Raw genomic sequence first — 135,113 nt, 5'->3', positions numbered from 1 at the left:
GAACGGAACGGAACGGAATGGAATGGAATGGAATGGAATCGAATAGAATAGAATGGAATGGAATGGAATGGAACAGAATGGAATAGAATGGAATGGAATCGAATAGAATAGAATGGAATGGAATAGAATGGAATGGAATGGAACGGAACGGAATGGAATGGAATGGAATAGAATAGAATAGAATAGAATGGAATGGCATGGAATGGAATGGAATGGAATAGAATGGCATGGAATGGAATGGAATGGAATGGAATGGAATGGAATGGAATAGAATAGAACGGAATAGAACGGAATGGAATGGAATGGAATGAATGGAATAGAATAGAACGGAATAGAACGGAACGGAACGGAACGGAATGGAATGGAATAGATTGGAATAGAATGGAATGGAATAGATTGGAATGGAATGGAATGGAATAGAATAGAATAGAATAGAATAGAATGGAACAGAATGGAATGGAATAGAATGGAATGGAATGGAATGGAATGGAATGGAATAGAATGGAATGGAATGGAATGGAATAGAATGGAATGGAATGGAATGGAATGGAATGGAATGGAATAGAATGGAATGGAATGGAATGGAATGGAATAGAATGGAATGGAATGGAATGGAATAGAATAGAATGGAATGGAATGGAATAGAATAGAATGGAATGGCATGGAATTGAATGGAATGGAATAGAATGGCATGGAATGGAATGGAATGGAATGGAATGGAATAGAATAGAATAGAATGGAATGGAATGGAATGGAATAGAATAGAATGGAATGGAATGGAATGGAATAGAATAGAATGGAATGGAATGGAATAGAATAGAACGGAATGGAACGGAATGGAACGGAATGGAATGGAATGGAATGGAATAGAATAGAATAGAATAGAATGGAATGGCATGGAATGGAATGGAATGGAATAGAATAGAATAGAATAGAATAGAATGGAATGGAATGGAATGGAATGGAATAGAACGGAACGGAATGGAATGGAACAGAATGGAATAGAATGGAATGGAATGGAATGGAATCGAATAGAATAGAATGGAATGGAATGGAATGGAATAGAATAGAATGGAATGGAATGGAATAGAATAGAACGGAATGGAACGGAATGGAACGGAATGGAATGGAATGGAATGGAATAGAATAGAATAGAATAGAATGGAATGGCATGGAATGGAATGGAATGGAATGGAATGGAATGGAATGGAATAGAATAGAACGGAATAGAACGGAATGGAATGGAATGGAATGGAATGGAATAGAATAGAATAGAATAGAATGGAATGGCATGGAATGGAATGGAATGGAATGGAATGGAATGGAATAGAATAGAACGGAATAGAACGGAATGGAATGGAATGGAATGGAATGGAATAGAATAGAACGGAATAGAACGGAACGGAACGGAACGGAATGGAATGGAATGGAATGGAATGGAATGGAATAGAATGGAATAGAATGGAATGGAATAGAATGGAATGGAATGGAATGGAATGGAATGGAACGGAATAGAATAGAATAGAATGGAATGGAACGGAATGGAACGGAATGGAATGGAATGGAATGGAATGGAATAGAATGGAATGGAATGGAATGGAATAGAATAGAATAGAATAGAATGGAATGGCATGGAATGGAATGGAATGGAATAGAATGGCATGGAATGGAATGGAATGGAATGGAATGGAATGGAATGGAATGGAATGGAATGGAATAGAATAGAACGGAATAGAATAGAATGGAATGGAATGGAATAGAATAGAATGGAATAGAAGGGAATGGAATGGAATGGAATGGAATGGAATGGAATAGAATAGAATGGAATGGAATGGAATGGAATGGAATGGAATAGAATAGAATGGAATGGAATGGAATGGAATGGAATGGAATGGAATGGAATGAACCAAGTTGGAATGAACCAGCCTTTGAGATCACCAAACCCAATGTCTCCCCCAGCACCATCTGATCAACTCAACCCTGGCACCAAGGGCCTCAGGCAGCCTCATCCTAAACACCTCCAGGGATGGGGACTCCACCGCCTCCCTGGGCAGCACAGCCCCAGGGCCAATCTCTCTGGCTGGGAAGAATTTCTTCCTAACAGAGGTGCTCAGGGAAGTGCTGGGTCAGTCCTGGTCAACCCTTCCTTAGCCACCAGGTTGATGACACAGAGCTGATGCTTCAAATCTGCTGCAACAGTGCCAGAGAGCCAAGGGCTGCAACCATCATCAGAGTCTAAGCCAAAACTCACTCAGACATCTCTGCCACAGGTGTGAGGCTCTGCAAGAGGCTGCCCAGGGCAGCTGTGAAGCCTCCAAACCTGGCAGCCTTCAAAGCCAGCCTGGATAGGGCCTTGAGCAACCTGCGCTAGTGGAAAGTGTCCCTGCCCATGGCAGGAGGTTGGAACTGGATGAGCTTTGAGGTCTCTTCCATCCCAACCCATGCTGGGATTTTGTGACATTCACAGAGCTCTCAGGGCTGCAAGGGACCTGAGGCTCAGCCAGCCCCAAGCCCCTGCCATGGGCAGGGACACCTCACACCACAGCAGGTTGCTCACAGCCACCTCCAGCCTGGCTGCAAACACCTCCAGGCAGGAGGCTTCCACCACCTCCCTGGGCAGCCTGGGCCAGGCTCTCACCACCCTCCTGGGCAGCAACTTCTTCCTCACAGCCAAGCTCCAGCTCCCCACTTCTAGTGCTGCTCCATGCCCCCCAGTCCTGTCCCTCCCTCACACCCCAGAGCAGAGGGGCAGGATCCTCTCCCTCCACCTCTGCCAATGGGCACTGGCAGCCCAGAAGCAGCTCAGCTGCCCTTGGCCTTCTGGGCTGCCAGTGCCCATTGCTGGCTCCCTGTCCCAGGCCTGATTCCTGCCCCACTCAGAGGTGTCCCAGACCCCTCTCCCTCCCTGACACCCTCCAAAGTCCCTCCCCAGCTTGCTTGCAGCCCCCTGCAGCTCCTGGCAGGCCACCAGAAGCTCTCCTGGGAGCCTTCTCCTCTGCAGCCTGCACAACCCCAACTCTCTCAGGCTGTCTCCAGAGCAGCTCCAGCCCTCTGCTCCTCCTCCTGGCCCTGCTCTGGACACCTTCCAGAGCCCCTCCAGAGCCTTCCTGGCACAGAGGCTCCAGAGCTGGCCACAGAGCTGCAGCTGTGGTCTCAGCAGAGTGGAGCAGAGGGGCAGAATCCCCTCCCTGGCCCTGCTGGCCACACTTCTCTTGCTGCAGCCCAGGCTCTGCTTGGCTCTCTGGGCTGCAAGTGCTCCCTGCTGGCTCCTGCTGAGCTTCTCCTCCCCCAGCACCCCCAAGGCCTTTGCTCCAGGGCTGCTCTCCAGCCAGTCCCTGCCCAGCCTGTAGCAGTGCCTGGGATTGCCCTGCCCCAGCTGCAGGACCTTGCCCTTGGTCTTGTTGAACCTCCTGAGGTTGCCTTGGGCTCAGCTCTGCAGCCTGTGCAGGTCCCTCTGGATGGATCCTTCCCTCCAGCTGTCAGCTGCAGCACACAGCTTGGTGCTTCTCCTGCTGCAGCCCAGGCCACAAGAAGGTCTCCCTGGAGCCTTCTCCTCTCCAGCCTGCTCAACCCCAACTCCCTCAGCCTGTCCTAGCAGAGGGAGACACTGCTGAAGTGCAGCTCAGGAGCAGGCAGCTGCCCTGCACAGCCTCCCCCCAGGTACACTCTGTCTGGGAAGCTTTGAGGGCTGGGGGGAGGCTGCTCTCAGTCTCGGCAGCCTCCTGCTGCTGGCAGCAAGGCAAGCACAAGCTGGGCACTGCCTACTGGCAGGGGTGGCCCTCACAAGGCAGGGACATCCAGGCTGCAGCTCTCCTTGGCCAGAGGGGAGCTTCGGGCAGAGATCTGGGCTGGCCAGCACTAGGAGGAGCTGACAAACAGGAGAGAGGCCACGGCAGATGCTTTGCAGATTGGCTCAAAGCTTTACAAACATGAGCTGGGGGGAGGAGGAGGAACAGCCCACATCTCTCTAGGCCTGGCAGGGGGAAGCCTGTGCAGAGACAGAGCAGCCTTCCAAAGTGCCAAACACCAGCAGAAAGAGCTCAGTGGCCACTGACCCTCAGGTGCAGCAAGGACTTTGCTCAGCATCACAGAATGGTTTGGGTTGGCAAAGCCTTCCAAGGTCAACCCAGCCCCACCAGGGCCCCCAAAACATGGCCCAAGTGCCATGGCCACAGGGCTCTGGAACACCCCCAGGCATGGGGACTCCACCACCTCTCTGGGCAGCTTCTGCCAGCCCCTGGAAGTGGACAGCTGGGCAGAGTAGAAGCTGAGCAGAGCAGGAGCTGGGCAGAGCAGGGCAGGGTGGGATCTGGGCAGGGCAGGAGCTGGGCAGAGAAAGAACAGAGCAGGAGCTGGGCAGGAGCTGGGCAGAGCAGGAGCTGGGCAGGGCAGAAGCTGGGCAGAGCAGGGCAGGAGCTGGGCAGAGCAGGAGCTAGACAGAGCAGGAGCTGGGCAGGGCAGAAGCTGGGCAGAGCAGGGCAGGAGCTGGGCAGGGCAGGAGCTGGGCAGAGCAGGGCAGGAGCTGGGCAGGGCAGGAGCTGGGCAGGGCAGGGCAGGAGCTGGGCAGAGCAGGAGCTGGGCAGAGCAGGGCAGGAGCTGGGCAGAGCAGGAGCTGGGCAGGGCAGAAGCTGGGCAGAGCAGGAGCAGAGCAGGAGCTGGGCAGAGAAGAGCAGGAGCTGGGCAGGGCAGAAGCTGGGCAGAGCAGGAGCAGAGCAGGAGCTGGGCAGAGCAGGAGCTGGGCACGGCAGGAGCTGGGCAGAGCAGGGCAGGAGCTGGGCAGAGCAGGAGCTAGGCAGAGCAGGAGCTGGGCAGGGCAGAAGCTGGGCAGAGCAGGGCAGGAGCTGGGCAGGGCAGGAGCTGGGCAGGGCAGGGCAGGAGCTGGGCAGAGCAGGAGCTGGGCAGAGCAGGGCAGGAGCTGGGCAGAGCAGGAGCTGGGCAGAGCAGGAGCTGGGCAGGGCAGAAGCTGGGCAGAGCAGGAGCAGAGCAGGAGCTGGGCAGAGAAGAGCAGGAGCTGGGCAGAGCAGGAGCTGGGCAGAGCAGGGCAGGAGCTGGGCAGAGCAGGGCAGGAGTTGGGCAGAGCAGGAGCTGGGCAGAGCAGGAGCTGGGCAGAGCAGGAGCAGAGCAGGAGCTGGGCAGAGCAGGGCAGGAGCTGGGCAGAGCAGGAGCAGGGCAGGGCAGAAGCTGGGCAGAGCAGGGCAGGAGCTGGGCAGAGCAGGAGCTAGACAGAGCAGGAGCTGGGCAGGGCAGAAGCTGGGCAGAGCAGGGCAGGAGCTGGGCAGGGCAGGAGCTGGGCAGAGCAGGGCAGGAGCTGGGCAGGGCAGGAGCTGGGCAGGGCAGGGCAGGAGCTGGGCAGAGCAGGAGCTGGGCAGAGCAGGAGCTGGGCAGAGCAGGGCAGGAGCTGGGCAGAGCAGGAGCTGGGCAGGGCAGAAGCTGGGCAGAGCAGGAGCAGAGCAGGAGCTGGGCAGAGCAGGAGCTGGGCACGGCAGGAGCTGGGCAGAGCAGGGCAGGAGCTGGGCAGAGCAGGAGCTAGGCAGAGCAGGAGCTGGGCAGGGCAGAAGCTGGGCAGAGCAGGGCAGGAGCTGGGCAGGGCAGGAGCTGGGCAGGGCAGGGCAGGAGCTGGGCAGAGCAGGAGCTGGGCAGAGCAGGGCAGGAGCTGGGCAGAGCAGGAGCTGGGCAGAGCAGGAGCTGGGCAGGGCAGAAGCTGGGCAGAGCAGGAGCAGAGCAGGAGCTGGGCAGAGAAGAGCAGGAGCTGGGCAGAGCAGGAGCTGGGCAGAGCAGGGCAGGAGCTGGGCAGAGCAGGGCAGGAGTTGGGCAGAGCAGGAGCTGGGCAGAGCAGGAGCTGGGCAGAGCAGGAGCAGAGCAGGAGCTGGGCAGAGCAGGGCAGGAGCTGGGCAGAGCAGGAGCAGGGCAGAGCAGGAGCTGGGCAGGGCAGAAGCTGGGCAGAGCAGGGCAGAAGCTGGGCAGAGCAGGGCAGGAGCTGGGCAGAGCAGGGCAGGAGTTGGGCAGAGCAGGAGCTGGGCAGAGCAGGAGCTGGGCAGAGCAGGAGCAGAGCAGGAGCTGGGCAGAGCAGGGCAGGAGTTGGGCAGAGCAGGAGCTGGGCAGAGCAGGAGCTGGGCAGAGCAGGAGCAGAGCAGGAGCTGGGCAGAGCAGGAGCTGGGCAGGGCAGGAGCTGGGCAGAGCAGGAGCTGGGCAGGGCAGAAGCTGGCAGAGCAGGAGCAGAGCAGGAGCTGGGCAGAGCAGGAGCTGGGCAGGGCAGGAGCTGGGCAGAGCAGGAGCTGGGCAGGGCAGAAGCTGGCAGAGCAGGAGCAGAGCAGGAGCTGGGCAGAGCAGGAGCTGGGCAGGGCAGGAGCTGGGCAGGGCAGGAGCAGAGCAGGAGCTGGGCAGGAGCTGGGCAGAGCAGGAGCTGGGCAGAGCAGGAGCTGGGCAGAGCAGGAGCAGAGCAGGAGCTGGGCAGGAGCTGGGCAGAGCAGGAGCAGAGCAGGAGCAGAGCAGGAGCTGGGCAGAGCAGGAGCTGGGCAGGGCAGGAGCTGGGCAGAGCAGGAGCTGGGCAGGAGCTGGGCAGAGCAGGAGCTGGGCAGGAGCTGGGCAGGAGCTGGGCAGAGCAGGAGCAGAGCAGGAGCTGAGCAGGAGCTGGGCAGAGCAGGAGCTGGGCTGAGCAGGAGCAGAGCAGGAGCAGAGCAGGAGCTGAGCAGAGCAGGAGCAGAGCAGGAGCAGAGCAGGAGCTGGGCAGAGCAGGAGCTGGGCAGAGCAGGAGCAGAGCAGGAGCAGAGCAGGAGCTGGGCAGGAGCTGGGCAGGAGCTGGGCAGAGCAGGAGCTGGGCAGGGCAGGAGCTGGGCAGAGCAGGAGCTGGGCTGAGCAGGAGCAGAGCAGGAGCAGAGCAGGAGCTGGGCAGGAGCTGGGCAGAGCAGGAGCAGAGCAGGAGCTGGGCAGGAGCTGGGCAGAGCAGGAGCAGAGCAGGAGCAGAGCAGGAGCTGGGCAGATCAGGAGCTGGGCAGGGCAGGGCAGGAGCTGGGCAGAGCAGGAGCAGAGCAGGAGCAGAGCAGGAGCTGGGCAGAGCAGTAGCTGGGCAGATCAGGAGCTGGGCAGGGCAGGGCAGGAGCTGGGCAGGGCAGGAGCTGGGCAGAGCAGGAGCAGAGCAGGAGCAGAGCAGGAGCTGGGCAGGAGCTGGGCAGAGCAGGAGCAGAGCAGGAGCTGAGCAGGAGCTGGGCAGAGCAGGAGCAGAGCAGGAGCAGAGCAGGAGCAGAGCAGGAGCTGGGCAGAGCAGGAGCTGGGCAGAGCAAGGCAGGAGCTGGGCAGGGCAGGAGCTGCAGGTCCCTGCACCAGCTGTGCCTGGGTGGGTGACAGAGGAATGGTCTCCAGTGAGAAGCAGCTGTGCCCATGCCATGGTCACTGCATTTCCTCTCTCCACCCTGGCTGCAGGAAGATCTTTTTGTTGCAGCCAAACCTGGATGCTGCAGCATCTCCTGATTGTCAGCATGAGGCTGCAGCAGCTCTGCCTGGGGCTGGCAGCCACTGAACTGCCAGAGCACAGAAGCACAGAGCTGTTTGGCTTGGCAAAGCCCTCTCAGATCACCCAGCCCAACACCAGCCCAGCCCCACCAGGGCCACCAAACCCTGGCCCCAAGTGCCATGGCCACAGCTTGCTGCAACCCCTCCGGCCATGGGGACTCCACCACCTCCCTGGGCAGCCTCTGCCACCCCCTGACCACTCTGGCAGCACAGAAATCTCTCCTCCTCTCCAGCCTCAGCCTCCCCTGGCACAACTGATTGGTTGGATTTGTCTGTAGAGAGATTCGAGGCAGCTATTAGGATTTCAAGGAGGTTTCCCTCGCGGTGTATCAAGTGCTGGCTCGGATCTGGGTGCTGCAAGGGGCGTGCAGAGGAGCAGCTCCTTGCTGTGCCCCTTGCTCTTTGGGGCTGCCAGGCAGCCTGCAGGGACCCCGCAGCGGCAGGCACCCTGGGGAGATTTCCCCGGCGCCCGGGGGCAGGGCTGAGCGCAGCCAGATGTCTGAGCGGGGAGGGGGAGGCAGCAGGGGCCCTTGCTCCATCCCTGCCTGCCGTGGGAGGAGGAGGGCTTTGCTCAGCGGCAGAGGAAGGAAGCTGCCGCTGCCTGCTGCAGCGCTGCAAGGAGAAGCCAGCTGCAGAACTGCAGCCCGGTTGGCTCCTTCCTGAGAGAGGAAGAAGAGAGGAAGAGCTCCTCTCTGCCCCCTGCTCGCCCAACCCTTCTTCCCCAGCAGCCTGTGCCTCTGTGTTGCATCTGCTCCATCTCCTCTCCGCTGCTGTCCCCCTCCTGCTCCCCATCCTCCCCACCCCCCCCAGCTGCTCTCCTCCTCCTTTCTCCTCTCTCCTTTATTCCCCTTCCTCCTCACAGCAGCTCTTCAATGCAGCAGCTCGGCATTTCCATTTGAATCGCCCTCCTGGCTTCACCCGGGGCAGGAGCCCAGCCGGGGAGCTGCATCCTGTCCCAGCCCTGCGCTGCTCGGCGGCACAGGGAGGCTGCTGGCTGTCCCCAGGAGCCCCTCTGAATGCGTGGCACAGGGCTGCCAGCCCTGCCCAGCCTGGGCACAGAGCTGTGCCCCTGGCAGCTGCCTGCACAGGGCCCCCGTGCTCCCCGTGGGCGTCCCAGGAGGATGCTCTGCTGCCACCCATCCCCAGGGCACCTGCTGGGTCTGAAGGATGCTTTGCTGAGGGGACAGGGGACAGGGGGCTGCAGCGTGTCATAGAGACCATGCAATGGGTTGGGTTGGAAGGGAGCTCAAAGCTCAGCCAGCTCCAGCCCCCTGCCATGGGCAGGGACCCCTCCTACCAGCACAGGCTGCTCAAGGCCTCATCCAGCCTGGTCCTGAGCACCTCCAGGCAGGAGGCAGCCACAGCCTCCCTGGGCAGCCTGTGCCAGGCTCTCCCCACCCTCACTCTCAACAATTCCTTCCTCCTCTCCACTCTCAGTCTCTCCTCTCCCAGCTCAAAGCCATTGTTCCTCTCCTGGCTCTCCCAGCCCTTGTCCAGAGTCCCTCCCCAGCTCCCCTGGAGCCCTTCAGGTACTGCAAGGCTGCTCTGAGGTCTCCCTGGAGCCTTCTCTCCTCCAGGCTGCACAGCCCCAACTCTCCCAGCCTGGCCCCACAGGGGAGGTTCTGCAGCCCTCTGCTCATCTCTGTGGCCTCCTCTGGAGCCTCTCCAGCAGCTCCAGGTCCTTCCTGTGCTGGGGGCCCCAGAGCTGGAGGCAGTGCTGCAGGTGGGGGCTGAGCAGAGCAGAGCAGAGGGGCAGAATCCCCTCCCTGTGCTGCTGCTCTCCCTGCTCTGGCTGCAGCTCAGCACTCAGCTGGCTCTGGGCTGCCAGGGACCAGTGCTGGCTCCTGGGGACTTTGTCACCACCTGAGACCCTCAGCTGATGAAAAACTCTTTCTGTCCATGAGTGCTTGTGGGGCAGCCCGGGAGACACCCTGGGAAGCCAAGCAGCAGCTCAGCCATGGCAGGAGGTGGGGGTGGTGCAGAGGGTCAGCTGGTGCAGGGGGGCTGGCTGTGGGACGTGCTGGCTGGGGTCTCTAGCAAGCTCTGGGCTCCTAGCAGTGAAGGTCTCTTCTCACCATGATGGTGCAAGCTCAAGTGGTCACTCTGCAGCTGGGGGATGTGCTGGGCTCAGCCCAGCCCCTCAGAAGCATTCTTAGTGCAGCAGCATCCTCAGCTCTTCACAGCCCCTCAGAGGATGAAATGGTGCCAGGGGAGTTAGGCTGGAGAGGAGGACACATTTCTTTGCTGAAAGAGTGGCTCTGCCCAGCTCAGCTCCTGCTCAGCTCCTGCTCTGCTCAGCCCAGCTCCTGCTCAGCTCCTGCTCAGCTCCTGCTCTGCTCAGCCCAGCTCCTGCTCAGCTCCTGCTCAGCTCCTGCTCTGCTCAGCCCAGCTCCAGCTCAGCTCCTGCCCAGCTCCTGCTCAGCTCCTGCTCAGCTCCTGCTCAGTACCTGCTCTGCCCAGCTCCTGCCCAGCTGCTGCTCTGCCCAGCTCCTGCTCTGCTCAGCTCCTGCTCTGCTCCTGCTCTGCCCAGCTCCTGCTCTGCCCAGCTCCTGCCCAGCTGCTGCTCTGCCCAGCTCCTGCCCAGCTCCTGCTCTGCTCAGCTCCTGCTCTGCTCCTGCTCTGCCCAGCTCCTGCCCAGCTCCTGCTCAGCTCCTGCTCTGCTCCTGCTCTGCCCAGCTCCTGCCCAGCTCCTGCTCAGCTCCTGCTCTGCTCCTGCTCAGCTCCTGCTCTGCTCCTGCTCAGCTCCTGCTCAGCTTCTGCTCAGCTCCTGCTCAGCTTCTGCTCTGCTCCTGCTCTGCTCAGCTCCTGCTCAGCGCCTGCTCTGCCCAGCTCCTGCTCAGCTCCTGCTCTGCTCCTGCTCTGCCCAGCTCCTGCTCAGCTCCTGCTCTGCTCCTGCTCTGCTCCTGCTCAGCTCCTGCTCTGCTCAGCCCAGCTCCAGCTCAGCTCCTGCTCAGCTCCTGCTCAGTACCTGCTCTGCCCAGCTCCTGCCCAGCTGCTGCTCTGCCCAGCTCCTGCTCTGCTCAGCTCCTGCTCTGCTCCTGCTCTGCCCAGCTCCTGCTCAGCTCCTGCTCTGCCCAGCTCCTGCTCAGCTCCTGCTCTGCTCCTGCTCTGCTCCTGCTCTGCCCAGCTCCTGCTCTGCCCAGCTCCTGCTTTGCTCCTGCTCAGCTCCTGCCCAGCTCCTGCTCTGCCCAGCTCCTGCTCAGCTCCTGCTCAGCTCCTGCTCTGCTCCTGCCCAGCTCCTGCTCAGCTCCTGCTCTGCTCCTGCTCTGCTCCTTCTCAGCTCCTGCTCTGCTCCTGCCCAGCTCCTGCTCTGCTCCTGCCCAGCTCCTGCCCAGCTCCTGCTCAGCTCCTGCTCTGCTCCTGCTCTGCTCAGCTCCTGCTCTGCTCTGCTCCTGCTCTGCTCAACTCCTGCCCAGCTCCTGCTCAGCTCCTGCTCAGCTTCTGCTCTGCTCCTGCTCAGCTTCTGTTCTGCTCCTGCTCAGCTCCTCCTCACCTCCTGCTCTGCTCCTGCTCTGCTCTGCTCCTGCTCAGCTCAGCTCCTGCTCAGCTCCTGCTCTGCTCCTGCTCTAACCAGCTCCTGCTCTGCCCAGCTCCTCCTCACCTCCTGCTCTGCTCAGCTCCTGCTCTGCTCCTGCTCTGTTCGGGCTCTGCCCAGCTCCTGCTCAGCTTCCACTCTGCTCCTGCTCAGCTTCTGCTCTGCTCCTGCTCTGCTCAGCTCCTGCTCTGCGTTGCTCCTGCTCAGCTCCTGCTCAGCTCCTGCTCTGCTCTCCTCAGCACCTGCTTTGCTCATCTCTTGCTCAGCTCCTGCTCTTCTCTGCTCCTGCTCTGCTCAGCTCCTGCTCAGCTCAGCTCTGCTCTCCTCAGCACCTGCTTTGCTCATCTCTTGCTCAGCTCCTGCTCTGCTCAGCTCCTGCTCAGCTCCTGCCCTGCTCTGCTCAGCACCTGCTTTGCTCAGCTCTTGCTCAGCTCCTGCTCTGCTCAGCTCCTGCTCAGCTCCTGCCCTGCTCTGCTCAGCACCTGCTTTGCTCAGCTCTTGCTCTGCTCCTGCTCTGCTCTGCTCCTGCTCTGCTCAGCTCCTGCCCTGCTCTGCTCAGCACCTGCTCTGCTCCTGCTCTGCTCAGCTCCTGCCCTGCTCTGCTCAGCACCTGCTCTGCTCAGCTCTTGCTCTGCTCTGCTCCTGCTCTGCTCAGCTCCTGCTCAGTTCCTGCTCTTCTGCTCTGCTCTGCTCCTGCTCTGCCCAGCTCCTGCTCTGCTCTGCTCCTGCTCCTGCTCTGCTCCTGCTCTGCTCAGTTCCTTCCCTGTTCAGCTCCTGCTCAGTTCCTGCTCTGCCCAGCTCCTGCTCTGCTCTGCCCAGCTCCTGCTCTGCTCTGCCCAGCTCCTACTCTGCCCAGCTGTCCACCTCCAGGGACTGGCAGAGGCTGCCCAGGGAGGTGGTGGAGCCTCCATGCCTGGGGTTGTTCCAGAGCCCTGTGGCCATGGCACTTGGGGCCATGGTTTGGGGGCCCTGGTGGGGCTGGGCCTGGACAGGCTTGGAGGGCTTTGCCAACCCCACACATTCCATGATTACCCCCCAGGGTCTGCTAGAGTCTGTTCCTTCCCAAGGACCATTTCCACATCCTCCAGCCCCTCTGGGAGCTGAGGGCAGTGTTTTGAGGCAGTCTGACTCTTCCCTGCCTGTTCTCAGGGTCCTCTCTGCACACTGCTGTGGTCTCTGCAGCCTCTCTGGATTTCTCCTGTTTCCACAGGCACTGCCTGGAGCAGACAGTGTGTGCACATGCCCTGAGCAGCTCTGTGCCCCCTCAGCCACCCCCTGCCCTCCAGTCACCCTTCAGAGGGGCTCTTCTCCAGCCAGAAGCAGCAGTTCAGCACAAGGGCTTTGGTGGAGCCCCCTCCAGGGGAGCAGCTGCCCCGACTGCCCCCACGGCACAGAGGGCTCGCAGCAGCCACGGGGGCTGGGGATGCTCAGCTGTGTGCTCAGCCCCTCCAGCACCCTGCCACAGCAGAAGCCAGCTGTGCCTTGCCTCTCCTTCCCCAGAGCCAGCCTGGGAGGGGGCCCCTGCCCCCCCAAGGGCACAGGCTGGGAGCTCCCCTGCACATCAGCACAAGAAAGCCAGCGCCAGGGAGCAGACCACACTGCCGGGGGCCACCGACCCGGGCCTGGGCCCCACTGTGGCTGCTCCCTGCCTTCCCCACCTGCCCTGGGGGCTCTGCCTGAGGGTCCTCAGCTCCTTTGGACAGGGAGCCAGCAGGTCACACCCCGTGGGCTGCCCCTCCACGGACAGGACAGGCCCTGTCCCGCAGGTCCCCAAGACAAGGGCACAGTTGTGGTGCCAGGGCCAGGTCCCCTGCACCCACCCCGGGCTGGGAGGCAGGGTTGAGGAGCACGGGGGTGCATGGTGTGCATGGGGTGCATGGTGTGCATGGTGTGCATGGGGTGCATGGGGTGCATGGGGTGCATGGGGTACATGGGGTGCATGGGGTGCATGGTGTGCATGGTGTGCATGGGGTGCATGGGGTGCATGGGGTGCATAGTGTGCATGGGGTGCATGGTGTGCATGGTGTGCATGGGGTACATGAGGTGCATGGGGTACATGAGGTGCATGGGGTGCATGGTGTGCATGGTGTGCATGGGGTGCATGGGGTGCATGGGGTGCATAGTGTGCATGGGGTGCATGGTGTGCATGGTGTGCATGGGGTGCATGGGGTGCATGGGGTGCATGGGGTGCATGGGGTACATGAGGTGCATGGTGTGCATGGGGTGCATGGGGTGCATGGTGTGCATGGGGTGCATGGGGTGCATGGGGTGCATGGGGTACATGAGGTGCATGGGGTGCATGGTGTGCATGGGGTGCATGGGGTGCATAGTGTGCATGGGGTGCATGGGGTGCATGGGGTACATGAGGTGCATGGGGTGCATGGGGTGCGTGGTATGCATGGGGTGCATGGGGTGCATGGGGTACATGAGGTGCATGGGGTGCATGGTATGCATGGTGTGCATGGTGTGCATGGGGTGCATGGGGTGCATGGGGTGCATGGTATGCATGGGGTACATGGGGTGTATGGGGTGCATGGAGTGCATGTTGTGCATGGGGTGCATGGTATGCATGGGGTGTATGGGGTACATGGGGTGTATGGGGTGCATGGGGTGCATGGGGTGCATGGTATGCATGGGGTACATGGGGTGTATGGGGTGCATGGAGTGCATGTTGTGCATGGGGTGCATGGCTGCCAGCTCCCCTCACCTCCTCCTCCTCTGGAGGCTCTTTGGCTCTCAGCCTTGCAGAGCTCTTCCTCCCTCCCTTGCACTCCTGGGAGGTCGAATGAGCTTTGTGAGCTGCCCGGCGCCGGGGGCCGCCGAGGCCGCCGCAGGGAGCTCCTTCCCTCCCCTCTCAGGTGCTGGTTAATGGCTAACTCCCAGCACTTCTCCTCCTGGCAGCCTGGCAGCCCATCAGCCCTTGCTCTAACCCCTTGGTTAAAGAGAAACCAGGAGCCAGCTGGTTGCTAAGTGGACTTCTCTGGGTGCCAGGTGGAAGCAGTGCCCAGGGAGGCACAGTGGCAGAAGGGCAGGGCCAGGCTTGCAGGCCAGGGTGGGCTGTGGGCAAGCAGCCACAGCCCCCAGGGGCATGGTGCAGGAGGCTTCTAGGGCTGCAGTCCCCTTTGGGAGGTGAATCAGAACTCCATCTGTGCCCTTCCCCAGGGGCAGAGTGGCTGGGGATGGGGTTGGCACCCAGGGGAGCCTCAAGGCCTTTAGTGGTTAAGGCAGAAGGCAGCCTCAGAGTGCAGGCAGCTGGTGCCAAGGCATCAGGTGTGGGCATTCAGCAGGAGCTGGGCAAAGGACAACCTCCTGAGGTGCAGCCAGAGTAAGTGTGGAGCCCTGCACCCGGGGGGGAGCAACAGCCTCCTGCAGCAGGACAGGGCAGCAGCTCCCTGGGGAAGGGCCTGGGAGCTCTGCTGGGCAAGTTCTGCATGGGGCAGCAGTGTGCCCTGGTGGCCAAGAAGGCCAAGGGCATCCTGGTGGACATCAAGAAGAGTGTGCCCAGCAGCTCCAGGGAGCTTCTCCTCCCCCTCTGCCCTGCCCTGGTGAGCCCACAGCTGCAGCACTGTGTCCAGCTCTGGGCTCCCCAGTTCCAGAGGGACAGAGATCTGCTGGAGAGAGTCCAACAGAGGCTGTGAGGATGCTGAAGGGCCTGGAACAGCTGATGGGGGAAGGCTGAGAGCCCTGAGCTGCTTAGCCTGGAGAAGAGCAGCCTGAGAGAGCTGAGCAAGGGTCACAAACAGCTGCAGGGTGGTGCCAAGCAGCAGGGGCCAGGCTCTGCTCAGGGCTCTCCTGGGACAGGACAAGGAGCAGGGGACACAAACTGCAGCCCAGGAGGTTCCACCTCAGCATGAGAGAAACTTCTCTGGTGTGAGGCTGCTGAAGGCCTGGAGCAGGCTGCCCAGGGGGGTTGTGGAGTCTCTGCTCTGGAGACCTGCAAAGCCAACCTGGCTGTGCTCTGTGTGCCCTGCCCTGGGTGATGCTGCTCTGGGTTGGTCTGGATGATCTCCAGAGGTCTCCTCCAACCCCTCCCAAATGATCCTAGGTGCTGGGACCTCCCCAGCATCTGTGGCCATTGGCCCCCTCCTTCTGGGAGGAAACTGTGTGCAGAGGCCTCCTTGCTGTCCCCCAAAGCAGAGCTGTTGCCCAGGGGCTCACAGGTTAAAGGAGGGCCAGGTTCTGGCAGCAGGACACACTGCAGGCTCCCCTCCCTTCCCCTGATGGAGCCAGCAACACTTGGGGACCCTGGGGCCAGCTGGGCAGAGCAGCTGGGGTTGCCCTTTGGAGGCAGCAGCCTGGCACAGAGCCTTGGCCCTTCCTTTCTGGCTGAGGTGTTCAAGCATCTCTTGATTTGCCTTCCCTGTGCCCTGATGGGGAAGGCAAAGAGGCAAGAGGAGGCTTTGCACTTGGCTTGCTCCATTTTCATGGCAATTTAGCAGGGCTGCCTTGAGTCATTTTCCAGCTGATTGCAGTTCCTTTGCAGTGCTCCTGGGCTGCAGACTTGAGGGCAGGGAGCTGCTGGGCTGCTGCTCAGGGTCCTGTCAAGGCAGACAGCTGACCTGAAGGGGCTGGTATCAGTGCTTGGTAAGAGGGGACTCTGCTCCTCCTGCTCCTAACTCTGCCCTTGGTAGAAATGATCAGCTCCAAGCAATTACAGCTTGAAAGAGCTCCCAGGGTCAGGGAACATCCCCCTGGAGCTGGGAGAGAGGAGAGGTTCACATGGAACCACAGCTAGCTTGGCTTGTGGAAGGAGACTCTCCCTTTGGAGGAGAAAGCAGCAGCCAGGCTCTGTTCCCCCAAAGAAGCACAGAGCTGCTCTGGCTGGAAGAGGCTCTGAGCTCACCCAGCCCAACACTAACCCCACACCACCAGGGCCACCCAGGTGCCATGGCCCCAGGCTTCTGGAACCCCTCCTGCCATGGGGACTCCACCACCTCCCTGGGCAGCCTCTGCCAGGCCCTGACCACTCCTCCAGCAGAGACATTTTGCCTCCTCTCCAACCTCAGCCTCCCCTGGCACAATTCCAGGCCATGTCCTCTGCTTCTCTCACCTGAGAGCAGGGAGCAGAGCCCAACCCCCAGCTCCCTGCAGCCTCCTCTCAGGGAGCTGCAGAGAGCAATGAGGTCTCCCTCAGCCTCCTCTGCTCCACACCAACCCCCCCCCCAGCTCCCTCAGCTGCTGCTCCCCAGCCCTGCTCTCCAGACCCTTCCCCAGCTTGGTTGCCCTTCTCTGGCCCTGCCCCAGCCCTCAATGTCCTTCTGGGAGTGAGGAGCCCAGAACTGAGCCCAGGAGTCTGGGGTGCCTGGGGCAGGCTGTGCCACCTCTGCCTGCTGGGAGGATGGATGTCTCCCACTCCTTCTGATGCTTCTGCCTTTTGTCCTTGCAGGAGCTGAGGGGCAGGGTCTGGCTCTGCTCCTCTGTGGGCTTGTGTGCAAAGTCTGACACTCTGAGCAATGCTTTTGCCACCTGCAGTGGTGCCTTTGGCCAGAAAATGTCCCTCCTGGGCCAGCAGGTCCAAGCTAGGTCCAGCCTGTGCCTGGTCCCTGCATCCTGCTGCAGTGTGAGCTGCTGAACATGGCTCAGGATGTGGTCACAGAGAAGGGCAACACAGCTGGGGAGGGGTCTGGGGCACAGCCCTGGGAGGAGAGGCTGAGGGAGCTGGGGTTGCTTAGCCTGCAGAAGAGGAGGCTCAGGGGAGACCTTCTTGCTCTCTGCAGCTCCCTGAAGGGAGGTTGGAGCCAGGTGGGGGTTGGTCTCTTGTGCCAGGCAGCCAGCAGCAGAACAAGAGGACACAGTCTCAAGCTGTGCCAGGGGAGGTTCAGGCTGGAGGTGAGGAAGAAATTCTTCCCAGCAAGAGAGATTGGCCCTGGGGCTGTGCTGCCCAGGGAGGTGGTGGAGTCCCCAGCCCTGGAGGTGTTGAGGAAGAGCCTGGATGTGGCACTCAGAGCCATGGGTTAGTTGTCAGGAGGGGTTAGGGATTAGGGAACAGGTTGGACTTGATGATCTCTGAGGTCTTTTCCAGCCTGGTTTACTCTATGAGGGCAAAGACAGCAGCCCAGGGCTCCCCTTACCCTGTGCTGCCCAGGGAGGTGGTGGAGTCCCCATCCCTGGAGGTGTTCAGGAAGAGCCTGGATGAGGCCCTTGGTGCCATGGCTGAGCTGATCAGATGGTGCTGGGGGAGAGGTTGCACTGGATGAGCTCTGAGGTCTTTTCCAACCTGGATAATTATTCTGGGGGTGTGTGGTTGCTTGCAGCCACTGGCAGCCTGCCTCCCTCCTGCAGCATGTGAGGCCTGAGGGCTCAGCAGCACTCAGGGCAGAGCAGGTCTGGCTCTGCAGTGGGGATGCTGGAGCTGCTGCCAGGGCCAGGGGCAGCCCTGCAGGGCTGCAGCAATGAGGAGAGAGCTTTCCAGCCCACTCCTGCCCTGGCAGCTCTGTGAAGCACAGCTCAGGACTCCAGGCAGCTCAGCCACTGCTTTCCACAGCACCAATCCTTACCCCTCCTCCTCTGCCCAAGCCATGGAATCACAGAGTGCTGCAAGGGGTTGGGTGGCCAAGGGGTCCCTCTGCTCCTGCCAGCAGTGGGCTTTGGAAGGGGCCCTGCCAGTGGTGTGAAGCCCCCAGGGCTCCAGCCCTTCCCCAGCAGCACCCTGAGCCTGTGCCCATCACCCACCCCTGGGGGCAAGGCTGGGAGAGCCTCAGGCAACTTCCACACACCCTGCCAGAGCAGAGCCACACAGATGCTGAAGGCAGAGGAAGGTCTTCCTCAGGGGGAGAGCCTGAGGGAGCTGAGGGCTCTGGAGCCTGGAGAGGAGGAGCCTGAGGGTGAGCTCATGGCTGGGGCTAAAGCTGTGCAGGGTGATGCCCAGAGGCTGGAGCCAGGCTCTGCTGGGGGATGCCCAGTGCCAGCACAAGGGGCAGTGCTGGAAGCTGAGGCAGAGGAAGCTCCATGGGAACAGCAGGAAGGATTTTTGCCTGTGAGGGTGAGAGAGGCCTGGAGCAGGCTGCCCAAGCGGGGGGCTGTGGAGTCTCCCTCTCTGGAGAGATTCCAACCCCCCCTGGCTGTGCTCCTGGGTGCCCTGCCCTGGGTGCCCTGCCCGGGCAGGGGCTTGGGCTGGGTGAGCTCTGGAGCTCCCTTCCAGCCCCTGGCACTCTGTGCTTCTGTGATGTGTGAGGGGTCAGGCAAGGCCATAGCAGCCCTGGCCAAGGAACCCTGCTGGCACCAGGGCAAGCTTCTCTGGCAGGCCCTTTGCTCCCTCCTCACCTTGGCTCAGGCTGAGGGGCTCAGGGGTGCAGAGCCTGTGGGAGCCTTGGCTCAGGGGTGCAGAGCCTGTGGGAGCCTTGGCTCAGGGTGAGGGGCTCCGGGGTGCAGAGCCTGTGGGAGCCTTGGCTCAGGGGTGCAGAGCCTGTGGGAGCCTTGGCTCAGGGTGAGGGGCTCCGGGGTGCAGAGCCTGTGGGAGCCTTGGCTCAGGGGTGCAGAGCCTGTGGGAGCCTTGGCTCAGGGGTGCAGAGCCTGTGGGAGCCTTGGCTCAGGGTGAGGGGCTCCGGGGTGCAGAGCCTGTGGGAGCCTTGGCTCAGGCTGAGGGGCTCAGGGGTGCAGAGCCTGTGGGAGCCTTGGCTCAGGGGTGCAGAGCCTGTGGGAGCCTTGGCTCAGGGTGAGGGGCTCCGGGGTGCAGAGCCTGTGGGAGCCTTGGCTCAGGCTGAGGGGCTCAGGGGTGCAGAGCCTGTGGGAGCCTTGGCTCAGGGGTGCAGAGCCTGTGGGAGCCTTGGCTCAGGGTGAGGGGCTCAGGGGTGCAGAGCCTGTGGGAGCCTTGGCTCAGGCTGAGGGGCTCAGGGGTGCAGAGCCTGTGGGAGCCTTGGCTCAGGGGTGCAGAGCCTGTGGGAGCCTTGGCTCAGGGTGAGGGGCTCCGGGGTGCAGAGCCTGTGGGAGCCTTGGCTCAGGGGTGCAGAGCCTGTGGGAGCCTTGGCTCAGGCTGAGGGGCTCAGGAGTGCAGAGCCTGTGGGAGCCTTGGCTCAGGAGTGCAGAGCCTGTGGGAGCCTTGGCTCAGGGGTGCAGAGCCTGTGGGAGCCTTGGCTCAGGGGTGCAGAGCCTGTGGGAGCCTTGGCTCAGGGTGAGGGGCTCCGGGGTGCAGAGCCTGTGGGAGCCTTGGCTCAGGGCGAGGGGCTCCGGGGTGCAGCCCTGATGGGGTCCTCACCTTCCACCCGACCCTGCGCTGCTGGGAGAGGCTGCAGCCCGGGGCTGGGCAGCCCTGGCAGGGGCTGGGGGTGCAGAGATCTTCCTTTCCCAAGCATCCTTTGTGGCTCTGCATGCGAGCAGCGCCGCGGGGGCCCGGCGCTGGCTGCCGGGGGCGCCGGGTCCCGGCTCGGGGCGGGTGGGTGAGGGGCTCTGGCCGCCGCCGCTCTGCCTGCCCCGGGCCGGGGTCGGGGGCAGCCTGTGCCAGCGGCTGCCCTGGGAGCCGCTGGAGGCCAGCGAGGGGACAAAGCAGGGTTTGTTTGCCCAGCTGTGGCTGCTCCCAGCCTGGCCACAGCTCCGCGTTCCCGTGGCCCGGCGGGGTGGCAGCCCCCCGCAGGATGCTGCTCTTGTCCCGTGGCATCGCTGGGACCGGGGCCAGAGGTGCTGTGTGCTGCCCATGGCCTCGCTGGGGACCTGATGGCTTCCTTTCTGTGCAGCCCGGGGGGCTGGGCCCGATGGGGAGAGCTGCCACAGCCCAGAGGAGGAGAGCTCGGCAAGACCCTGGGGCAGCCACCGTGTAGAACCCTGGCAGGGGTTGGGTTGGGCTGGGAGGGAGCCCAAAGCTCAGCCAGCTCCAGCCCCCTGCCATGGGCAGGGACCCCTCCCACCAGCACAGGCTGCTCAAGGCCTCATCCAGCCTGGTCCTGAGCACCTCCAGGCAGGAGGCAGCCACAGCCTCCCTGGGCAGCCTGTGCCAGGCTCTCCCCAGCCTCCCTCTCAACAATCTCTTCCTCCTCTCCACTCTCAGTCTCTCCTCTCCCAGCTCAAAGCCATTGTCCCTCAGCCTGGCTCTCCCAGCCCTTGTCCAGAGTCCCTCCCCAGCTCTCCTGGAGCCCTTCAGGTACTGCAAGGCTGCTCTGAGGTCTCCCTGGAGCCTTCTCTTCTCCAGGCTGCACAGCCCCAACTCTCCCAGCCTGGCCCCACAGGGGAGGCTCTGCAGCCCTCTGAGCATCTCTGTGGCCTCCTCTGGAGCCTCTCCAGCAGCTCCAGGTCCTCCTTGTGCTGGGGGCCCCAGAGCTGGAGGCAGTGCTGCAGGTGGGGGCTGAGCAGAGCAGAGCAGAGGGGCAGAATCCCCTCCCTGTGCTGCTGCTCTCCCTGCTCTGCCTGCAGCTCAGCTCAGGCTGCTCAAGGCCTCATCCAGCCTGGTCCTGAGCACCTGCAGGGGAGGAGGCAGCCACAGCCTCCCTGGGCAGCCTGTGCCAGGCTCTCCCCAGCCTCACTCTAGGAATTCCTTCCTCCTCTCCAGCAGCAGGTTGGAAGGGTCCCTCAAAGGTCATCTTGTCCAACCCCATGGCACCACGCAGGGAGATCTCCAGGCTGCTCAGGGCCTCATCGAGCTTGACCTTGAATGCCTCCAGAGCTGGGGGCTCCACCACCTCTCTGGGCAGCCTCTGGCAGTATTTCACCCCTCTCACTGGGCAGAACTTCCTCCTGGTGTTCAGCCTGGATCTCCAAACCATTGCCCCTTTTGCCCTGGATCTCCCCAGGAATTTGAGGTGCCCTGGTGCCTGGGCAGGACACCTGCCCCACTGCAATGGGGTTGGGGGCTGCCAGTGGCAGGCAGGAGGAGTGGGCATGGGGAGTGTTGGCAGAGATGGCCAGGAGCCCTGCCATGCCTTTGGGGAGGCCATCTGTGTGCACCCAGCCAGCCAGCACCACCTCCCTGCCCACTCTGGCTGGCCCATGGGCAGAGGGAGCAGGCAAAGCTCCTGCTTCAGGAGCCAGCAGTTTCCCACCTGGCAGTAGTGTGGCACCAAACCAGGCCTGGATCTGGCTGCTTGCAGGCTCCCTGGTGTCCCTGGCTCCCTTCTCCCCCTGGTTAGTTGCCAGGGAGAGGTTCCCCTGTCCCAGGAGCTCCAGGCTGAGGTTCCTGAGAGCTGGGACAGAGCAGGAGGAACTCAGCATCTTGGAGACTGCCTGGGATGCAGTGGGGATTGAATTAGGTGCCTGCCAAGGAGGGAGCCTGCCCTGCCTGCCACCAGCCCCCTGCCCTGATAGGACCTGGGTGACCTGCACAAGACTGAGATATGGCATCCTGGCCTGTGCCAGGAAGAGTGTGGCCAGCAGGAGCAGGGAGCTCATCCTGCCCTGTGCTCAGCACTGCTCAGCCCACACCTGGAGTCCTGTGGCCAGCTCTGGGCTCCTCAGGTCAGGAAAGAGGTTGAGCTGCTGGAAGGTGTCCAGAGAAGGGCAACAAAGCTGGGGAGGGGTCTGGGGCACAGCCCTGGGAGGAGAGGCTGAGGGAGCTGGGGTTGGAGCCTGCAGGAGAGGAGGCTCAGGGGAGACCTTCTTGCTCTCTGCAACTCCCTGCAGGGAGGTTGGAGCCAGCTGGGGGTTGGGCTCTTCTGCCAGGCAACCAGCAGCAGAACAAGAGGACACAGTCTCAGGCTGTGCCAGGGGAGGCTCAGGCTGGAGGTGAGGAAAAAATTCTTCCCAGCCAGAGAGATTGGCCCTGGGGCTGTGCTGCCCAGGGAGGTGGTGGAGTCCCCATCCCTGGAGGTGTTTAGGAAGAGTCTGGATGAGGCCCTTGGTGCCATGGTTGAGCTGATCAGATAGTGCTGGGGGAGAGATTGGACTTGATGCTCTCAAAAGTCTTTTCCAACCTGGTTAATTCCATTCCATTCCATTCCATTCCATTCCATTCCATTCCATTCCATTCCATTCCATTCCATTCCATGCTATTCCATTCTAAAGCCAGCCTGAATCCAAACTGCTGCCTGCAAAGCAAACTGAAAGCCCTTTCCCTGCCTTGCACAGGCCCCAGGTCAGCAGAGCAAGTGGCCCAGCCTGGGAGCTGCCCAGCAAAGTGTCTTCAGCTGCAGTCCATCTGCCCATCAGAAGCGGATGTGAGAGGCCTCTCCTGCCTCGGGGAGCTGCCCCAGGCACTCAGCTTCCAAACCATGCTGCCCAGAGCTAGGCAATCAAGTCCACCCCAGCTGTACCCTGCCTCTGACAGAGGCTGTGGACAAGTGGCCTTGCTCTCCTGGAGCTGGTCCCCAGGGCTGCTCACAATGGATCTCTCCTCATGGGGCCCTGGGTTGCTGCTCCTTGCCTTTTCCCCAGGCACATCAGCTCCTGCCCAGCTTCCCACTGGCCATGGCCAGCACCTGGCAGCATCCACCCTGCACACTTTGCACACCAGATTCAGGCTCTGCTCCTGAAGGGTGGTTGCAGCCAGGAGGGGGTTGGTGTCTTCTCTCAAGCAACCAGCACCAGAACAAGAGGACACAGTCTCAAGCTGTGCCAGGGGAAGTTTAGGCTCAAGGGGAGAAGAAAGCTCTTCCCAGAGAGAGTTGTTGGCCATTGGAATGTGCTGCCCAGGGAGGTGGTGGAGTCCCCATCCCTAGAGGTGTTCAAGAGGGGATTGGATGTGGCACTTGGTGCCATGGTTTAGTCCTGAGGTCTGTGGTGCCAGGTTGGACTTGATGATCTCTGAGGTCTCTGCCAACCTTGGTGATTCTGTGACTCACATCCCCTGGAGAGCTTCTCCTGGTGGTGCCCACCTCTTAGCTGACCCAGCCCAGATATGGAGCACAGCCTCCTGATGACCCTTGGTAAAGAGGATGCTGTTCAGAGGTGCATTCAGGAGAGTGTGGCCAGCAGGTCAAGGAAGGATCTCCTCCCCCTCCACTCTGCCCTGCTGAGACCTCACCTGGAATATTGCATCCAGCTCTGGGCTCCCCAGGTCAGGAGGGACAGGGATCTGCTGGAGAGAGTCCAAGGGAGGGCTGCAGGGATGCTGAAGGGACTGCAGCACTGCCTGGGGAGGAGAGGCTGAGAGCCCTGGGGCTGTTCAGTCTGGAGAGGAGAAGGCTGAGAGGGATCTGATCAATGGCTATCAATAGCTGAGGGCTGGGGGGCAGGAGGGAGGGCCAGGGCCAGGCTCTGCTCACTGTGCCCTGGGAGAGGCCAAGGGGCAGTGGATGGAAACTGCAGCACAGGAGGTTCCAGCTCACCATGAGGAGGAACTTCTGCACTGTGAGGCTCCCAGAGCCCTGGAGCAGGCTGCCCAGAGAGGTTGTGGAGCCTCCTGCTCTGGAGCCTTCCCAGCCCTGTCTGGATGTGTTCCTGTGTGACCTGTGCTGGATTCTCTGCTCCTGCTCTGGCAGGGCCTTGGACTGGAAGCTCTCCAGAGGTCCCTTCCAGCCCCTGGCATCCTGTGAGCTGGGATCCTCCCTGTCTCCCAGGCGTGCTGCAGTTGTTTCCACTGCAGGGTGTCAAGGTGGGATGTGTCACAAGTGTCACACAGCTCCTTCAGCCCCTGGAGTTACATGGAAAGAAAATCCATGTCCTCTGTGTGCTGCTTTGAAGGCTCCAGCATGTGCAGCCCTCTGAGAGGTTCTGCCCAGCTGCCTGAGGCTCAGCAGCCACTGCCTGCATCTGGGTACTGTGTCCTGTTCCTTGGGAAGCAGAGGATGGAGGCAGTGGGAGGCCCTCTCATCCCCCAAGACCCCAGGTCCCCAGAGAAGCAGGGATGAGAAGGACTTGACCTGATGTCTCCGCTGACGTCTCAGCCCCAGGGACTCCTCTGAGCCTTGGATCCCACTCAAACAGCCTGGAGCAGCATGGCACCAGGAGCTGGGAAAGGTTTCCTGGGATGGAAACAATTGCCTGGGGCTCCTGGAGGTCAATCAGCCTGAGCTCATCAGTGAGTTGCCAGCATCCCAAACCGGTGGAGGGCAGAAAGTGCCCAGAAGAGACCCACCAGGAGCTGTGCTGCCTCCCCGCGGGGAGCGACAGCCCCCCTCGGCCTGCGGGCACCCAATGCCTCCCTGTGGGCACAGCTTCACCGAGGGGGCCGGAGCTGAGGAGCACACAGGGAGCTTCTCACTGATGCCAGCTGGCAGCCAGCTCCCTCAGCTGCACAAAGGACCTTTTCATGTCCTGCACAAACAAGGCAGAGGCACAAAAGGTTCTTATCGCAGAGCATCGGCACCGGCAGCAGCCCAGGCAGGGACTCCCCAGACAGCCTCCTCCCCAGAGCCCCCAGACCTGCACCCCCCTCCTCTCCTGCTGCTGGCCCCGATGGAGCAGAGGCTTTGGGTGCAGCCAGCCCCTCTGCTGCAGCCTGAGCCCTGGCTCAGCTCGCAGGCAGGGCTGGAGCCCCGAGCCTGCCGGTGCCACCTGCCAGGAGCAGCGGAGCTGGCAGGGCAGCAGCGTGCCCATGGGAGGCTGGGCAGCGAGCTGGGGGAGGGCAGGTGAAACCTGGAGAGGAGGAACAAACTCTTCACAATGAGGGTGGGGAGACTCTGGCACAGGCTGCCCAGGGAGGCTGTGGCTGCCCCCTCCCTGGAGGTGTTCAGGACCAGGCTGGATGAGGCCCTGAGCTAGCTGTGCTGGTGGGAGGGGTCCCTGCCCACGGCAGGGGGCTGGGGCTGGCTCAGCCTGGAGGTCTCTCCCAAGCCAACCCTCTCTAAGATTCTATGCTGAGCATCTCAAGCTTGTGCTGGAAGTGAGGGAGGACCCAAGCACACCTCAGCTTGTGCTGCATCCCTGCCCCTCTCTGTCTGAGGAGGAGAGCTTGGAGAGCTGACAGCTGGTGGTTTGCTCCCCAGGCACCGACTCACCCGACCCAAACCCACTTCGAAGTGAATTCAGCATTCAGATGGCCTCTGCTTCCTCCTGCAGCACGGGCAGAGCTCTCCCCATCGATCAGAAGCTGCTGTGTGGCCTTGGAGTGGCCTGAAAGCTGAGAGCAGACAGCAGCAGCCTCCAGGGCACTGCTCACAGCTGCAACTGAAGTTAGTTTTTCATGGGTTCACAGAATGGTTTCAGTTGGCAAAGCTCTCCAAGGGTCACCCAGGCCAACAGCAGCCCCACACCACCAGGGCCACCAAGCCATGGCCCCAGGAGCCATGGCCTCACCTTCCTGGAACCCCTCCAGCCATGGGGACTCCACCACCTCCCTGGGCAGCCTCTGCCAGGCCCTGAGCAATCCTCCAGCAAAGACATTTTGCCTCCTCTCCAACCTCAGCCTCCCCTGGCACAATTCCAGGCCATGTCCTCTGCTTCTCTCACCTGAGAGCAGGGAGCAGAGCCCAACCCCCAGCTCCCTGCAGCCTCCTCTCAGGGAGCTGCAGAGAGCAATGAGGTCTCCCTCAGCCTCCTCTGCTCCACACCAACCCCCCCCCCAGCTCCCTCAGCTGCTGCTCCCCAGCCCTGCTCCCCAGACCCTTCCCCAGCTTGGTTGCCCTTCTCTGGCCCTGCCCCGGCCCTCAGTGTCCTTCTGGCAGTGAGGAGCCCAGAACTGAACCCAGGATTCCAGCTGTGGCCTCAGCAGTGCCCAGCCCAGGGGCACCATCCCTGCCCTGCTCCTGCTGCCCACACCACTGCTGCTCCAGGCCAGGCTGCTGGTGGCCTTTGTGCCCCCCTGGGCACTGCTGGCTCCTGTTCAGCTGCTGTCACCCAGCACCCCCAGGGCCCTTTCTGCTGGGCACTTTCCAGCCACACTGCCCCAAGCCTGGAGCCTTCCTGGGGTGGTTGTGGCCCAGAGTTGGGTCCTGCACTTGGCTTTGTTAAACCTCACAAACTGACCTCAGCCATGGATCCAGCCTGGCCAGGAGCCCCTGCAGAGCCTCCCTGCCCTCCAGCAGAGCAAGACCCCCACCCAGTTAATGCCACCTGCACACTTCCTGAGGGAGCCTTGATCCCCCTGTCCAGATCATTCATAGACTTGCAGAAGAGAGCTGGCCCCAGCCCTGGGCCCTGAGCGTCACCCACTGGTGTTCCTGCACCCATGGGGCTGCACCTTTCCTCCTGCACCACTGCCTGGCACTTCAGTGCAGCTTGACACCTCAGTGGTGTCACCTGCAGCAGAGCCACCACAAGCCCTGGGAGGAGAGGCTGAGGGAGCTGGGGTTGCTTAGCCTGCAGAAGAGGAGGCTCAGGGGAGACCTTCTTGCTGTCTACAACTGCCTGAAGGGAGGTTGGAGCCAGGTGGGGGTTGGGCTCTTCTCCCAGGCACCCAGCCCCAGAACAAGAGGACACAGTCTCAGGCTGTGCCAGGGGAGGTTCAGGCTGGAGGTGAGGAAGAAATTCTTCCCAGCAAGAGAGATTGGCCCTGGGGCTGTGCTGCCCAGGGAGGTGGTGGAGTCCCCATCCCTGGAGGTGGTGAGGAAGAGCCTGGATGTGGCACTTGGTGCCATGGTTGAGTTGATCAGATGGTGCTGGGGGAGAGGTTGGACTGGATGAGCTCAAAGGCCTTTTCCAACCTGGTTAATTCCATTCTATTCCATTCCATTTCATTCCATTCTATTCTATTCCATCCCATTCCATCCTATCCTATTCCATTCCATTCTATTCTCTCCAATTCCATCCTATCCCATTCCATTCTATCCTATTCCATTCCATCCTATCCTATCCCATTCCATCCTATCCCATTCCATTCCATCCTATCCTATTCCATTCCATCCTATCCTATCCCATTCCATCCTATCCCATTCCATTCCATCCTATCCTATTCCATTCCATCCTATCCTATCCCATTCCATCCTATCCCATTCCATTCCATCCTATCCTATCCCATTCCATCCTATCCCATTCCATTCCATCCTATCCCATTCCATTCCATTCCATCCTATCCCATTCCATCCTATCCCATTCCATCCTATCCCATTCCATCCTATCCCATTCCATTCCATCCTATCCTATTCCATTCCATCCTATTCTATCCCATTCCATCCTATCCCATTCCATTCCATCCTATCCTATCCCATTTCATCCTATCCCATTCCATTCCATCCTATCCTATTCCATTCCATCCCATCCCATCCTATCCCATTCCATTCCATCCTATCCCATTCCATTCCATCCTATCCTATTCCATTCCATCCCATCCCATCCTATCCTATCCCATTCCATTCCATTCTATCCCATCCCATCCCATCCTATCCTATCCCATTCCATTCTATCCCATCCCATCCCATTCTATCCTATCCTGTTCCATCCCATCCCATCCCATCCCATCCCATCCCATCCCATCCTATCCTATCCTATCCTATCCTATCCTATCCTATCCTACCCTACCCTATCCCATCCCATCCCATCCCACTCCACCTCACCCTCCTCCTGCCCCCGGCAGGCCAGGGCCCCGCTGCACACGCCGTGGCCGCAGGAGGCAGCAGGGGAGCGCTCAGCTGGCTCAGGAGCTCTGTGCCTGCAGCCTGGTTCCCACCCGGGGGGGGTGGGGGCTGCTTCATCTTGTTTTTCCCAAGGGGTTCCTGCTGTTTCCCCAGCTGCCCAGCTGGGCTTCTCCGGGGCACAAAGGGGCAGGACCGGCCCGGGTTGGTACAGCGAGTCAACAGCTCAGCAGGGGATTAGAGCCCTCAGTCCTGCTGGCAGCGCTGCCTGGGCTGCAGCCACTGGACCATGCAGCCTCCTTTTGTTGCTGCTGCTCTCTGCTGCCATGGGGCTTGGCAGGAGGGACGGCCTGCGGGGGGGCTAAGAGAGGAGGTGCCCCACAAAGGGGCAGCAAAGGCCACGCCGGCCTCGGCCCGCAGCTCCGTCCCTGCCGAGGGGGGGCCGGGCTGAGGGGCCCCGGGGGAGGGCACACGGCAGGGCACACGGCAGGGCACCTGGAGGCTGGCGGGCAGCAAGCTGAAGAGCAGCACCCACGGGCGGCTGGCACAGAGCCCTGGCACCCGCGGCTGCCAGCCCGGCGACTGGGTGCTGACACACCACGACAGGCTGCCCCAGGGCAGCCCTGGCTAGCAGAGGGCAGGCACAGGCAGCCCTGGCTAGCAGAGGACAGGCACAGGCAGCCCTGGCTAGCAGAGGGCAGGCACAGGCAGCCCTGGCTAGCAGAGGACAGGCACAGGCAGCCAGGGCAGCCCTGGCTAGCAGAGGGCAGGCACAGGCAGCCCTGGCTAGCAGAGGGCAGGCACAGGCAGCCCTGGCTAGCAGAGGACAGGCTCAGGCAGCCCTGGCTAGCAGAAGGCAGGCACAGGCAGCCCTGGCTAGCAGAGGACAGGCACAGGCAGCCCTGGCTAGCAGAGGGCAGGCACAGGCAGCCCTGGCTAGCAGAGGGCAGGCACAGATAGCCAGGGCAGCCCTGGCTAGCAGAGGACAGGCACAGGCAGCCCTGGCTAGCAGAGGACAGGCACAGGCAGCCCTGGCTAGCAGAGGACAGGCACAGGCAGCCCTGGCTAGCAGAGGGCAGGCTCAGGCAGCCCTGGCTAGCAGAGGACAGGCACAGGCAGCCAGGGCAGCCCTGGCTAGCAGAGGGCAGGCACAGGCAGCCCTGGCTAGCAGAGGGCAGGCACAGGCAGCCCTGGCTAGCAGAGGACAGGCACAGATAGCCAGGGCAGCCCTGGCTAGCAGAGGACAGGCTCAGGCAGCCCTGGCTAGCAGAGGACAGGCTCAGGCAGCCCTGGCTAGCAGAGGGCAGGCACAGGCAGCCCTGGCTAGCAGAGGACAGGCTCAGGCAGCCCTGGCTAGCAGAGGACAGGCACAGGCAGCCCTGGCTAGCAGAGGGCAGGCACAGGCAGCCCTGGCTAGCAGAGGACAGGCTCAGGCAGCCCTGGCTAGCAGAGGGCAGGCACAGGCAGCCCTGGCTAGCAGAGGACAGGCACAGGCAGCCCTGGCTAGCAGAGGGCAGGCACAGATAGCCAGGGCAGCCCTGGCTAGCAGAGGACAGGCACAGGCAGCCCTGGCTAGCAGAGGACAGGCTCAGGCAGCCCTGGCTAGCAGAGGACAGGCACAGGCAGCCCTGGCTAGCAGAGGACAGGCACAGATAGCCAGGGCAGCCCTGGCTAGCAGAGGACAGGCTCAGGCAGCCCTGGCTAGCAGAGGACAGGCACAGGCAGCCAGGGCAGCCCTGGCTAGCAGAGGGCAGGCTCAGGCAGCCCTGGCTAGCAGAGGGCAGGCACAGATAGCCAGGGCAGCCCTGGCTAGCAGAGGACAGGCTCAGGCAGCCCTGGCTAGCAGAGGACAGGCTCAGGCAGCCCTGGCTAGCAGAGGGCAGGCTCAGGCAGCCCTGGCTAGCAGAGGACAGGCACAGGCAGCCCTGGCTAGCAGAGGGCAGGCACAGGCAGCCAGGGCAGCCCTGGGTAGCAGAGGGCAGGCACAGGCAGCCCTGGCTAGCAGAGGGCAGGCACAGGCAGCCCTGGCTAGCAGAGGACAGGCACAGGCAGCCCTGGCTAGCAGAGGGCAGGCACAGGCAGCCCTGGCTAGCAGAGGGCAGGCACAGGCAGCCAGGGGAGCCCTGGCTAGCAGAGGACAGGCACAGGCAGCCCTGGCTAGCAGAGGGCAGGCACAGGCAGCCAGGGGAGCCCTGGCTAGCAGAGGACAGGCACAGGCAGCCCTGGCTAGCAGAGGACAGGCACAGGCAGCCCTGGCTAGCAGAGGACAGGCACAGGCAGCCCTGGCTAGCAGAGGACAGGCTCAGGCAGCCCTGGCTAGCAGAGGACAGGCACAGGCAGCCCTGGCTAGCAGAGGACAGGCACAGGTAGCCAGGGCAGCCCTGCTGTGCTAGGAAGGGTGCCCAGGCCTCCCAACACCACTGGAGCTCTGCCTTGCCTGGGCTGCCTTGCACCTTCTGACTCCAGACCACGAGAGTGCCCCAGGGCAGATGTGCTGCTAGGGAGCAGAGCCAGCAAAGGCCCCACAGGGGAGTCCAGGACACAGCACCCTGCTTGGAGCCCTCCACGGTGCAGCCAGGGCTGGTGGGCACTGGGTGCCAAGCCAGAAGTAGCCATGGGCTCTGGGAGCCAGAGGCAGAACTGCCTTGGGCTTGCCACATCCCCTCCAGCCTTCACTCCCCAGCGGCTGAGAGGCAAAGGGGGCTGAGTGGGCAGCACCCCCCCGGCCCCACTCATCCTGCTGAGCAGCACAGAGTGAGGTCCTCTGTGGCTCGAGGCCCCTGGCAGCTGTGGCACAGCCAGAGCAGCCCTGGACCCGGGGCAGCCATGCTGTGGGGCAGCCCTGGACTAGGGGCACCCATGCTGTGGGGCAGCCCTGGGCTGGACCTGGGGCATCCATACTGTGGGGCACCACTGGGCTGGACCTGGGGCATCCCTGGACTAGGGGCACCCATGCTGTGGGGCGTCCCTGGGCTGGACCTGGGGCAGCCCTGGGCTGGACCTGGGGCATCCCTGGGCTAGGGGCATCCATACTGTGGGGCACCCCTGGACTGGACCTGGGGTATCCCTGGACTAGGGGCATCCATGCTGTGGGGCATCCCTGGACTGGACCTGGGGTATCCCTGGACTAGGGGCATCCATGCTGTGGGGCATCCCTGAACTAGGGGCATCCCTGGACTAGGGATATCCACACTGTGGAGCATCCCTGGACTGGGGGCATCCCTGGATCTAGGGCATCCCTGGACCTAGGGCATCCATGCTGTGCATGCTGAAAGGAAAGTATCCATCCAGAGCCACCCTGACAGCCTTGAGAGCTGTGCCTGTGTGAAACTCAGGAGGTTCAACAAGGCCAAGTGCCAGGCCCTGTGCTGGGCATGGGTAATCCCCAGTCCCAACACGCACTGGAAGAAGGATTTGAGCTGCTGGCTGATGAGAAGCTCACCATGAGCCAGCAGTGTGCTCTCACAGCCCAGAAAGCCAACCACAAACTGGGTGGCACCCCAGGCAGTGTGGCCAGCAGGCTGGGGAAGGGGATTCTCCTCCTCTGATCCACTCTCCCAAGACCTCACCTGAAGTACTGTGTCCTGCTCTGGGGCCCCAGGCATACTGAAGGCAGGGAGGAGGAGCAGGGGGAGCAGGGGCAGGGGGAGCAGAGGCAGGGGAAGCAGGGGCAGGGGGAGCAGGGGCAGGGGGAGCAGGGAGAGCAGGGGCAGGGGGAGCAGGGAGAGCAGGGGCAGGGGGAGCAGGGGCAGGGGGGACAGGGGGAGCAAGGGCAGGAGGGACAGGGGGAGCAGGGACAGGAGGAGCAAGGGCAGGAGGGACAGGGGGAGCAGGGGCAGGAGGAGCAAGGGCAGGAGGGACAGGGGGAGCAGGGACAGGAGGAGCAAGGGCAGGAGGGACAGGAGGGGCAGGGGCGGCAGGGGCAGGAGGGGCAGGAGGGGCAGGGGGGGCAAGGGCAGGGGGAGCAGGGACAGGGGGAGCAGGGACAGGGGGAGCAAGGGCAGGAGGGACAGGGGGAGCAGGGACAGGGGGAGCAGGGACAGGGGGAGCAGGGACAGGAGGGGCAGGAGGGGCAGGGGCGGCAGGGGCAGGAGGGGCAGGAGGGGCAGGAGGGGCAAGGGCAGGGGGAGCAGGGACAGGGGGAGCAGGGACAGGGGGAGCAGGAGCTGGAGAAGGGACAGGAGGAAACCAAGGACCGAGGGCAGTTGGAGTGGTCCAGAGGAGGCCACAAAGCTCAGCCTGGAGCATCTCTGCCATGAGGACAGGCTGAGGGAGTTCAGGTTGTTAAGCCTGGAGAAGGCTCCAGGGAGACCTCACAGTGGCTTTCCAGTCACTAAGGAGGACCTACAGGAGAGCTGGGGAGGGACTGTGGACAAGGGCTGGGAGTGCCAGGCTGAGGAACAATGGCTTTGAGCTGGGAGAGGAGAGGCTGAGAGTGGAGAGGAGGAAGGAACTGTTGGCAGTGAGGCTGGGGAGACTCTGGCACAGGCTGCCCAGGGAGGCTGTGGCTGCCTCCTGCCTGCAGGTGCTGAGGACCAGGCTGGATGAGGCCTTGAGCAGCCTGTGCTGGTGGGAGGGGTCCCTGCCCATGGCAGGGGGCTGGAGCTGGCTGAGCTTTCAGGTCCCTTCCATCCCAACCCCTGTAGGATTCCACACAGCCAGCGCAGCCCTGCACCCCGGGCGCCCATGCTGTGGGTTGTGAGTGTGTGGTGAAGAGCCTGCCCCTGCTCTTCACCTGCCCCTCCTGCAGGGGCCTGCTTGCCATGGCAGACCCCAACCACGGAAGCCAGCTCACCTGCTGATGTGGAGACCCCCTGAGCCTGCTGGGGGGTGCCCTACAAACACAGCAGGCAGGGCTGGGGGGGCCAGCTCCGGGTGCTGCAGGAGGTGCCCAGCCGCACCCCCGGGAGCCACCGAACCTGCCGACAGCTCCTGCCCAGGCCAAGCTCCTTCCGTGAGGGGGAACCCTGGTGGGGCAGGGGCAGGGGCTGGGGCAGGGGCAGGGGCTGGAACAGGGGCAGGGGATGGAGCAGGGGCAGGGGATGGAGCAGGGGGGACAGCGGCCAGAGCAGGAGGAGCACAGGCAGGAGGGGCAGGGGGAGCAGAGGCTGGAGCAGGAGGAGCAAGGACAGAAGATGGAGAAGGGGCAGGAGGAGCAGGGGCAGAGGCAGGGGCAGGAGCTGGGGCAGGGGCAGAAACGGGCAGAAGGAGCAGGAGCTGGAGAAGGGGCAGGAGAAGGGGCAGGAGCTGGGGCAGAGGCAGGGGCAGAGGCAGGGGGAGCAGGGGCAGAAGCTGGAGGAGGGGCAGGAGAAGGGGCAGGAGCTGGGGCAGAGGCAGATCTAGGGGCAGGAGGAGATCCAGGACCAGGAGGAGGCCCCACAGCAGCCACGGCAGCTCCGGGACGCGCCACAGCGCGGCCCATGGGCGGCTCCGGCGCAGAGCGGGGCGGGCCCGGCCCTTCCCTCCCCTCCGCAGCCTCCGCCCGCCCCGCCGCACGGCGGGCAGGCAGCAGCGGCGGGCGGCGGCAGGCGGCGGGGTGGGCAGCGGCCGCTGCGGCGTGGGGCCGCGCCCGGGAGGCGGCGGCGGAGCGGAGCCGAGCCGAGGTGAGCGCCCGGGCGGGCCGGGACCGGGGCTGGGTAGCGCAGGCGGCCCCAGGTGCTGCCTGCAAGGAGGCGGCGGCCAGGGCTGCAGGCAGGATCGCAGGCAGGGCTGCAGGCAGGATTGCGGAGAGGGCTGCGCCGCTGGGAAAGCTTTTCGAGCCGGGCCTGCCCTTCCCGGCGGCGGCGGGAGGGAGGGAGGGAGGGAGGCAACGCATCCCGCACCGTGCCCTCTTCCCGCACCGTGCCCAGCCTCCCGCACCGTGCCCAGCCTCCCGCACCGTGCCCTCCTCCCGCACCGTGCCCAGCCTCCCGCACCGTGCCCAGCCTCCCGCACCGTGCCCTCTTCCCGCACCGTGCCCTCTTCCCGCACCGTGCCCAGCCTCCCGCACCGTGCCCTCCTCCCGCACCGTGCCCTCTTCCCGCACCGTGCCCTCTTCCCGCACCGTGCCCTCTTCCCGCACCGTGCCCAGCCTCCCGCACCGTGCCCTCTTCCCGCACCGTGCCCAGCCTCCCCACCCGCCGTGCGGGGCGGGATGCTGCGGGCGGGGCGCGGCTCCCCACGGGGGTCCGGCCGGGCACGGGGTGGGGTGGGGGGTGGGTGTGCGTTCCGCACCTCCCACCCGCGGAGGAGCCAGAGCCGAGAGCGGAGAAGCAGCGGCGCGAATGCGGGCTCGGTGAGCCAGCCCCCGGCATCCGTAGCCCCGAGCTGCGGGGCTCCCCTGGCAGCGCTGGGCTGCCGGGGCTGCGGGCTCCGGGAGCCGGTTTACATTAGAGGGAAAATGTGGAGAGAGCCAGGAACAACTTGGAATGGGTCCTCGCATATTTCTGTGGCTATTTTTGGAGTCTCGTCATATGGCAGGAGGTGGGCTCTGGAGGTATCCTTGAGCTCAGCATTTTCTCCCCAGGCTGGTTTCCCGGGAGATTGTCCTAGAGGACCTACGTGGCCCTTTTCTCCGGCGGTGCTTTCCTCCGGCGGGGCTTCTGCCGTGGCATTGTTTGCCTCCGGCGTTCCCAGCCTCCGGCACGCCGCGGTGGGGACCCTTCGGTGGGCAGACAATGGTGCGGGGCCGCGGGGCTGGGATTCGCGGCGTGCCGCAGGGGAAGCTGCGCTTGCATCCGCTGGAGACGGTGTGAGGTGACTCCCGAGCAGCCTCCTCTCCCCTGCCGTGCCCGGGGTGTGACTTCTCCAGCATCCCTAGAGAGAGAGAGAGAAAGGCCAGCCCCATGCATCCATCTCCTTCCTGCGCTTAGCTGTCAGTTTCCCTCCGGCTTTCTCACGCTAGACTTGTCCCAAGTCATTTTTGCCTCCAAAACAACTTGAGACCTGGGGAAGCGCAGAGATCTGCTCCTTGGGATTGCCTTGCAGATCTCTATGTCCTTTGTGGCCCACTGGAGGATTCTGCTATATGTCACAGCCCTTGGACCGTGGCTGTACAGGGCTGGAGAGGTGTTCTGGTGGCCTTCAGCTGCATGCCTTTGTTGTGGTCAAGCAGGTTTGGAGCTGAGGGCAGGCTGGGTTTGGGCGATGGTCCTTGCAAGAGGGGAATTACTCTGTAATTAGATCTGCTTTCATTTTGCTTTGAGTCTGATTTGGTAGGTGTGGAACCTGTCTGGGGAGGCCTCCTCGGGATGCTCAGAGCCCAGGTCTTCCCAGGATTGCTCAGTCATGCTCTCAGTGAGGACCCAGAGATGCAGGGCGTGCTCTGGAAGCTGTGGCAAGCCCATGGCAGGTTCACAACCACCCTCCTTCCCCCAGAGCATCCCCGGCTGAGGCAGGGGTAACCTCAGCGTTCCGAGTCAAAGGACCACGATGAGTGCCTTGGGGGGCTGTGAGCTGCCTGCCTGCCTGCAGCCCCTGCCAGGAGTGGCGTATTGGTGTCTCCTGTCCTCTGTGCACCACCCTTGTGCTGTGTTGATTGCTCTAGCAGCAAGCTCAGGTGGTGAGGCAGTCGTTAAAGCAGACCTCACTGTGCCCAGCAGAGCCCCGGGGTGGGCTGCAGGGTGGCTGGGGGGTGTGATGCAGCTCGGGGTTGGCTGGCTGCAGAGGCTCTGTGTTTGTGCTGACTAACTGCAGCTGATGTGTTCGTCCCCTGCTGTTTTGCTTGCTGGTTGATGTTGCAGCCAGAGCTCTCCAGAATGTTGAGGTTTGCCATTTTTTGAGGTGTTTGCCAACCCTCCCCGGGGAGAAGGTTTGTCTGGGAGGAAGCTCCTTAGAAAAATGGGTTTGGAAGTCCAAATATTTCTAAGCAAAAAGCAGCGGAAGGGAGCCTGAGTTCCTGAGGTGTGAAAGGGGAGGGAGGACCTTTCCAGTCCAAGTGCAGTCCTGGAGCTTGCTGTGCCCTCTTTCCAGGGCTGCTACCACGGCTGCCACCACCACAGCCCCCTCCCAGGGCAGGTGGTTGATGGATGGGTGGCCGGCAGAGGTGTTTGGGGCAGCTGAAGAAGTCACAACAGAGGAAATCTCAACAATCCATTTGCTTTCCCCAGCTGCTTGAGCTCCTTGCTAAGCCCTGGGTGATGACCTCGGTGCTGGTGTGGAGCTGGATCTCTCCTTGCCTTGCAGAGCACATCGTTCGTGCTCCCTGCCGGCAGCCACCCAGCCCTTGCCCTGTCTCTGACTCCAGGGTCACGCTGTGGAGCCTCTGTCCCTCCTGGCTCTGGCGCTGCCGCGGTGCCAGAGGGGGTTTGAGGAGACAAACAGAGCAGACAGGAGTCTGATTTCGTCTGTCAGGGACAAAAGGAATCCTTCCCATAGCTCATTAGGATTTCTAAACGAGGAAGTCCCAGCCAGGGCCCTGTTGGTTAAAGGGCAGGGGGTGGGCAGGGCTTGAGCCGAGTTTCCTGCCCAGTTTCACAGATCTCCCTGGAGTGTCCTCTGCCTTACTTTTATCTGGCAATGGGCTGGGGAGGTGTCCTTGCTGCTGCAGTGCTGCCTGAGCGCAGCTGGGGGAGCTGGGCTGGGTATGAGAAGCTGGGCTGGGCACAGGGAGCTGGGCTGAGCAGGAGGAGCTGGGCTGGGTATGAAGGGCTGAGCTGGGTATGAGGAGCTGGGCTGGGTATGAAGGACTGAGCTGGGCACAAGGAGCTGGGCTGGGTATGAGGAACTGGGCTGAGTATGAAAAGCAGAGCTGGGCTGGGCACAAGGAGCTGGACTGGGTATGAAGGGTTGAGCTGGGCAGGAGGAGCTGGGCTGGGCAGGAGAAGCTGGGCTGGGTATGAAGAGCTGGGCTAGGGAAGGTGAGCTGGGCTGGGTATGAAGAGCTGGGCTAGGGAAGGTGAGCTGGGCTGGGTATGAAGAGCTGGGCTGGGTAGGAGGAGCTGAGCTGGGCACAAGGAGCTGGACTGGGTATGAAGGGTTGAGCTGGGTATGAGGAGCTGGGCTGGGTACGAGGAGCTGGGCTGGGTGTGAGGAGCTGGGCTATGCAGGAGGAGCTGGGCTGGACAGGAGAAGCTGGGCTGGGCACAGGGAGCTGGGCTGGGTACGAAGAGCTGGGCTAGGGAAGGTGAGCTGGGCTGGGTATGAAGAGCTGGGCTGGGTAGGAGGAGCTGAGCTGGGCACAAGGAGCTGGACTGGGTATGAAGGGTTGAGCTAGATGTGAAGAGCTGGGCTGGGTATGAAGGGCTAAGCTGGGCACGAGGAGCTGGGCTGGGCAGGAGGAGCTGGGCTGGGTAGGAAGGGCTGAGCTGGGTACGAGGAGCTGGGCTGGGTATGAGGAGCTGGGCTGGGCTGGAGGAGCTGGGCTGGGCAGGAGGAGCTGGGCTGGGCAGGAGGAGCTGGGCTGGGTACAAGGAGCTGGGCTGGGTACGAGGAGCTGAGCTGGGCTGGAGGAGCTGGGCTGGGTATGAAGAGCTGGGCTGGGCAGGAGGAGCTGGGCTGGGTACAAGGAGCTGGGCTGGGTATGAGGAGCTGAGCTGGGCTGGAGGAGCTGGGCTGGGCAGGAGGAGCTGGGCTGGGTACGAGGAGCTGGGCTGGGTATGAAGAGCTGGGCTGGGCAGGAGGAGCTGGGCTGGGTGCGAGGAGCTGGGCTGGGCTGGAGGAGCTGGGCTGGAGGAGCTGGGCTGGGCTGGAGGAGCTGGGCTGGGTGCGAGGAGCTGGGCTGGGCTGGAGGAGCTGGGCTGGGCTGGAGGAGCTGGGCTGGGTATGAAGAGCTGGGCTGGGCTGGAGGAGCTGGGCTGGGCTGGAGGAGCTGGGCTGGGTATGAAGAGCTGGGTATGAAGAGCTGGGCTGGGCACGAGGAGCTGGGCTGTGCACGAGGAGCTGGGTACGAGGAGCTAGGCTGGGCATGATAAGCTGGGCTGTGTGTGCCAGCTCTGTGTGGGTGTCTCCAAGGCCTGTGCTTAGCTGTGTAGTAGGTTTTCATGTGGTGCCTGTCACTTGGAGGTCTCAGCTGAGGCTTGAAGCTGCGTTTGAAGCCTCGCTGGGAAGCAGCAAGGTGAAACAGCAGAGGTTTCCCGGGCTCTGGTTGCTGGAAGCTGCTGCACAAGGAGACCCAGTGCATGACTCTCACAGGGCATCTGACAGCGTGCCTGTGCTGGGGCTGTCACACTGCCGGCTGCATGGCTTATTGTTCCCATCAGAGCAGTTGGGTGGCTCTGAGTCAGCAGGTTTGGATTTGTCACCACCGGGGTGATGGTGCTGGGGAGAGCTCTGAGGTGCTGGGGCTTGCACTGGCTGGATCCTGCCTGGGGGGCCTCAGGGTTTGAGCCTGGGGTGGTGCTCGCTGCTGGCTCCTGCTGTCCCTTGAGCCTGCGAGGAGCTGTCTGCGTCGGGGGGAGCTGGAGGACTCTCCTTAGGGAGCTCCTTCCCAGCACCTGCCCTGTGCTGCTTGGTTCTCTAAAGCTGGGCTGTCAGGGGGGTGTGCAGGCAACTGTCCCAAGAGCTGAGCTTTTGTACACCTGGAAGAGGACTCGAGGACCTCCTTGTGCCAGCCAGGGAGCTGGGGAGCTGTGTGGGAAGGGGCAGCCATCCCTGAGCCCCAGGTGGGTGATGTGGTGGAAGTCCTTCATGTCTGCTGGTCGCGGTACACAGCTGAGCCTGCTCCGAATGGAGGCTGAGGACTGGGCAGTGCCAGCCTGTGGGGTGTGTGTGCCCACCTGTGTGCTTGTGCACACTGCCAGCTCTCCTGCCTGGGAGGCAGGGAGCGGCAGGCAGAGCCTTACACCCTGGCTGATAGTGCTCTAGAAGAGGAATTCGCTCCCTCCTTCTGCTGGTGGTCTGTCCTGTGCCCCCCGGAGGGCAAACCCAGCTTCTCGCGGTGCTCAGCGGTGCCCCAGCTTGGCTCTGCCCCACGCGGCAGCTGCCCGGGGAGCAGCCGGGGCTGGGTGAGCAGCAGGCTGGGTCCGGGGCGATCAGAGCACACGTTGGAGGCTGGCCTGACCCTATTGTGCTCAGAACACAATGAGGCTGAAGCCGCAGATCCGCAGCTGCCAGCAGGTCAGCAGTTTCGCTCGGGCGCTCGGTCTCTTTGTGGGGATGGAACAAGGCAGCAGCTTAGTACCTGCTCCATGCCCCCCACGTCCCCCCCGCCGCGTCCGAAGCCGGCCCTCAGCCCACCAGCCGGGGCTGCGAGCCACCTTGCTGAGCCCTGCTGCCCCTGGGCTCCACAGCCTGCTGGATGCTCCTCTGCAAGGTGTTGGCGCCGAGGTGGAAGGCAGGGCCAGATGCCAGGCCGGTGCCAAGCGCTCCCTGCCTTCCGGGCGAGAGTGAATGGAGGATTCACAGCCCGGCCCTGCTGCCAGCTCCCTCCCACCGGCTCCGGTCCCCCCCTCCCCCGCTCCTACTAACCCAGCGCCGGGGCTGGCAGCGCCGTGCGCTGCTCCCCTTCCCCCGGTAGCAGGTGGAGAGGGAAGCACAGGGTGGAGCCAGCTCTGCACAAAGGAAACCCTGAGAGATCCTTTCTGCCTTCGCCGGATTCTAGTCATTTATTTATTTATTTGGTGGCTGGGGAGGGATTAAACAGAATCTTAACACATTCGCAGCCCCCTTCCCACCTCCCTTTCCTGCAGATCCCTTGCTGCTCTGCTATCTTTCAGGAGATATTTTTAGCTTTGCCTTTTTTCTGCTTTTTTTTTCTTCCCCCCCCCCCCCCTTTCCCTTCCCCTTCCCCCCTCCCCTCTCTCCTCGTATCAGGCTCTTGAAGGCAGCCACGTTTGCAGGGGAGAGCAGAGCCAGCACTGCAGCAGGCACTCCGGGAGGGCAGGAGGGAGATGTGCTGGGGAGCTGCCCTGGGAGAGCTGCTGGGCAGCAAGTTCTGCATGGGACAGCAATGAGCCCTGCCCTGGGGGGGCATTCAGAGGAGTGTGGCCAGCTGGTCAAGGAGAAAGAGCAGGGAGATTCTCCTCCCACTCTGCTCTGCCCTGCTGAGACCTCACCTGGAACACTGCATCCAGCCCTGGGGTCCCCAGCTCAGGAGGGACAGGGATCTGCTGGAGAGAGTCCAAGGGAGGGCTGCAGGGATGCTGAAGGGACTGCAGCACTGCCTGGGGAGGAGAGGCTGAGAGCCCTGGGGCTGTTCAGTCTGGAGAGGAGAAGGCTGAGAGGGATCTGATCAATGGCTATCAATAGCTGAGGGCTGGGGGTCAGGAGGGAAGGGACAGGGCCAGGCTCTGCTCACTGTGCCCTGGGATAGGACAAGAGGCAGTGGATGGAAACTGCAGCACAGGAGGTTCCAGCTCACCATGAGGAGGAACTTCTTGACTGTGAGGGTCCCAGAGCCCTGGAGCAGGCTGCCCAGAGAGGTTGTGGAGTCTCCTGCTCTGGAGCCTTCCCAGCCCTGTCTGGATGTGTTCCTGTGGGACCTGTGCTGGATCCTCTGCTCCTGCTCTGGCAGGGCCTTGGACTGGAAGCTCTCCAGAGGTCCCTTCCACCCCCAGCATCCTGTGAGCCTGTGGAGGGCTGGGAACTCTGCACTGCAAGTGCCACATCCCCTTTGTACGCAGCTCCTCCTGCTTGCCAGGGTCAGCCCCAGCAGAAAGCCAGCCTGGGTGGCCAGCAGAGAGCTGTGCCAGGCTGCTGCATACCCTGGCAGGCCAGAGAGCAGAGCCCTTGGCATCCTCCTCCTGCCCACCCGCACAGGACCCTCACCCAGCCGGGCGTGAAGGCTGCGGCGCTGGGAGCGGTCCTGCAGGTTTTGCTCCTTAATGATCCTCCAGTGCAGGAGAAGCAATTAAATGTTCTAATGAGGAGCACTATTGATCTGGCAGTGTCTCTGCTGGCAGAAGCTCCTGCTGAGCATGGGATGGTGGCACATGGACTGCTGCAATGGATTGGGTTGGAAGGGACCTTAAAGATCGTCCAGTTCCAACCCCCCCTGCAATATCCAGGCACAGCCTCCCTGGGCAGCCTGTGCCAGTCTCTCCCTACCCCCACTGCAAAGTTTCTTCCTCCTCTCCACTCTCAGTCTCTCCTCTCCCAGCTCAAAGCCATTGTTCCTCAGCCTGGCTCTCCCAGCCCTTGTCCAGAGTCCCTCCCCAGCTCCCCTGGAGCCCTTCAGGTACTGCAAGGCTGCTCTGAGGTCTCCCTGGAGCCTTCTCTCCTCCAGGCTGCACAGCCCCAACTCTCCCAGCCTGGCCCCACAGGGGAGGTTCTGCAGCCCTCTGAGCATCTCTGTGGCCTCCTCTGGAGCCTCTCCAGCAGCTCCAGGTCCTTCCTGTGCCGGGGGCCCCAGAGCTGGAGGCAGTGCTACAGGTGGGGGCTGAGCAGAGCAGAGGGGCAGAATCCCCTCCCTGTGCTGCTGGAAACCTTTGTGTTGTGACAAAGCTTTGGGTCTCTGCTGGTGATGAGAGGGACCTGGTGGCAGCCTCCAGGTGCTGTCTTAAGGCCTGAAGGGTGACCATGGAGCTGGACCTGCTGCTCACTCTGGGAAGGTGCAGTGTTTGGCAAGGATACAGCCCCAGTGCTGGTGGTGAACCCTGGGGTGGGAAACCTCCCCCTTTAGCTGTGTTGCCTTTTAGGGGCTTCACTGGCAGATCATGGCCCTGCAGAAGGAACTGGTCAGAACAGCCTGATCCAGCCCTGGGTGTACAGCAGCCTGCCAGGGGCCATCCCTCTGCAGGTTCACTGGGACTCTTCTTCAGGGAGCCAGAGAAATGCTTCCTGGTGGCATGAGCTGAGTCAGGCCCTGAGAGCCACCCTGGGCTCCATAAGGCATGGAGATGGCTCGAGGGTGACTGTTGGAAGTGCTGCAGGACAGAGAGAAGCCAGAGCTGTCCATGCTGTGTTTTGGAGGCAGCTCCCACCATTGCTGGAAGCCCACCTGGCCACTCCTGTGCTGCTGCAAGAGCTTTGGAGCTCGGTCCCAGCCTGGGCTGGTGCTGCAGGCTGTGGCAGCCTGGCACGTGCAGGCAGAGCAACCTGGGGGGCCCATGGTGGTGTGGTCCTTGGTCATCTCCTGCTGAGTCCTGGCTGGGCTGTTCCTTCTCAGCTCACCAGAGGTGATGTGAGAGAATCCCAGAGTGGTTTCAGTTGGAAAAGCCCTTTCAGAGCATCCAGGGCAGTCATTAGAGTAGAGTGGAATAGAATGGAATGGAATAGAATAGAATAGAATAAACCAGGTTGGAAAAGGCCTCAGAGCTCATCCAGTCCAACGTCTCCCCCAGCACCATCTGATCAGCTCAACCATGGCACCAAGGGCCTCATCCAGGCTCTTCCTAAACACCTCCAGGGATGGGGACTCCACCACCTCCCTGGGCAGCACAGCCCCAGGGCCAATCTCTCTTGCTGGGAAGAATTTCTTCCACACCTCCAGCCTGAACCTCCCCTGGCACAGCTTGAGACTGTGTCCTCTTGTTCTGCTGCTGGGTGCCTGGCACAAGAGCCCAACCCCCAGCTGGCTCCAACCTCCCTGCAGGGAGTTGCAGAGAGCAAGAAGGTCTCCCCTGAGCCTCCTCTTCTGCAGGCTAAGCAACCCCAGCTCCCTCAGCCTCTCCTCCCAGGGCTGTGCCCCAGACCCCTCCCCAGCTTTGTTGCCCTTCTCTGGACACCTTCCAGCAGCTCAACCTCTTTCCTGCCCTGAGGAGCCCAGAGCTGGCCACAGGACTCTAGGTGTGGGCTGAGCAGTGCTGAGCAGAGGGCAGGATGAGCTCCCTGCTCCTGCTGGCCACACTCTTCCTGGCACAGGCCAGGCTGCCATTCTCTAGCTCTGCCAGTCTGGGGCTAAGCCATGGCCCTCAGCACCACACCTCTGCATCTTTGAAACACCTCCAGGGATGGGGATTCAGCCACCTCCCTAGGGAGGCAGTTCCAGTGAGCACAGAGAGATTCCCTGCATCGAAGGGGAGTATTTCTCCCAGCATCAGCAGGTTTGGGCCAGGCTTGCAGGGGGCAGGCAGTGCAGGGTCACTGCAGCCCATCAGTGGTTGTGCAGGGCCAGGAGCAAATCCACAGCAGAGAGGGGAAATATTCTGCATGAGCTCTGTAGAGTTCATTTCAAGGGTGCAAGGCCATGCTCAGGGTGACACTGAACTAACTCTGGGTGGTCTTATGCTGCCCAGTGCCAGAGTGCAGAGCTGGACCTCTCCCTGCCTGTGCTTCGTGCCCACCCTGCCCTGCCCTCTCCCTGCTCTGCTGGACGCTGAAGGGGACACTGCCAACCTTTGTCCCCTTCCTTGCCCTTCACTTCCCAACCAGCAGCTTAGATTGGAGTCAGCTGGGCTCAGCACAGGGCTGCCTCCTGCCCCTGGCCAGCTGTTGAGCCAAGCCAGTGGTGCTGGGCAGGATCTGCCCCGTGGGGGGACCGTGGGCTGCACCTGGCAGCTGTTGGTGTCCCAGGGGCTGCTCCCAGGGCCAGCACTGGAGCTCACCCTGTCAGAGACAGGCTGGGTGATGGCAGTGACAGTGCAGTGACAATGTGGGTCACTGGGGATGTGTTCTTGCCTGGGGCACTGTCTGTGGCTGCGATGGTTCATGACCAGCCTGGCGCCAGGAGAGCGGCACGGCAGCAGATCCTGATGCAAGCCAGTGGCAGCCCTGGCTTGGGGCAGAAGCAGGGTGGGCAGCAGGGCCAGGAGGTGACCATCCCCCTGTGCTCAGCACTGGGGAGGCCACAGCTCAGTGCTGTGCTCAGCTCTGGGCCCTCCCTGCAGGAAGGCCACTGAGGGGCTGCAGCCTGTCCAGAGCAGGGCAGCCAGGCTGGAGAAGGGCCTGGAACCCCTGGGCTAGAGGAGGGCTGAGGCAGCTGGGGGGGGTGAGGCTGGAGCAGAGGAGGCTGAGGGAGACCTCCTTGCTCTCTGCAGCTCCCTGCAGGGAGGTTGGGGTGAGGAGGGGGCAGCCTCTGCTGCTTGGTACCAAGGGCCAGAGCAGAGGCAATGGTTGCAGGCTGCCCCAGGGCAGGCTGAGGCTGGAGCTCAGGAGATCTTTGTGCCCTGGAAGGGCTCTCAGAGCTTGGCAGAGGCTGCCCAGGGCAGTGCTGCAGTGCCCATGCCTGGGGGTGCTCCAGCAGCTGTGGCCCTGGGGCTTAGGGCCCTGGTTTGGTGCTGAGCCTGCAGTGCTGGGCTGAGGGCTGGGCTGGGGGAGCTTGGGGGGGCTCTGCCAACCTGCTGTGCTCTGTGATGCTGTGATTCTGTGGGCAGGAATGTTTTGGGAGCTGCTGGGTTTCAGGCAGAGGAGAGCAGGGCTGGGGGAAGGGCCTTCCTGCCTGCATTCTCAGAACACTTCATTAATATGATGCTAATTGATGCAGTAGCTCAGATCCCCAAATTCCTGTAGCTGAGAGCCTGCTGCGGTGTAGCCAGCCCTGGTGACTGCTGCCTCCCACAGCAGGAGGTGGGAAGGAGAGGGGGCTGGTGTCTGATGGAGAGCACAGGGCCTTTGTTTGGCAGCCTTAGCACAGGCAGGTTGGGGAGCAATGAGTGGAGCAAGTCCAGAGGAGGGCCAGGAAAATGCTCGGGGGGTTGGAGCAGCCCTGCTCTGGGCACAGGCTGAGGGAGCTGGGGGTGTTCAGCCTGGAGAGGAGAAGGCTCCAGGGAGCAGCCTGCCAGGACCTGAAGGGGCTACAGGAAGGCTGCAGAGGGACTGTTCCCAAAGGCCTGCAGGGACAGCCCCAGGGGCAATGGCTTCAGAGCAGAGCAGAGCAGATTGAGCTTGGATGTGAGGAACAAGTTCTGCCCCAGGAGGCTGCTGCAACACTGCAGCAGGCTGCCCAGGGAGGTGGTTGAGGCTCCATCCCTGGAGCTATTCCAGGTGAGGCTGGAGAGGGCTCTGGGCAGCCTGCTCCAGGGGAGGATGTCCCTGCTGGGGGCAGGGGCTTGGACTGGATGAGCTTTGGAGCTCCCTTCCAGCCCAGAGCACTCTGTGACTCTGAGTGCCACAGTCCTGCCTTTGGTGACTGCATTCTCCCTCCCAGGAGGAGCAGGGTGCAGGGCTGGTGAGCCCTGGGTGGCAGAGCTGCTGGCACAGTCCCCCTGTGCCTGGGTCTGTCCAGAGCTCTTGTGCCTGGCTGTGCCTCTGCCTGCTGCCTCTGTGTGCATCTCTGGGCTCACCCTTGAGCAGGGATGGGAGGAAGCAGAGTGCAGGAACCTGGGAGCAGCACAAGACCCCCCCCAGGAACTGCTGTGGAGTAGGAGCAGGGCCCCAGAGGCTGCTGTGCAGAGGGTGGGTGCCTGGCACTCAGGGCAAGCTGTGCTGGGCTGCACTCAGCTGATGCTTGCTGGTGGGGAGTGAAAGGCTTTTGCTGAGTCCATGGCAGGGGTCCATGGCAGTGCTTTGCATTGATGGCTCTGCTGTGCTCCTGGCAGGATCAATCCTTGCCGGGGGGTAGGGGGTGGATGTGTGCTTGAAAATCAGCCCTTGGAGGAGCAGGAGGCATCCTGGCTGTGCTGCCAGGCCCTGTGCCCTCCTTCCTGTCACTGGAGTGCCTGCTGGGCAGCTTCTCCTCCCCCTCTTGGATGCAGCTGTCATCCCAAAGTGGTCCTGAAGAGCGCTGCCGCCCAGGCTGGGGGCTGCTGCTCTCAGAGCTGCTGAGCTCCCTTCCTGCTGTGGCTGAGGGAGCACAGCTGGGCTCCGGGGCTCCCGTGGCTCCGGGGCTCCGGGGCTTCCGGGGCTCCCGTGGCTTCTGGGCTTCCGGGGCTCCCGGGGCTCCTGGGTTCCCGTGGCTCCGGGGCTCCCGTGGCTTCTGGGCTCCGTGGCTCCCTTGGCTCCGGGGCTCCCGTGGCTCCGGGGCTCCCGTGGCTCCTGGGCTTCCGGGGCTCCTGTGGCTCCTGGGTTCCCGTGGCTCCCGGGCTCCGTGGCTTCTGGGCTCCGTGGCTCCTGGGCTCCGTGGCTCCTGGGCTCCCGGGCTCCCTTGGCTCCGGGGCTCCTGGGCTCCCGTGGCTCCTGGGCTTCCTGGGCTCCGGGGCTCCCGGGGCTCCCGTGGCTCCTGCCCCACTCACCTGCCTGCTCCAGCCCTGCTGCCCAGATGTTGCCCTCGGGGGATGGCCCTGCCGAGCTGGAGGGCCGGCTGACGATGGGGTGGCCCTGAAAGGAGCGCTCGGGCGGCGTGCGGCAGGGGGGGCGGCCCGGGAGGGTCTCGGATCCCCCCCGGGGGAGGTGTGCCGGGGCCGCGGCGCTGCCCGCAGGAGGCATTCGCTGCCCTCAGCGAGGCAGCAGAGCTGCTCCTGCCGGGCAGGGGGCAGGCTGCCTGCCTGGGAGGCTGCTCTGCTCGCATCAGGCTTTTGCATGAGGGCAAAGCAGCAGCCGGCAGAGCCTGGGAGCCTCCGTTCCGCGGCCGTGGAGACCCCCACGGCGGGGGTCTGGAGCGCAGCGCCCGGGGTCTGGAGCGCAGCGCCCGAGCCCTGCGGCCGCCGCCTCGGGATGGCCTTCCCCGAGGCACCAGCTCTGGGTCGTTGCTTTCTTTGGCTTTGTTTGGTGGGGTTTTTCCTTTCCTTTTTAACCCAAGCTCTTCTCTTCCTTGCAGGGTGTGGAGTGTGGCCCAGCAGAGTGCTGAGAGCAGCCCCCGGCAGCAGCGTGAGTGTCCCCTGCCAAGCTTTCGCTCTCCTCTGCCAGCCCCCACCGGAGGCTTGAGTGGCTTCTGTGGCACAGGGAGGGTTGCCCAGCCTGGAGCTGGTGCTGCCCAGGGGAGGTTCATCTGCCAGAAGCCCCTGGCAGGGCTGGCAGTCTGTGCCTGGGTTCCTGCTGGCTTTACGTGTTGGGATCTTCTGCTGGTTTAGTCTGGGAGCTGGGCAGCTGCCCCCTGGCCCACAGAGAGGCTTTGACCATCTGCCTGAGCCTTTGAGCTCCTGCTGGGGTGCCTCTGGGGTGTCACACTCAGCACTGAGCTTCCATGCTCTCCTCTGTGGGGGGAGGGTATGGGGAGGGCAAGGTGCTGTTGGGTGTGGATCTGAGCCCAGGGCATAGCTTCCTGGGCACAGCCAACCTGAGCTTGTGGTGAGGCTGGTGTTGGCCTCTTCCCCCAACAAGTCATGACAGGACAAGAGGAAGGGGCCTCAAGCTGCACCAGGGGAGGCTTAGGTTGGAGACTGGGTGGAGTTTCTTTGTTGAAAGAGCTGTGAGGCATTGGCAGAGGCTGCCCAGGGAGGTGGTGGAGTCCCCATCCCTGCAGGGGCCACGGCGCTTGGGGCCATGGTTCAGTGGCTGTGGTGGTGCTGGGCTGGGGGGGCAGCATTCCCTGCCCTGGAGTGGCACAGGGGGCAGGAGGACACAGCCCCTCCACAGTGAGCTCTGGTAGCCAGCCAGCACTGAGGCCTCCCCTGGTTCTGCTTGCAGCTCAGGGTGTGTGGCCCAGGGCTGGCTGGCTTGGATTCCATGCTGCCCGCTCTTGGCTGTGCCTCGGGGCTCCGCAGCAGGGCCTCGGGGCAGCACCTGCACAGCAGAGCTGCTTCATGGCTGTGTGCTCAGGGCAGGCATGCCCAGCTGTGTGCCAGCTGCTCCTTGGCAAGCCTGAGCAGGCAAAGTCCTGCCAGCACAGCACAGCCCAGGCCAGCTGCTGCCCTGCTGCCCCCTGCTTCTGGAAGGCTTGGGGATGCTGTGGTCACAGCACAGTGCTGCTGCTGAGCTGCTGCTTTCTCTGTGTCCCTGCAGCTTCCTTACAGCTGCTGTGCAGCCCTAGCTCCTGGATGTCAGCAGGGGCTTGGTGCTGGGATGTGGTAGGCAAGGATGAAGGGAATGGGCTGGCTGCTTAGGGGCTTGCTTGAAGGAGAAGGTAGAGCCAGCAGGGCCAGGGAGGGGATTCTACTCTGCTGAGAACCCCTGGAGCTCTGGGGCCAGCTCTGGAGCCTCTGTGGCAGGAAGGCTCTGGAGGGGCTGGAAGGTGTCCAGAGCAGGGCCAGGAGGAGGAGCAGAGGGCTGGAGCTGCTCTGGAGACAGCCTGAGAGAGTTGGGGTTGTGCAGGCTGGAGAGGAGAAGGCTCCCAGGAGAGCTTCTGGTGGCCTTCCAGGAGCTGCAGGGGGCTGCAAGCAAGCTGGGGAGGGACTTTGGAGGGTGTCAGGGAGGGATGGGGGTCTGGGACACCTCTGAGGGGGACAGGAATCAGGCCTGGGACAGAAAGGCAGCAATGGGCACTGGCAGCCCAGAAGGCCAAGGGCAGCTGAGCTGCTTCTGGGCTGCCAGTGCCCATTGGCAGAGGTGGAGGGAGAGGATCCTGCCCCTCTGCTCTGGGGTGTGAGGGAGGGACAGGACTGGGGGGATGGAGCAGCACTAGAAGTGGGGAGCTGGAGCTTGGCTGTGAGGAAGAAGTTGTTGCCCAGGAGGGTGGTGAGAGCCTGGCCCAGGCTGCCCAGGGAGGTGGTGGAAGCCTCCTGCCTGGAGGTGTTTGCAGCCAGGCTGGAGGTGGCTGTGAGCAACCTGCTGTGGTGTGAGGTGTCCCTGCCCATGGCAGGGGGTTGGGGCTGGCTGAGCCTTGGGGTCCCTTCCAGCCCTGGCAGCTCTGTGATGCTGTGGTTCTAAGGTCACCCCTCAGCTGGCCTAGGTGATCATAGCTGATCAGTGTGGAGCTGCTCCTCCTTCCTTGGAAGTGGGGCACAAGATGTGAGCACTGCCATGGGGAAAGGCACTTTGCAGGCCCTGCTTTGGGCCCTGAACAGGACTCTCCTGGGGCTCAGTGGGGGCTGGCTGTAGGCAGAGAGCCTGAGCCTTCCTTTGGAAGGGAAGGGGAGATGGGAGAAGGCAGGGCTGAGCCTGTGCTTGAGCTGGGCTCCCTTCAATAACTTCCCCCTGTGCTGTTCACCTGCTCAAGGTCCTTTCCTCTTGCACCACATTGCTTACAGGCTGCTTTATGGTTTCCAGAGTGCCTGGCCCTGTGTTCTCATCTCTCCTGGCTGCCACATCCCAGCTGCAGGCAGCTGGACCTGGTGGTCTCTGCTTTCTCTTGTCCCTGAGCAGTGCTTGCTGTGTGCTGGGGCAGGAGCTGTGCTCTGCTCTCCCTCTCTGGTGGAGAGAGAGTGCTCCTTGCTCATGGGTGCTCCACACAGCATCCTGGAGGTGTTTGGGTTGGAAAAGCCTTCTCAGGTCATCCAGTCCAACATCAACCCAGCCCCATGGCCCCAGGTGCCATGGCCACGGACCCTTCCAGGCATGGGGACTCCACCACCTCCCTGGGCAGCCTGGGCCAGTCCCTGACCAAGAAATTGTTCCTCCTCTCCAACCTCAGCCTCCCCTGGCACAATTCCAGGCCATTGCCTCTGCTTCTATCCCCTGAGACTGGGGAGCAGAGCCCAACCCCCAGCTCCCTGCAGCCTCCTCTCAGGGAGCTGTAAGGCCTGAGATTAAATCAGGACCAAGGGAATCAGGGCTTGCAGCAGCCCTGCCTGCTCCTGCTGGGCCTCTGAGGTGCCCTGCTGGTGAACTGCAGTGGTCAGCTCCAGGGCATGACTGCAGCTGGCTGAAGCAGATGCAGGGAGCAGTGGGTGCCAGCACAGCAGCCTTTGGTTCAGCCTCTCTCCTTGTCCTGCACCACAACAACCCTGGGCTCTCCTCTGGTGCCTGAGGGAGGGCATAGGAGTGGAGGGGTGGCTGCAGTGCTGGTGGTGCTGGGGTCTCCCTGCAGAGGATGGACCCTGCCTGGCCTGAGCCACCTCTTGGGCAGCCCTTTCTCCATCTGGAAAAGCAGGCAGGGGCCAGCAGGGCACAGGCAGCTCCAGAGCAGGGCAGCCCTGTCTGCAGGCTGAGCCCCTGCCCTGCCTGCACAGCTGCAGGCAAGGGCCAGCAGGGCACAGGCAGCTCCAGAGCAGGGCAGCCCTGTCTGCAGGCTGAGCCCCTGCCCTGCCTGCAGGGCACAGGCAGCTCCAGAGCAGGGCAGCCCTGTCTGCAGGCTGAGCCCCTGCCCTGCCTGCACAGCTGCAGGCAGGGGCCAGCAGGGCACAGGCAGCTCCAGAGCAGGGCAGCCCTGTCTGCAGCCTGAGCCCCTGCCCTGCCTGCAGGGCACAGGCAGCTCCAGAGCAGGGCAGCCCTGTCTGCAGCCTGAGCCCCTGCCCTGCCTGCACAGCTGCAGGCAGTTCCCAGAGGCTGCCAAGTGCAGCTGAGCACCAAGCAGCTGCTGCAGCCCCTCCAGCACCCAGAGCAGGATGAGCTCTGCCAAGCAGCAGCCCAGGCTGCTGCCTGGGTCACTTTGTGCCTCAGGCACGCTGCCAGGCTGCTTGATGGAGCAGTTAGGAAGGACAAAGCTGTTCCTTCCCCCTGCCCTTCAGCCTCCCTGCAGCGCTGGGAGCCTCGCTGGGCAGGCAGCAGTGCCAGCCCCTGGCACAGTGCTGCTGCAGGGTGGCAGTGCTGGGGCAGGGCAGTGCCCACCCCCTGGCTGGGGGTGCTCTGGCTTTGGGGCCCAGCCTGGCTGTGAGGCATGCCTTGCTCAGTGGAGCTTGCTCCTTGCCGCCCCAGCTGCTCTGGCCCGGGCTGGGCCAGCTGTGGCATGTGGCCATGCAGGCCCTGAGGGCTGCTGAGAGCTGCCAGCACCCTCCCCCTGGCCTTGGCAAAGGCTGGCCCCTGGCCACACACCCTGCTTGCTTCAGCTCAGGCTCTTAACCTCCTCTGCATCACCTCACTCTGAGGCTGAGCTGCTGTGTCCCAGCTGGAGTGATGCCCACACATCCCTCTGCCCTTCTGCTGGGCTCTGGAAGGCTTCTCTGCCCCAGGGCTGTGCTGGGGCTGTACCCCTGCCCTCACCTTGGCCATGGGGCACTGTCTGCTGGAGCAGCAGGAGTGGGGCTTGCCCTGGGGGGGCTTGCCCTGGGGGGTGCAGCTTTGCTGCTCTGCTGGCTCTGACCTGCCCCAGCCCCCAGGGAGAGCTCTGCTCCTCCATCCCCCTCCACCCCACCACTGGCTTGGGCCAAGGGTGGGAAGGGCTGGGGTGGGCTCCTGCCTTGCTGCACCCTACAGCTGCATTCCAGTACCTGCAGGGGAGCTGCAGGAGGGCTGGGGAGGGACTGCTCAGAAGGGGCTGTGGGGATAGGACCAGGGGCAATGGTTTGGAACTGGAGCAGGGCAGGGTTAGGTTGGGCATCAGGAGGAAGTTCTGCACAGGGAGGGTGGTGAGAGACTGGCACAGGTGGCACAGGGTGCCCAGAGGGGTGGTTGAGGCCCCAACCCTGGAGACATTCAAAGTCTGGCTGGAGCTGTCCCTGCTGCTTGCAGGGGGGTTGGGCAAGATGCCCTTGGAGGGTCCCTTCCAACCCAGTGCATTGTGTGGCTCTGCAAGCTGTGATCCCAGCCAGGCTGGGTGCAAGGGCAGGGCTCTCCCTTCTGGCATCCCCCTGGGGGAGGCCCTGCCACCCAAGCTGGTGTTGCAGCAGCTCTTGGGCACAGCAGCACCCAGGGGATGTGGAGCTGTAGGCAGCAGTGGAGCACACAGGGTGTGGGGAGGGGACCTGCAGGACAAGAGGAGGCTCAGGGGAGACCTTCTTGCTCTCCACAGCTCCCTGCAGGGAGGCTGGAACCAGGTGGGGGTTGGCCTCCCAGGCACCCAGCACCAGAACAAGAGGACACAGTCTCAAGCTGTGCCAGGGGAGGTTTAGGCTGGAGGGGAGGAGAAAGTTCTTCCCAGAGAGAGTTGTTGGCCCTTGGGATGTGCTGCCCAGGGAGGTGGTGGAGTCCCCATCCCTGGAGGTGTTCAGGAGGGGCTTGGATGTGGCACTTGGAGCCCTGGTTTGGCTGTCAGGAGGGGCTGGGTGTCAGGTTGGACTTGCTGATCTCTGAGGTCTCTTCCAGCCTGGTTGATGCTGTGGTGCTGTGTGGTCCCATGGGGGGATGCAGAGGCTGCACCAGCCCTGAGGAGGCTCTGGCCTGGTTCATCCCCTCCCAGCAGATGGCTGCAGGAGGTGACAGCTCTCTGGGCTTCCTCCAGCCCAGCTCCCTCACAGCCTTGCTGTGCTCTCCTTTATTCTGGGGCTGAGGCTTTGGGGCTTCCTCTCTTGGTGCTTGAAGGGGTGGAACACTGCTCAGGCCACTTCCCCTCCCCAGCAGCTACAAGGGCAGGAGCTGAGAGCTGCTCAGTGGAAGCCAACAGCTGCTGTGGGGCACAATCTGCTCCCCTCATTGCAGCTTGCCAGGATCAAACCATTGCCCCTGGGCCTGCTGCTGCCTGCTCTGCTTTGGTGTTGCTCAGGGGGCTCTGGGCAGGGTCTGCTCCTCCTGGAGCCATCCATGGCTGCTGCCTGCTCTGCTTTGGTGTTGCTCAGGGGGCTCTGGGCAGGGTCTGCTCCTCCTGGAGCCATCCATGGCTGCTGCCTGCTCTGCTTTGGTGTTGCTCAGGGGGCTCTGGGCAGGGTCTGCTCCTCCTGGAGCCATCCATGGCTGCTGCCTGCTCTGCTTTGGTGTTGCTCAGGGGGCTCTGGGCAGGGGCAGCTCCTCCTGGAGCCATCCATGGCTTCTGCCTGCTCTGCTTTGGTGTTGCTCAGGGGGCTCTGGGCAGGGTCTGCTCCTCCTGGAGCCATCCATGGCTGCTGCCTGCTCAGCTTTGGTGTTGCTCAGGGGGCTCTGGGCAGGGTCTGCTCCTCCTGGAGCCATCCATGGCTGCTGCCTGCTCTGCTTTGGTGTTGCTCAGGGGGCTCTGGGCAGGGTCTGCTCCTCCTGGAGCCATCCATGGCTGCTGCCTGCTCTGCTTTGGTGTTGCTCAGGGGGCTCTGGGCAGGGTCTGCTCCTCCTGGAGCCATCCATGGCTGCTGCCTGCTCTGCTTTGGTGTTGCTCAGGGGGCTCTGGGCAGGGTCTGCTCCTCCTGGAGCCATCCATGGCTGCTGCCTGCTCAGCTTTGGTGTTGCTCAGGGGGCTCTGGGCAGGGTCTGCTCCTCCTGGAGCCATCCATGGCTGCTGCCTGCTCTGCTTTGGTGTTGCTCAGGGGGCTCTGGGCAGGGTCTGCTCCTCCTGGAGCCATCCATGGCTGCTGCCTGCTCTGCTTTGGTGTTGCTCAGGGGGCTCTGGGCAGGGTCTGCTCCTCCTGGAGCCATCCATGGCTGCTGCCTGCTCTGCTTTGGTGTTGCTCAGGGGGCTCTGGGCAGGGTCTGCTCCTCCTGGAGCCATCCATGGCTGCTGCCTGCTCTGCTTTGGTGTTGCTCAGGGGGCTCTGGGCAGGGGCAGCTCCTCCTGGAGCCATCCATGGCTGCTGCCTGCTCTGCTTTGGTGTTGCTCAGGGGGCTCTGGGCAGGGTCTGCTCCTCCTGGAGCCATCCATGGCTGCTGCCTGCTCTGCTTTGGTGTTGCTCAGGGGGCTCTGGAAGGGTCAGTTGCTCACAGAGCTGTGTGCTGCCCTAGGACCCTGGTGTGGCTGGTGTCCCTCTCCACCTGCAGAGCAGACAGGGCACTTGGTAGGGCACTGGAGAAGCTGGCAGGGCCCTGGAGGGAGCTTTGCAAGTGTAGTGAGGAGCTTTCAGAGCCTCTGAGGCCACTTGACCCTGCTGGATGGAGAGTGGAGCTTGGTCTTGCTGGCCCTGGTGTCCCCTCGAGGGTGCTCACCCTGCTCCCAGGATGTGTGAGCTGGCATCTTGCCACTGCTGCTGCACAGGCCCCACTGGTTGGCAGGCTGAGCAGGAGAGCTGCTCCTTGCTCCTCCCTGCAGGGTGGGCTGGGTGGTGAGCTGTGGCTGGGGAGGGCAGGGGGCTGCCATGGTCCTGCTGCTGGCTCCAGCCTGGCTCTTGCTGCACGAGACTGCTCAGCTGCAAGCAGGTTGCCAGGGAGACAGAGATGTTCTTACTGGTGCTGCTGCAGCCCTGCCTGGGCACTTTGCCATGCCACCCCTTCAGTGCCACCGCTGCCAGGCCCTTGTGCTGCTGCAGGGGGCTGCTGAGCAGTGTGTGTGCTGCCCTGTCCGGGGGGGCACCGCTGATGGAGCCCCCAGGCAGTGGCTCCTGCTGGCTGTGGCCTCCCCAGTGCCAGTGTGAAGGCTGGGGGGAGCCAGGGGAGCATGGGGCATGGGCCTGTGCTCCAGAGCCATCCCCAAGTGGGTGCCTTGTGGCAGCCCCAGAGGGGCTGTGAGGGAATGCCTGGGGGCTGTCTGCCACTGCTTGGCTCATCCACCCAGGAGGGAAGCCTCCACCTCTTGGGAAGTCTGACTTGTCCTCTGGACCCATCCTGGGCCACCTTCATGTCCCTGAGGAGTGAGCAGGGCCTGGCAGGCAGAGGTGTGTGGTGCTGTGCCAGCCTGAGGCTGGGGGCAGTGTGTTGGTGCTCTGCCAGGGCTGCCTGTGCCCCCACGTGGCTGGCACCCATCCCAAACCCTCTTCCAGGCAAGACCTCTGTGTACAGCCAGCCCTGGGCAGCCTCCAGCAGCTGCCTCCACTGCTGCCCTCCTGCCTGGCCCCCTGAGACCCCATCCAGGATGGCTGCCAGGTGCCAGGCAGCTCTGTCCTGTGCCCCCCACCGCTGCTGTGGGAGTGCTGGAGCCTGCTGCCTGTGGCAGCTGTGCTGGCACTGCTCTGTGCCCAGCAGCCCTGCTGCAGCCTGGGCTGTGTGGGACTGAGGGGTCAGGCTGGGATGGAACTGCCTGAGCCCAGAGCCACCTGGGATCCAAGTCAAAGTGATGCCCTTGGCCACCTCATGGCCCTGCCAGCACCTGCCCAGGCTGGTCAGGGCAGCAGCTTTGCAGTGCCACAGCCTCTGGAGGTGCCCAAGGGAGAGCACAGCAGGGCAGCAGCAGTCTAAGAGGTTGCTGGAATGCAGGGAGGACAATTCCCTCTTCCAGGTGGGAAAGGAGCCCACAAGAGGAGGTTCTCTGCTGCAGCTTGTCCTCACCAACAAGGAGATGCTGCTGAGTGAGGGGAAGCTGCAGGGCAGCCTTGGCTGTGGTGATCCAGGTCAGACTGGATGAGCTTTGCAGGTCCCTTCCAGCCTGGACCATTCTATGGCTCTGTGATTCTGTGTCCTGGGCAGGGCAATCCCAGGCACTGCTACAGGCTGGGCAGGGACTGGCTGGAGAGCAGCCCTGGAGCAAAGGCCTTGGGGGTGCTGGGGGAGGAGAAGCTCAGCAGGAGCCAGCAGGGAGCACTTGCAGCCCAGAGAGCCAAGCAGAGCCTGGGCTGCAGCAAGAGAAGTGTGGCCAGCAGGGCCAGGGAGGGGATTCTGCCCCTCTGCTCCACTCTGCTGAGCCCACAGCTGCAGCTCTGGGGCCAGCTCTGCAGCCTCTGGGCCAGGAAGGCTCTGGAGGGGCTGGAAGGTGTCCAGAGCAGGGCCAGGAGGAGGAGCAGAGGGCTGGAGCTGCCCTGCTCTGGAGACAGCCTGAGAGAGTTGGGGTTGTGCAGGCTGGAGAGGAGAAGGCTCCCAGGAGAGCTTCTGGTGGCCTTGCAGAAGCTGCAGGGGGCTGCAAGCAAGCTGGGGAGGGACTTTGGAGGGTGTCAGGGAGGGAGAGGGGTCTGGGACACCTCTGAGGGGGGCAGGAATCAGGCCTGGGACAGAAAGGCAGCAATGGGCACTGGCAGCCCAGAAGGCCAAGGGCAGCTGAGCTGCTTCTGGGCTGCCAGTGCCCATTGGCAGAGGTGGAGGGAGAGGATCCTGCCCCTCTGCTCTGGGGTGTGAGGGAGGGACAGGACTGGGGGGGATGGAGCAGCACTAGAAGTGGGGAGCTGGAGCTTGGCTGTGAGGAAGAAGTTGTTGGCCAGGAGGGTGGTGAGAGCCTGGCACAGGCTGCCCAGGGAGGTGGTGGCAGCCTCCTGGCTGGAGGTGTTTGCAGCCAGGCTGGAGGTGGCTGTGAGCAACCTGCTGTGGTGTGAGGTGTCCCTGCCCATGGCAGGGGCTTGGGGCTGGCTGAGCCTTGGGGTCCCTTCCAGCCCTGGCAGCTCTGTGGTTCAGTCCCTGCTCCCCTGGCCCTGCAGTGCTCTCTGGGTGCATGGCCAGGAGGCTATGGGGAAGGTGTTTGGTGGATTCTATGAGCCCTGCTCCCAGGCTGGCCACAGCACTCTGCTGTGCTTGGAGCAGGGCTCTGTGCACTGCTGGTTCCCCTGGGGCTGTGCCCACCCTGGGGCTGTGCCCACCCTGGGGCTCTGCTCTTGGCTGCAGAGAGGTTTCCATCCAGCTTTGCTTTTTTTTTCCCCCCTCACTTGTTGGACTTTATTGGTTTTAAAGCTTCTCCCCCAGCCCTTCCTTCTGCTGCCATTTAATTGTCCAAGTTCCCTCAGTGCTCATCACCTGCCTGGGGGGAGGACTGGAGCCACATCAAAGCCAGATGAGCTGCTGCAGGCACTCAGCAGACCTCCTCTGGGAGCTGGCAAAGAGATTAAACAGCCTCAAACAACAACTGCTCAGGGTTGTCCAGGAGGTAAAATGGAAGGGCTGGGGGCGGGGGGGGGAGTGAGAGGAGAGCCAGCAGGATTTGCTGCCCAGAAAATGTCTGCCTGGAGGCTCCCTGGCCCTGTGCTCCCCCCTGCAGGATAGCAGGGCAGGCACCCCCGGGCTGGAGCAGGTTGGCAGTGGGGGCTGAGGGTCTCCAAGCAGCTCCCCAGCTGTGAGGCTGGCCTGGGCTTGTGCAAAGGTCTGCAGTGCCTCCAGCAGCCTTTCCTGCAGCCACTGCTTGCCACAGAGTCCCCATGGCTGGAAAAGGCCTCTGAGAGCATCAGGTCCAACCATGATCTGAGCCCACCAGGGCCACTGCTGTCCCACATCCCTGAGCACCATGTCTGGAAGGCTCTTAACCCCCTCCAGGGATGGGGATCCAAGCACTGCCCTCTTCCAGCCTTTGGAAACCCTTCTGGCACAGAGGTTTCTCCTCCTCTCCAACCTGACCCTCCCCTGGCACCATTCCAGGCCAGTTCCTCTTGTCCTCTCAGTTGTGGCTTTTGAGCAGAGCCCAACCCCAGCTCCCTGCAGCCTCCTCTCAGGGAGCTGCAGAGGGCAATGAGGTCTCCCTCAGCCTCCTCCAGGCTCAACCCCCCCAGCTCCCTCAGCTGCTGCTCCCCAGACCCTTCCCCAGCTTGGTTGCCCTTCTCTGGACACAGTCTCCAGACAGCTGCTGGGGTTTTTTGATCAGCCTTAGGGCTGTGCAGGAACTCATCACAAGGTCACAGCTCACAGGATGCTGGGGGTTGGAAGGGACCTCTGGGGAGCTTCCAGTCCAAGCCCCTGCCAGAGCAGGAGCAGAGAATCCAGCACAGGTCACACAGGAACACATCCAGACAGGGCTGGGAAGGCTCCAGAGCAGGAGACTCCACAACCTCTCTGAGCAGCCTGCTCCAGGGCTCTGGGACCCTCACAGTCCAGAAGTTCCTCCTCATGGGGAGCTGGAACCTCCTGTGCTGGGGACCCTGCTGCAGTGCATGACTGATTTGTACCACCCTTCAGCCAGGGTTGGCATCTGGTGGTGGCAAAGAGGTGCCAGGGCTGGAGCAGTGTCCCTGAACTGAAGTTGTAGGCTTGGTGACCTCCCTGGGCTGAACTCCTGGGTGGGCTCTGTGGGCACAGCCAGGCTGGGAGTGGACCCTCGGCCACCCAGTGCCTGTCTGCAGTGCTGCCTGCCAGGAGCAGGGCCCTGCCTGTGCCCAGGGCTGAGCCAGGCTTCAGCTGGCAGGTTCAGCTCAAGGCTTCAGCATTTGCTTTGGAGAGGTGAAAAAATACCACACAAAGGGACTGCTAAGCTTTGGGTTTGGGAATGATGCAGTGCCCATGGGATCAGAGCCAGCCCCAGGCAGTGCATGGAGAGCTGGCAGTGGCTCAGCCTCCAGCTCAACTGCCTGTGGGCACCAAGGAGCATGGTGTGGGCACCAGCAGGGCAACCTCCTGTGCCTCCTTCTCTTTGCTGCCTTTGACCACTCCTCTGTGCCTGCTTAAATCTGCATGCTTGTGTTGGTGTCTGGAGAAGAGAAGGCTCCAGGGAGACCTCAGAGCAGCCTTGCAGTACCTGGAGGGCTCCAGGAGAGCTGGGGAGGGACTCTGGACAAGGGCTGGGAGTGCCAGGCTGAGGAACAATGGCTTTGAGCTGGGAGAGGAGAGACTGAGAGTGGAGAGGAGGAAGGAATTGTTGGCAGTGAGGCTGGGGAGAGCCTGGCACAGGCTGCCCAGGGAGGCTGTGGCTGCCTCCTGCCTGGAGGTGCTGAGGACCTGGCTGGATGAGGCCTTGAGCAGCCTGTGCTGGTGGGAGGGGTCCCTGCCCATGGCAGGGGGCTGGAGCTGGCTGAGCTCTGAGGTCCCTTCCAACCCAACCCAATCTGTAATCTAAGATTAAAGGCCAAAACCTGAATGGAGCTGCTCTGGGTGCTGAGCCAAGGGGGATCAGATGACCTCTAGAAGCATCTGGCCCTGCTGCAGGGGCTGGCAGGGGCAGGAGGGGGCTGGCAGGGGTAGGGGCAGGAGGGGGCTGGCAGCAGGCTTCCTCCCAAGCCATGCTCAGTTCCTGTGAACCATGAGGGTTGGCTGGTTTGTTTCAAGCCTCTCTAGCTGTGGTTGGCAGAGGCTGCCCAGGGAGGTGGTGGAGCCCCCATCCCTGGAGGTGCTCCAGAGCCCTGTGGCACCTGGCCACAGCTTGGTGGCCATGGTGGGGCTGGGTCAGTGTTGGGCTGGGAGATCCTGGATGCCTCTTCCAGCCTGAACAGAGTGGTTTCCATTTGAGCTTTGCCTTTCCCTGTCTAGCAGCTGTAGGCTCTGGGGGCAGCCCAAGCCCTTGGAGGGGCACATCTGTCTCATCTGGGGCTGTTAGAATAGAATGGAATAGAATGGAATGGAATGGAATGGAATAGAATGGAATAGAATAGAATGGAATGGAATAGAATAGAATGGAATGGAATAGAATGGAATAGAAATGGAATAGAATGGAATAGAAATGGAATAGAATGGAATAGAAATGGGATGGAATGGAATGGAATGGAATGGAATGGAATGGAATAGAATTAACCAGGTTGGAAAAGGCCTCAGAGCTCATCCAGTCCAACCTCTCCCCCAGCACCATCTGATCAACTCAACCATGGCACCAAGGGCCTCAGCCAGACTCTTCCTAACCACCTCCAGGGATGTGGACTCCACCACCTCCCTGGGCAGCACAGCCCCAGGGCCAATCTCTCTGGCTGGGAAGAATTTCTTCCTCACCTTCAGCCTGAACCTCCCCTGGCACAGCTTGAGACTGTGTCCTCTTGTTCTGGTGCTGGGTGCCTAGAATAGAATAGAATCGAATAGACCAGGTTGGAAGAGACCTTCAAGATCATGGAGTCCAACCTATCACCCAGCACCACCTAATCAACTAACCCATGGCACCAAGCACCCTGGCGAGCCTTGCCCTGAACACCCCCAGCGCCGGCGACCCCACCGCCTCCCCTGGCAGCCCATCCCAGTGTGCAATCACTCTCTCTGTGTATCACTCTCTCTGTGTTGCTCCCTTGCCTCCAGGCCTGTGGTGTGCGGCAGGGCTGGGAGCTGAGCCCTGGGGGCAGCCTGCAGCGGGGGAGGTCCTCAGCACAGCCAGGCCCCGGGGCTCCGGCGGGCAGGAGGCAGCTGGCGGGCGGCAGGTGGCGAGCTGCGGCCCCGGCCCCGCTGGCAGCGCTGCTGCGGCGGCGCTGGCGCTGCCGGCAGGGCGCCTGCGGGATGGGGGTTGCTAAGCGACCAGCAGAGGTGGAGCTGTGCTGCCTGCCAGCCCCCAGCGCCGCTGCCTGCGAGCCGCTGCCTGCGAGCCGCTGCCTGCGAGCCGCTGCCTGCGAGCCGCTGCCTGCGAGCCGCTGCCTGCGAGCCCCCAGCGCCGCTGCCTGCCAGCCCCCAGCGCCGCTGCCTGCCAGCCCCCAGCGCCGCTGCCTGCGAGCCGCTGCCTGCGAGCCGCTGCCTGCGAGCCGCTGCCTGCCAGCCCCCAGCGCCGCTGCCTGCGAGCCGCTGCCTGCCAGCCCCCAGCGCCGCTGCCTGCGAGCCGCTGCCTGCCAGCCCCCAGCGCCGCTGCCTGCGAGCCGCTGCCTGCTCCGGCGCTGACCACATCCCCCTCGGGCAGCACAGCTCCGGCCACTGCCACCCTGCTGCCCACAGCGCCCAGCCCTGGGGCAGAAGGGCAGCCCAAGGGGTCTCTGGGCATCACTGAGCCTTGGTTTGGGGTCTTCTGCCTGAGATCAGCCAGGCCTGCAGCAGGAAGAGTGTGGCCAGCAGGAGCAGGGAGCTCATCCTGCCCTGTGCTCAGCACTGCTCAGCCCACACCTGGAGTCCTGTGGCCAGCTCTGGGCTCCTCAGGTCAGGAAAGAGGTTGAGCTGCTGGAAGGTGTCCAGAGAAGGGCAACAAAGCTGGGGAGGGGTCTGGGGCACAGCCCTGGGAGGAGAGGCTGAGGGAGCTGGGGTTGCTTAGCCTGCAGAAGAGGAGGCTCAGGGGAGACCTTCTTGCTCTCTGCAACTCCCTGCACGGAGGTTGGAGCCAGCTGGGGGTTGGGCTCTTGTGCCAGGCACCCAGCCCCAGAACAAGAGGACACAGTCTCAAGCTGTGCCAGGGGAGGTTCAGGCTGGAGATGAGGAAAAAATTCTTGCCAGCAAGAGAGATTGGCCCTGGGGCTGTGCTGCCCAGGGAGGTGGTGGAGTCCCCATCCCTGGAGGTGTTCCAGAGGGGACTGGATGTGGCACTTGGAGCCAGGGGTTAGTCATGGCGTCTGTGGTGCCCAGTTGGACTTGGTGATCTTTGAGGTCTCTTCCAGCCTTGGTGATTGTGTGATTCTGTGACTTGGCCTCTGCTGGATGTGGGGTGGGTTCTGAGAAGCTTGCAGTGTGGCCAGCAGGAGCAGGGCAGCCACTGTCTGCCTCTGCTGGGACTGCTCAGGCCACACCTGCAGCACTGGGTTCAGTTTTGGGCCCCTCGCTCCCAGCAGGACATTGAGGGGCTGGAGTTTGGTCCAGAGAAAGGCAACAAAGGTGGGAAAGGGTTGGGAGAACAGGGCTGGGGAGGAGCAGCTGAGGGAGCTGGGCTGGGTTAGTCTGGGGAAGGCTGAGGGGAGACCTCCTGGCTCTCTACAGCTCCCTGAGAGCTGCAGGGGGGTGAGTGTTGGTCTCTTTCCCCTAGTGAAAAATGCCAGGAGAAGAGGAAATGGCCACCAGTTGCACCAGGGGAGGGTTAGGTTGGACATGAGAAGCAACTTCTTCCCTGAAAGGGTTCTCAAGCACTGGCACAGGCTGCCCAGGGGCAGGTGGTTGAATGCCCAGCCCTGGAGGTGTTTCAGAGAGGCAGAGCTGTGGTGCTGAGGGCCAGGGTTCAGCACCAGCCTTGGCAGCATTAGAGAGTGGTTGGACTGGATGAGCTTAGAGGTCTTTGCCAACCACATCAGCTCTGATTCCTTGAAGAAAGAAAAGGTTGGGCTTGATGATCTCTGAGGTCTTTTCCAACCTGGTTAATTCTATCCCATCCCTATCCCCATCCCTATCCCCATCCCTATCCCCATCCCTATCCCTATCCCATCCCTACCCCATCCTATTCCTACCCCATCCCATCCCCATCCCCATCCCATCCCCATCCCCATCCCATCCCCATCCCCATCCCCATCCCATCCCCATCCCTATCCCTACCCCATCCCATCCCTACCCCATCCCATCCCTACCCCATCCCTACCCCATCCTATCCCTACCCCATCCCTACCCCATCCCATCCCTACCCCATCCCATCCCTACCCCATCCCTACCCCATCCCATCCCTACCCCATCCCTACCCCATCCCATCCCTACCCCATCCCATCCCTACCCCATCCTATCCCTACCCCATCCCATCCCTACCCCATCCCTACCCCATCCCTATCCCTATCCCTATCCCTATCCCTACCCCATCCCTATCCCTATCCCTATCCCTATCCCCACCCTACCCTATCCCATCCCTATCCTATCCCATCCTCAGGCCCTGTGGCTGGATCTTGCCAGTCCCCCTGGCCCTGTGCCCCCTCAGGCTCCTGGGACGCTCTCAGCCTGCTCCTTGCTCGCAGCTCTTCCTTCCCCCCCGTCCCCAGCTGTGTTCCCCAGCGCCTGGGCAGCGCAGGCAGAGCCCTTGCTGGTGAGCACTGAGACCCAGCAGGCACTGAGCCCCTCAGCCTTCCCCACATGCCCCAGGCCAGGCTCTCCATGGCTCAGAGGAGGCCTCACATCTTCCCCCAGCTGCCTTTTTTTTTTGTCCCTGATGTGCCTGAAGGAATTCTTCTGCTTCCACTTTCTGTCCCTGGCCAGGTTCCCTTCCCTCTGCTCCTCTGCTCCCTGGCTGCTTGGGCAAACCCCTTTGCAGTCCTCCCAGGTGGCCCTGTTCTTGCTCTCACTGCCTGCAGACTGCTTTGTGCCCAAGTCGCTCCAGCAGCACCTTGTTCACCCTGGCACCCTGGGGTTGTGCAGGGAGAGGAGAGGAGAAGGCTCCCAGGAGAGCTTCTGGTGGCCTTCCAGGAGCTGCAGGGGGCTGCAAGCAAGCTGGGGAGGGACTTTGGAGGGTGTCAGGGAGGGAGAGGGGTCTGGGACACCTCTGAGGGGGGCAGGAATCAGGCCTGGGACAGGGAGCCAGCAATGGGCACTGGCAGCCCAGAAGGCCAAGGGCAGCTGAGCTGCTTCTGGGCTGCCAGTGCCCATTGGCAGAGGTGGAGGGAGAGGATCCTGCCCCTCTGCTCTGGGGTGTGAGGGAGGGACAGTGGGGCTGGCTGAGCCTTGAGCTCCCTTCCAGCCCTGGCAGCTGTGTGGTTCAGTCCCTGCTGCCCTGGCCCTGGCCCTGCTCTCTGGGTGCATGGCCTGGAGGCTGTGGGGAAGGTGTTCAGTGGCTTCCTGAGCAGCTGCTGCCAGCCCTCACAGCAATTTCTCCCTGAGCTAATGGATCCTGGCTGGGAGCTGCCCCTGGGGAAGGGTGGGAGTGAAACCTCCTTTGGAAAGGCTTGAGGCTGCCCAGCTGTGGGGGCAGGGGGGAGGCTGTGCTGCCTTTGCATGCTTGGCAGGCTTGGAGGAGGAGGAGGAGGCACCACAGCCCTGCCCCCACCACCTCCTGGGATGCAGCAGAGGACTCCTTTCCCCTGGTTTCTCCTGGTGCCAAAGCAGGGATGGAGCAAGCTGGGAGGAAGGTTTGGTCCCTTGGGGCAGACTCTGGGCTGGTCAATGCTGACAGCAGAGGAGGGAGGCAGAGAGTTGCCTTTGCCCAGCTCAGGGCTGCTTTGGGGAACAGCTCTGACCTCTTCCTATGATCTTTGGGGCTTCTTAACTTCCTCCTCCCCCACCCCCAGCTTTCTTATGGTTCATTTCTGACCCATGGCACAGTGCCTCTGGATCCAGTGGGTTGGTGAGCCCAGATCCAGAGCTGAGTTGGGTGGAAGAGTTTCATTTGGTTGGGCAAGGAGTGGCTGAGAGCAGTGCTGAGGAGAAGGCCTCGGGGCTGTTAGGTGGTGGCAAAGTCCCCAGGAGCCAGCAGTGGTCCCTGGCAGCCCAGAGCCAGCTGAGTGCTGAGCTGCAGCCAGAGCAGGGAGAGCAGCAGCACAGGGAGGGGATTCTGCCCCTCTGCTCTGCTCTGCTCAGCCCCCACCTGCAGCACTGCCTCCAGCTCTGGGGCCCCCAGCACAGGGAGGACCTGGAGCTGCTGGAGAGGCTCCAGAGGAGGCCACAGAGATGAGCAGGGGGCTGCAAAACCTCCCCTGTGGGGCCAGGCTGGGAGAGTTGGGGCTGTGCAGCCTGGAGGAGAGAAGGCTCCAGGGAGACCTCAGAGCAGCCTTGCAGTACCTGAAGGGCTCCAGGAGAGCTGGGGAGGGACTCTGGACAAGGGCTGGGAGTGGCAGGCTGAGGAACAATGGCTTTGAGCTGGGGGAGGAGAGACTGAGAGTGGAGAGGAGGAAGAAATTGTTGAGAGTGAGGGTGGGGAGAGCCTGGCACAGGCTGCCCAGGGAGGCTGTGGCTGCCTCCTGCCTGGAGGTGCTGAGGACCAGGCTGGATGAGGCCTTGAGCAGCCTGTGCTGGTGGGAGGGGTCCCTGCCCATGGCAGGGGGCTGGAGCTGGCTGAGCTTTGAGCTCCCTTCCAACCCAATCTGTAATCTAAGATTAAAGGCCAAAACCTGAATGGAGCTGCTCTGGGTGCTGAGCCAAGGGGGATCAGATGACCTCTAGAAGCATCTGGCCCCGCTGCAGGGGCTGGCAGGGGCAGGAGGGGGCTGGCAGCAGCAGGCTGCAGGTGCTGGCAGGGACAGGAGGGGGCAGGGGCAGGAGGGGGCTGGCAGGGGTGGGCAGGGGCAGAGGGGGCTGACAGGGGCAGGGGCTGGCAGCAGGCTGCAGGGGCTGGCAGGGGCAGGAGGGGGCAGGGGCAGAGGGGGCTGGCAGGGGCAGAGGGGGCTGGCAGGGGCAGGAGGGGGCTGGCAGGGGCAGAGGGGGCTGGCAGCAGGCAGCAGGGGCTGGCAGGGGCAGAGGGGGCTGGCAGGGGCAGAGGGGGCTGGCAGCAGGCAGCAGGGGCTGGCAGGGGCAGAGGGGGCTGGCAGGAGGGGGCAGGGGCAGGAGGGGGCTGACAGGGGCAGGGGCTGGCAGCAGGCTGCAGGGGCTGGCAGGGGCAGGAGGGGGCTGGCAGGAGGGGGCAGGGGCAGGAGGGGGCTGACAGGGGCAGGGGCTGGCAGCAGGCAGCAGGGGCTGGCAGGGGCAGAGGGGGCTGGCAGGAGGGGGCAGGGGCAGGAGGGGGCCGGCAGGGGCAGGGGCTGGCAGCAGGCTGCCTGGCGTCAGCCGGAGCTCCGTGAGTCAGCGTTTGGCTGCCGATGAGTCACAGCAGCGCTGCCAGGGGCTGAGCGGGGCTGGCAGTCATGCTCTGGAGGGAGGGCAGTGCCAGGGGAGGGGGTGAAGATGTTTTCCTTCATCGTCTCAGCCGTGCCCGAGCCTGGCTGTGAGGTCTGCCGGCGCCCAGCCGGAGGGAGCCGCGCTCTGCCCGCGGAGGGTGCCCTCCCTGCAGGCGGCCGGGGCACAGGGTTTGGTGCCCTGGCACCTCAGTGGCCTGCTGGCTGCCCCCAGCCATCGTTGTCCTAACCCCGTGGTACAGTGCCCCGACCTCGTGGCATGCTGCTCCAGACCCAGGCCTGGCTGTGGGAGGGCAGGGGCCGTGGCACAGAGGCTCAGAGGGTGTTAGGGGCTGGAAGGGAGCCCTGGGGATCTTTGGGTGCAGCCTCCCTGCTGCCCAGCTGGGCAGCCCTGGCCCTGCAAACGCTGCTGGAGGGCTCCCTGCTGAGCAGGTGGTGCTCTCATCCCTCTGAAGGGGGGGGGTCACCTGCTGCCCTTTCCTGGTGGGAGGCAGATGACCTCCTGGCACAGCTGCAAGTGCCTGGAGCTGTGCTGTGCCAGCTCCAGGCCGGTGGCCAAGCTTCATTGTTGTGCTTCAGCAATGTGCTTTGGGCATCATCCCATCACCCTTCTGGGCTCAGGGACCCTCAGCCCCAGATCTGAACTCTCAGAGCTGGCCTCCTCAGGGGGCTTGGCTCTGTCCTTGATGCTGCAGCTCCCAGGGGGGCAGAGGCTGAAGTGTGGAGCCCTCAGAGCACGCACAGCCAGGTCAGTGCTTGCCAAGCCTCTGGTTGCCCTCTGAAGGACTTCTGCAGGCCAGGTGCCCTGCAGCAGGCTGGGGCTGGGGCTGCTGGGTTCTGTGTTTGCTTTGGGCAAGCCACAGAGGGTTCTGCATTTGGCACTGGTTTGGCACTGGTTTGGGCTGCAGGCTGGGGATGGAGTGGCTGAGAGCAGCCAGGCAGAGAGGGACCTGGGGGGAGTGGTGGACAGCAGCTGAACAGGAGCCAGCAGCGTGCCCAGGGAGCCAAGAAGGCCAAGGGCATCCTGGCCTGCAGCAGGAAGAGTGTGGCCAGCAGGAGCAGGGAGCTCATCCTGCCCTGTGCTCAGCACTGCTCAGCCCACACCTGGAGTCCTGTGGCCAGCTCTGGGCTCCTCAGGTCAGGAAAGAGGTTGAGCTGCTGGAAGGTGTCCAGAGAAGGGCAACAAAGCTGGGGAGGGGTCTGGGGCACAGCCCTGGGAGGAGGTTGTAGCCAGGTGGGGGTTGGTCTCTTCTCCCAGGCACCCAGCACCAGAACAAGAGGACACAGTCTCAAGCTGTGCCAGGGGAGGCTCAGGCTGGAGGTGAGGAAGAAATTCTTCCCAGCCAGAGAGGGATGTGCTGCCCAGGGAGGTGGTGGAGTCCCCATCCCTGGAGGTGTTTAGGAAGAGCCTGGCTGAGGCCCTTGGTGCCATGGTGTAGTTGGTCAGATGGTGAGAGGTTGGACTTGCTCTTCTGAAAGCTCTTTTCCAGCCTGGTTAATTCTGTGCTCCGTGGTGCCCAGGCACCGGGGTGCCAGAGGGCAGTGTCAGCCAGGTTGTGCCACAGCCTGTGTGAGACCAGGGCAGGATCTTCTTAGCCAGGCAGAGCTGGAGCCAGGTAAGAAAGGTCGTTCCAGGCCATCCCCGTCGAGGCAGCCACGTGAGGGCTGCTGTCTGCCGGGAGGCAGCCTGCTGGGGGCCGGCTGCCCACCCGCGCCGCGGTGCCTGCCCGCGCCTGCCACCCGGGCTCCTGGCTGCCATCCCTGGCTGCCGCTCAGCCCCGTGGCTGCTGCCATCTCCTGTGGCACCTTGCTGCTCCTTGTGCCTGCCTGCGAGGGGCCTCAGAGCATGGAAATTTCCGAGCTGCAGCGCAGCGAGCTGCAGCTGGAGCCCGGCTCTGCCGCGCCTGGGAGCGGGCACCGCGCAGCTGGGCGCTGTGGGCACTGCAGCAGGGCACTGCGGGCACCATGCAGTGGGGCAGTGTGGGCACCGTGCAGCTGGGCACTGCAGGCACCGTGCAGCGGGCCATTGTGGGCACTGTGCAGCCGGGCGCTGCAGGCACCGTGCAGCAGGGCGCTGTGGGCACCGTGCAGCTGGGCACTGTGGGCACTGTGCAACTGGGCGCTGTGGGCACCATGCAGCCGGGCGTTGCAGGCACCGTGCAGCGGGGCGCTGCGGGCACTGTGCAGCTGGGCGCTGTGGGCACTGCAGCAGGCCATTGTGGGCACCATGCAGCTGGGCGCTGCAGGCACTGTACAGCGGGGCGCTGCGGGCACTGTGCAGCTGGGCGCTGTGGGCACTGCAGCGGGCCATTGTGGGCACTGTGCAGTGGGGCACTGTGGGCACTGCAGCGGGCCATTGTGGGCACCATGCAGCTGGGCGCTGCAGGCACCGTGCAGCTGGGCGCTGTGGGCACCGTGCAGTGGGCCATTGTGGGCACTGTGCAGTGGGGCACTGTGGGCACTGTACAGCTGGGCGCTGCGGGCACCGTGCAGCGGGCCATTGTGGGCACTGTGCAGTGGGGCACTGTGGGCACCGTACAGCTGGGCGCTGTGGGCACTGCAGCGGGGCACTGTGGGCACCGTGCAGCGGGGTGCTGTGGGCACTGCAGTGGGGCACTGTGGGCACTGCAGCGGGACACTGTGGGCACCGTGCAGCGGGGTGCTGTGGGCACTGCAGTGGGGCACTGTGGGCACCGTGCAGCCGGGCGCTGTGGGCACTGCAGCGGGGCACTGTGGGCACCATGCAGCCGGGCGCTGTGGGCACTGCAGCGGGGCACTGTGGGCACCGTGCAGCCAGGAGCTGTGGGCACTGCGCAGGCACCATGCAGCTGGGCACTGTGGGCACCGTGCAGCTGGGCACTGCAGGCGCCATGCAGCCAGGCGCTGCGGGCACTGCGAAGCTGGGCACTGCGGGCACCGCGCGGCTGGGCACTGCGGGCACCGCGGGCACGGCTCCGGGCAGCCTGGCTCCGGGGCCTGGGCTGCTGAAGGCGGGTGGTGGCGGCGGTGCCCAACGCGCCTGGGGCTCCAGCGTGTGGCACACAGCCGCTGCAGAGGGCTGTCTGTACAGCAGGAGCAGGCAGGGCAGGCAGCGCGGGGCAGAGCTCGCTGCTGCTGAGGGGAAAGGCTGCTGGGAGGAGGGAGCAGGGCTGAGTCCCAGCAGCTGGCTGGCTGCTCTCTTGCACCGTGCCACAGCAAAGCTGGGGGGATGCCAGCCCAGCTCCTGGGGGCTGCAGCTGGCACAAGAGGGCAGTGGGGCCCGGGAGAGGATGGTTTGTGAGGGTGGGCTTGGGGCAGCTCCGTGCCTGCTCCCCCAGAACCTGCCTGTCCCCTCCCTGCCTCCTCCATGGCCTTGGGGGCCCCTTTCCACCTCGCCCTTGAGCCTTATGCTACACAACTGAGCCCTGGCCCAAGGAAGTGGGGTGCCCCTCCACCAGGGGTGCCAGCCAGAGCCCTGGCTCTGACCAGCACATCTCCTGACAAGCTCTACGTCAGGCCTAGGGGTGTTCCAGGGGGGTCTTTGTGGACTCTGGGTGCTGGGGCACTGTCCCAGACAAAGTGGAAAGTGTGAGGGTGGGTGGGGGCAAGCCTGGGCAGAGCAGGAGCTCCCTGGGCATGGCCCTGTCCCGTGGGCATGGCACAGCTTCTCCTGCCCTGCTGCAGGACCCCAGGGTGGGCAGCAGGAGCAGGGGGGTTGGGCTGCACCCTGCAGTGCAGCTGCAGTCCTGGGGCACAGGAGCAAGCTGCCCTCTCCTCAGCAGCCTTTCTGTTCTCTGCAGCAGCTGCAGCCCTGCCTGCATGGCCTGAGTCCTGCAGTGCTGTAGTGTCCCAGGCTGTCCTCACCAGGGCAGGTCAGAGCTGAGGAGGGAAGCCCTTGTGCTGCCCCATGCTGCCTTGCTTGGGCTTCTCCCCACCCTGTTGGTCCTCCTCTGTCCCTTCTGGCCTTTAAAACATTGCCTCTTACCTTCAGTAACTGTCTGCAAGCCTTCCACCTCTCTGAGGCCTCAGAGCTGTCCTTGTTCATGGGAAGCCTCAAGAGGTCTCCCAGAGGCTGTGGATCCTCTGCAGCAGCCTGGGAAGCTCAAGGCTCAGCCAGCCCCAAGCCCCTGCCATGGGCAGGGACACCTCACACCACAGCAGGTTGCTCACAGCCACCTCCAGCCTGGCTGCAAACACCTCCAGGCAGGAGGCTGCCACCACCTCCCTGGGCAGCCTGTGCCAGGCTCTCACCACCCTCCTGGCCAACAACTTCTTCCTCACAGCCAAGCTCCAGCTCCCCACTTCTAGTGCTGCTCCAGCCCCCCCAGTCCTGTCCCTCCCTCACACCCCAGAGCAGAGGGGCAGGATCCTCTCCCTCCACCTCTGCCAATGGGCACTGGCAGCCCAGAAGCAGCTCAGCTGCCCTTGGCCTTCTGGGCTGCCAGTGCCCATTGCTGCCTCCCTGTCCCAGGCCTAATTCCTGCCCCCCTCAGAGGTGTCCCAGACCCCTCTCCCTCCCTGACACCCTCCAAAGTCCCTCCCCAGCTTGCTTGCAGCCCCCTGCAGCTCCTGGCAGGCCACCAGAAGCTCTCCTGGGAGCCTTCTCCTCTCCAGCCTGCACAACCCCAACTCTCTCAGGCTGTCTGCAGAGCAGCTCCAGCCCTCTGCTCCTCCTCCTGGCCCTGCTCTGGACACCTTCCAGCCCCTCCAGAGCCTTCCTGGCACAGAGGCTCCAGAACTGGCTCAGCAGAGTGGAGCAGAGGGGAGAATCTTTCTCCTGTGCCTTCAAGAGCGTTCCTCCTCTTCTGGCCTCCTGCTCCTCCCTGGAGTTGTGGATCCCCCCCGGTGGACAGGCTGCTCCTGCCCCAGAGCTGCCCCTGGGCAGTGGGTCAGAGCCCCTCACCCAGCTCCTTAGCAGAGCACTGAACCCCCAGGTGGGCAGGGGGCCCAGGCTTCACATCCACCAGTGTCACCACCTTGCCTGGTGCCACTCTGGGCTTCCTTAGTGTCCTGCTGTGGCCTGTTGTCACTGCTGGGGATGTGCTTTGTGGCTGTGCAGCCCTCACAGCTATGCAGCTTTGGCTTGGAAGGGAACTCTTCTAAGAGCTGAGCTGTGTGCCAGCCTGGGCAGAGGGAGCTGGCTGTGATGCCAGGCTTTGGGTGGCAGTGGGGAATGTAAATGGTGGCCTCCTGTGCCAGGTGAGATCACAAGGACGTGAGGAAACAGCCTTGTGGGCTCAGCAGGGGTGGCAGGAGCAAGGAGGGGCTCACCAGCAGCCACTGCCCTTGGAGGAGCTTGGCTCAGTGGCATGGCTCAGGGCTGCTTGCAGGGGCACCTCTGAGGTGGGTAGGTCCCCAGGCTGCTCCCTCCACCAGGTGGGGCTTGGTGTGGGGTTCTGGGGGGATGAGGAGGTGCAGGGCCAGGCCCAGCCCATGGATCATATATCCAGGCAGTGCTACAGGCTGGGGTCAGTGTGGCTGAGAGCAGCCAGGCAGAACCTGGGGGTAGTGGTGGACAGCAGCTGAACAGGAGCCAGCAGTGTGCCCAGGGGGCCAAGAAGGCCAAGGGCATCCTGGCCTGCAGCAGGAAGAGTGTGGCCAGCAGGAGCAGGGAGCTCATCCTGCCCTGTGCTCAGCACTGCTCAGCCCACACCTGGAGTCCTGTGGCCAGCTCTGGGCTCCTCAGGGCAGGAAAGAGGTTGAGCTGCTGGAAGGTGTCCAGAGAAGGGCAACAAAGCTGGGGAGGGGTCTGGGGCACAGCCCTGGGAGGAGAGGCTGAGGGAGCTGGGGTTGCTTAGCCTGCAGAAGAGGAGGCTCAGGGGAGACCTTCTTGCTCTCTGCAACTCCCTGCACGGAGGTTGGAGCCAGCTGGGGGTTGGGCTCTTGTGCCAGGCACCCAGCCCCAGAACAAGAGGACACAGTCTCAAGCTGTGCCAGGGGAGGCTCAGGCTGGAGGTGAGGAGGAAATTCTTCCCAGCCAGAGAGATTGGCCCTGGGGCTGTGCTGCCCAGGGAGGTGGTGGAGTCCCCAGCCCTGGAGGTGTTCCAGAGGGGACTGGATGTGGCACTTGGAGCCCTGGGTTAGCTGTCAGGAGGTGCTGGGGGACAGCTTGGACTTGATGGTCTCTGAGGCCTTCTCCACCCTCACTGAGTCTGTGATTCTATGGCACAGCTCAGGCACTGGCTGGCTCCTTGCTGAGCCTGGTGGCCCCAGGGCCCTTCAGGGCTGCTCCTCACTGCTCTCCACAGCTGCCTGGAAGGAGGCTGGAGCAAGGTGGGGGTTGGGCTCTGCTCTCTGGTAACAAGGGATAGGGCCAGAGGAAATGGCCTCCAGTTGCTCCAGGGAAGGTTTAGGTTGGGCATCAGAAGGAACTGCTTGACCAAAAGGCTTCTCAGCCCCTGGCACAGGCTGCCCAGGGAGGTGGTGCCCATCCCTGGAGGTGTTTCAGAGACACAGAGAAGTGGTGCTGAGGGCCATGGTTTAGCCCCAGCCTTGGCAGCAGTTAGAAGATGTTTGGAGTCCATGGTTCAGCCTCTTCCAGCTGCAGTGGTTCTGTGGATTGGCACCCTGCCGCTGCCACCCTGCCGCTGCCACCCTGCCGCTGCCACCCTGCTGCTGGCCTGAGCCCTGCACTGCAGTGCCCATGAGGCATGGGGACCTGGGGCTCTGCTGGGGCTCAGCAACCTCCTCCCTTCTAGAGGGAAGAAGGTGCTACATGAATTGGCCTCTGTCACCCCATGGGGTCCATTTGCAGGGGGGCTCAGCCATGGGGCAAGTGCCCCCTGCTCCCAGCAGCATTGCCACCCTCAGCTCTGCCAGGGCTTCCTGCCAGGGGGACAGAGGCAAGGTTTTAAAGGCCAGAAGAGGGATCAGAGGGTGGGGAGAAGACAAAGCAAGGCAGCACAGAGCTGCAGTGGGGTGGGAGCAGCAGAAGGGCTCTCTGGGTGGTGCCCAGGGACCGGGCTGGAGGCCAGTGGGAGCTCCTGCTGCCTCCCCCCTGTTGTGGGCAATGCTTCCCAGGGCTGGGGAGTCTGGCAGAGCTCAGGAGCACACCACGATAGATTTGGCCTCAGCTGGCAGGGGGCAGGCCCAAGGCTGACTCCTGGGCTCTGTCTGCTGCAATCTCCCCTTTGCCCCCCTCCTTTTCCTGTCTGTGTTTGGTCTCTCTGCTCCGGGCTGACTCTTCCCTCTCACTTCTCTGTCTCCTCCTCCTTGTTGGTGTGGCAGCCCTGGGCAGGAGGTGTTCCAGCTGGGGGTGCTTGGGGACTGGTGATGCCGGCCCAGGAGGGGTGCAGGGCAGCCAAGAGCTGGTGGCCCCCAGCCCCACCCCGCTGCAGCTGCACCCCCCCAGGTGAGGCTGAGGAGAGGTTCAGGGCTGGAAATGCCAGGGAGGCTGTGGGGGGAGGCTGTGGGGGGAGGCTGGGACACCCTGGTGTGTGTGGCTCCCTGAGTGCTGCTCCCACGGGAAGCTGTGAGCCCCAGCGGTCCCAGGCCCGGTGCAGTGCTGGGGGTTGTGCTGCTGAGGTCGTGGGAATGTGGGGCTGGGAAGCTTGCTGGGAAGGGGGGGGGCTGGCTCTGTCCTCCCTGGCCACAGCCTTCTGCCTTTCACTCAAGTGGGACCCCCCCAAAGCCAGGCTCACTGCCCGCCAGCACGGCACGCGCCAGCCCGGTGCCCACTGTGCAGGGGGCTTGTGGGGATGGGTGCCAGGGCTGCCAACTGCTCCCTGCCCTGCCAGTTCCCCCAGGGTTAATGCTCATGGGTGTGAGGATGATCTGTGAGCATCCTGACCCCTTGGGTACCTGACCCCTTGGGTGAGGGGCTGGGCAGCTGGGGCTGAGTGGGGTTTTGTCCCTCTGCATGCAGTGGGGCCTGGCTCTGCGTGCCTGGCACACGTGGGCAGGTGCCCACATGCCAGTAGGGGTCTGACAGCAGGGTTTAGCCTGGCTCCTGCTGCTTCTTGCCCTGAGGCTCTGGAGTTTCCATCAGCATGTATGCAGACCAGGGGATGCCACCTGAGCACTGCTGCTCCCAGCAGGCTGCCTCTGCCCCAGCCAGCCCTGCCTGCCCTGCCCCGTGCTGCCCTGCCCGCACTCTGGGGCATTCCTCAGTGCCCACTGGAGGCAGGGTCCGTGCCTCTGCTCTGGCAGTGCCAGCTCTGTGCTCTGGGCACTTTGTGTGGCTGTGTGGCAGGGGTACAGCCCTGCAGTACTGTGCCTGGCCCCGGGGTTTGCTCTCTGGTGGTGTCCCCCTCAGGGCACAAGGAGGCAGGGGTGTGCTGGGTGCCAAGGCTCTTCTCTTCACCGTGCCCAGGAGCCTCCTGCTCAGCTCTCGCTGCTGGCCCAGCTCCAAGCTGCCCAGGTGCAAGTGGGGTGCTTGGGAGCGTGTTCTGGGAGGTGGCACAGGAATTTGCTGCCCCAGGACCTGTGTAAAAGGTGGAGGGAAGCGCCAGCTTGACTCGGGGTGGAGATGTAAAGCGTGCCCAGCTGCCAGTGCAGTGGCTGAGCTCTCCTTCCCTGCTGGTCCATGCACGGGGAGGGGAGGGAGGGGGAAAGCATCTCGGCAGGCTCGCCGCCTGTGCGGGCTCTCGGGTGCCTGGCTGGGGTGAATCAGCTGTTTGCAGGCGAGGGGGAGGGTGCTGGGGCCGGCACCGGCATCCACGTGGGATCCTGCTGCCACGCCGAGGTGGCGCAGGCACAGCGCTGGAGGCGAGGGGGCAGCCCGGCAGCGGGACGGGCTGCGGCTGCGGTGCGCATCCATCGCGCCCGGGGGGGCCGCGGCTGAGGGAGAGGCAGCGCTGCAGAGGGCTCTGCCTCGGACGCGGCGGCGCTCCGGGAGCCGCAGGCTGTGCTGGAGCCATGGGCGCCTGGCGCCAAGGTAGGGCTGGCACCGAAGTAGGGCTGGCACGGCCGTGCCGAAGGGGTGCGCGGGGCTTGAGCTGGCAGCGGGCACCCGGCACGGGCAGCACCAGCCTGGGTGGGGGGGGGGGGGGGGGGTCCTGGAGCCCCGGTCCTGGGTACTACTTTTCCAGCTGGGAAAGAGTTGAGGGCAGCGCAGATCCCTGCCCCTGCTGACCCTGCGTGAGGAGGAGTGGGCTGCAGGCTCCAGGAGCTGGGGGCAGCCCGCGTTTCTGGGCGCCCCCCTCCCCCTTCCAGCACTGAGAAGGTGTCTGGGATGCTGCTTTGGCCTTGCTGCAGAGCAGCAGCGGAGAGCTCTCCAGGCTGCTTGCTGCACTGCGGAGGGGGTTGGGGATTTGCTGTCCCCCGCTGCCAGGGAGCGAGGGCTGGGGGGCAGCAGGGCTCAGGGGGGCAGCAGGGCTCAGGGTGCTGCGTGGTGCTGAGGCTCTGGGGACCACTTTCCTTCTTTACTTCTGCTGCTTCTTTACTTCTGCTGTGTCCCTGGAGGCTACCCAGGACTCCTGGCTGGAGCTCCCCTCATGTTTCCAGCATGACACTGGCTGTGCTGCCTGTCCCCCACCATCCTGCCTGTCCCGTCCCCCCCCTGCCTGCCCAGCTTCTGCTCTGTGCCAAGGGTGCTTGGTGCTTCAGCCCCGGTGAGCTCCTCTGTTGCTCTCGGGGCTGACAAGTCCCCGGACCCCTTGCCAAGTGTCATGCAGCCGCTGCCCCCCCTGCAGGGCACTGCCTGTGCCCAGCTTGCTCCCACTCTCTGGCTGCCCCCTGCAGCAGCTCCGTCCCTCGGCGTGGGGCTGGGCTCGGCCGCCAGGATCAGCCCCGCGGGCCCCCAGCAGCTGCAGGATGCGGTGGCAGGGGAGGAGGGCACCCGGGTGTTACCCAGGTGGAGCTGGAGCCCATGGAGACCTCTCTGGGCACTCTGCACGGAGACTCCTGCCTGCCTTTGTCCCTGCTGCTCCCGGAAGGAAGCTGCGGAGCAGGGAGAGAGCAGAGCCTCGGGCCAAGGGGGATGCCCGGCGGCAGGCAGTGAAGGGGCAGGGGGAGGGGGGACACTGGCACCGGCTGAGCCCCGTTTGGAGGGGGCAGGGAAGGGAAGGCTCCGGGAAGGGAAGGCTCCGGGAAGGCAGCGCTGCGGAGGCCGGAGCCAGGATGCGCAGGGGAAGTGTGGGGGCAGAGCGTCTGGGGAAGCCGCGAATCCACACTCCAGCTGGAGTGGGGGGAAGAGGAAAACACTGCGGGGAGGAGGAGGAGCAGGCAGAGGGGGGGAGGAGAGCAGGGGCATGACGAGCAGGTCGGGCTGGGAGCGGGCAGGCTGCCTGCCTCCGGAGCCCCAGCCAGCTCCCAGCCTCTTCAGCCGATGTTTGCCCCGAGGAGAAGATTGCCCAGGCTGCGGCAGGAGCCAGCCAGCCCTCGCTGAAAGCTGGGGTGGTGCCTGGCACATGGCACCGGGGGCCATGGGTGTGGAGGAGCCCTTCAGTCGTCAGCCTGCACACAGAAAGGGCCTGGGGAGATCACAGAATCATTAAGGTTGGAAAAGACTTAAAGATCGTGGAGGGTGATGCCAACCACTGCCTGGGCTGCTGCCAGCCTCGGCTTGGGAGCTGCTCTGGGCCTGGCTTTGCTCCCAGGGGAATGCATGAGCCGGGCTGAGGTGCTGGGATGGGTTGAAAGAACCTGGGCAGGCTGCCTGGGTCCTGCTGCTGCCTGGGTCGTATCTACCACCCCATGCAGTGATTTGGAGCAGCCCTGCCGCAGCTCTCAGCCCAGCTGGCTGCAGCTGTGCTCTTCTAGAGGTCGGGGGGGAGGATGTCAGTTAAGTTGTACCTTTGGCAGCATGCTGAGACTTGTGCCCTTTCCCAACCCATGGCCCCCCCCAGCAGGGTCTGTCCTGTGAGGTGGGGCAGGAGGAGCTGAGGTTTGCATCCAGGAAGCGCTGCAGGCTGCTGGGAAGCACTGCCCAGGGCCAGCCTCTTGCTGGCTGAAGCCTTTGCTGCCCACCTTTGGATCAGGGTTGTTGCAGCTTCAGGCACAGAGGTGCTGCCGTGTCAGTGATCTTCTGCGCTGTGGGCAGGTCCACAGGCAGCAGAAACCTGGAGCCTGGAGGGGCTGGGGGTTGCTGCAGCTGCTGCCTGGCTGGGAGAGCTGCTCAGGTGCCAGCAGAGTCCTCACAGCTGCCTGCAGCCTGGCAGAGGGCACAGCCAGGGGCTGGTGGCCATGCTGTCCCCCCCCCCCCCATTCTCCAATGGCTGGGCCTGAAGCAGCCCCAGGAGGAGGGGAGCAGGCTCAGGGGGTGGTGGCAGCATCCCACTGCTGGCCTCAGCACCACCATCCCCAGGGGCTTAGCACTGCCAGGCTGAGGCTGACCCTTGGTGCCCAGCCAGCCCCAAGCCTCCCACCCCCCCCAGCTCGGGGTGCTGCAGGAAGCCTCAGCGCCATACCCTCAACCTTTGCTCAGCTCCACTGGGGTGAGGAGGAGGGTGGGCAGACACCCCCCAGGCAGCAGCACTGCCATGGACATGGCACCAACACCCCACAGCCTCCTGAACACAGCTGCTGTGGCCGTGCCCAGGAGCATGGCAGTGCCAGCATGCCCCCCCCCCGCCTGCACTGCCTGTGCCAGGGCTGTGCACATCTGCAGGGCTCAGCTGCAGCAGTGCTGTGCCCCCAGGCCTGCTCTTTTCCCCTGCCAGCCCCTTCTCCATCAGGGCATCTCCCAGACCCCTTTACCACAGTGCAGGGCCTGGAGCCTTGCCAGTGGGAGGCTGAGGGCCTTTCTGTGCCCGCCCTGAGCCCACCCTGCCCTATGAGCATGGAAGAGCTCCTTCCTCCTTCCTCTGTTCCACTGCAGGGGCAGGAGCAGAGCCCCAGGCAGGGATTTGCTGGGACAGGGCTCACTGGTGCTCAGGTTTCCTCTGTGCCCCTGCTGAGCCATGGGACAGGTGGTGCCAGGGAGCCCACTGGCACCCCCAGCAGGTGGGGCTGACTCAGGAGAGAGAGGGCAGTGGCCAGGATGCCAAAGCAGGGTGGCAGGAGAAGCCAGGCCACGATGGGAGCAGGGAGATGGTGCCTGGGGGGCTTGCCAGACCCCTTGGCCCAGACCCCATCTCCCTGGCACTGCTGTGTCCTGCTGCCAGCTGCTTCAGCTGAAGGCTCAGGTCCCTGGGACAGGCTCCTTGCCAACTGAAGGTCTGAAATGGAGAAGCAGTGGGGGCTGGGGGAGGTAGGATGAGTTCCCATCCTGCTCCCCTTACACAGCCCTCAGCATCTCCTCAGGGTTTGGTGCTTCCTGCTGCAGGGGGAACAAAAAAGCAGTGTGGAAGAAAGAGCAGAAACCCTGAGTGGAGAACTCCAGCCTGGTGCTGGCCAGAGGGCTGGTGGCCAGGTGAGAAGTGCCACTTGGGGTAGAAAAATCACACAGTGAGATCCAGACTGAGGTGGCTGAGGCTGATCCAGGCAGGGAGTGGTGCTGGGAGCAGGCAGCTGCTGGAAGTGGCAGGGGGAAGGCAGCAGCTTGGATTCCCCAGTGGCAAAAAGACCTCACTGGTGAGCTCTGAAACCTGCTGCTGCACTTGGCTGAGCTCTGGGGACTGAGGAGAGCCCTGGGATGGGCTGGCTTGGAAGGGAGCTCAAAGCTCAGCCAGCTCCAGCCCCCTGCCATGGGCAGGGACCCCTCCCACCAGCACAGGCTGCTCAAGGCCTCATCCAGCCTGGTCCTCAGCACCTCCAGGCAGGAGGCAGCCACAGCCTCCCTGGGCAGCCTGTGCCAGAGTCTTCCCCACCCTCGCTGCCAACAATCTCTTCCTCCTCTCCACTCTCAGTCTCTCCTCTCCCAGCTCAAAGCCATTGTCCCTCAGCCTGGCACTCCCAGCCCTTGTCCAGAGTCCCTCCCCAGCTCTCCTGGAGCCCTTCAGGTACTGCAAGGCTGCTCTGAGGTCTCCCTGGAGCCTTCTCTTCTCCAGGCTGCACAGCCCCAACTCTCCCAGCCTGGCCCCACAGGGGAGGCTCTGCAGCCTCTGAGCATCTCTGTGGCCTCCTCTGGAGCCTCTCCAGCAGCTCCAGGTCCTTCCTGTGCTGGGGGCCCCAGAGCTGGAGGCAGTGCTGCAGGTGGGGGCTGAGCAGAGCAGAGGGGCAGAATCCCCTCCCTGTGCTGCTGTTGAGCTGGGGTTTTCCAGAGGCTGTTGGCATTTTGTCTTGCCTGCTCTGGCCCAGCAGAGTGTGGCCCTGGGGCAGGGGAGTGAAATTCTGCCTCTTTTGGCTTGAACCAAGTCCCTGTGTGGTGACCTCAGTGCTTGCACAGCCAGCATGGCAAAGCAGCAGCATCACTGCCTGCTGGGTCAGGGGGAGAGCTGCTCCCAGGCAGGCTGCCCTGGCTCTGCCTTCTCTGCCTGTCCCTTCCCTTCCCTCAGGTTTAGCCATTTCTCTGGGCAGGGTTTCACATCTCCCTGCTGTGCTCAGGACACCTGAAAGGCAGAGGTGGGACCTGAGCTGTGGTGGGAGAGGCATTTGCTGTGCCCAAGGAAGTCAGTGAGCTTGAGATGACACCAAGCTGAGTGCTGCTTCAGCAGGGGCACAGGAGCCACCCAGAGAGGGACCTTGGCAGCCTGGCAAAATGGGCACCTGTGGACCTGAGGAGGCTCAACAAGGCCAAGGTTGCCCAGGGAGGTGGTGGAAGCCTCCTGCCTGGAGGTGTTTGCAGCCAGGCTGGAGGTGGCTGTGAGCAACCTGCTGTGGTGTGAGGTGTCCCTGCCCATGGCAGGGGGTTGGGGCTGGCTGAGCCTTGGGGTCCCTTCCAGCCCTGGCAGTTCTGTGATGCTATGGAGCCTCCAGGGTTGGATCCTTGGACATCAAGCAGTGCTCCTTCCTTTGTCTGCTGGCAGAGCTCTGCCTGGCATCTGTGCCTCTGCCCAGCCACCCACACTCAGCACAGTGGTCTCCCAACCACACCAGAAGCCTGGGGATGGAGCAGCACTAGAAGTGGGGAGCTGGAGCTTGGCTGTGAGGAAGAAGTTGTTGGCCAGAAGGGTGGTGAGAGCCTGGCACAGGCTGCCCAGGGAGGTGGTGGAAGCCTCCTGCCTGGAGGTGTTTGCAGCCAGGCTGGAGGTGGCTGTGAGCAACCTGCTGTGGTGTGAGGTGTCCCTGCCCATGGCAGGGGGTTGGGACTGGGCGATCCCTGAGGTCCCTTCCAGCCCTGGCAGCTCTGTGACCCTGTGAAATGCAAGCTCCTGCCCCTGGGTTGAGTACCAGCAGAGACTGGGACCTGGATGAGTTGAAAGCAGCCCTGAGGAGGAGGAAGTTGAGCTGTTGGTTGATGAGGAGCTCAGCCTGAGCCAGCAAGGTGCACTCAGAGCCCAGGAAGCCAACCACAGCCTGGGTGGCATCACAGGCAGGGTGGCCAGCAGGGTGTGGGAGGTGGTGCTCCTCCTCCTCCTCCCCTCCACTCCTGTGAGGCCTCACCCCCAGCTCTGGAGCTCTCAGTGTAAGGCAGATGTGGACCTGTTGGGATGGCTCCGGAGGAGAGCACAAAGATGGTGATGGGAAGGAGGGCAGGGTTAGGCTGGGCATGAGGAAGAAATGTCCTGCAGTGAGGGTGGTGAGGTGCTGGAGCAGGCTGCCCAGAGAAGTGTGGGTGCCCTGTCACAAGGTCAGGCTGAGCAAGGTGATGGAGTTGCCCCTAGCCTGGGGCTGGAGTGGATGGTCTGTGAAGGTCCCTTCCAGAGCAAACCATTCTGTGGGTCTCCAAGTGGCCTTTCCCTGCCTGCCTGAGGTTGTGTCCTGCCCAGGCTCCTGCTCTCCCAGAGCTCTAGAGCGGTGTTTAGGTAGCTGGGGTTCACAGGAGGTGCTGGTGGTAGGGTGCCATGGCCCCAGGCAGCTCCTCTAGCCCCAGGGGGGGCAGGTCTGGGACCTGGAGCTGCGGTGGGGCCTCAGCCCTGTGCTGCTGTGGCTGGGGCGAAGCCTGGTGCTGGGCAGCTGGGGCAGAAGCCAATCCTGCTCGTGCCACCTGGGCTCTCATGGCTGCAGCACAGGGCAGCAACATCCTGGCTGGATCTGCACACTCCAGGGGAGCTCTGGAGGTGGGGTTGGAGGCATCACTCCTGGCTGCCCTGTGGGCAAAGTGCATGATGTGAGCACAGGCAGCTGCTGCTGAGCCACCCCAGCTGGCCCTGCAGGGCTGGACACAGCCCAGGGAGCCCAGCAGCAGGGAGCTGGGGAGGCCTGAGCAGCCCAGGGGGTGGTGGGGGGATGCTCACAGGGAGCTGGGGATGCTCACAGGGAGCTGGGGATGCTCACAGGGAGCTGGGGAGGCCTGAGCAGCCCAGGGGGTGGTGGGGGGATGCTCACAGGGAGCTGGGGATGCTCACAGGGAGCTGGGGATGCACAGCAGGGAGCTGGGGATGCTCACAGGGAGCTGGGGAGGCCTGAGCAGCCCAGGGGGTGGCGGGGGGATGCTCACAGGGAGCTGGGGATGCTCACAGGGAGCTGGGGAGGCCTGAGCAGCCCAGGGGGTGGTGGGGGGATGCTCACAGGGAGCTGGGGATGCTCACAGGGAGCTGGGGAGGCCTGAGCAGCCCAGGGGGTGGTGGGGGGATGCTCACAGGGAGCTGGGGAGGCCTGAGGAGCCCAGGGGGTGGTGGGGGGATGCTCACAGGGAGCTGGGGATGCACAGCAGGGAGCTGGGGATGCTCACAGGGAGCTGGGGAGGCCTGAGGAGCCCAGGTGGTGGCGGGGGGATGCTCACAGGGAGCTGGGGATGCTCACAGGGAGCTGGGGAGGCCTGAGGAGCCCAGGTGGTGGTGGGGGGATGCCTGAGGAGCTGTGCCTGCATGGAGCAGGGCAAGAGCCAGCAGCAGCATTTGCACAGAGGGGTTTCAGTGTGAAGAGGAGGAGGAGGCTGAGGGGAGAGAGAGCTCATCACCCTCTACAGCTGCCTGAAAGGAGGCTGTGGGGAGGCTGCTGCTGGTCTCCTCTCACAGGGAGTTAGTGACAGGACAAGAGGCAATGGCCTCAAGCTGCAGCAGGGCACATTAGGAAGTTATTTCCCATCAGGAGTGGTCAGAGACTGGCACAGGCTGCCCAGGGGGGTGGTGGAGTCACCAGCCCTGGAGGTGTTTGGAGGTGGTTTGGCTGTGGTGCTTGGGGCTGTGGGTCAGGGGTGAGCCTTGCAGAGCAGGGTCAGGGGTTGGCCTTGGGGGTCCTGAGCTCTTTTCCAGCCTGAATGGTTCTGTGGCTGTGTTTCAACACCAGGAGGGCTGCAGGGAGCCCCCAGCACGGGAAGTGCCTTCCCCACCCTGTTCCTGGCCCTGGGTTTGTTTTTGCATCTGGCTCAGGACAGGCAGCTGGAGCTGGACACAGGATGCAGGATTTGTCCCCCCAGCAGGCAGGGCCTGGCCACGCTGGCCGTGGGAACCCAGCCTGCTGCTGCTGCTGCTGGAAGTGCAGCAGGGAGCATCCAGCTGCTGCTGCTGCTGCAGCCCGTGGGGATGGCCATGGCTGCCACTTCCTGTGGCAGGGCAGCCTCTCACCCTGCTCACAGCCTGCCTCTTCCTCCCAGAGCAAACCCTGCTGCTCGGCAGAGGAGAGGGAGAAGGGCCTGGAGGGCCCGGGGCTGCAGGGAGCAGGGGGCTGCAGGGAGCAGGGGGCTGGGGGGAGCAGTGCAGGTGAGCAAGGGGCTGGGGGGAGCAGTGCAGGTGAGCAGGGGGCAGGGGGCTGGGGTGAGCAGTGCAGGTGGGCAGGGGGCTGCAGGGGGCAGGGGGCTGGGGTGAGCAGTGCAGGTGAGTAGGGGGCTGCAGGGGGCTGGGGGGAGCAGTGCAGGTGAGCAGGGGGCTGGGGGGAGCAGTGCAGGTGGGCAGGGGGCTGCAGGGGGCAGGGGGCTGGGGTGAGCAGTGCAGGTGAGCAGGGGGCTGCAGGGGGCTGGGGGGAGCAGTGCAGGTGAGCAGGGGGCAGGGGGCTGGGGGGAGCAGTGCAGGTGAGCAGGGGGCAGCAATGGGCAGCAGGGGGCAGGGGCCCGCGGGGGGCAGGGGCTGCGGGCAGCCCTGCTGGCAGTACAGGTGAGCAGGGGGCTGCGGGGGGCAGGGGGCTGCAGGGGGCTGCGGGCAGCCCTGCTGGCAGTACAGGTGAGCAGGGGGCTGCGGGGGGCAGGGGGCTGCAGGGGGCTGCGGGCAGCCCTGCTGGCAGTACAGGTGAGCAGGGGGCTGCGGGGGACAGGGGGCTGCAGGCAGCCCTGCTGGCAGTACAGGTGAGCAGGGGGCTGCGGGGGGCAGGGGGCTGCAGGCAGCCCTGCTGGCAGTACAGGTGAGCAGGGGGCTGCGGGGGGCAGGGGACAGGGGGCTGCAGGGGGCTGCGGGCAGCCCTGCTGGCACTGCAGGGGTAGGAGCTGAGCCCCAGGCGCTGCCCGCGCTGGGTCCCTGGCACTGCTCTCCCTCGCTGCCGGCTCAAGCTGGTCTGAAACGCTGCCACCCCCTGCGGCTGCCACCCCCTGCCGCTGCCACCCCCTGCGGCTGCCACCCCCTGCCGCTGCCACCCCCTGCGGCTGCCACCCCCTGCGGCTGCCACCCCCTGCGGCTGCCACCCCCTGCCGCTGCCACCCCCTGCGGCTGCCACCCCCTGCGGCTGCCACCCCCTGCCGCTGCCACCCCCTGCGGCTGCCACCCCCTGCGGCTGCCACCCCCTGCGGCTGCCACCCCCTGCCGCTGCCACCCCCTGCGGCTGCCACCCCCTGCCGCTGCCACCCCCTGCGGCTGCCACCCCCTGCCACTGCCACCCCCTGCCGCTGCCACCCCCTGCGGCTGCCACCCCCTGCCGCTGCCACCCCCTGCCGCTGCCACCCCCTGCGGCTGCCACCCCCTGCCGCTGCCACCCCCTGCGGCTGCCACCCCCTGCGGCTGCCACCCCCTGCCGCTGCCACCCCCTGCCGCTGCCACCCCCTGCCGCTGCCATCCCCTGCCGCTGCCACCCCCTGCCGCTGCCACCCCCTGCCGCTGCCATCCCCTGCCGCTGCCACCCCCTGCCGCTGCCACCCCCTGCCGCTGCCACCCCCGGCCGCTGCCACTTGCCCCTTGGCAGCCCCCCTGGGGGTGCTTGGCTGTGGGCCTGGGCCGCGTGGGGCAGGTGGCAGAGGTGGCAGGGGTGGCACGGGGGGCAGGGGTGGCACGGGTGGCACAGATGGCACAGGGGGCAGAGGTGGCAGGGGTGGCACAGGTGGCACGGGGGGCAGGGGTGGCACAGGTGGCAGAGATGGCATGGATGGCAAGGGTGACAGAGGTGGCACAGGTGGCAGGGCTGGCACGGGGGCATGGGAGGCACAGGGGGCAGGGGGTGGCACAGGGGTGGCACGGGTGGCAGAAGGGGCAGGGGTGGCACAGGGGTGGCACGGGTGGCAGGGGTGCCGGGCGGGGGGCATGGGTGGCACAGGGTGCCGGGTGGGGGGCAGGGGTGGCAGAAGGGGCAGGGGTGGCACAGGGGTGGCACGGGTGGCAGGGGTGCCGGGCAGGGGGCTGACACGCGGTGTCTGTCCCGTGGGCAGTGCTGGCAGGGCAGGGTGAGCGGCAGCCATGACGACAGAGACAGGCCCTGGCTCCGAGGTGAAGAGCTCTCAGGAGGAGGCTCCACAGCAGCAGCTGGAGGCAGCTGCCCACGGCCCCACCGGCGCCAACCCCTCCGGTGCCAACCCCTCCGGCGCCAACCCCTCCGGCCGCGACGCCGAGGCCAATGCCAAGCCCGGGGCCGATGCCCGCAGCATGGAGCCGGTGAGTGCACCGCGGCCTGGCAGGGAGAGACTCTCGCTGGTGAGGCTGGGGAGAGCCTGGCACAGGCTGCCCAGGGAGGCTGTGGCTGCCCTCTCCCTGGAGGTGTTCGGTGCCAGGCTGGACGAGGCCTTGAGCAGCCTGGGCTGCTGGGAGGGGTCCCTGCCCGTGGCAGGGGGCTGGGGCTGGGTGGTCTCTGAGGTCCTTACTGACTCAGTGCATTCTGTGAGGGAGCTCTGGGGATCCAGGTGTGTGGCATGTGGCAGAGGAAGGGCAGCAGGGGCAGGGGATGTGCCACAGCTCTCTGTGCCCGTGCTGCAGCAGGGCTGCGTCCCGGCAGGGCACCCTCTGCAAGCAGGGCACTGCCGTGGGCTCTGCCCGCTGCCTCCCAGCTGCCTGCAGGGCGGGCAAAAGGAGCCCTGGGGCAGCCCAAGTGCTGGCTGCTGGGGATGGCACTGGGGCCAGGGCAATGGGAGGGAGTGGGTGGCACCGTGTGCCAGCGCCCAGCTGTCCCTGGCAGGGCTGGGACCGGCAGCCGCAGCCCAGTGCCGGCCTCAGAGCTGCTGCTGCCCTGCTCCTGCCTGCTGCAGGGAGGGTGCAGCTGCCTAGCTGACCCCGGGCCCGTGGGCATCAGCGTGCCAGGGCCCCTGCCCACGCTGGTGGCACGGGGTGGGAGAGCTCAGGCTTGGTTGTGGGCCTGTGGTCAGCAGCCTCCCCCGGCAGCCCTCTGCCGCCTGCCGCTGGGCGGCTCTGCCCGCCCCCCTGGCGGCGGTGCCAGGTAACTGCGTGCCCCCCCGGTGCAGGGCACAGAGCTGGAGGAGAAGGACTACTCGGAGACAGATGGGCTCTCAGACAAGACCACCCCCAGCAAGACCCAGAAGTCTCCCCAGAAAACCAGCAAGAAGGTGAAGAGTGCTCTCTGCAGGGTGACCTTGCTCGACGGCTCCGAGTACGAGTGCGAGGTGGAGGTGAGTCCTGGCGCCGGGCAGGGGCCACACGGCTGCCCAGGGGCCCTGCCCTGCCCTGCCCAGGGCTTTCCCAAGGAGCAGCTTTGCCCAGCCCAGGGCTTTCCCAAGGAGCAGCCTTGCAGCAGCTCTCTCCTGAGGGAGAGGATCCCCAGAAGCAGGCACTGGGGTGGAAACTGCAAGCTCAGGCAAACAATCTGGAACGCCAGAGCCTCGCAGGGAATCCCAGCCCCGGGAACCCAAACTTGGCAGCGGCTCAGAGCAGAAAGCAGTGCCTGGAAAGCTGAATGGGTGGGGGGGAGAGCTGTGCCTGGCAGCCTGGCAGCAGGCAGCCACGTGCCAGCCTGGCTGCTGCCACCTCCAGCCTCGGCTGTGCCCTGCGCTGAGGCCGGCAGGCGCCGACCCCCCTGGCCGCCCTGGCCGGGGTTGTGTCCATCCTCCCTGTGCCCTTCTCAGGGGCTCACTGAATTGTTTGGCTTGGCAAAGCCCTCTCAGAGCACCCAGTCCGACACCAACCCCACCCCACCATGGCCCCCAAACCCTGGCCCCAGGTGCCATGGCCACAGGGCTCTGCAACCCCTCCAGCCATGGGGACTCCACCACCTCCCTGGCAGCCTCTGCCAGGCCCTGACCACTCTGGCAGCAGAGACATTTTGCCTCCTCTCCAACCTCAGCCTCCCCTGGCACAATTCCAGGCCATGTCCTCTCCTTCTCTCACCTGAGAGCAGGGAGCAGAGCCCAACCCCCAGCTCCCTGCAGCCTCCTCTCAGGGAGCTGCAGAGAGCAATGAGGTCTCCCTCAGCCTCCTCTGCTCCACACCAACCCCCCCCAGCTCCCTCAGCTGCTGCTCCCCAGCCCTGCTCTCCAGACCCTTCCCCAGCTTGGTTGCCCTTCTCTGGCCCTGCCCCAGCCCTCAATGTCCTTCTGGCAGTGAGGAGCCCAGAACTGAACCCAGGATTCCAGCTGTGGCCTCAGCAGTGCCCAGCCCAGGGGCACCATCCCTGCCCTGCTCCTGCTGCCCACACCACTGCTGCTCCAGGCCAGGCTGCTGGTGACCTTCTTGCCCCCCTGGGCACTGCTGGCTCCTGTTCAGCTGCTGTCACCCAGCACCCCCAGGGCCTTTTCTGCTGGGCACTTTCCAGCCCCTTTGCCCCAGTTCTGGAGTGTTCTCACCCCTTGCTGGCACTCCCACGAAGCTGGCAGGCCAGGAGCTGCATGGGGAGGTTGGCAGAGCCTGGGTGCCATTGTCTGTCTGTGCCCATGTACATGAGGATGGTACCAGGGGGCATTCTTGGGGCTGCAGCCTCCTGTGTGCCTGGGCTGGTGGCCCAGCAGCCTGCTCTGGCTGTGTGGGGCACCCAGGAGCATGTGTGCATGGGCATGCACATGGCTGTGTGCCCCAGGTGTGGCAGGCAGGGCAGAGGGGCCTGGTGGCTGGCACTGGGGGGTGCTGCAGGGCTGCCTCAGCCACTGCCAGCACAGGACCTCTGCCTTCCAGGAGGCAGCTGCCAGGCTTAAAGCTGGGTTGAGGCTGGGTGTTGTGGAGGGCTCCTGTGGCACTGCCATAGGGGCAGAGAGGTGCTTGTGGCAGCTGCCTGTCCCCAGCACTCACAGCTGGCCCCAGCCTGCAGCCTGGGCAGGGCAGTGCTGCTCTGAGCCCTGGCATCACCCTGGGGGCAGGCACAGCTTTAAGGACTGGCAGCCTTGCTTCACAATGGTAGAAGCTGAGGCTGTTCAGGGGCAGAAATCCTGGAGCCTTTGCCAGGGAGACCTTGGCACTTGCTGCTGGCAGGGGGTTGAGTGTGAGGTTTGTGTTCAGAGTCCCTCAAGATCCCAAGGGGAGCCAAGGCAGCCAGGGGGATGCCCCTGCAGGTGCCAGGGGGCAGCCCCTGCCTTCAGCCCCGGAGCCAGCAGGAGGGAGGAGGCCCAGGCAGGGCCTCCACAGCTGCTGCAGAGCTTTGCAGGGCAGCAGCAGCCCAGAGGGGCAGCTAGGAGCAGCCACTGGGGGGGTGCCACCCTGGGGTGAAGGTGCTGCAGTAAATGAATGCCTTGGCATGGGGGCATGGGAGCTGCCAGGCTGCAGGCAGGGGAGCAATGCCCTGCCCAGGGGAGGAGTTGTTCTGCCACCTCCATCAGTGAGCCCAGGCCTTGCTGCCACTGGTGCCCAAGGGAAACTGAGGGCATCTCAGGGGAGTGGCTAAGGAGGGTGCCCTCCATCCCTGCCTGGGGGCCAGGCTCCTTGTGGCTCTCTTGCCACACTGTGCTTTGAGACCCAGCCACCACCAGGGGGGAGGGTGTTGGAAAGGAGCTGGTCCCGTGGGCAGTGCCAGCTGCCATGAGCCCAGGGGCATCTCTCTTCACCTCTCCCAGCTTGCAGTTCTGCCCTGGAGGTGCCCAGCCTGGCTGGAAACCCCTCTCTGCTTTGGCATCTTTGTCCCCTGGTGTGATAGGCAATGGGCTGGGTGGGCACCAGCTCCCTCTGACCTGTGCCACCTGCTTCCTGCACCACACTGCCTGAGCTCAACCATGCCCTGTCCCTGCTGCCCCAGGACCCACCTGGGTGTCCCCAGAGCAGTGTTGCCAGGGGAGAGGCCTTCTCTCAGAGGCCTTCTCTCAGAAGCAGCCCACAATGTTCTGGTGCTTGTCTGGAGGGCCAGAGCTCCCCTGCCCCTGCCCAGTGCTCCCCTGCCCAGTCCTCCCCTGCCCAGTCCTCCCCTGCCCAGTACTCCCCTGCCCCTGCCCAGTGCTCCCCTGCCCAGAGCTCCCCTGCCCAGTGCTCCCCTGCCCAGAGCTCCCCTGCCCAGTGCTCCCCTGCCCAGAGCTCCCCTGCCAGGTGCTCCTCTGCCCCTGCCCAGTGCTCCCCTGCCCAGTGCTCCCCTGCCAGGTGCTCCTCTGCCCCTGCCCAGTGCTCCCCTGCCCAGAGCTCCCCTGCCCAGTGCTCCCCTGCCCAGAGCTCCTCTGCCCAGAGCTCCCCTGCCAGGTGCTCCTCTGCCCCTGCCCAGTGCTCCCCTGCCCAGAGCTCCCCTGCCCCTGCCCAGTGCTCTCCTGCCCAGAGCTCCCCTGCCCAGTGCTCCCCTGCCCAGAGCTCCTCTGCCCAGAGCTCCCCTGCCAGGTGCTCCTCTGCCCCTGCCCAGTGCTCCCCTGCCCAGAGCTCCCCTGCCAGGTGCTCCTCTGCCCCTGCCCAGAGCTCCCCTGCCCAGTGCTCCCCTGCCCAGAGCTCCCCTGCCCAGAGCTCCCCTGCCAGGTGCTCCTCTGCCCCTGCCCAGTGCTCCCCTGCCCAGAGCTCCCCTGCCAGGTGCTCCTCTGCCCCTGCCCAGTGCTCCCCTGCCCAGTGCTCCCCTGCCCAGAGCTCCCCTGCCAGGTGCTCCTCTGCCCCTGCCCAGTGCTCCCCTGCCCAGTGCTCCCCTGCCAGGTGCTCCTCTGCCCCTGCCCAGTGCTCCCCTGCCCAGTGCTCCCCTGCCCAGAGCTCCCCTGCCCCTGCCCAGAGCTCCCCTGCCCAGAGCTCCCCTGCCAGGTGCTCCTCTGCCCCTGCCCAGTGCTCCCCTGCCCAGAGCTCCCCTGCCAGGTGCTCCTCTGCCCCTGCCCAGAGCTCCCCTGCCCGGTGCTCCCCTGGCAGCGCTGCCTGTGGCTGCCAGCTGAGCAGGGGCAGCGAGGGGCAGCTCAGCACCATCCTGTGCCTGTGTCTGGCAGAAGCATGCCCGGGGCCAGGTGCTCTTCGAGCTGGTGTGTGAGCACCTCAACCTGCTGGAGAAGGACTACTTTGGCCTCACCTTCTGCGACTCAGACAGCCAGAAGGTGAGTGGCTGGGGGGGGTGGTGTGAGTGGCTGGGGGGGTGGTCCTCGTGTGGCCACCCCTGGGTGCTGAGGAGCCCCTCTGAGCTGCTCTCTCCTCCTTGCAGAACTGGCTGGACCCCTCCAAGGAGATCAAGAAGCAGATCCGCAGTAAGTGCTGAGGGAGGCTCGGTGCTGCCCAGCTCCCAGGGGGCTCAGCTCTGACTGCCCCCAGCAGGCCTCCTGTGCTGGGGGGCACCTGTGCCAGCTGGCCTGAGGGCAGGGGTGCTGCTGCTTGCCTGGCTCCTCCCAGTAATGCCAGGGTTGGGGGAACAAAGGACCCCATCCACGGCACCAGAGCCCTCTCCAGGCACCACCCCCACCTGCCCCGAGCAGGGAGGAGAGCAAGGCAGGTCCTGGGCTGCCTTTGCCCATGCTGGTGCCATGCTGGGGTGGCAGGAGGGCTGTTACCCACGGTGGCACCTCCTGGGCCACGAGAGGCTCTTGCTGTGAGGTTGGTGGCCACGCTGAGCTGATTGCTCCTGCATCTCATGGAACAGTTTGGGTTGGACCTTACTTAAAGCCCAGCCAGCTCCAGCCCCCTGCCATGGGCAGGGACCCCTCCTCCCAGCCCAGGCTGCTCCAGGCCTCATCCAGCCTGGCCTGGAACACCTCCAGGGATGCTGTTTGGGGAGGAGTAACCAAGTCCTGCTGCTGTCCCAGTGGCTGCTCTCTTGGCACCCTTGTCCCTGCCCTGTACCAGGCCTGCAGAGAGCAGTGGGTGCCTGGATGCTCCTGCATGCCAGCATGCAGCCAGCCTGGGTAGTGCCCTTACTCCTCTCCCTCTCCCTCTCCCTTTCCCTCTCCCTCTCCCTCTCCCTCTCCCTCTCCCTCTCCCTCTCCCTCTCCCTCTCCCTCTCCCTCTCCCTCTCCCTCTCCCTCTCCCTCTCCCTCTCCCTCTCCCTCTCCCTCTCCCTCTCCCTCTCCCCTCCCTAGGTGGGCCCTGGAACTTTGCCTTCACTGTGAAGTTTTACCCTCCAGACCCTGCCCAGCTCACAGAGGACATCACAAGGTGAGGACCACCCCTGCGTGGGCACAGCTGCTGGGCACAGCTGCCAGGGGACTGGCAGGGAGGGTGTGCAGGGGCAGGGCTCTGGCAGGCCCTGGGCAGCTGGGCTGGGTCTGAGCTCTCACTGCCCTCCCACTCTGTGTGGCACTCAGAGAGAGTCCCTGAGAGCTGGGCCAGGAGGGAGGCCATGGGAGGTGGCAGTGAGCAGTGACAGAGAGCAGGGCACGGGGAGGTGTTCCCTGCAGCTTCCCAGGCTGCTGCAGAGGGCATGGAGCTGTGGTGGCAGTGCCCAGGGAGGGCAGGGCAGGGCGGGCTGTGCCCTGCTGCGGAGGGCATGGAGCTGTGGTGGCAGTGCCCAGGGAGGGCAGGGCAGGGCGGGCTGTGCCCTGCTGCAGAGGGCATGGAGCTGTGGTGGCAGTGCCCAGGGAGGGCAGGGCAGGGCGGGCTGTGCCCTGCTGTGGAGGGCATGGAGCTGTGGTGGCAGTGCCCAGGGAGGGCAGGGCAGGGCAGGCTGTGCCCTGCTGCGGAGGGCATGGAGCTCCCATGGCAGTGCCCAGGGAGGGCAGGGCAGGGCGGGCTGTGCCCTGCTGCGGAGGGCATGGAGCTGTGGTGGCAGTGCCCAGGGAGGGCAGGGCAGGGCGGGCTGTGCCCTGCTGCGGAGGGCATGGAGCTCCCATGGCAGTGCCCAGGGAGGGCAGGGCAGGGCGGGCTGTGCCCTGCTGCGGAGGGCATGGAGCTGTGGTGGCAGTGCCCAGGGAGGGCAGGGCAGGGCGGGCTGTGCCCTGCTGCGGCGGGCATGGAGCTCCCATGGCAGTGCCCAGGGAGGGCAGGGCAGGGCGGGCTGTGCCCTGCTGCGGCGGGCATGGAGCTCCCATGGCAGTGCCCAGGGAGGGCAGGGCAGGGCAGGCTGTGCCCTGCTGCAGAGGGCATGGAGCTGTGGTGGCAGTGCCCAGGGAGGGCAGGGCAGGGCGGGCTGTGCCCTGCTGCGGAGGGCATGAAGCTCCCATGGCAGTGCCCAGGGAGGGCAGGGCAGGGCGGGCTGTGCCCTGCTGCGGAGGGCATGGAGCTGTGGTGGCAGTGCCCAGGGAGGGCAGGGCAGGGCGGGCTGTGCCCTGCTGCGGAGGGCATGAAGCTCCCATGGCAGTGCCCAGGGAGGGCAGGGCAGGGCGGGCTGTGCCCTGCTGCAGAGGGCATGGAGCTCCCATGGCAGTGCCCAGGGAGGGCAGGGCAGGGCGGGCTGTGCCCTGCTGCGGAGGGCATGGAGCTGTGGTGGCAGTGCCCAGGGAGGGCAGGGCAGGGCGGGCTGTGCCCTGCTGCGGAGGGCAGTGCCCTGCAGCCCAGCCTCACTCTCTGCCCCCCCTGCAGATACTACCTGTGCCTGCAGCTCCGTGCCGACATCATCAGCGGGCGCCTGCCCTGCTCCTTCGTCACCCACGCCCTGCTGGGCTCCTACGCGGTGCAGGCCGAGCTGGGCGACTACGACCCGGAGGAGCACCTGGGCAACTACGTGAGCGAGCTGCGCTTCGCCCCCAACCAGAGCCGGGAGCTGGAGGAGCGCATCATGGAGCTGCACAAGACCTACCGGTGCGCCCCCCGGCGGCCACGGGCGGGCACTGCGCCCCCCCCCGCCCCGGGGCGCGGGGCCATGCGTCGCCCTCTCTGTGTCCCTGCAGGGGAATGACCCCCGGGGAAGCCGAGATCCACTTCCTGGAGAACGCCAAGAAGCTCTCCATGTACGGGGTGGACCTGCACCATGCCAAGGTACGGGGTGCCAGGGGCATGGGCAGCGCCAGCCCGCCCTGCCCCGCTGCCTGCTCCCTGCCCCGCTGCCTGCCTGCCCCCTGCCCCGCTGCCTGCCTGCCCTGCCCTGCTGCCTGCCTGCCCTGCCCTGCTGTCTGCCTGTCCCCTGCCCTGCTGCCTGCCCGCCCTGCCCTGCTGCCTGCCTGCCTGCCCTGCCCTGCTGCCTGCCTGCCCTGCTGCCAGCCTGCCCCCTGCCCCGCTGCCAGCCCACCCTGCCCTGCTGCCTGCCTGCCCCCTGCCCCGCTGCCAGCCCACCCTGCCCTGCTGCCTGCCTGCCCCGCTGCCAGCCTGCCCCCTGCCCCGCTGCCAGCCCACCCTGCCCTGCTGCCAGCCTGCCCCCTGCCCCGCTGCCAGCCCACCCTGCCCTGCTGCCTGCCTGCCCTGCCCTGCTGCCTGCCTGCCCTGCTGCCAGCCTGCCCCCTGCCCTGCTGCCTGCCTGCCCCCTGCCCTGCTGCCTGCTCCCTGCCCTGCTGCCTGCCCCCTGCCCTGCTGCCTGCCTGCCCTGCCCTGCTGCCAGCCCACCCTGCCCTGCTGCCTGCCTGCCCCCTGCCCTGCTGCCTGCCTGCCCTGCCCTGCTGCCTGCCTGCCCTGCTGCCAGCCTGCCCCCTGCCCCGCTGCCTGCCTGCCCTGCCCTGCTGCCTGCCTGCCCTGCCCTGCTGCCAGCCTGCCCCCTGCCCCGCTGCCTGCCTGCCCTGCCCTGCTGCCTGCCTGCCCTGCCCCGCTGCCTGCCTGCCCCCTGCCCTGCTGCCTGCCTGCCCTGCCCCGCTGCCTGCCTGCCCCCTGCCCTGCTGCCAGCCCACCCTGCCCCGCTGCCTGCCCACCCTGCCCTGCTGCCAGCCTGCCCCCTGCCCTGCTGCCTTCCTGCCCTGCCCTGCTGCCTGCCTGCCCTGCCCTGCTGCCTGCCTGCCCTGCTGCCAGCCTGCCCCCTGCCCTGCTGCCTGCCTGCCCCCTGCCCTGCTGCCTGCTCCCTGCCCTGCTGCCTGCCCCCTGCCCTGCTGCCTGCCTGCCCTGCCCTGCTGCCAGCCCACCCTGCCCTGCTGCCTGCCTGCCCTGCCCTGCTGCCTGCCCGCCCTGCCCTGCTGCCTGCCTGCCCTGCCCTGCTGCCTGCCTGCCCTGCTGCCAGCCTGCCCCCTACCCCGCTGCCAGCCCACCCTGCCCCGCTGCCAGCCTGCCCCCTGCCCCGCTGTCTGCCCCCTGCCCTGCTGCCAGCCTGCCCCCTGCCCCGCTGCCAGCCTGCCCACCCTGCCCCACTGCCTGCCCACCCTGCCCCGCTGTCTGCCCCCTGCCCTGCTGCCAGCCTGCCCCCTGCCCCGCTGCCAGCCTGCCCACCCTGCCCCACTGCCTGCCCACCCTGCCCCGCTGCCTGCCCCCTGCCCTGCTGCCTGCCAGCCCCCCCTGCCCCGCTGCCTGCCCCACTGCCCCGCTGCCTGCCCCCTGCCCCACTGCCTGCCTGCCCCCTCCCAGGCAGGGCACGACCCTGCGCAGCTGGCACCAGGCGGCTCTACCCCGGGACCAGAGCACCTCCAGGGAGAGTCAGCCTCAAGGGCTGGCCTCTGCCAGCCGCTCCCGCGGGGCACTGCCGGCCAGCCTGGCCCTGAGCGGGCAGCTGAGCAGCCTCCCGCTGCCCCCTTGCCCCATGCAGGACTCGGAGGGCATCGACATCATGCTGGGCGTCTGTGCCAACGGGCTGCTCATCTACCGCGACCGGCTGCGCATCAACCGCTTCGCCTGGCCCAAGATCCTCAAGATCTCCTACAAGAGAAGCAACTTCTACATCAAGATCCGCCCGGGGGAGGTGGGTGCCAGCTGCCGCCAGCCCGGCCCCCGGGCACGCCGGGCTGCCGGCTCTGCCGCGCCGGGGCTGCCGGCACTGCCGGGGTCGGGGCTGCCGGGGCTGCCGGCTCTGCCGGGGTCGGGGCTGCCGGGGCTGCCGGCTCTGCCGGGGCCGGGGCTGCCGGCTCTGCCGCGCCGGGGCTGCCGGCTCTGCCGGGGCCGGGCTGCCGGCTTTGCCGGGCCGGGGCTGCCGGCTCTGCCGGGGCCGGGGCTGCCCGCACTGCCGGGGCCGGGCTGCCGGCTCAGCCGGGGCTGCCGGCTCTGCCGCGCCGGGGCTGCCGGCTCTGCTGGGACCGGGGCTGCCGGCTCAGCCGGGGCTGCCGGCTCTGCCGCGCCGGGGCTGCTGGCTCTGCCGGGGTCGGGGCTGCCGGCTCAGCCGGGGCTGCCGGCTCTGCCGGGGTCGGGGCTGCCGGGGCCGCGGCTGCCGGCTCTGCCGGGGCCGGGGCTGCCGGCTCTGCCGGGGCCGGGCTGCCGGCACTGCCGGGGCCGGGGCTGCCGGCTCTGCCGGGGCCGGGCTGCCGGCTTTGCCGGGCCGGGGCTGCTGGCTCTGCCGGGGCCGGGGCTGCCGGGGCCGGGGCTGCCCGCACTGCCGGGGCCGGGGCTGCCGGCTCAGCCGGGGCTGCCGGCTCTGCCGGGGTCGGGGCTGCCGGCTCTGCCGGGGCTGCCGGCTCTGCCGGGGTCGGGGCTGCCGGCTCTGCCGGGGCTGCCGGCTCTGCCGCGCCGGGGCTGCCGGGGCTGCCGGCTCTGCCGGGGCCGGGGCTGCCGGCTCTGCCGGGGTCGGGGCTGCCGGGGCCGCGGCTGCCGGCTCTGCCGGGGCCGGGGCTGCCGGCACTGCCGGGGCTGCCGGCTCTGCCGGGGCCGGGGCTGCCGGCTCTGCTGGGACCGGGGCTGCCGGCACTGCCGGCTCTGCCGGGCCGGGGCTGCCGGCACTGCCGGGGCCGGGGCTGCCGGGGCTGCCGGGGCTGCCAGCCGGGGAGGGGCTCCGGATGGTGCTGGCCGAGGCAGCTCTTCCCCTGCGGCGTTTGGAGGCTTTCAGCAGCTGCTCTCTCTTTCACTCTCCCATTTTCTCACTGGCAAAGTGCCCCCAGCAGCCTGAGGGCACCTCGGGCTCCCCTGCCCACCAGCCCGGGGGGAGTTGAGGGCCTTTCAGGATGTGCTCTCCCGAGCCTCACAAAAAGCCATCAGGAGACTTTCTCACTCCTTTGCTGACCCTTTCCACTCTCTCTCTCTTCCCTTTTCTGTGCACTGATGGGAGGATGCATCCGTGCCCATGTGTGCCAGCGGGCAGGAGGGCAAGCACAGGGCATCAAAGCTGGGGAGTGCTGCCCTCTGGCCCAGAGGAGCTGTGAAAAGGGTTTTGTTTCTGGAGGGAATTTATCCTGCACTTAAAAAACCCCAAACCAAAACTTGAGGAAAGTGCTCAGGGCCAAAAGGGTGATGCCAACAGCAGTGGGGCTGAGCAGGGACCTCTCCAGCACTGCTCTGAGGACTTCTCCCCATGGTGTGACCCTTTGCTGGGGACAGGCACCCCCAGCAGGTTTCCATGGGGACAGGCACCCCCAGCAGGCTTCCTTCTGCAGCCTGTCCCCATGGTGTGACCCTTTGCTGGGGACAGGCACCCCCAGCAGGTTTCCATGGGGACAGGCACCCCCAGCAGGCTGCTGTCCCCCAGGGGGACAGGCACTGCCACTCAGGCTTCCTTCTGGAGCCTTTCTCTCTCTCTCTCTTCCCTTTTCTGTGCACTGATGGGAGGATGCATCTGTGCCCATGTGTGCCAGCAGGCAGGAGGGCAAGCACAGGGCATCAGAGCTGGGGAGTGCTGCCCTCTGGCCCAGAGGAGCTGTGAAAAGGGTTTTGTTTCTGGAGGGAATTTATCCTGCACTTAAAAAACCCCAAACCAAAACCTCACAACCATTTAGGGTTGAGGGAAGTGCTCAAGGCCAGAAAGGTGATGCCAGCACCAGTGGGGCTGAGCAGGGACCTCTCCAGCACTGCTCTGAGGACTCTTTTTGCATGGTCATGGCTCCTGTCAGGCAAACCTGAGGGCCTTGGCAAGGTGGGACCCACCTCACCCTGTGCTCTAGGGCAGGAGCTGTCTGTGACCACAGAATCCTGGCATGGGTTGGGTTGGAAGGGACCCTAAAGCTCATCCAGCTCCAGCCCCCTGCCATGGGCAGGGACCCCTCCCACCAGCACAGGCTGCTCAAGGCCTCATCCAGCCTGGCCCTGAGCACCTCCAGGCAGGAGGCAGCCACAGCCTCCCTGGGCAGCCTGTGCCAGAGTCTCCCCAGCCTCACTGCCAAGAATTCCTCCCTCAGCCCCAGTCTGAATGCTGTGTCTCTGTCTCCCCCAAGTATGAACAGTTTGAGAGCACCATTGGCTTCAAGCTGCCCAACCACCGCTCTGCCAAGCGCCTCTGGAAGGTCTGCATAGAGCATCACACCTTCTTCAGGTGAGGACACCCTGCCCACACCTTCTTCAGGTGAGGACACCCTGCCCACACCTTCTTCAGGTGAGGGCACCCTGCCCACACCTTCTTCAGGTGAGGACACCCTGCCCACACCTTCTTCAGGTGAGGGCACCCTGCCCACACCTTCTCCAGGCCCCCCTCTCTCAGAGGCAAACACCCTCCTGCCTCTGCCTCAGTGGGTGCAGGCTGGGGGCAAGCCCAGGGGGCACATCTGGAGCCTGCTGACAGCTCTCAGAACCACAGAAACATTCAAGTTGGAAAAGAGCCTCAGGACCCCCAAGGCCAAGCACTGACCCTGCTCTGCAAGGCTCACCCCTGACCCACAGCCCCAAGCACCACAGCCAAACCACCTCCAAACACCTCCAGGGCTGGTGACTCCACCAGCCCCCTGGGCAGCCTGTGCCAGTCTCTGACCACTCCTGATGGGACTTTTCCTACTGTCCAGCCTAACCCTCCCCTGCTGCAGCTTGAGGCCATTGCCTCTTGTCCTGTCACTAACTCCCTGTGAGAAGAGACCAGCAGCAGCCTCCCCACAGCCTCCTTTCAGGCAGCTGGAGGCAGCCAGGAGGTCTCCCCTCAGCCTCCTCTCTTCACACCAACCATCCCCAGCTCCTTCAGTTGCTCTTCACCAGATTTCTCCTCCAGGCCCTTCCCAGCTTCCTTGCCCTCCTCTGCCCTGGCTCCAGCACCTCCACATCTCTCTTGGACTGAGGTGCCCCAAAACTAGGCACAAACCTTGAGGTGTGCCCAGCTCAGGAGGACAATCCCCTCCCTGCTCCTGCCGGGCACAGCATTGCCGATCCCAGCCAGGAGGCCTTTGGCTTCACCTGGGCACACTGCTGGCTCCTCTTCAGCTGCTTGTCCAGGGACCCCCAGGTCCCTTCCTGCCAGGCAGTCTCCAGCCACACTGCCCCAAGCCTGGAGCCTTGCTTGGGGTTGCTGTGCCCCAAGTGCAGGACCTGGCCTGGTTGGAGCTCATCCTGGTAACCGCTGCCCCGCTGCGACAGCCCCAACCTCCGCACCTCCCTCTCTGCCACCCAGCTCCCTGCCCTCTACCAACTGAGCCCTGACTCTCTTGTCTCTGCCACCCCCTCCTCCCAGGCTGGTGTCTCCAGAGCCCCCCCCCAAGGGCTTCCTGGTGATGGGCTCCAAGTTCAGGTACAGCGGCCGGACGCAGGCTCAGACGCGCCAGGCCAGCGCCCTCATCGACCGCCCCGCGCCCTTCTTCGAGCGCTCCTCCAGCAAGCGCTACACCATGTCCCGCAGCCTGGATGGAGGTAGGCAGCCTGCCACGGGGGCCAGCTCCCCCCCAGGAGCCTGCCTGCTGCAGCCTAACCCCGTGGCAGCAAAGGGGCTGCCCCCAGCAGCCGGCTGCGCGCAGCCCGGCCCCGTGGCACGGAGACAGACCCCTTGGGCACGGGGGCAGGCTGCCCCAGCAGGATTCTCCCTGGAGCCTGGCCACATGGCAAAGGGTCTGGGCCCACCTCATAAGGTTCCCTTCTGGAGCCTGGCCCCATGGCATGAGCCTTTGCCTGGAGACAGGCACCCCCAGCAGGCTTCCATGGGGACAAGAACCCCCAGCAGGCTTCCTCCTGGAGCCTGGCCCCATGGTGTGACCCTTTGCCTGGAGACAGGCACCCCCAGCAGGCTTCCTCCTGGAGCCTGGCCCCATGGTGTGACCCTTTGCCTGGAGACAGGCACCCCCAGCAGGCTTCCATAGGGACAAGCACTCCCAGCAGGCTTCCTCCTGGAGCCTGGCCCCATGGTGTGACCCTTTGCCTGGGGACTGGCACCCCCAGCAGGCTACCTCCTGGAGCCTGGCCCCATGGTGTGACCCTTTGCCTGGGGACAGGCACCCCCAGCAGGCTTCCATGGGGATAGGGACCCCCAATCAAACTTCTGTGTCCCATAGGGACAGGCACCCCCAGCAGGCTGCCTCCTGGAGCCTGCTCCCATGGTGTGACCCTTTGCCTGGGGACAGGCACCCCCAGCAGGCTTCCTCCTGGAGCCTGGCCCCATGGTGTGACCCTTTGCCTGGGGACAGGCACCCCCAGCAGGCTTCCATAGGGACAAGCACCCCCAGCAGGCTTCCTCCTGGAGCCTGCCCCCATGGTGTGACCCTTTGCCTGGGGACTGGCACCCCCAGCAGGCTCCCATTGGGACAGTGACCCCCAATCAGGCTTCTGTGTCCCATGGGGACTAGCACCCCCAGCAGGCTGCCTTCTGGAGCTTGTCCCCATGGCATGAGCCTTTGTCTGGGGACTGGCACCCCCAGCAGGCTTCCATGGGGTTAGGGACCCCCAATCAAACTTCTGTGTCCCATGAAGACAGGTACCCCCCAGCAGGCTTCCTTCTGGAGCTTGCCTCCATGGTGTGACCCTATGCCTGGGGACTGGCACCCCCAGCGGGCTGCCATTGGGACAGGGACCCCCAGTCAGGCTTCTGTGTCCCATGGGGACAAACACCCCCAGCAGGATTCTGTGTCCCATGGGGACAAGCACCCCCAGCAGGCTGCCTTCTGGAGCCTGGCCCCATGGCATGAGCCTTTGTCTGGGGACTGGCACCCCCAGCAGGCTTCCATGGGGATAGGGACCCCCAATCAAACTTCTGTGTCCCATAGGGACAGGCACCCCCAGCAGGCTGCCTCCTGGAGCCTGCTCCCATGGTGTGACCCTTTGCCTGGGGACTGGCACCCCCAGCAGGCTTCCTCCTGGAGCCTGGCCCCATGGTGTGACCCTTTGCCTGGGGACAGGCACCCCCAGCAGGCTTCCTCCTGGAGCCTGGCCCCATGGTGTGACCCTTTGCCTGGGGACTGGCACCCCCAGCAGGCTTCCTCCTGGAGCCTGGCCCCATGGTGTGACCCTTTGCCTGGGGACAGGCACCCCCAGCAGGCTGCCTCCTGGAGCCTGGCCCCATGGTGTGACCCTTTGCCTGGGGACAGGCACCCCCAGCAGACTTCCCTGGGGACAGGGACCCCCAGTCAGGCTTCTGTGTCCCATGGGGACAAGCACCCCCAGCAGGATTCCCTGGGGACAGGGATCCCCAATCAGGCTTCTGTGTCCCATGGGGACAGCACCCCCAGCAGCTGCCTTCTGGAGCCTGGCCCCACGGCAGAGGGTCTGTCCCCACCCCTTTGCCTTGGGGCCAGGCTGCCAAGGGCCTGTGGCAGGGCCGGGGGGCGGGCAGCTGGGAGATGAGGCTCCCCCAGGCCGGTGCACTCTGGCTGCAAGGTGTCTGGGGCTGCTGAGCTGTGATCTGGCAGGGGCTGGGGGGCTGGGGGGGCACGGCTGGGTGACCTCCTGCTCTCCCCCCCGGGCAGAGTTCTCACGCCCAGCCTCGGTCAGCGAGAACCACGACGGAGGGGCAGAGGGCGAGAAGCAGGAGGAGGACGGAGAGCTGGGCAGCAGGAGGAGGTCCCAGGCAGAGGAGGAGGAGGTCACCACCCCCACCAAAATCAAGGAGCTGAAGGTACAGAGGAGCAGTGGCAGTGGGGGGGTGGGGCTGGCACACACCTGCAGAGGGCAGGCAGGGAAGCAGGGGCAGGGCTGGGCTGCGGGCAGGGACACCGCCAGGGCAGAAGCCTCTCTGGCCCTCTCGCTGCCAGCTGTGCCCCAGGCTGCTGGGACCCCTGGGGCATGGCTGCTGGCCTCACTGGTGGAAATGGGGCTGGCATGGGGGGCTCAGCTGCTCTCTGACTTCCCTGCAGCTTTCAGGTGGGCTCAAGGCTCGTCCCCAGGCAGCGGGGAGCAGCCTCCCTCCAGGACAAGCATGGGGCCAGGCCAGGCACACTGATGCCTGGAGGGGCTGAGGGCACGGAGAGAGTTCAGTCTGGAGATGAGGAGGCTGAGGGAGACCTCACTGCTCTCTACAGCCCCCTGAAAAGAGGCTGGGGCCAGGTTGGGGCTGGGCTCTGCTCCCTGGTCTCAGGGGATAGAAGGAGAGGCAATGGCCTGAAAGTGTGCCAGGGGAGGCTGAGGTTGGAGAGGGGGCAAAATGCTGCCAGAGCGGTCAGGGATTGGCAGAGGCTGCCCAGGGAGGTGGTGGAGTCCCCATGGCTGGAGGAACCCTGTGGCCATGGCACTTGAGGCCGTGGTTTGATGGCCACGGTGGTGGTGGGTTGCTGTTGGACTCGGTGATCTCAGAGGGCTTCGCCAGCCCACACAACTCTCTGATTCTATGCCCACTCCTGCCTGGCACCGCCTGGGCACAGCCCACCCACTCCCTCCCCCGTGCCCGGGGCTGGCCCAGGGCCAGCTCAGCCCATTTCAGCCCCGCGCTGTGAGGGGAGGGGGGAGGGTTCCTGGCCTCCCTGCCGGCCCTGCTGCTGAACTGTGATGTTTGTGGGAAGGTCCCTGACTGACCCTGCTGGTTACTTTTAACCCTCTCTTTGCTGCCAGCCGGAGCACGAAACAACCCCCAGGCACAAGCAGGAGGTATTCTCTCTCTGGAGTATCTTAGTCCTCATCAGTGCATCCTCTTGTCCATCCCCCCCCGGAGCAACCCTGGCTGCCACCCTGTTTCCTGGGATAGGAGATGCTCTGGGACTCGGCGGGGGGTGGGGGGTTGGATGCTAGAGCAGCCCAGTGAGCAGAGGGCTGGGGATCTGCCCCAGCATGCACACAGCATCTTCTATCCCACTAAGTGAGGTGGTCCTGGTGGTCCTGGTTGTCTGTGTGAGCAGGAGCCCCCCCGAGGTGCCCCTTGCACCGAGTCCCTGCCCCCTCCCTGCCCCCCCCGGGGGCACCCTGGCTTCTGCTGTGCTCCTGCCCGGCCGTGTCCTCACCTCCTGTGTCCTCTGCCCCCAGCTCTCCCCTGGAGGCTGTGCCTGTGGCTCCCACTGTGCTCTGCCACCTGCTCTGCTTCTGCCTGCCCTCAGCTGCCTCCCTGCCCTGCCCTGCCCTGCCCTGCTCTGCCCTCCCACAGCCCCAGCCCCCCGCAGCACTGCAAGCCCCCCCCCAGCCCTCATGCCCCAGAGAAGGGCAAAGGGGGCTCTGGGGTACCCTCAGCACCCACTCAGCCACCTGTAGGGGCAGGCACTGGCATTCACCCCCTGTGCCTGCTGCCAGAAGGCAGAGGGTTGTGGAGAAAAGGGAGGCTGTGTCCTCCACTGCACAAACTCCCTGTTGGCAGGGCCCCCCACCCCAGCCCCCCAGGGAGAGTCATCCCAGACTGCAACCCACAGCTGCTCCCCGAAGGCTCTGCCTCCAGCCAGCAGCCACCTTGGCCACGGGGGCAGGCTGCCCACCAGCCTTCCTTCTGGAGCCTGTCCCCATGGCACAGGGTCTGTCCCCACCCTGGGTGCTTGAAGGTGGATCCTGGCTGGAGCTGTCCCCAGGGGCAACAGCAGCCAGGCCCTGGGTCGGCTGTGCTGGCCCCACACAGCCCTCCCCATCCCGCCTGGCACCTCGGGGCAGGCCCCACCGGGGCGGTGGGCACCGGTGCTGGTCCCCCCCCATGCCCACCTCATTCCTGCATGTGCATGTGCTGCTCCCCCAGCCCCAGCACAGCCCCAGCCCAGAGGTGGGCAAACCATGAAGCACTGCCCCACAGCTCAGCCCCGGGGGGGGGCAGGGCAGGGGGCTGCTGGGGCTCCGCAGTGAGCTCGCAGGAGCTGCAGGGTTGGGTAGGGGTCCCGAGGGTCTCTGGGCTGCCACTGAGGAGGAGCCTCGGGGCGGGGGGGATGTTTTAGGTGACTCCTTTCGAACCTCAGAAGAGGTTTGAGCTCAAAGCAGAAGGTTGCTGCTGGTGCTGGTGCTTGCTCTGAGTTGGTTTGCCCACCCCTGTGGCAGGAGGGGAGCCGCCCTGGCGCCTGTCCCACCACGGGGCAGTGCTCCTCACACCTCACCCCAGCACACCCTCGGTGCTCCCAGCTCTCCTCTCTCCACAGCAGGCCAGACCCTGCTCAGGCTGCCCCTGGGCCCAGGCTGCTCCATGGTACCCAGGCTTGGACTCGTGCTGGACATCTCTGAGCCGCCCCTGACCTCCTGCCCTTTGGCAGAAGCCCACTTCGAAGGAGCTCCTTTGGGAGCGATGCTTTCCTGCCCTGCTGGGACAGAGGCTCAGATCCTTTGTCCCTGGCAGGAGAGAGCAGCAGGGGAGGCTGCTGGTGCTTCCCCATCAGTGCTGATCCCAGGGGAGAGCTCCCTCCCTCCCTGCAGGGGGCTTGGCTTGTCCTCAGCAGGCTGTGCCGGAGCTGCTGCAGGGCTGTGCTGTCCCCTTCTCCGAGGGCAGCCTTACCACTCACCTGGCCACCTGCTGCCTTCTGCTGCTTCCTGCAGCCACCCTGTGGCTCTTGAGGCCCTGCACTCCAGCCCAGCGTGACACAGACCCCCCCAGTGCCCCAGCTCCCCCCCTTGGCCGTGCCTGATGCTCTAATCCTGGCTCTCTTCCTCTCTTCTTTCCCCAAGTTTCTAGACAAGCCAGAAGATGTCTTGCTGAAGCATCAGGCCAGCATCAACGAGCTGAAACGGACCCTGAAGGAGCCCAACAGCAAGCTGGTGCACAGAGACCGGGACAGGAGGCTGCCTTCCTCACCAGCCTCTTCCTCACCCAAGCACGAGGAGGAGACACCAAAGGGAACCCCAGAGAAGGCCAGCGAGGTTTGTTCTGCTGCTTCTCTCCTGCAGGAGATCCAGTTGTTCAGAGGGAGCTGTGTGGCTCAGCACTTGGGCTCTGTGCCTCTGCCTCCTGGGCTGCCCTGGGGGAGCAGGGGGGAAGTTTCCTGGAGGGGGAGATGGGGGGAGGCAGGGGGCAGGGGGTGCCTTTTGCCAGGCTGTTGTCTCTGGGCTCTGTGACAACCTCACCATCTTCACACTGCTGTTGGGGACCTGTCCTGGTGTCCAGGCAGTGTGTGGGACTGAGCCCCTCGCCCTTCTCTGCAGGGCAGTGTTCTGGGGGGGGGGCCTGGAAGCTGGGCTCTGGCTTCTGTGGTTTCCCTCCTGCCTCCTACCAGCAGGGCTGCTGCGTGCCGCTGCCCCTGCGGCTCTGGCCCCAGGGCTCTCCTTGGCAGGGCAGGACCAGGTGCCTGCATGGAGGTGCCCCGTGCTGGAGGGGGTGGGCAGAGAAGTGAGCAGTGCCTGGCTGGCCCCCTGCGCTCAGCTGCTCCCATCCCGACGTTCTGCCTGCTGGCTTTGCAGTGCCACTGCGACCGTGAAAGGAGGGCACCTGGGGGGGCTGGAACCGGGGGTGCCAGGACGTGCAGTGCCCCTGGTGCCGTGTGAGGGGCACAGATGTGGTGCTCTGTGTGGCTGAGTTCCTGGTTGGCTCGTTGCAGGCAGTGTGTGGCAAGGGCAGTCAGCCTGGATGCCCTCTCCCTGCCAGGGACCCTCCCTGCTCGCTGTCCCCTTGCCAGCGTTCTCTCTCTCTCTCAAGGGGGGCTATCAAGCTGGTCCTGTACCCACACCAGTGGGCATGGCTCCAGGCAGGGTGAGTGCCACACACAGGCCCCACCGTGCCCTGGCTTCTTCCTGGGACGCTTGCAGAGCAAGTGTGGGGCTGGGCCGCGGGCAGGGCGCAGGGCACCGCGGGGCGGCGGCGCCAGGGGCTCCCCGCGGGGCGCTCGCGACGGGCACCGTGTGCCTGCCGCTCGCCAGCAGCCAGCAGAGCCCTGGGGCTGCAGGGTGTGCCTGGCAGGGGTGAGCTGCCAGCCCCCCAGCAAAGCAGAGAGCTGGGAGGAGGCAGCAGAGCTTCCCCCCGGGGCTCTCGGCAGCAAGCGCGGAAGGTGCGGAGCTGTAAAGGGAGCCTCTAGAGCTGGCACAGCCGCGGTCTCTGTTCCCCCAGCCCTCCCTCCCTCCATCCATCTACCACCCACCCACCATTTGTGCCTTCTTTCCTTCTCATGTGCTCTCTCTCTGTCTCTCTGTCTCTCTCCCTGTCTCTCTCTGTCTCTGTGGGTGCTGGGGTTTCCGTGCTGGCACAGACGATGGAAGAGGACTCCCTAGACGGTTTTGCAGCCGGGCACGGAGCTTCCCTAAGCATGGAGTCTTTCACGCAGAAAAGCCTGGTCTCCTCTCCTGAGGTTGTCACCATCCTGCTGCTCTCCCCACCCCTGCCCCCTGCCCCGGGCCCCACAGCCTGCCGAGGTGGTTCCTGCCCTCCCGGCACGGCTTGGGCTCTTTGCTGCCCTGCCCTGCCCCGCCCCGGGCGGGTCCCTCCCTCCCCCCGCAGCCCTCCCCCAGCAGCCCTCCCCAGGACAGGGCTGGAGGGGAAATCTGCTCCCCTGAGTGGTGCTTCCAGGCTGGGAGACAGGGTCCTGGCAGACACCTTCCAGTGCTCCAGGCAGAGACCTTCCTTGCCTGGCAGAGACCTTCCAGACCCAGCCCTGGCGGTGCTCTGGGTGCCCGTGCTGGGGGTCCCCAGGCAGTGCTGCCCCCATGGCACAGGCACTCTGGGGGTGTCCACTCCAGATGTAAGCAGGCAGGCAGCTGCAGGCTCTTCTGCAGTCCCTATGTGCTTTCCTTTCACTTTGGCTCCAGCTGCTTGGGCCCAGGCACCCCAAAACAGGGCATCTCTGCAGGCATCATAGGTGTGGGGCTTAAGCATGGGCAAAGCAGGCTCCCAGAGGTGCCCACAGGTGAGGGACGTGGGCACCTGGCACTGCAGGGCTTGTCTCCAGGGCTGCTGGTGGTTGTTCCCCAGGACAGCCAAGAGGAGGTAGCACTGAGAGAAGAAAAGGGGTCTGTGAGACTGGCTGTGGTTGGACCCTGCTGCAGGGTGGTGCCCACTGCTGCTGCTGGGGTCACATCCTGCCTGGGTGCCCCCAGGTGAGCCAGCAGAGCAGGAGCAGTGTCAGGCAGGAGGGCAGAGGGGGCAGGGGCACAGCTGGCCCCACTCTTGCTGCCTGTCAGCTCCCTCAGCCAGTGCAGAAGCTGCCAGCAGCAGCAGGCTGGGCCCTGCCCATGCAGCTGGAGCCTGGACCTGGGCTGGCTGCAGCAGAGCTCCTCGGGGGGGCAGTGTGGCTGTGAGAGTTGGGAGCCCCAAGCCCTGGAAGTTGGAAGCCTCCTGCCTGGAGGTGTTTGCAGCCAGGCTGGAGGTGGCTGTGAGCAACCTGCTGTGGTGTGAGGTGTCCCTGCCCATGGCAGGGGGGTTGGAGCTGGATGATCCTTGAGGTCCCTTCCAGCTCTGACAGCTCTGTGGCTGTGTGAGTGAGGGCTTGGGCACAGCCTGGGGCTGCAGCAAGGACACTGCTGCCTTTCATGAGCCTTAGGCTTTGCAGCAGCATCTCCTGGCCCACACTGAGACCCTCTACAGGCCAGTATTTAGGAGCTGGTGGACAGAAGCAGCAGCAGCAGTGAGGTGTGAATGCAGCTCTTAAAGCAGAGAGTCTTCTCCACTGCCCTCTGGAGACCCTCAGGGTGCCAGGGCTGTGCTGAGGTGCAGGTGCTGAGCTGGCCTCACCAGTGATTCTTCTCCAGGTGTTGGTGGCTGAGGCTTAGCAGTTGATCTGTAGGCACTTGTCCTCCCCTGGCCTGTGGCCACCACGAGGAATTTGTGGCCCAAAGACAGGGAAGACCCCAAGAGGGCTGGAGCTGCTCTGGAGACAGCCTGAGAGAGTTGGGGTTGTGCAGGCTGCAGAGGAGAAGGCTCCCAGGAGAGCTTCTGGTGGCCTGCCAGGAGCTGCAGGGGGCTGCAAGCAAGCTGGGGAGGGACTTTGGAGGGTGTCAGGGAGGGATAGGGGTCTGGGACACCTCTGAGGGGGGCAGGAATCAGGCCTGGGACAGGGAGGCAGCAATGGGCACTGGCAGCCCAGAAGGCCAAGGGCAGCTGAGCTGCTTCTGGGCTGCCAGTGCCCATTGGCAGAGGTGGAGGGAGAGGATCCTGCCCCTCTGCTCTGGGGTGTGAGGGAGGGACAGGACTGGGGGGGATGGAGCAGCACTAGAAGTGGGGAGATGGAGCTTGGCTGTGAGGAAGAAGTTGTTGGCCAGGAGGGTGGTGAGAGCCTGGCACAGGCTGCCCAGGGAGGTGGTGGAAGCCTCCTGCCTGGAGGTGTTTGCAGCCAGGCTGGAGGTGGCTGTGAGCAACCTGCTGTGGTGTGAGGTGTCCCTGCCCATGGCAGGGGGTTGGAGCTGGCTGAGCCTTGAGCTCCCTTCCAGCCCTGGCAGCTCTGTGATTCTAAGACCTAAGTACAGCAGCTCTGCAGAGCTTGGGGCTCTCAGCTTGCTCAGCCTAGAAGCCCCTTGGTGCCCAGGGCCTTCAGCCTTGCTGAGGTTGGGTTGTGCCCCTTAGCTGGATGCATCTCCACCTCCCCTCCATCCCTCAGCCCTCACTTCTGATGGAGGAGCAGAGGGCTGGGCTGGGAGGTGCAGGCAGTCTCCCCAGCCCAGGGAGCTGTCTCAGTGTCTCAGGTTCCTTTCTTCTCCTCTCCTTGTCACGAGGTTGGTGCTTTCCTCTCAGGTGGGCTGGGTCTGCCTGAGGAGCAGAAACAAAGGTGGCAGAGACGTTGGAGGATGCCAGAGGGAGAGGCCTTCTGCCTGCCCTGCCCTCTGCCAAGGTTCTGGACCCTGTTGGCAGGGGCAGAAAGCTGTGTCAGCTCCATGTCCTTGTTCCCTTCCTTCCTGCCAGCTTGCTCCCTCCTGTGACGTGCAGGCCACAGTGGGAGGCAGATGAGGAAGCCCTCCCAGGTGCTCCTGTCCCTACAGCAGCTCTGCTGGAGTCACAAGTATGAAAGTCAATTACCCCCTGGGCAGTCAGGGTTGCTCTGTGGGCAGACCCTTCCCAGCACCATCCCTTCTTAGTCTGTCCTGCCAGCTCCAAAAGTTACCCTCTTCTTCCCCAGAGGGTACAGCCAAGTGTCCAGCTATCTGCTCTGGACATCCCCAAGAGTCCTCAACCTCTGGAGACCTAAAGGGCTACCAGGAGCTGTGGAAACAGAGCTGTTCCCTCCAGAACAGAGTCCACTCACACCTCAGAGCAGTTAGCTGCTCCCCTGGAGGTGGCTGTGCTCATCCCAGCAAAGCCTGAGGAGAAGGAAGCTGATTTGGGGAGAAATGTGGAGCTTTTGGGGGTTTCCTTGCTGGTTAGGAGGTGCTGCCAGGGATGACCACACTGTTGCAAGCTTCAGGAGGCTTTTGTCTTAGGGATGTAGATGAATGAAGGAGCCCCAAGAGGTTGATCATCTAGGACTCCTCCAGAGGTCTCCTCCAAAGGGCTGTGGGCTGCAGCCAGGGGAGGGAGTTCTGTACCTGTGCTCACCTGGTGTCCAGCCTTGCCTTGGCTGCAGACAGGGCTCAGCAGTGAGACCACAGTGCAGGGCCAGGGGAGAAGCTGCTGCACCCCCAGGACAGGAAGCAGCCTCCTGCTTCAGTTGCCCATGACCATCACTGCTGAGTGGGAGGCAATGTCAGAGGCCAACCTGTGCTTCCTGGCAGGCCCAGCACAGCGCTTGAGGTAGGGATAAAGTTGCTTGCATGGCTCAAACCCAGCTGTGAAGGCCCCAGGGACTCCTGGCAGTCAGTCACTGACTGCCTCTGGTGTACCTCCCATGGACTACAAGAAATGGGATGAGCTTCAACCAGGCCAACTGCCAGGTCCTGCACTTGGGACACAGCAACCCCAAGCAGTGCTGCAGGCTTGGGGCAGTGTGGCTGGAAACTGCCTGGCAGAAAGGGACCTGGGGGCTCTAATGGGCAAGGCTGAATAGGAGCCAGCAATGTGCCCAGGTGGCCAAGAAAGCCAAAGGCCTCCTGGCTGGGCTCAGCAATGCTGTGTCCAGCAGCAGCAGGCAGGGGATTGTGCCCTGGCACTCAGCTCTGGGGAGGCCACAGCTGGAGTGCTGAGCCCAGTTTGGGCTCCTCAGTCCAAGAGATGTGGAGGTGCTGGAGCCAGGGCAGAGCAGGGCAAGGAAGCTGGGAAGGGCCTGGAGGAGAAATCTGATGGAGAGCGACTGAAGGAGCTGGGGATGGTTGGTGTGAAGAGAGGAGGCTGAGGGGAGACCTCCTGGCTGCCTCCAGCTGCCTGAAAGGAGGCTGTGGGGAGGCTGCTGCTGGTCTCCTCTCACAGGGAGTTAGTGACAGGACAAGAGGCAATGGCCTCAAGCTGCAGCAGGGCACATTAGGAAGTTATTTCCCATCAGGAGTGGTCAGAGACTGGCACAGGCTGCCCAGGGGGGTGGTGGAGTCACCAGCCCTGGAGGTGTTTGGAGGTGGTTTGGCTGTGGTGCTTGGGGCTGTGGGTCAGGGGTGAGCCTTGCAGAGCAGGGTCAGTGCTTGGCCTTGGGGGTCCTGAGGCTCTTTTCCAGCCTGAATGGTTCTGTGGCTCTGTGAAATAAAACCTGCCCTGGGGGCAGGTCTGGAGGAAGGGACCTGGGCAGCAGGTGGTGCTTGGGAGCCCAGGGTGCAGGGCTGCTGGAGAGGGCTGTGAGCCAAGCTGTGGGGAGCTGGCCTGGGCTCCAGCTCTGCTGCAGATCTGCCTCCTGCAGCGTGGCTGTGCAGGGCTGCCTGGCTGGGGGGAGGGGGTGCAGGTGCCATGGCAGAGTCCCTGGCACAGGTCTGGTCTTCCATCTGAGGAGGGGGTGCCCTTCCTGCTGCATGTGGCATGGCAGTGCACGGGTGCCACCCCGGTGGCCCCTGCCTGCCTCGATGCTCTTGCAGGGGCCAGCTGCAGGCTGTGCCCATGCACAGCCCCCATGCTGCCCACCACTGGGCACAGCCCTGCTGGCACTCCTGAGGGAGTTTCATGGGGCAAAGCCCAGTGCAGTGGAGCAGATGTGAGGTCTGCTGCCAGGGCCAGGTCTGAGGAAACTGAGCCGAGGGAGCTTTGCCTGCTTTGGCCCCTGGTAAAGAAGGTTGGAGCTGGGAGGTGACAGTTTTCTGCTAGGGGCTTTCACCAGTTTCTGAATCCTTTCCTTGCTGAAATCCTTCCACTAGTAATTGGTTTTCCTCCTTTCTCCTGTGATGTCATCTTCTTTGCCCTTCCTTCTTGCTCTGCTTTCCTCTGCCCCCTGTTTCCCCCTGTCCAGTATCGGTTGCTAGGTCTCCACTTCTGAGGCAGCTGCTCCAACCCCCCCCGACCCCTATGTGGGGCATGGCTGAGGATTTCCTGGCTTGTTTTACCTGGTTTGAGCAGGGAGTGGGCAGCCAGCCCCCAGCTCACTGCAGCTGGAGCGTGTCCTGGTGCCCAGCCCGCAGCAGTGCCCCTGGCTGTGCCCGCGGGCCGGTGCCCAGGCAGCCGGTGTCCTGGGCAGGGCCAGCCCCACGGTGGCCTCGGCAGGAGCATGCCCACAGCACTGCCCTTCACACCTGTGCTGCCTGGGAAGGCTGCTGAGCTTCCTCAGTGCAAAGGTTTCCCTGCTGCCATCTTCTCGTGGCTCTCTTCCCACCTTCCGTGCCCGCAGCGAGAGGCTTTTAGCAGGGCTTTGTTCTTGGCACTCGTGGAGCCTCCAGCTGCCTGGCAGGAGACCCAGGTGACTCTGCAGGGCCTTTTGCACTTCCCAGGTAACCTTTGACAGGTTACATTTTGCTGACCAGCTTGGTTTCAGCGTGGCCAGGAAGCTCTGCTGGAGAACTGTTTGTGATGAGAGTCCCCTGCAGGGCTGGAAGGGGAGGCTGGGCTTTGGGGGGAGTCTGCCAGGCAGGGGCAAGGGCCCTTCTGGTGCCTAAAGGCAGTTTAGTGTCTTGCTCCTGCTCCTGGCAGTCTGACAGAGTCTTGGGGCACGTGGATGAAGCTGAGAGCGGAGCTCCTCCAAACACAGACCTCTGCCTGCAATGAAACCTCAGCTTTTGCTCGTGGAGACTGCTAAAGCCAGCTGCAAACAGGAGTCAGATGAGGAGGCCCAGCTGCCTTCACCCTCCTCCCCAGGGGTGACCCCAGAGCTGTTAATGTGTCTGCTGGGAGCACTGCTCCCACTTGGCTACTTCCAGCTAAGCTTGCAGGTATGGCAGTGAGGCCCCAGCCAGAGCCAAAGAGAGTCCCTGGAGAGGGCTCAGGCCCTGTCACCAGCTCCCTTCTTTTCAGTCCCTTCTCTCTGCCAGCGAACTGCCAGGCTCTGTACAGCCCCTGCCTCAGCTCATGCATGATTGATGCTGGTGTAAGCCAGCCCCACCCGAGGCAGATCAGCTTCCTGTCACTCCTGACAGCAGCCAGCAGCACTCAGGTGAAGTGATGTTTGATGCTAACTCTTCTTGCTCCAATTGCAATGCAGGGCTCGGAGCATTGGGTATTTATAGAGAGAGAAACTCCTAGGCTGGAAACCATAGCTCTAAGGAAAGCTCTGGCAGTCAAGAAGGAAGAAGCACATGCAGGTGCTGCTGCAGAGGTGAAAATGAGTGGAAGCCTGTCGAGCACGGAGCTGGCAGCAGGGAAAGGCAAGGAGCTGGCAGGCCAGGAGGAGCCTGCAGAGGCAGCCTCGGACACCCGGAGGAGAGCAAAGATGATCGCCAGTCCAGAGGACTTTGAGTCGGTCTGGGAGGATGAGATCTTTGAGAAGGACACCAGGGGGGAGCCCAGCCAGGAGGCAGAGAGCACAAAAGGGCCCCAAAAGCAGGGTGAGGAAGCAGCCAGCAGTGAGCCAGGTCTGCCCAAGCCGTATCAGCATCCTGAAGAGAACCAGAGGGTGAAGCTTTTGGGGCCGGAGCCTCGCCAGGGAGAAAGGGAGGTGGGCTCCCAGGAGCGTGCTTCTGCAGCCTCCAGGAGGCAGGAGGCCAAAGTGCCACCTGCAGCCACAGAGCTCATTAAAATCAGAGTGAAGGCCACTGATGAGAGCTCAGAGACTTCTGCCACCCAGAGGATCATCTACCTAGGAGACCCAGAGGGAGAGGAGAAGGACAATAAACCACTTCTGCTCTTGGACGCTGCTGGACGGCTTGGCTTGGAGGAGAGACCAGAAGCCGCTGTGGGCACATCTGGGGAGGCATCTGGGCACACATCCCCTGCAGCAGAGAGGTTCCAGTCCCCTTCCTCAGCAAGTCAGCAGCATGGGGCAGTGCCTGGGAAGCCTGCTGAAGCACCAGGGCAGCGTGGCACAGGCTGTGATGGGACCAGCCTAGGGTGGGAGGAAGGGCTGCTCCTGCAGCAAGAGAAAGCATCTGCTGGGCTGGCAGGCTGCAGAGCACCCCAGGGAGGTCAAGCCCTACCATGTTCCCAAGAAGGGGGACCAGAGGAGATGGAGCTGCAAAGCCCAGTGGGAAGCTTGAAGCTGTGTGGCCTGGCAGGGGCTGGCCATGGGGCTGAGGAGCTCAGAGGGAGCCCAGAACAGAGGGCTGGAAGGATTGGGGCAGGTGGTGACAAGGAGGGAAGTGTCAGAGTGGTTCTTCAGATGGAGGAGATAGAGACCAAGTCACCTCTGTCAGCTGTGCCTCAGCAGGGTCACCCTCACAGCACCGTGGGGTTGGAGGGGTATAAACCCAGCAGTCCTGCCCCTGCACCTCAGCCCCAGCAATCCAGCCCTGCCCTTGCAGAGCCAGCCCCAGGCACTGAGCCTGAGGGCACGGAGCTGGCCCAGGGCCCCAGCCCTGTAGGAGGTGTGGGCATGCCCAAGGACGTGAGGCACCCAGGGGAGGTGGCACACGAGGAGGCAAGCCCTGCAGGGGGTGAAGGAGCACCCAAGGACGTGAGCCCTGGAGCACAGCTGGTGATAGCCAGGAGCAGCAACCCTGCAGCTGAAGGACCACTCCAAACCACGGGCTTTGCTGCATGGAAACCACACCAAGGTGCAAGTCCCGTTGCAGCAGGACCACCCCAAAACACAGATGCTGAAGCAGAGCTGATCCAGGCCAAAGACATGGCAACAGGGGAGGTAGCCCAGGACATGGACCTTGGCACAGCGAGGGCAGCCCAGAGCAACATCCCTGACACAGGAGAGCCATGCCAGGAGGAGAAGGCCGTGATGAAAGAGCTCTCCAAGGACATGGCACCCACGACAGGGAAGCTGACCAGAGATGAAGGCTGTGGGATGGAGGAATTACCCCACAACAAAAGCCCTTGTGTGGAAGAGCTGCCCCTGACGGCAGCAGAACCAGAACAGCAGGCTGGAGCCACCAAGAGAGACCTGCCCCAAGAGGCTTCCACGACTGGAGGGCTGCTCCATGCCCCAGATCCCAAAGCACAAGAGCCACCCCGGGACTTGGAGGTCAGTGTGGGGCAAGATCTGCAGGGCAGGAGCCCTCCAGCAGGAGAAAGCACAAAGGCCAGGGACCCTCCTCCAGCCCAGTCACCGGGGGCTAAGCCTTCTGCCAAAGAAGCTGCTGATGGCCCTCAGTCCCACTCCTCTGCAGCAGGCCTGTGCCAAGGAGCCCAGGTGTACCAGCTCTCGACCTCTGAAGGTGGGGCACAGGCAGCAGCAGCCGGTGGGACACAGCAGATGGAGCCTGGGGCTTCGGTGGTGGTGGCTGCGGCCGCGGGCAGCCGGCAGGACCCTGAGGACTGCGGGAAGACCTCCGTGGCCTCGAAGATCAAAATGTTTGAGCAGAGCACCGCGGAGCAAAGGGCAGCCCCGGAGGGACAAGAGCCTGACGCGGGGCCAGCGGCAAAGGGGCAGCGCGGTGCGGAAGCAGAGAAGCCCTTGAGCACAGACCTCGCCCGGCCGGGGGCACCGCTGCCCAGCGCCGGCTCCGCCGCCCCGGGGCAAGGGGCAGAAGAGCCCTGGCAGGCTCTCTGTGTGGAGGAAGCTGCCCGCGTTGAGCTGGAGCAGGGAAGAGGAGAAGGCAGAGCCGGGCTGGGCTCCCCCGACTCGGGCTGCGAGCTGGCGGAAGCGGAGGTGACTGCGGCAGAGCGCGGCCCCTGCCCCGCGCATGCTGTGTGCCCCCCGCCCGCTGCTCCTCACTCGCACACTGACCGACGGCAGCCGCTTCGCTTCCCTCTGTCTGTCTGTGTGGCCAGGCTCCCGCGCTGAATGCAGCCCCGCTGGCCAGCTGGCTCAGCAGCTTCTGTCTGTCACCCTGCGCCCCCCTACCCCTCCATCCCCCCCCCAGCACTTTTGTCTCCCTGGAGAGTGCCGCTGGCTGGAGTCCAGAGCCCCCCCGGCTTCACGGCCAGCAGCAAGGAGGGGAGAAGGGAGGGTGGCTGAAGGAGCTGTGACCCTGTCACAGGCAGCACACAGCCCCAGCAGCAGCAGCCTGCCCACGCTTCCAGCTTCAGCCTCTCATTTCTTACCTCGATGCCCCTCCTCGCTTAGCTCGCCGGCCTCCCTCCCCTCCCCCCGCTCTCCCCTGTCTTCGGCAAGCTGGTGGCTGGGCGATGGAAAAGCTTCCTTGGCTCTTGGCAGCGCTAGAGCAGCTCCTCTAGAGTTCTTTTTCCTTGCCACTAACCATTTTCTCTAATCCAGAGCAAATCTCAGGAACCATGTGGGGAAGAGAAGGATTTATCTGACCCGTCAGTAAAACCCAGCCCGACAGAAGAGCCTTTAAAGACTGCTGGGCCAGTGGTCTCCCAGGTCTCACTGCTGTTTTACTAACTGCTGCTTACCCTAGGCTGAAAGCTCACCTTGGTCAGCTGAGGGCTGTGTGCTTCCAGCTCCCCTCCCCACTGCAGAGCTGGGCTGTCTGTGTTTGTTCACACACACACACCAGAACTCTTCCTCTCCGGTTTGTTTGATGCCCTCTTTCTCATACCTCTCAACCTTCCAGCAGTGCCAAGGGCACAGCCTGGCCCCTGGTGGGGGTGGCTCTGGCTGCAAACGCTTGGGACAGAGCCCAGGAGGTGGTTTTCCTTTGGCCCCCGTGGGCTGGGAGCTGTTCCTGAGGGAGGACTGCCCAGCCCCTGGTGCAGAGTGCAGCAATGGCTCTGGGTTTTCCCTGGCTCAGGCTGACAATGGGCAGCGGCCCCTCTGGTGGCGGAGTTGAGAGGTATGTCCACGTGTGGAGGAGATCCGAGGGAGGGAGGCCATCAGCTGGCTGTGATCCTGCTGTCTGTTACACTGACCGAGCACTCAGCCAGGTCGTCTCCAAGGCCTGCAGCCGGGCAGCCTTGGCTCAGCGGGGCAGATGCCCTGGCGCAGGCAGCCGCCCTGGCGGCGCACGGCTGGCGGGCAGCCCCCAGGGGCTGGCCCTGCTCCCCCCGGGGCGATGCTTTGCGGGGTGCTCAGCGCAGTTGGCACGCTCCTTTGCTTCTCCTTCACCCTGCGTGGCTGGTGGGGCCCTTTTCTTCCAACCTCTGTCTCTCTGCCTTTGTTTGGGTTGTTTGTTGGGGCTGGTTTGGGTGCCCAGCCTCACTGCCGTATCCACGGCCCCGGCGTCCGTGCTGTATCTGAATGTCTCCTGGCAGGCCTCTTGTTTGGCACACGTCTGCTTCCCCCCTGCCCTGGGCACACTGAGGTGCCCCCAGGCTGGCCAAGCTTCTCTGTGTGACCGACCCTGTTCTCTGAGACGATTCCTTGCCGACAGGCTGTGGGTAAAATCCGAGCGAGTAACCCCCGCCCCGCCCCGCCGCTGCTGTCAGAGAGGTTTCGGTCTCCGTGCTTTGAGTTGTGTCTGACTCGACCCTGTGATGTTTGCTGCAGCCTCCTGCCCGCTCCCTGCCCGCGGTGCCCGGCCCGGGGCTCACCCTGTCCGTCTCTCTCCGCCATTGTGTCTCATTCAGAGAGCAGGCTTGAGGGAGGGCCCCGAGGAGAGAACTAAGCCCCCTCGGCACAGGGCGGCCGAGAGCGACACCGGCGACGAGGAGCAGGAGCAGGAGAAGGACTCCGCCTTCCTGAAGGACAACCACCTGGCCATCGAGCGCAAGTGCTCCAGCATCACGGTCAGCTCCACCTCCAGCCTGGAGGCGGAGGTGGACTTCACGGTGATCGGAGACTTCCAGGGCACAGCCTTCGAGGACATCTCCCGCAGCTTGCCCGAGCTGGACAAGGACAAGAGCGAAACGGAGGACGAGGGCCTGGCTGCCTTCCAGCACGCTGGCAAAGCCGTGCCTGAGCGGGAAGAGGATGCCAAGGGCAGGGGGAAGGTCTCCCAGCCCGGCCCAGAGGTCTCCCAGCTAGAGGTACAGAGGGCTGCCCATTCCCACCAAGGGAGTCTCGGTGCCGTCGCGCCTCCGCGGTCCCTGTCGCGGTGCCCGGTGTTGCCTTGCCGGCACGCCCTCCCAGGCCGGTCTGGAGGAGCATGCCAGCCCCCAGGCCCGCCAGAGGCCTGGCTGGCGTGGCCCTTGTCCCCTGGTGCACGCTGTCATCTGTGTTGCATGGCTCTGTCCTGTGTCCTGTGCATCTGCTAACCAGGAGAAGTCCTCAGCCTCTCTGACCCCCCCGGCACCTGGCTGCCTGCTCTGCCCCTCGCACCGCCGCGGCATGGCGCAGCGCCCGGCAAGGACAATTGTCACTAACCACCGGGCTCTGGCCTCGTGTTTTGCATGAAGTTAGCCACCAGGGTGTGTGGGGAAGAGAAAGGTGCTGCCAACTAACCTCTCTGGTCGTACCCCAGGCGGGGAGGGGTTTCCTGCCGTCCCAAAGCTCGTGGAGGTCCCTCCTGTGCTGGGAGCAGCTGTAACAGGGCTGAGGGAAAATGCATGCAGCCTGCCTGGGCAAGTGGAGTGTGTGCCACAGGGAAGGGAGGGGAGGGGAGAGCCACCTCAGCTTGGACCAAACCTAACCTTGCCTCTGCGCTGGGCCAGGACCGCCTCCTGCCTGGGCAGTGCTGGGGCAGTGCTCCAGCCTTGGCAGGTAAGTCCCCAACCCTTCCTGGAGCTGCCAGGGTGAGTTCAGACCTGGAAGCAGGGAGAAGCTGCAGTGATCTTCCTCTGAGCCAGTCTGGAAGCCCTCAGGCAGAGCATCTGCTGCTGTGGGCTCCAGGGTCACAGCAAGGCTGTGGGCATGGCTGATCAGCTCCACAGTGCCCCGTGGGCAGTGCTGGGCAGGGGAGGCTGTTGGCTGGGCGATGCTGAGTGCTGGCTGAGCACCTCCTCTGCAGGACCCTTGGCAGCTCCAGTTCCCTGTAGCAGGGGAATGCTGGAAAGCTGCCTGCACTCCTTTGAGGTTCTGACCCCCTGGGCATGGGAGCTGGTGCAGCTCAGGAACCTGCTGTGGGGCAGGGATGAAATGGATGTGGTGGGTCTCACCCACCTTTGCAAGCCCACTGTGAGCTAACCCATGGTGCCTATAAATCTATTCCCCTGAAGACCCCCAGGGCCAGAGCATCAGGTGTGGCAGGCACAGAGCACTGGGCATGGTGGCCCTCTGCCCACGGGGCAGCTGCCTGGCCTCTGCCTGCTGGCCAGGCAAGGCTCAGGGTGGTGCTTGCAGCACGTGGGGCAGGGGTGGCACTTGCAGAGGCGTGGGGCAGGGATGCTGTGCTGCTGGGGGCTGGCACAGGAGGGGCACTCAGAGCTGTTGCTGCCGTGCCTGACTTGCTGTGTTCCTTCTGCAGCCATCAGCCCCAGGAGCCGAAGCTGCGAGCACGGAGCTGGGGCCGAGCACGAAGAAGGCAGAAGCAGAGAGCTCTGCACCCCAGCAGCTCAGCACCACGGAGGAGGCCCAGGTGACAGGGCTGGCTCTGTGCCTCTGTGACCCCACGAGGGCTGTGCTGAGCCCCAGCCCAGCAAAACCTGTCCCCAGGCAGCACACTGGGAGGGCAGGTGGCTGAGTGGGGTGGTCAGAGGCAGCCACACGGCTGTGTCTCGCTGGAGCCCCCAGAATGTCAGACCAGAGCCCACCCAGAGATACTCTGTGTGCACCCCTGGCCCCATTGCCCCGCCACTGGGCAGTGCTGGCACATGGGGATGTGTCCCAGGGCTAAACAGCCACCACAGCACCACATGCCCCCACGTGTGCCCACCGTCTCCTGTCCCTCCCCAGCTTCCTCTGGCAGCAAGGATGGACGCACCCTCCCCGTGCCATCCCCTCCCTGGCTCACCAGGTTCTCTTTGCCCTGGCAGGTGGAAGGAGGCACTCCAGGCAGCAGGAGCACCGCAGCCACTGGCACCGCAGAGATGGCACTGCCAAGCTCAGTAAGCAGGGCTGGCCTGGAGAGGTGGGGCAGCCGCTGGCCCCCGCAGTCCTGCTGCTCCAGCGAGGGCAACCAGGGCCAGCTGTGCTGGGGGGGGACACCCTGCCCCCCAGGGCTGCCTGTGGAGGCTCCCCTGCCTTGTTTGCCCCCACCCTGCATGCCAGCCAACGTGCCCATCTGCTCTTCTTCCAGGACCAGAGCGCCAAGGCAGGGAAAGGCGTCCCTCCTGCAGACCTGCGCTCCCTCTCCCCGGTGAGCTGGGCCACTGCTGCCCAAGTCACACAGCTCTGGGGGGCTGGGGTTGGTCCCACAGGGCCTCTGCCTCTGCTCCCAGCACTGGCACCCTTGGCTGGTTGGCTGGCACTGAGAAGAGCAGAAGGGTGCTCAGAAGGTTAGGAAGTGAGGTCACAGAACCACAGAAGGGTAGGGGTGGGAAGGGACCTCTGAAGGTCATCAGTCCAGAGCAGGGTCCATAGAGAAGGTCACCCAGGAACACACCCAGGGAGGTTTTGGACATGACCAAAGAGGAGACTCCACCACCTCTCTGGGCAGCCTGCTCCAGGCCTCCAGCAGCCTCACAGTAAAGGTTTTCCTCCTCATCTGTAGATGGAGCTTCCTATGTTCAAGTTTGTGTCCATTGCCTCCTGCCCTGTCCCTGGAGAGAAGAGCCTGGCCCCAGCTCCCTGCCCCCCACCCCTTAGGTGTTTGATGAGATCCCCCTCAGCCTCCTCTTCTCCAGGCTAAGCACCCCCAGCCCTCAGCCTCTCCTTACAGCAGAGCTGTTCGGTGTCCTCAGCAGCTCCCTGGCCCTGTGCTGGACTCTCTCCAGTAGATCAGAGCCACAGAACTGTCAGGGTTGGAAGGGAGCTTAAGGCTCATCCAGCTCCAACCCCCTGCCATGGCCAGGGACACCTCACATTACAGCAGGTTGCTCACAGCCACCTCCAGCCTGGCTGCAAACACCTCCAGGGATGGCAGAGGACCCCCTGCCTGTGGCCTTTCTCCTGTGCTCTGCCCCTTGAGCATCTGCTGGAGGAGGGTGACTGCTAAAAGAAATAGCCCAGTGCCTGGTGAAGTCTCCTGGTGAGCTGAGATACCTTTATTCCTGGGTGTGCTGCCTAGCCACCCAGGGCTGCATGCAAGGTGTCCTGACTGCCAGTGGAGGTGCCAGCCCCTGCCAGCCCTGCCCAGCAGCAGGCCTTCCTCTCTCAAGTGTTTTCCTGCTGCTGCCTGGTTTGGATGGGTGAAGCTTGGGCAGAGCCCAGGTGGTGCTCTGGGCTCAGCACTGTGCAGCAGGGGGAGCAGCTCTGCAGCCTCCCTGCCTCCTGCTGTGCACAGTGGGACAGACAAAGCTGGAGGCAGCCTGAGAGCTCTGTGCCGAGAGTGGCCCTGAGGATGGATGGGGAAGAGAGAAACTCAGCCAGGAAATCATGGCCCTGCTGCAGAGGCTCTTCCCTGCAGCTCTGGGCTTGCTGTAGCTGTGCAAACCTCTCCCTTGACCTCCCAGCAGAGCCTTGCTTGCCCCTGGCCTTCTCTCCCCTCCTGTGCTTGGCTGAGTAGGTGCATCCCAGTGGGAAGGTGCCAGCTGTTTGGGGGGCTCTGCTGTGGGGGCTCTGCTGTGGGGGCCCTGCTGATGCCACTGCTCTCTGCCCTGCAGATCACCAGCAGCTCTGCTGGGAAGGAAATGCTCACCAGCATATTCAGTGCCACTGCAGAAACCCTCTCCACTTCCACCACTACCCATGTTACCAAGGTAAGAGCAGCTTCACAGGGGCAGCCAGGGGGGGCTCCTGGTGCAAGCCCCTGGAATTTGAGGAGGGCTGGACTTCTGTTGTGGATGGCAGAGCAGGAAATGCCCCTGGCCTCCTTGCAAGCCCACAAAGCATCTGCTGGCTGAGCCTGGGTCTGGCTCAGCCTTTCTGTGCTGCCTGCCCCAGCCAGGCAAGGCCATGGGGCGCTGCAGGCAAGGCCAGCCAGGCACCGGCTGTTGCCCCCTGTGTGCCACCCATGGGGTTGGTGAACACATGCAGTGCCCAGCTCTGCTCAGTGGACTGGGAGGGCAGGAAGGAAGAGCAGTGTGCAGTGACCTCCTGAAGCCAGCTGGTAGAAGGGGCTCCAGATGAGGCTGGCAGCAGCATGGGTGTAAGCCCCTGCCTGGGCAGCTGCCCTTTGCATCCCAGATGGACCCAGAGCCAGACCCTGGGTCCTGCTGTCCCACGGTGCCCACAGCACCGCTGCTGGAGCAGCTGGCTGTGTCAGTCACCTGCCCCATGGCCATCTCATTCCCCTGTTAAGTGCACAAAGATGAAGGCAGAAGCTCAGTGAGGGGCCAGAGCAGGAAGGAGGGGTGCTGGCTACCTGCCTCTCGACCCCTTTCCTTTCCCCGCCACCCCCCGGCTGTGGCCAGCTGTACCTTGCCGGTTCTCCCCCTGGCACCCAGTCAAAGGTTGTGGGAGATACCCCAGATCACTGTGGGGGGGTTCCTAAGGTGCTGCTGGCTCTGTGCCTGTTCCTGGTGGGCAGCTGTGGGTGAGTGCTGGCCTTGTTCTCCTGCAGACTGTGAAAGGAGGCTTCTCCGAGACCCGGATAGAGAAGCGCATCATCATCACCGGCGATGAAGACGTGGACCAGGACCAGGTAGGAGCAGGGTGCCCTGGTTGGCCCAGCTCTTCCTGCCCCCTGCTGCTGCACCACATGCTGCTGGTTCTGCCTCATACCTGTTGAAGACCCTAATAGCTGCCTTCCAGTACCTGAAGGGGCCCTACGGGATGGGTGGGGAGAGTCCTGCAGGGCTGGGCCCAGGGGCTATGGCTTCAAGCTGGAGCAGAGCAGATTTGGGTTGGATGTGAGGAACAAGTCCTGCACCACCAGGAGGCTGCTGGAACACTGCAACAGGTTGCCCAAGGGAGATGGTTGTGGCCCCATCCCTGGAGCTAGCCCAGGTGAGGCTGGAGAGGGCTCTGGGCGACCTGATCCAGTGGAGGATGTCCCTGCTGGGGGCAGGGGCTGGGACTGGATGAGCTGTGGAGCTCCCTTCCAGCCCAGAGCACTCTGTGGCTCTGTGATTCTACTCCTTCTCTCCAAACCCTGACCCCTGAGGCCCCATACCTCCCAGGGTTTGCCTCCCAGCCATGGGGTGCAGCAGCACACGTGTGAACCCCCAGCCCAGCTGCCCTCAGCACTCACTGCTCAAGGTTGTGAAAGACCTCCAAGATCATCAGGACCAAGCTTGTGACCCACACCTCCATGACCACTAGGTCATGTGTCCCAAATCAGTGTTTTAACACCTGCAGGGCTGGGGACTCCACCACCTCCCTGGGCAGCCTGTGCCAGTGCCTGGCCAGGCTCCAGTCCCCAGCCCTGGAGGTGCTCCAGAAACCTGTGGCCATGGCACTTGGGGACATGCTTCAGTGGCCATGGTGGGGTTGGGTTGCTGGTTGGACTGGGTGATCTTAAAGGGCTCTTCCAACTGATCCAATTCCCTGTCCTTCTGGACCCCCCCCCCCTCCCCTACAGCTGCTTGCTGTCTGCTGGCTCTGGCTGGCTGAGAGCAGTGCAGCAGCTTTCAGGGAAGGGACAAATCAATGCTTTCATCCTTCTGGGTTCCAGGCCCTGGCTTTAGCAATCAAGGAAGCAAAACTACAGCATCCTGACATGCTGGTAACCAAAGCTGTGGTGTACAGAGAAACAGAACCTTCTCCAGAGGAAAGGGACAAGAAGCCTCAGGTAGGTGGAGCCCTTGCCAGGTGTGTTTCATCCCTGCTGTGTAAGGTGTGAATGCAGCTGGGGGAGGGTCTCTGGTCCCCACCAGCTGCTGCTGGGCTCTGCTGCTCCTTGGCCAGCACTTCCAGTGTGAGGCTGGCCCCAGGCAAGGCCACTTGGTGGTGGCTGAAAAGCCACACTGCAAGGTGTCTCCATGGCTGCCCTGCTCTGCAGAGGGCTCACAGCCATCTGCATGTGAAGAAGAAAGGACCTGCTTGTGCCCCGGGGTCAGGGAGGGGAAGAAGTGATCCCAGCGCTGTGGGTTGGCTGAACCCCTCAGCTGTAGGTTCTGCTGAGCCAGTCCAAGAGAGCAGAGCACAGGCTGTGATCAAAGCAGGTTCTTCAGTGCCACTCAGGTGCCCAGGTTGTCCTTTTATGCACATAGAGAGCCTGCAAATGCCACAGCCCCCAGGTGGTTTTCTTCAGGGCAGTGCTGGCTTAAGGAGTCCTGCCCCACTCTCCACCCCCTCCTCTGACCCTGTTGTTCCCCCATCAGCTGGGCTGCTGCAGCTCTTGGGTGGTGGCACAGCCCAGCAGGCCTCTTGTCTCAGAGCAGCTGAGGGGCTGAGCATGGGGGGAAAGGGAAAGCAAGGCTTCAGGAGGAGCTCTGCCAGCAGCCAGGCTGCAGGGGCATGTCCAGAGAGGCCTCTCTGGAAGTGTGGGTTTGTATTTCTGCTGCCAGATTTCTATCAGATGCTCTATCCTCCACCAGCTTGTGACTGGCAGCTTCTGAGCTTGTCAACCAGCCAGCTTCACTGCAGCTTGGAAGGTCAGGAGAGGCTCTTGCCACCTGCCTGACCTGAGCTCCTCTTTCACGGTGCAAACGAGCAAGACCAGACCCCTGCTGCCTCACTTAGGGAGCCACCCAGCTTTCATTAACTGCCTTAAAATAAAGGAGCAGGGACTCACTGTTCTCTTCCCCATGCACCAGCCCAGTAAATTAAAGAGCTCCACAGCTCACAGGTTGCTAGGGGTTGGAAGGGACCTCTGGAGAGCTTCCAGTCCAGCCCCTGCCAGAGCAGGAGCAGAGAATCCAGCACAGGTCCCACAGGAACACATCCAGACAGGGCTGGGAAGGCTCCAGAGCAGGAGACTCCACAGCCTCTCTGGGCAGCCTGCTCCAGGGCTCTGGGACCCTCAGAGTCCAGAAGTTCCTCCTCATGGGGAGCTGGAACCTCCTGTGCTGCAGCTTCCATCCACTGCCCCTTGGCCTGTCCCAGGGCACAGTGAGCAGAGCCTGGCCCTGGCCCTTCCCTCTTGCCCCCCAGCCCTCAGCTATTGATAGCCATTGATCAGATCCCTCTCAGCCTTCTCCTCTCCAGACTGAACACCCCCAGGGCTCTCAGCCTCTCCTCCCCAGGCAGTGCTGCAGTCCCTTCAGCATCTCTGCAGCCCTCCCTTGGCCTCTCTCCAGCAGAGCTGCACCAGCAGGCTGGATGTTAGGACGAAGTTCTTCTCTCTGGGAGGTGGTGGACTCCCCATCCCTGGAGGTATCACAGTATCACCAAGGTTGGAAGAGACCTCAAAGATCACCAAGTCCAACCTGGCACCACAGACCTCATGACTAGACCATGGCACCAAGTGCCACATCCAATCCCTTCTTGAACAGCTCCAGGGCTGGGGACTCCACCACCTCCCTGGGCAGCACATCCAAATGACGAACAACTTGGTCGGTGCAGAACTTTCTCCTCACCTCCAGCCTAAACCTTCCCTGGCACAGCTTGAGACTGTATCCTCTTGTTCTGGGGCTGGCTGCCTGGGAGAAGAGCCCAACCCCCAGCTGGCTCCAACCTCCCTGCAGGGAGTTGCAGAGAGCAAGAAGGTCTCCCCTGAGCCTCCTCTTCTGCAGGCTAAGCAACCCCAGCTCCCTCAGCCTCTCCTCCCAGGGCTGTGCTCCAGACCCATCCCCATGTTGCCCTTCTCTGGACACCTTCAAGTCTCTCAATGTCCTTCTTAAACTGAGGAGCCCAGAACTGGACACAGGACTCACAGTGTGGCCTAACCAGTGCAGAGTACAGGGGCACAAGGACTTCCCTGCTCCTGCTGGCCACACTGTTCTTGATACAGGTGTTTAGGAAGAGCCTGGCTGAGGCCCTTGGTGCCATGGTTTAGTTGATCAGGTGGTGCTGGGTGCTAGGTTGGGCTGGATGATCTCAAAGGTCTTTTCCAGCCTGGCCTAATTCTGTGTTCTGTGCTCTTGAGCCGGGGAGCCCAGACCTGGATGCAACATTCCAGGTGAGGTCTCAGCAGGGCAGAGTCGAGGTGGGGGCGGGGGAGGAGAACCTCCCTGCTCTTCCCCAGGAGGCCCCAGAGGCTTGCACATTCCAGCTGCTCTCCATCAGTTTTCATCAGTCCTGGCTCACTGGAGAGAGGTCCCAAAGGACTGGAAGCTGCCAAGGTGATGCCCATCCACAAGCAGGGCCGGTTGGATGAGCCAGGGAATTATAGACCTGTCAGGCTGACCTCAGTGCCAGGCAAGGTTATGGAGCAGGGCATCTGGAGTGCAGTCACACAGCACTTAGAGGATGGCCAAGGGCTCAGGCCCAGCCAGCATGGAGTTAGGAAGGGCAGGTCCTGCCTGACCAACCTGAGCTCCTTCTATGATCAGGTGACTGCCTGGGGGCTGTGGGGCAGGCTGTGGATGTGCTCTGCCTGCACCTCAGCAAGGCCTTTGCCACCATCCCCCACAGCAAGCTCCTGGCCAAGCTGTCAGCCCCTGGCTGGGACAGCAGCTCTCTGAGCTGGGTTAGGAACTGGCTGGAGGCTGAGCCCAGAGAGTGGTGGTGAATGGTGCCACAGCCAGCTGGCAGCCAGGCCCCAGTGGTGTGCCCCAGGGAGCAGTGCTGGGCCCCATGCTCTGTAACATCTTCATTGATGATCTGGATGAGGACATTGAGTCAGTCAGCAGCAAGTTTGCAGCTGACACCAAGCTGGGGGAAGGAGTTGATCTGCTGGAGGGTAGGGAGGCTCTGCAGAGGGACCTGGACAGGCTGGGCAGATGGGCAGAGGCCAAGGGCAGGAGATTGAACACATCCAAGTGCCAGGGGCTGCACATTGGCCACAGCAACCCCAGGCAGTGCTACAGGCTGGGGTCAGAGTGGCTGAGAGCAGCCAGGCAGAGAGGGACCTGGGGGTGCTGGCTGATGGTAGGCTGAACATGAGCCTGCAGTGTGCCCAGGCAGCCAGGAGGGCCAATGGCATCCTGGCCTGCATCAGGAACAGTGTGGCCAGCAGGAGCAGGGAGGTCATTCTGCCCCTGTACACTGCACTGGTTAGGCTGCACCTGGAGTCCTGTGTCCAGTTCTGGGCCCCTCAGTTTAGGAAGGAGGTTGAGCTGCTGGAAGGTGTCCAGAGAAGGGTGACAAGGTTGGTGAGGGGCTTGGAGCACAGCCCTGGGAGGAGAGGCTGAGGGAGCTGGGGTTGCTGAGCCTGGAGAGGAGGAGACTCAGGGGAGACCTTCTTGCTCTCTGCAACTACCTGAAGGGAGGTTGCAGTCAGGCAGAGGTTGGTCTCTTCTCCCAGGCAACCAGTACCAGAACAAGAGGACACAGTCTCAGGCTGCACCAGGGGAGGTTTAGGCTGGAGGTTAGGAGGAAGTTTTACACAGAGAGTGATTGCCCACTGGGATGGGCTGCCCAGGGAGGTGGTGGGGTCACCGTCACTGGGGGTGTCCAGGGCGAGGCTTGCCAGGGTGCTTGGTGCCAGGGGTTAGTTGATTAGGTGGTGTTGGATGATAGGTTGGACTCCATGATCTCGAAGGTCTCTTCCAACCTGGTTTATTCTATTCTATTCTATTCTAAGTATTTTCCCTGCCCAGTGAGCAGCCCTTTGTCCCAGCCCCCTGAGAGCTCATTCCCATCTGCCTTGCACGCAGGAATCTTGACCAAGACGTTGCTGGAAGTCAGCATCCGGATGGCGACCTGGGGAGCGGCGGAGGAGAAGGAGCCCTTCGTGCTGGGCCCTCTCAGCAAGACCTTTGACATTGTGGCTGCAATGGAGAGAGAGAGAGAGAGAGAGAGACATTTTTTTCTGTTGTTGTTGTTTAAAAGGAATAACAAATGCATTATATATATATATACATACATACATATATATATATATATAAATATATCAAAGAACCCCAGGAGAGACCAACCACAACCAACCCAAACTGCATCCTTGCACTGCTGCTAATATGCTGGGAACCAATGGCAAACCACCACCACCACCAAGAGACAAAGCCAAGCCCTCTGCAGCTGAACTGACAAACCATGGAGGAACTGACTGGATTGGTGACAGAAAAACAAATCAAGATTTGCAACCACCCCCTCCACCACCACCACCATCATCATCATCTTCATCATCATCATCATCATCCCCACGGCGACCCGGCTAACCCGAGGAGAAGCCACCCCCCTCTTGCATGGGTCCCAGGGTCCTCAGCTCCTCTGTGGCAGCGCTGAATGGAAAAGGAAAACACAAAAGAAGTAAACCAACAACCAAAAAAACCCAAACAACCCCAAGCCCTGCTTTGCCACGAAGCAAGGGAGAGAGCAAACTGAAAGCAAAGCGAAGCAAACCCAACCCAACCGAGGAGGATCCCCACAAGCAGAAGCAGAACCCATTCCCCACCTCTGGAAAGAAGAGGGGGGAGGCAAACCCAACCCCCCCCCCCAGCTACTACCAACCAACCAACCACTGAATTGATTCCCTTTGGAGTTGTTCTTTTTCTGCTTCCCAAGTGTGGTTTTTTTTGCCCTCCTCATTCCATGCTGGTTTCCTTTGCTTCTTTCCTCGGGGAGGGGTCTGCTAACTCTTCCCCTTCCCCTTCCTTATCTTCTTCTCTGTGCACTTGTCCAACCTCTTGTCCTCTGAAGAATGGATTTCATTGCAGACAACACAAAGGAGGCTGTAAAGGGTTTCTCCTCCCCACAAGAGCAGCCTGCAGGGGTTTCATGTGGATGTGCATTTCAGTTCTGTGTATTATTATCTATAACGAGGGGAGGGGAGGGGAGGGAGGGAGGGAACAGGCCTGAAGTCATTCAGCAGTGCTGGTAAAGGTGGTGATTAACTCTTGGGTTGCCTGTGGTTGGTGCATTTCCAGGCTCTTAGGTCACAGGTGGGACTCTCAGGCCTGCAGGAAGGGAGTGGGGAAGGTTTCAGCTGCTGTTGGATCCTCGTGGGAGGGGAGGGGGCAAGCCGTGGGTGATGCCCCAGTAGCTGAGCTGCAGCGTAGGGTGGTTGGATTTGGAGGCTCAGTGGTGACTTGGAGGGGGAGGGAAGGAGGTAGAGGCTGCAGGTCCAGCAGCTGTAGGCAGGATTGTCTCCCTGGACCCCCCCCCCCGAGCTGTGGGGGACAGCTGGGAGCCAGGTGGCAGCCGCAGGACTGCGTTCAGTGCTCCCCTCCAGCCCCCTGAGCTGTGCTGGCAGCTGGGGAGGGTTTGCTTTGCTCCTGGAGGCCAGGAATGAAGTTGGTTGTGCTTTGTGGTAGGGTCAAAGGCAGAGGAGTGGTTTCCTCCTTGCTGCCCTGGGTGTGATGGCCTGAGGCTCTGCAGGCTGGGTGCTGGCACGATGGGGTGGGACCACGCTGCATCCACCGCTGCAGAGCATCCCCAACAGCCCAGGCTGGAGGAAGGGGCCCAGGCCCTCTGTGCAAGAAGGCATTTGCTGGGGGCATGGCCTGGAGCTGCCTTTCCCCCAGCTCAGGCTTCAGCCACAGGCTTCCTCTACAGCTGCCTTTGGAAGGGGCTCTTGGGCCAAGCCCAGGGCCTCGTACACTGTGAACCAGGTGGTTAGGGTAGGCTTAGAACCAAAACCAGAAAGGAAGGGAAATGAACAGCTTTCCTTCTTGGAATCACCTCCAGCTCCTGTGGAACCTGACAGGCCCACGATTCTGCACCATTTTGCCTTTAGTCTCCCAGCCCTCACCCAGGCTGTGCCCAGGAAGAGGTGAATCTGCCACCTCCTGCAGGGGCTCGGAGGATGGCAGAGCAGGGCAGCCTGCCCCGTAAGGATGCTGCAGGCAGACTCTGCTCATCTCCTTCGCTGTCCTAGGACAGAGCCTGCTCCCTGGCAGCTGCAGTTCACCAGCTGCTAGCTGGTTATGTCCCTGTGAAGTCTGTTCTCCTTCTGGCAGACGTGCAGGGCGTGAGCACAGGCTGCTGTGGGGGGCTGGGCAGCGCCGGCGGCCGGTGCCAGCGCTGCCAGGCTCCGAGGCTCTCCCCAGCTTCCACCCAAACACCTTCAGCCACCTTTAGAGACCAGGCTGCCCACCACACATCGAGCACAGGCCCTTGCCATGAGGCTACTTTTCTCTCTTTCCTTTTCTTTCCACCACACCCAGGCCAGCTGCCCCCAGCGCTGGCACTTGCAGGGAGCGGGCAGAGAGGACTTGCGCTGGCGTTCAGCAGCGCCCTGCCCCCTCTCAGAGGCTCACCAGGACCCCACCCGGGCTTTGACAGCCTCGAGGACCCACCAGAGGGCTCCTGTGCCGCTAGATGCTTGCTTTTGACGTTGTGTAGAGTGAGGAAACAACCCCCAAAGGTTCCTGTCCCCAACCGGCGGCCTTACAGAGTTAGGACTTGGTGTGCGCTTGGACTGCTGTGACTTAACCTTTGGAGTGAGCAGAGCCAGCCCCTGGCTCCCCCCTACCCCCCACCCCCCCTGGTGTGTTCATGGGTGGCAGTGTTGGAAAACCTTAGGAAATACTAATCAGTCAATCAATCAGTGATAAAAGCAATGAAATAAAGGACAGACAACTGCTCACTGCTTGCTTGCCAGGCAAGGTGTGGGCTTCTGCTGCTCAGCAACAGGGGCTCAGCCCCCACCCACCCCCCAGCACCCCCTTTCCCCCAGAGCCTGCCCAGCACCTTGCTTGGATGCAGCCAGCTGCTCACTGCTTGCTTGCCAGGCAAGGTGTGGGCTTCTGCTGCTCAGCAACAGGGGCTCAGCCCCCACGTACCCACCCCCCAGCACCCCTTTTCCCCCAGAGCCTGCCCAGCACCTTGCTTGGTTTCAGCCAGCTGCTCACTGCTTGTTTGCCAGGCAAGGTGTGGGCTTCTGCTGCTCAGCAACAGGGGCTCAGCCCCCACCCACCCACCCCCCAGCACCCCCTTTCCCCCAGAGCCTGCCCAGCACCTTGCTTGGTTACAGCCAGCTGCTCACTGCTTGTTTGCCAGGCAAGGTGTGGGCTTCTGCTGCTCAGCAACAGGGGCTCAGCCCCCACGTACCCACCCCCCAGCACCCCTTTTCCCCCAGAGCCTGCCCAGCACCTTGCTTGGTTACAGCCAGCTGCTCACTGCTTGCTTGCCTGGCAAGGTGTGGGCTTCTGCTGCTCAGCAACAGGGGCTCAGCCCCCACCCCTCACCACCACCCCCTTCCCCCAGAGCCTGCCCAGCACCTTGCTTGGTTGCAGCCAGCTGCTCACTGCTTGTTTTCTTCCAGGGCCCTTTCTGTTGAAAGGGGAGTGGGAGACACCAGTGCCTGTTTTTCCCTGACCCCAGAGGTTTGATCCCCAGCCTGGCCTGCGATTGCATGAGGAACAATTCCCAGTAACACTTCCAGGAACAAGAAGAAGGAGAAGAGTTATTTATTTTCCTTTGAGAAGCACCTTACCAACCCCCTGCAACGCTCTCTTCCTCCCTCACTAACCTCCCTTTGCTTTTCTTTCTTTTCTTTTCTGGGTTTTCTTTTCAATTCTCTGCCCTCCTTCTCCCTCTCCCCCCTCCCCCACCCCCCCCCCCCCAGGACCTTCCCTCCTTGGTCTTACTCCCTCCCCGTGCTCGGTGGTGTATGCGTGTGTGCTTACTGTTCTTGTACTCAATCCAAGTGAAATAAATGTGTTTGATGCTAAACCAGCCTGGGCCCTCCCTCAGCTCTCTCCTGCCAGGGGGATGGAGAAGTGAAGGACAGGCTGGGGGGAGGAGGGGGGGACACACACACTTTGTCACCAAAGTGGGGAGGCCAAACTCCTTCCCTCGGGGTTTGCAGCCTGCCGCTGCCCAGGGGTGCTGGAGATTCCCAGAGGGAGGGCTTGGAAGGGACCTCTGAAGGACATAAAGTCCAAGCCCCCTTGCCCAGAGCAGGGTCACCCAGGGCAGGGCACACAGGAACACATCCAGGTGGGGCTTGGAAGTCTCCAGAAGAGGACACTCCACAACTTCTTCCAGGACCAGAGCGCCAAGGCAGGGAAAGGCGTCCCTCCTGCAGACCTGCGCTCCCTCTCCCCGGTGAGCTGGGCCACTGCTGCCCAAGTCACACAGCTCTGGGGGGCTGGGGTTGGTCCCACAGGGCCTCTGCCTCTGCTCCCAGCACTGGCACCCTTGGCTGGTTGGCTGGCACTGAGAAGAGCAGAAGGGTGCTCAGAAGGTTAGGAAGTGAGGTCACAGAACCACAGAAGGGTAGGGGTGGGAAGGGACCTCTGAAGGTCATCAGTCCAGAGCAGGGTCCATAGAGAAGGTCACCCAGGAACACACCCAGGGAGGTTTTGGACATGACCAAAGAGGAGACTCCACCACCTCTCTGGGCAGCCTGCTCCAGGCCTCCAGCAGCCTCACAGTAAAGGTTTTCCTCCTCATCTGTAGATGGAGCTTCCTATGTTCAAGTTTGTGTCCATTGCCTCCTGCCCTGTCCCTGGGGAGAAGAGCCTGGCCCCAGCTCCCTGCCCCCCACCCCTTAGGTGTTTGATGAGATCCCCCTCAGCCTCCTCTTCTCCACCCCCAGCCCTCAGCCTCTCCTTACAGCAGAGCTGTTCAGTGTCCTCAGCAGCTCCCTGGCCCTGTGCTGGACTCTCTCCAGGAGCTCTTTGTCCTTCTTGAGCTGGGGAGCCCAGAGCTGGACCCCGCTGCAGCTGTGGCCTCCCCAGGGCAGAGCAGAGGGGCAGCAGAACCTCCCTTGACCTGCTGGCCACACTCCTCCTGCTGCAGCCCAGGCTGCCCTTGGCCTTGTTGCCCACTAGGGCTCCTTGCTGGCTCTGCTGTCCATCTGCACCCCTAGGTCCTCTTCCCCAGAGCTGCTCTCCAGCAGCTCAGCCCCCAGCCTCTCCTGCTCCATGGGGTTGCTCTTCCCCAGGGGCAGGACTCTTCCCTTGTCCCTGTTGCATTCCCCTGGCTGCTCCCTGCCCTGCTCTCCAGCCTGCCCAGCTGAGGCTGATTCCTCCCCCCAGGCAATGCAGCCTGCAGTTCCTCACAGCACAGGGCTCTCACAGGAGGAAGGCTCAGCTATCACAATCACTCCTTCTGCCTCTTCATGGGGCAGGATTCAGCAAAGCCTGTGGCTGTGCTGAGCGCTCTGGGGTCTCCCAGACCTCACCCTCTCCTGTCATGGCACCAAGGATGCTTCTGACGTTGCTCTGGCTGCCCCCAGCCCGCCCCTTGCCCGGGCACCTTCAGCCTGCTGGGGCTGCAGGAGGGGAGCAGAGGCTCCGCACCCAGCCAGGCTGGCCTGGCACAGCTGCACCCCGGCTGGCTGTTGGCTCCTGGGGGTGGGCAAGGCGGCTGCAAGGGCCTGGCTGAGCGCCTGATGGCTCAGTGGCCTCTCCCCATGCCTGCCTCCAGCCCCTGGCCCGGCTGCCGCCGGCTGCACCGAGGGCTGCCGGCGACCTCAGCCCCCCCTGGTGCTCTGGGGGGAGAAGCCTGCCCCAGGCAGCCCAGCAGTGCAGGCTCCCAAGGGTGCTGCAGCTTGTGGCCTGGGCAGATGTGCCCTCTCTGCACCACCTCCCACGTGCAGCCATGCCAGGAGCCAAGGAGAGGGCAGCAGCCAAGGGAGTCCAGGGTTCAGCAAAACCTGTGGCTGTGCTGGAGTGCTCTGGGGTCTCCCAGACCTCACCCTCTCCTTTCAGGGCACCAAGGATGGTTTTGGGGTCACCTTCAGTCCCCAGCAAATGAAATGTTCTCTGACCATCCTTTCTTACCTGTCCTCTATGCTGCTTAGGGAGCAAAGTGAGAAGTTAGCAACCAACTTGTGACAGAAGCAAGATGTTGAAAACATCTCGTGGCCAACTGCTGCAAGGAGGAGCTTGAGGCCTCCACGAAACAAAGGAAAGAATCAAAAAGAACCACAGAGCTGGCAGGACTGGAAGGGACCCCAAGGCTCAGCCAGCCCCAACCCCCTGCCATGGGCAGGGACACCTCACACCACAGCAGGTTGCTCACAGCCACCTCCAGCCTGGCTGCAAACACCTCCAGCCAGGAGGCTTCCACCACCTCCCTGGGCAGCCTGTGCCAGGCTCTCACCACCCTCCTGGCCAACAACTTCTTCCTAACCTCAAAGTCTTGCTCACTTTTGCTCTTTGAATGCAGGGGAACCACACAGCCTAACAAAGTGCAGCCTAAGGTGGCAGGGTCTCTGCACATGGGCACCCTGGGCTCTGCTCTCCCCAGAGCACAGAGGGCACCAGGCTGGCTGCTGTGGCTGCTGGAGCTCAGAAAGGCTTCATGCAGTGGCTGCCAACCTTTGTAGGCACAAGGTGGGCATGAGGATGGTAAAGGTGGATGAATAGGAAGAAGGATATGAATGTGCTGGAACATGTTGAGAAGGACCAGGAGGAGGAGCAGAGGGCTGGAGCTGCTCTGCTCTGGAGACAGCCTGAGAGAGTTGGGGTTGTGCAGGCTGGAGAGGAGAAGGCTCCCAGGAGAGCTTCTGGTGGCCTGCCAGGAGCTGCAGGGGGCTGCAAGCAAGCTGGGGAGGGACTTTGGAGGGTGTCAGGGAGGGACAGGACTGGGGGGGATGGAGCAGCACTAGAAGTGGGGAGCTGGAGCTTGGCTGTGAGGAAGAAGTTGTTGGCCAGGAGGGTGGTGAGAGCCTGGCACAGGCTGCCCAGGGAGGTGGTGGAAGCCTCCTGGCTGGAGGTGTTTGCAGCCAGGCTGGAGGTGGCTGTGAGCAACCTGCTGTGGTGTGAGGTGTCCCTGCCCATGGCAGGGGGTTGGGGCTGGATGCTCCTTGAGCTCCCTTCCAGCCTTGAGAGCTCTGTGATTCTATGTGAGGATGCTCAGAGTGCAGAAGGAGCAGGAGGCAGCTGGCTCCAAGCAGCCTGACTCTGCCTATGGGCCTGGGAGGGAGAACTTAGTTCTTGGGCGGGGGGGGGGGCACCTGTCCTGCTGTGGGGTCCCCATGCATCTGTACCTCTGTGGGGTCCCCATGTATCTGTGCTGCTGTGGCATCCCCACATCTCTGTCCTGCTGTGGGGTCCCCATGTATCTGTGCTGCTGTGGCATCCCCACATCTCTGTCCTGCTGTGGGGTCCCCATACTGTGCCTCTGTGGGGTCCCCACGTCTCTGTCCTGCTGTGGGGCTCTGAGCCACCTGTCCCATGGGGAGGCTCTCTCTGCCTGTCCCACTGCAGGACTCTCCATCCCTGCCTGGGAGGAGCGGGAGCCCAGGCTCCTGGCTGCCAGCTGCGGAGGTCTAGGGCAGCAAGATCGTCTTTGGGGGACGCTGGGGCAGAGTGCAGCAGCCGCCAGCCATGGAGGGCCCCAGGAAGGCAAAGGGGAGCCCAGAGCGTGGCGTCTTGGAAGCCAGGCGGGATGCGGGGGGAGCCCCAAGAGACCACTGCCCGCTGAGGGCCATGGGCACCACCACCTGACGTGAGTGGGGGGCCGGGGAGCGCACTACGGGAACGGAGGTGGAACGAAGCTCACTACGTCTGGAGAGGCTATGCCCGGAGCGGCTGTGCCCGGAGAGGTCGTGCCCGGAGCGGCCGTGCCCGGAGAGGCTGTGCCCAATGAGGCTGTGCCCAATGAGGCTGTGCCCGGGATGGCTGTGCCCGGAGCGGCCGTGCCCAATGAGGCCGTGCCCAATGAGGCTGTGCCCGGGATGGCTGTGCCCGGAGCGGCCGTGCCCAATGAGGCTGTGCCCAATGAGGCCGTGCCCAATGAGGCAGTGCCCAATGAGGCTGTGCCCAATGAGGCTGTGCTCGGAGCGGCCGTGCCCGGAGAGGCTGTGCCCAATGAGGCTGTGCCCAATGAGGCTGTGCCCAATGAGGCTGTGCCCGGAGCGGTCGTGCCCAATGAGGCTGTGCCCAATGAGGCTGTGCCCGGAGCGGTCGTGCCCAATGAGGCTGTGCCCAATGAGGCTGTGCCCGGAGCGGTCGTGCCCAATGAGGCTGTGCCCAATGAGGCTGTGCCCGGGATGGCTGTGCCCGGAGCGGCCGTGCCCAATGAGGCTGTGCCCAATGAGGCTGTGCCCAATGAGGCCGTGCCCAATGAGGCTGTGCCCGGAGCGGTCGTGCCCGGAACTGTCGCGCCCGGAACGGCGACTCCCGGCACTGCGCTGCCGCCCGGGCAGCTTCCGGTCGGGGCAGTTCCGGTCGGGGCAGTTCCGGTCGGGGCGGCGCGGCCATGGCGGCTGCGCGGCTGGAGCCCGAGCTGGCGCGGGAGCTCTTCTTCGAGGGCGCGGCGGTGGTGGTGCTGGGGGTGCCGGAGGGCACCGAGTTCGGCATGGACTACAGCAGCTGGGCCGTGGGGCCCCGGTTCCGCGGCGTCAAGATGATCCCCCCGGGCCTCCACTTCCTGCACTGCAGCGCGGCGCGGGCGGGCGGCGGCCGGGAGACCGGGCCCCGCACCGGCTTCTTCCTCAGCCTGCAGCGCCGGGAGGTGCGGCTGCTGCGCTGGGACCCGGCCCGGGAGGCGCTGGTGCCGGCGGCGCCGGGCGCGGGGGAGGCCGAGGCCCTGCGGCAGAACCTGCCGGAGATGGATCGGTTCCTGGGGCCCTACCCCTACGAGACCCTGAAGAAGTGGGTGTCCCTCACCAGCTTCATCGGCGAAGCGGCCGTGAAGAGGCTGCAGCCGGAGAGCGGCCAGATCTGCGCCTTCGCCGAGGTGCTGCCGGTGGCGGCCGGGAGGCACACCCGCGACCGGGCGCAGCAGCGCTTGCCCCCCGTGGACGCCGAGTGCCGGAGCTACGCCGAGGGCATGGCCAGGCTGCCCCGCATGGAGCCGAGAGCCGGCACCGAGATCAGGTTCACCGAGCTGCCCGAGCAGATGTACCCCGAGGGTGCCACTCCGGAGGAGATAACCAGGCACAGCATGGACCTCAGCTACGCGCTGGAGAGGGTGATCGAGCGGCGCTACGCCAGCCAGCCGCTGGACCTGCTGGGTGAGTGCTGCCTGTGCAGCCCTGGGGGGCCTGGGGAGGATGAAGTCATTCGGCTGTAAAACGAGACCCCGGGGTGAGGTCTGTTCCCTGGCATCTCAGTGGCTCCAGAGCAGTGCTGAGGAGAAGGCCTTGGGGCTGTCAGGGGGTGACAAAGTGCCCAGGAGCCAGCACTGGTCCCTGGCAGTCCAGAGCCAGCTGAGTGCTGAGCTGCAGCCAGAGCAGGGAGAGCAGCAGCACAGGGAGGGGATTCTGCCCCTCTGCTCTGCTCAGAGCCCCCCTGCAGCAAGGTGGTTAAGGTCCCTTCCATCCCAAACCGTTCTGGGAGCTTTTGTGGGGCAGGGCAGAACTCTGTGGAGCTCTCAGCATCTCTGGGGCCTGTTCCTGGTGCAGCGGTGTGAGGACATCTCCAGCGCTGCCAGGCTGCCACATTGCCCTCTCCTGGGCCCGGGGGCTGCGGGGAGAGCCCAGGCTGCCTCCCAGTAAGGCCGAAGCAGCAGCCGCAGTGAAGTGAACTTCTCGGGGCTGGGGCTTAGGGAGTGCTGGGAGCGTTGGGTGAGGCTGGGCAGGGACGTTTCGAGGCTCTGGTGAGGCGGTCGCAGGGCTCCCAGCAGCAGGTTCCCCCTTGTGGAGCGCGGGGGCAGCTCTGCCCCCTGCTGCCGGCCACGCTCCGAGGCAGCCCCCGCAGAGCCGCGGAACCACCCAGCCTGGAAGAGACCTCAGAGGTCATCAAGGCCAACTGACCACCCAGCCCTCGCTAATCAACCAGCCCATGGCACCAAGGGCCTCAGCCAGGCTCTTCCTCAACACCTCCAGGGATGGGGACTCCACCACCTCCCTGGGCAGCACAGCCCCAGGGCCAATCTCTCTGGCTGGGAAGAACTTCTTTCTAAGCTCAAGCCTAAGCTTCCCCCTGGCACAGCTTGAGACTGTGTCCTCTTGTTCTGGTGCTGGCTGCCTGGGAGAGGGGAGCCACAGAACCACTGCAGCTGGAAGAGGCTGAACCATGGACTCCAAACATCTTCTAACTGCTGCCAAGGCTGGGGCTAAACCATGGCCCTCAGCACCACTTCTCTGTGTCTCTGAAACACCTCCAGGGATGGGCACCACCTCCCTGGGCAGCCTGTGCCAGGGGCTGAGAAGCCTTTTGGTCAAGCAGTTCCTTCTGATGCCCAACCTAAACCTTCCCTGGAGCAACTGGAGGCCATTTCCTCTGGCCCTATCCCTTGTTACTAGAGAGCAGAGCCCAACCCCCACCTTGCTCCAGCCTCCTTCCAGGCAGCTGTGGAGAGCAGTGAGGAGCAGCCCTGAAGGGCCCTGGGGCCACCAGGCTCAGCAAGGAGCCAGCCAGTGCCTGAGCTGTGCCATAGAATCACAGACTCAGTGAGGGTGGAGAAGGCCTCAGAGACCATCAAGTCCAAGCTGTCACCCAGCACCTCCTGACAGCTAACCCAGGGCTCCAAGTGCCACATCCAGTCCTCTCTGGAACACCTCCAGGGATGGGGACTCCACCACCTCCCTGGGCAGCACAGCCCCAGGGCCAATCTCTCTGGCTGGGAAGAATTTCCTCCTCACCTCCAGCCTGAACCTCCCCTGGCACAGCTTGAGACTGTGTCCTCTTGTTCTGCTGCTGGGTGCCTGGCACAAGAGCCCAACCCCCAGCTGGCTCCAACCTCCCTGCAGGGAGTTGCAGAGAGCAAGAAGGTCTCCCCTGAGCCTCCTCTTCTGCAGGCTAAGCAACCCCAGCTCCCTCAGCCTCTCCTCCCAGGGCTGTGCCCCAGACCCCTCCCCAGCTTTGTTGCCCTTCTCTGGACACCTTCCAGCAGCTCAACCTCTTTCCTGACCTGAGGAGCCCAGAGCTGGCCACAGGACTCCAGGTGTGGGCTGAGCAGTGCTGAGCACAGGGCAGGATGAGCTCCCTGCTCCTGCTGGCCACACTCTTCCTGCTGCAGGCCAGGATGCCCTTGGCCTTCTTGGCCCCCTGGGCACACTGCTGGCTCCTGTACCCCCAGGCCTGCCACAGTGAGGGCTGCAGCTGCCCCCTGCAGCACCTCAGCTGCTTGCCAGCCTGTGGTGACAACCTCTGAACAGATCTCAGCTGTGTGGAGGTCCTGGAGTGTGGTCTGGTGGTGGGGCAGGCTTGGGAGCCCAGCTGAGCTGCAGCCCCCAGGCTGCTGAGCTCTGGGGTAAGCCTCTGTGCTTTCCCCTTCTTGTGTTGTGTTTCTCCTCTCTGAACTGTGGCTGTACCACTCCTGCTGTATCAGAGTTACCCAAGCCATCTCCAGGGTGTCCTCAGGGGGTGGTGGTGCCATGGGTCTGGCCAGTGTGCAGTGAGGCAGACCCTGCCTCTGGAGGAGGTGAGAGGAAAGCAGCTGGGCCTGCCCTGCTCATCTGCCACTCTTCCCACAGCCCCTGTGCTCAAGGGCAGTAGCATCTGCACTCCTGTGTGGCTCTGGAAGCTCAGGCAGGGGAGGGCTGAAGGCTCTGGAATAACATCTGAGATGTTTGGGTGCTGTGCTGAGAGCAGAGGTGACAGAGAGCCTCCTTAGGCCACTCACTGCCTCTGCAGTCGCTGCAGATGTGAGCATGGAGTGAACACAGACCCCACAATGGGCTGGGTGGGAAGGGAGCTCAGAGCTCAGCCAGCTCCAGCCCCCTGCCATGGGCAGGGACCCTTCCCACCAGCACAGGCTGCTCAAGGCCTCATCCAGCCTGGTCCTCAGCACCTGCAGGCAGGAGGCAGCCACAGCCTCCCTGGGCAGCCTGTGCCAGAGTCTCCCCAGCCTCACTGCCAACAATCTCTTCCTCCTCTCCACTCTCAGTCTCTCCTCTCCCAGCTCAAAGCCATTGTCCCTCACTCCCAGCCCTT

General features: G+C 63.8%; 3 protein-coding genes across 3 annotated transcripts in view; all 3 read left to right on the top strand.

Annotated features, from left to right (window-relative positions):
• Nucleotides 1-45,856: 45,856 nt before the first annotated feature.
• On the top strand, nt 45,857-123,298 carry EPB41L1 (erythrocyte membrane protein band 4.1 like 1). Its single transcript, XM_054173333.1, has 24 exons — nt 45,857-45,894; nt 82,423-82,645; nt 83,446-83,610; nt 87,298-87,402; nt 87,507-87,549; nt 88,375-88,450; nt 89,813-90,031; nt 90,121-90,208; nt 91,890-92,042; nt 94,435-94,532; nt 95,652-95,827; nt 97,870-98,018; nt 98,948-98,983; nt 100,958-101,149; nt 102,469-102,567; nt 108,688-111,240; nt 111,808-111,915; nt 113,061-113,459; nt 114,836-114,946; nt 115,344-115,438; nt 116,975-117,167; nt 117,971-118,051; nt 119,024-119,140; nt 123,051-123,298. The coding sequence occupies exons 2-24, from the start codon at nt 82,451-82,453 to the stop codon at nt 123,057-123,059; spliced, it is 5,460 nt and encodes a 1,819-aa protein (XP_054029308.1). The 5' UTR covers nt 45,857-45,894; nt 82,423-82,450; the 3' UTR covers nt 123,060-123,298.
• On the top strand, nt 72,849-82,441 carry LOC128898563 (uncharacterized). The gene is made up of 4 exons (XM_054173335.1): nt 72,849-72,867; nt 73,674-73,785; nt 81,337-81,987; nt 82,423-82,441. Exons 1-4 carry the CDS (start codon nt 72,849-72,851, stop codon nt 82,439-82,441), a joined length of 801 nt encoding a protein of 266 aa, XP_054029310.1.
• Nucleotides 123,299-131,490: 8,192 nt separating the features above from the next.
• AAR2 (AAR2 splicing factor) overlaps nt 131,491-135,113 on the top strand; it is a 6,785-nt gene continuing 3,162 nt past the window's right edge. Inside the window, exon 1 of the mRNA XM_009905236.2 lies at nt 131,491-132,247. Coding sequence (XP_009903538.2) covers nt 131,491-132,247 — 757 coding nt within the window. The remainder of the gene's footprint in view (nt 132,248-135,113) is intronic.

This window comes from Dryobates pubescens, chromosome 26, assembly GCF_014839835.1.
Source record: "Dryobates pubescens isolate bDryPub1 chromosome 26, bDryPub1.pri, whole genome shotgun sequence".
NCBI lineage: Eukaryota > Metazoa > Chordata > Aves > Piciformes > Picidae > Dryobates > Dryobates pubescens.
Note: the sequence above shows the minus strand (reverse complement) of the source record. Positions and strands in the feature narration are given on the sequence as shown.

Coding starts and splice junctions, on each gene's coding strand:
- LOC128898563 (XM_054173335.1), top strand. Junction 73,786..81,336: donor GGCACCCGGGTGTTACCCAG/GTGGAGCTGGAG, acceptor TGCCGGCTCAAG/CTGGTCTGAAACGCTGCCAC.
- EPB41L1 (XM_054173333.1), top strand. CDS start 82,451: ATGACGACAGAGACAGGCCCTGGCTCCGAGGTGAAGAGCTCTCAGGAG. Junction 82,646..83,445: donor ATGCCCGCAGCATGGAGCCG/GTGAGTGCACCG, acceptor CCCCCGGTGCAG/GGCACAGAGCTGGAGGAGAA. Junction 90,209..91,889: donor TGGACCTGCACCATGCCAAG/GTACGGGGTGCC, acceptor TGCCCCATGCAG/GACTCGGAGGGCATCGACAT.